Source organism: Lissotriton helveticus, chromosome 5_1 (assembly GCF_964261635.1).
Source record: "Lissotriton helveticus chromosome 5_1, aLisHel1.1, whole genome shotgun sequence".
Classification (NCBI taxonomy): Eukaryota; Metazoa; Chordata; class Amphibia; order Caudata; family Salamandridae; genus Lissotriton; species Lissotriton helveticus.
This window is the reverse complement of record NC_136065.1, coordinates 548443113-548587291: the sequence shown is the minus strand read 5'-3', so window position 1 is coordinate 548587291 and position 144179 is coordinate 548443113.

Sequence of the window (144179 nt, the reverse complement as noted above, 5' to 3'; positions counted from 1 at the left end):
AGGCCAAATTGTGTAGGAGCCATTAGAACCTCTTGAATTTCCTCAGAGCACATCCCGAGATTCTTTCCCTAAAATTTTGGTTTTAAAAACACCAGGTAAGAATTTTTAAGGTCATAAGGCAATTTTTTTTTAAAGTTAAAACAGAATCATTGCAGAATGACCAGCCATTTCTAGACTTTAAATAAGCTGTGTAATGTCCTGATGTTATTGAAGCACCGTCATGATATATAATTGCTGCAGTTATAAAAGTCCTTCCTGATATTGACAACTGTGAAGCCACAACATTTTTAATCAAAGTTGTCAATTTTGTTCCATCAGGCCTACATCGTTGGAACATTAAAATGACATACTGGCCATATGTTCGTATAAATAATGTTGACAACATTTCGGACTTACATTGGCTACACTCCATGTTGTGATCAGCTGCTTTTACTAGCTTACTAAAGGACACTGATTTACTGTCTGGCAAAGTTAAATATATAAATTTTTCTGAGTCTACACTAGTAGTACTTGATACCATACAGTTCTCGCAGTCATGCTGCCATTAATAAGAAAGCCCAAACAGGTGATCTACATCTACACCTTCATCATGCAATACATCAAGCATATACATTAAAAACTCCTGACAATCTTGCTGAATATTTTGAGAGAATTGTGTTTGACCTGAACATCTGTCTATCAGATTTCGAATTTCAGACACACTTTCTATTTTTGTTCTATCAGTGCTACATTTCTCTAACACAGAATTCAACAAACTGCAAAATCTCTGATCCGAATTGACCACAATCTCTTGTTTTAAAGTTTCTAGAGAAAACAAAACATTAACCACTACATTAGCATAGCAGTTGACACCAGAACTGTTTTCAAATTGAAAACCAACAACATCTTCAACAAAATCCTTTTCCTTTCTGCTTATAATTTCTGGTTCATCGACTTTTCGTCTTTTTGCTACAACCTCCCTACTATTGGTCACATTTCTTCATTTCCGGCCTACCACACGTTTCTCAAACAAAGGATATTGAGGCAAATGTGGCGCATACTCTCTTCTTAAACTATTGTATTCCTTAACACAGTCTAGATCCGCACAAATGTTTGTGACATCACACTCAATCAAGTACAATCCCGATAAAGTTCTGACTCGTGACAATGCCACATATGCCATACCCTCCTTGAACACAGAACTGCCAATATTCACCAATGCACTGTCTACACTCAAACCTTGCGATTTATGGATTGTCACCGCATATGCCAAGCAAACAGGAAACTGCTTACGGCGAACATATAAGTCTTTCACAAGCAAAAACCTAGCAGAGCAACGACCAATTAGCTGTACTTCCTCAATGCCATCAAATTTAATTTTTAAAAATTCAATTTCATCCCTATTTCTGTATTTCACAAAATCAACAACATTACCCATTGATCCATTTACCAGACCTCTTTCAACATGTAAATTCCTTCTTAAAATTATACGGCAATTTAAGCACACATTCAGAGTCTTTTCAAAACCCGCAGTTTTAGATATACTCTTTTCTAATGAATCCAATTTTGATTTCAAATTCTCAGACAAAATAATTGTTGATCCCATATGCTCTACTCTGTCAATAGCTTCCAGTTTCACAATATCTTGGTTTTCTAAATACAACATTTTGTTGTTGAAGATGGCACATTCTGCAAGAGTTGGCATCAAACATATTCCAGATTTCTTCTCAGTAATTTTCTGAAAAATATTCTCAGGCACAACGTCTTGTTCTGGATACAAATTTGACAGTAATCGTGCATGTAAAGCTTCTTTTCCATGCTCGGTCACTTTTCCGATTCTAACATCTTGTAGAATATTCTTGTAATCTTCATCCTTCGCCTGACGCATATTTTCATGCAGTTCAGCATAATTGAAGTTTAACCATATATTAACGTTGCCAATGCTCCCTAGGCACTTCCTGGTATCTTCATGCGTGAGCATTTTGAACACAGGTTGTCCTTTCACTGGTGTCAGCTGCAGAAGATCACCGAAAACAATGATGTGTTTGCCACCAAATAACACATCATACTCTGTTTTGAGAACTTCTTGCATTCTCAAATGCACAAAGGCAAGCATGACATTGGAAACCATGCTTACTTCGTCAATGATAAGAAGTTTCATTTTCTTCAAGACTCTTGAAACTTCACAACAAGCATCTCCAGATAACTTGTGGTATTGTAATTTGTTATCATGCTCCACTGGCAGCATCAGTAGACGATGCAAAGTAATACCTTTAATGTTATGAGCTGCCAGTCCAGTTGGAGCGGTGACAACACAAGACAGCGATGACTCAGTCCTTTTCTGCAAATAACATGAAATTGCTTTAATGAGGAAACTTTTTCCAGTTCCCGCTTCTCCACTCACGTACAGTCGGACAGGTTTCAACGACGTACATGAGCACTCCTTCTTCTCATGACTTAATCCATGATCAATTTGGTTGGTAACTTCGTCATATATTTTCCTCTGCTCAACGTTAAGTTGTCTTTCCAAGTCTTCTAAGTTAACCGCATCCTCCTGAGCATGTGCCATGGCTCTTTCCACTTCAATCATGGCAGTGGCAGCTTCATTTTCGATAACTGGTCCTCCTAGTGGATCCTGACTCAATGAAACAGAACTCTGACTGTCCTGAGAACTGTCTCTAGCAATCTCGGCTGCAATTGTTGCTTCCTGCTCAATTTCCGCATTCAACATTTCTAGATATTTGAGAAAAACAGGACATTCTATGGTCTCCTTGGCGGCATTGAAAGAGTCTTCGTAACAGAGGAAATCTCCAAGCAGTTCCTCTTCTGCACGCCAAGGCTTGAAAAGTTGCAAAAGTGCTAAATAGAAAAACTCTTTTTTTTCAGGAGATTCGCCACTCAATTTTCGATGGTTTACCACGTGGCATTTTCTTTGCTTGACGAGACATCCCTCACTTCCAATTACAGCATACACTCCTTTCTCAGTATCTTCTTTGATGTTCCTCTTGAATATGTAATTTTGTAGAACCTCATACAGACAAACATTCTCGAGGTGTCTGCTTCTATTTGGATAATATGTATCCAACATGTTGGTCTTCAAAATATCAGTACTGTTTGGCTCCTTTTCCGCCAAATACTCAATTTCCCGCACAGGTTTCAGAACTCGATTACGCGTTGCAGCAAGACCAAGACTCGCCCAAACGATACTCCTGGATTTGGCATAGAGACTTGCTGAAGACAACCGGTCAGAACATTCGTAAGCTCCGATTTCTCGATGTGACAACATCTTCAGACTGAAACTGTACAACTTCTCACTGAGGCTCTTTTCATGGGAAATGTCCTCCCACATATCCTTCAATTCTGTCTTTTCTTTTTTGGTGATGTAAGATGTCACATACCGAGCCACAGCCATACAGTTATCAGCCACGAACTGTATATCCATTTTAGCATTCCACATGGACAAAATCACTGGGTTGTAGTCGTTGATATACTTGGACTCTTCGTTCCTTTTCAAATTGTATGTGTTGTTAGGTGATTTCTTCATCACATTATGTCGCAGCGAAGACATCAAACTGTTCACTCTTCCTTTAGAAATCACCGGTCGTGGAAAGGCGAAACGACATTTGGTGTAGAACTTGTCCTTGTTTCTGAATTTACGACGACAGTACTTTCCGCAACGATGGCTTTGGAAGCGTAGAATTTGTTCTCTTAGGCTTTTGTCCTCCTTTGCGTTTGGAACAGCACATGTAGAATACTGTTCTATGAAACTCATCACTAAGTCTTCTGGATCCGTTCCAAATTTAGGTGCATCCTTGATCCACAGCAGCATATGTATATGAGGAGCACCTCTTGCTTGGTACTCCTTTCTCCAGAAGAAATCCAACACCTCTCCAAGAGGTGGATTTCTCTTGTTCATGATGAAAGACATCATAGCTTCAAATCTATGATTGAAGTACCTGCATACATTCACTGGATCCAAAGAGCACAGTTCTCCGGGTGTTTTGAATTCGATATTTTCAATGTTTCCATTTGCCTCTCGTAGAAATTCAAGTAAGTCTTCCCAGCCATACTCGGCACAGCTGAGAGTGAGGAACCATGTGGGAGTTCCTAAGTTCCTCAGCATACATTTTAAATCACCATGACGATGGTACCAGTACTCATTAGTACCACGCTGACACGCCATGAGATTAATCAGGTGAGAATCCAAAATACTGTCTTGCACATTGACTTTATCCATAAAGTCACTTGCCGAGATGTTTTGCATCTGTATACCACTTTTCAAGATGTGGTTCACTGCATATGACAGTCCAGACAGATCGCTTTCAAACAGGAGATGAAACAAATAGGGAATGCATTGTCGAAACCTAGGATCTTCTGCATACAATCGTAAAGTCCGGTATTCAGAAGCAGGAATTTGATGAGGTCGCTCATCATATCTTCCTCCTTGACCTGTTGGAAATAGCTGTGGGAAACACCGAGCTTCCAAACTTTCTTCCCAAACACTAATGGGACTCCCTTTGGCTTGTTTCATTTGAAACAACTCAATAGCATTCCCCGTGACTTCCTTGGAATGCAAAGGATGAACACTATAATGTTCATATATTTCTTCACTTTTAGAGGGTTCTACTTTCTCAAATTGACCAGCACACAAATCGCTATACTCTTCTTCACTTACTTCCTCTTCTGCAACATATACATTCTTATAGTACTTATTGTTTTTTTTCAAATACAATGTTGCCTTTTTGACTTTCCTAACATCCACTAAATCTTGCCATATTTTCTTACTCTTTGTCGGAACCCCATTAACTAAGATAACCAGAGGTTCCTCTTCCACTTTTTCTACTCCAATTGTATTAATGTTTTTCTTCAAATCTAGAGGCAAATAAACAACTCTTCCCTTTAATCCTCTCTGTAAATCTGATGGAGGCAATTTCCCTGTCTTTGGCTCCATTCTTACAATAGCCTGAAAGGGATGGATACTTTGAATCAAAATAGATTCATAAGTATTTAAATCCTTCAATTCAGAAGGAATCTCAACCAATTCCAGATTATTATGAACCGCTCTAGCAGGCATCTGGTTTTGATTTAATTTGTTACAACAATAAGTACACACAAGTTGATCCAATCCCAAATCAAAACAATTTTCTACCATCAAGTATGTTGCAAAATCCTTCCATTCACTATTATTTTCCCTTTCACTTTTTGCATATAAATCCACTAACTTAGTCTGATTCTTATAATAAGTGCGTCGACAACACATACAAGTGAAATTAGGCCTCTCACTTGATTTCACCTGAAACGTGGCAATTTCCTTCTGAAAATTATCTGTACTGGAAACCTGTACACTATCTCTAACATTCCCCTCTTCTTCTGGGTCAATTTCAACATTCTCCTCTTTACTTCCAAAGTAACAAAACTCAATTTCTTCACAAATATTCTTCACATCTATTTCAGAACCATTCAAAAGAGCAGTGCATAATTGTTTAAGCATAACTGCTGGACTCTTAGCATAATACAACATTCTAACTAATTTCCTCACTTTATTATGATGCACTGCTAGCATCCTGAAATGATGAAAAACACTCTGGCATACTCTCCTGGAAAGACAAGCCAGTGAATGACCATGCAAACCTGTCACTTCTCTCACTCTGCAAGGATCTAATTCTTGCAACAACTTCATTTTCTGCTTCAAACTTTTCTTATTAAATGTCCGTACAAAATCACAAAGCAAATTGATGGAATCCTGTCGCACACTGCAAATACTACTACACTTCCAGGTGTACACAGGTCCCTTAGGACGTCTTCCTAAAACCTCATTACCTAACACCTCTTCTGCCTCTGTTGTCACAAGTTTTTCTTTTTCAACTGGACAACCATCTTTCACCTCATAAGCTCGACCACTGATGTCAACTGCATGCACCAAATCATTATCCTGGAAATAACTCTCCTCATTAAAAAATGCCTCACAACTTGAACTATGCATCCATTCTCCTGAAAAAACTTCACAAAAATTACTACGATTAACTGTTCTCTTCCATCTACTATTTCTTTTGAAATCATAAATTGCCTTGTTTAGCTTCCTAATTCTATTGATTATCAAAATAAATAACTTTCGCTTAATTTCAAATTCCTGATCAATAACTTCCTCAATTTTTTTTTCTCTTATAAAAAACCACTTTCTGCTGACCTTTCTTAATATTTTTTAACAAATTGCCAATTATCCTGTTGCGGAACATTCGTCTACGAATGTCCCTAAACTGATTTTTCCTTCTACTACCATGCACAGAGTTATCTCCTGCTCTAGCAGTAACATTTTTGATTGGCCTTCCCTTTCCGTTTAAATTGCTTCTCTTTTTCTGGACTAAAACATTTTCTGTAGTACTACTTTTTTTTCTACAAATATTTCTTATGAATGATTTCTTTATCTTACCCGGACCTTTCTTGGTGACTTGACAAGTTTTTATTGTAGAGGTCTGCTGCAATATTTTTTGGAGCTGCTGTCTTTGATGTTTGGTAGCCTTTCGCCTTCGAAGGCATTCTTTAATTTTGAAATGATCTGCAGTTGAATCTGTGGTAAAATATAATAAAAAATGTTATTAACCACTATTAGCAAACAGTAAATCAATAACAGTCATCAAAAATTTAACACACTACTTGTTATTTTTACATAGAATAATTTTTAGTGCATTGGCAAATTTAGAAATCACAAATAGTAGCAAAGAAATGGAATGCTTCTACATTTTACCTGTTCTGTTTTATACGTGAATCTGATCTAATTTTATGAGCATATTTTACTATTTCATTAAAGACACTACACATAACCTGTTTTTGAAGTTGTGTTTAATTTTAAATGAAACAGTTTACATTTTTACTTTTCATTTCAAGTACATTTTAAAAATAAATGTTTATAGTTCCATAGGCTCGAGCAGGTCAGCTTCCCACCCTATGTCATACAATTCTGACAAATCGGCATCCTCATCATGTTCTTCATCATCCTCAGGATTTAAATCATCCAAGGGGTCTACTTCCACTGATGTTTCAATCACAATTTCAATGATAATATCGAGATCAACAGATTGCTCATTATCACTCATGCTTGATGTTGTCGTTATCTTTAAAGAAAGAGAACAACAATGAGATGTTGAAGAGTAAGAGACAAATCTCAGAGATTATAATAGTGAAATTGTTTAACAAGAGTAACATTTTGCAGCTATTATTTAGCCATGCCCAGCGATGCTGAGGAGGTGAGGCCTATGTCCAAGTTTTCAGTGAACAGGACTCATCTCTTCTTAAACTTGGATAAGCCTCACCGACTATGTGTCCCCTGCTCATACTTAAATGTAAAGGGGCAGATTTATGTTAACTGGCGCATCCCCACGGATGCACCAGTTAATGTGCACAGCTGCTCTGCCACCCATGGTGTGCCGCATTTACAATGTGGAGCACCATTGAGCAAAAACAGCACAGATGCGTCACGCATCTGTGCTGCAAAAGCAGCACATTGCAGGAATCACGTCGTAAGCGCGACATGTCTACTGCAATGCACAGGAGGAAGCCTCACATTGCATGGTGCATCACTCCTTATGCCTGTTTCAAACAGGCGTAAGGATTTGATTCAGCAATGCTATAAAGCTGACTCAGTGAAATCTTCTAAATTTCACTGTGTTAGTTTTACAGGGCTTTCATGCAAATAAATGCATACCCTGCAACAAAACACCTATATGAAATCTGACGCAGGTTTCATGTGGCACAGGACTTTACAGCATGACACATCTGCCTAGATGCATCAAGTTGTAAATATGTCGCCACATAGCAAATCTTTTGCACCGCCGCTGCGTCACAAAAGTGACGCACAGTGACGCAAAAGAGGCTTACACCTATCATAAATCTGTCCCTAACATTTTAAATGATTGATTCAGGATGACGATAAGGTGTGGCCTATCCAGAGGTTTGTTTAAGGTGAGGCCTACTCAGGGTTGCAGATGAAATTTACGCTTGTTGAAGAGTACAGAGGAGATAATACACGTGAAGGCCTACCAATGAAGTAAGTCATGTCCACTTCACTCTTCAACAAAGGCCAGACCTCTTCTTTGTCCGTGGACAGGCCTAAACCTCATCTGCACAATGTCATTCGTAAACTTAGGAAACACAGGTGATGTAATTGAAAAATGTGGAGTTTCTTTTCCTCATTTCACAATCACATCACCTGTGTTTCCTTTGCTTAGGTATCTCATAGTGCAGATGGAGTCTAGCATATCAAAGAGTACACAGAAGTTCAGCAGTGTATACAACAATTTTGACATTTACAGAAGATTCAGCTTCTTATCTTGTTGGAGATGAAGTGAGGCCTGTCTTACAACATGGTGCATCTTTTGCATCACTGCTGCATCAGTTTCATGTGGCACGGAACTTTACAGCATGACACATCTGCCTAGATGCATCAAGTTGTAAATATGTCACCACATAGCAAATCCTTTGCACCGCCGCTGCGTCACAAAAGTGACGCACAGTGACGCAAAAGAGGCATACATCTATCATAAATCTGTCCCTAACATTTTAAATGATTGATTCAGGATGATGATAAGGTGTGGCCTATCCAGAGGTTTGTTTAAGGTGAGGCCTACTCAGGCAGGGTTGCAGATGAAATTTACGCTTGTTGAAGAGTACAGAGGAGATAATACATGTGAAGGCCTACCAATGAAGTAAGTAATGTCCACTTCACTCTTGAACAAAGGCCAGACCTCTTCTGTGTCCGTGGACAGGCCTAAACCTCATCTGCACAATATCATTCGTAAACTTAGGAAACACAGGTGATGTAATTGAAAAATGTGGATATTCTTTTCCTCATTTCACAATCACATCACCTGTGTTTCCTTTGCTTAGGTATCTCATAGTGCAGATGGAGTCTAGCATATGAAAGACTACGCAGAAGGTGAGAACTGTATGGAACATGGCTATATAAGTCAAATAATCAAAATCTAAATTTGCCAAGCACACGTGGGGGTGTATTTACAAGGACCTTCCACCACGGGGAAATGTCTTTAATTAAAATGGGAAAAATAACATCAGAGAGACTCAAAGGCCTTGTAAATATACCCCAAGCAACCTATGAAACTCTAGCACTACATATCAAGAAACCTAATTGATTTCAAAAATCGTTTTTAAACACATCATCTAAATCAATTATATACCTATATTCAAGGGGAAATGACTTAAAATGGCCTAAGACACATGAAAGCGTTTTTTTAAGGCCCTTGCACCATTTTTGGGTCGTTTTTAACATGGCTATGTTAGTCAAAGAATTAAAATCTAAATTTGCCAAGCACAGATGGGGGCATATTTACAAGGAACTTGCACCACGGGGAAAGGTCTTAAATTAAAATGGGAAAAATAACATCAGAGAGACTCAAATGCCTTATAAATATGCCCCAAGCAACCTATGAAACTCTAGCACTACATATCCAGAAACCTAATTGATGTCAAAAAACGTTTTAAAACACATCATCTAAATCAATTATATACCTACATTCATCGGGAAGTGACTTAAAAGGCCCTAAGACACATTAAAGCGTTTTTTTTAAGCCCTTGCTCCATTTTTGGATCACTTTTAACATGGCTATGTAAGTTAAATAATTTACAAGGACCTTGCACCACGGGGAAAGGTCTTAAATTAAAATGGGAAAAATTACATCAAAGGAACTCAAAAGCCTTGAAAATATGCCCCAAGCAACCTATGAAACTCTAGCAGTACATATCAAGAAACCTAATTGATTTCAAAAACGTTTTAAACACATCTTGTAAAGCAATTATATTCATACATTCATGGGGAAGTGAGTTAAAATACCCTAAGACACATGAAAGCATTTTTGTAAGACCCTTGCACTTTTTTTGCGTCACTTTTAACATGGCTATGTAACACAAAGAAACAACATCTATTTGTAAAACACTTGACACAAAGCAACATTTTAAATACACAACTTTCTTCATAATTTTCTCCCTAAACCATACTATTCTCTATCTAAATTAAATGAATCTTTTCTCACCTTAGCAAATACTTTATGAGTTTCAAAACAGTCTCAGAAACACACCAAATTGTCTTTAGCAGAGCAAAAGGTATGCACTCCAGAGTCTGCAGCTATAAAAAGCACAGAAAAGCTGTAATTCATCACACATATCTCTCATGTCACCCAATCAAAACTCTTCCCTCACTTTTTTCAAATCAACACCCTTCCCCCCTCTGGCCTTTCTGCCTTTTTTGCATAGCAACCACCTCCTGAAAGACCTCTCATGTTTGCAAGTTCACACAACAATGTTTCAATTGAACTCTGAACTCTCAGTACACCTGCATATCCAGTTCAATCTTTCATAAAATGATTTTTTTTGACCATTCAAATTACATCTTTCAAAGAACTCATCCATGCACCCTAACTTTCTGTTTTCAGCAATCAAAGTCCACCAATCACAGCTACTGCTTCATTAACACAGAAACTCCACAGTTTTTTTCATTTTAAACTCTTATTTTTTCAACTCCCATTTCATTGCCACACTTCATCTGACTGCAGCAGAACCTCCTCTCGCCATGTTTTCTGTCTGAATTGTTGGACATAGTTATATCCACTGGGCTCAAAGGTTTGCTGATAACAGAAATTTACCTAACCTCAATTTACAAAATGTGGAAATCAAGTGGATTGCCCACAGAGGATTAAAATGTCACCAATTGATACCATTGGTGAAAACCTTTTTGCATTTGCCAAAACCTGACCTGTTAATTGTGCACTGTGGAGGAAATGACTTGGGCACTTTGACTGGGGTAGGTCTGGAAATGCTTTTAAAGGACACCTTTGAGCAATTGATGGCACTTTTTCCTCAAACTGCCTTTGTATATTCAAATATATGCCAAAGACAGAAATGGAGGTGGTCAAACCAATTTTGTCCACAAATTGAGACATCGAGGAAGCATGTAAATAAGTCTGTTTCAGCTTACATGAGAGACCATGGAATGGGCTACATCTACAACAATAACTTGCGTTACTACATGCAAGATATCTACAGAGGAGATGGAGTTCACTTCTCAGATGAGGGGAACAGAATTGTCATCCTCAATTTAAGACTGTGCATTGGTACCTACTTGTAGGTACCTACATCAGCCACAGGACCCAAAAGCTCTTTTCAGAGCTACCCTACATCTGATCACTCACAATTATTATTTTACTCTAACTTTTTTCACTAATTTTCACCAAAGTACGCTCCCTGGAGCGCTACCCGGTACGCGCACCGGACGCTAACCGTGCGAAATTTAAAAAAAGAAATGGTTTTTTTTCGCACATATGGGCCTCCTCAGCCACCCTCAGAAAACCTAGGGGGTCAAGATACGTCTACCGTGCCCCCTTCTACCCATTCTGAACATTATTTGCCCTCCATCTTGTATCTTAATTCGACCGAAACACAAAATGGTGGACTCCCGTAACGCTGCCGGTTCGCGTACCGGGGCGCTCACCGGGAAGCGCTCCATTAAAAAAGGTGGGAAAGTAATTTACAGAAGAAACCCTGGAGACAATGTCACCAAATATAGATTAACTCATACTACATACCAATCCCTACCATTTTCACAAATTTGGTTGGAATTCCATTTAGCCATTTAGCCTGTAGACCTCTCTAAATACCCTGAGGTAAATTACTTCACAAAACACATCTGAAGTGTTGGAATTGACCACCAATTAAAATGTTACTTTCATTTTCTACTTTTTTTACCTGACATTTGATTGGTTATGTACCTGAATATATATTAAAAAAAGAGAGAAAAACACAGCCATTTTGACTACTACTTCCTGAACTACATTGCAAGATCATTTTCACTCACAACTTAAACTTATTTTTAAAAGGTAAGATGTTATTTTATAAATTTGAAAACACTTTCAGATAGTTATATACTATCCCTCTGTAACAGTTAGACATTGAGAAAGGCTTGTTTATTATAATTATGGATTGATTTAGGTTTCTGTGGTATAATTATGAATTTACATAGGCTTTTTAACAGGCACTTTTTTAATAGTACTACTTCATGCCTCAAAAGTACCTGTCTGAACTTAAACTCAACAGTGCCCTATCTCTACTGATATATTTATTTTTTATTCAAATTTCAGCACAAAAATGCAAGGAGAACAGAACGTTTCCTTTGAAATTGTCCTAGACATGAACAATGAGGAAATAATTGAACCCATTGACTTGGAATTCATGGATGAATCACGAGACCATGAACTTCTACAATGTGTAGAATCTGTGGATTGTTTACTTCATTATGATGACGGTCAAATGTGGGAAGTTATGTTCACTCAACAAGAGGACATATCGGACAGTCAAATGTTAGACGTTCTATTAAATTTTGAAAAACAATCCGAAAAATAAAATTATATTTAATATTAAAAAATTGTTTGAGTCTTTAATCATTTTTATATGTAATTCATAAACTAGTACCAAATTGATCACAATGTAAATTCATACTTATAGTTTACTGTTCAGAATTCCAAAAATACATTTATATTTAATAATCATTAATACTGCTACTTCAATAAAAAATAAAAAATAAAAAAAAGAACAATCAATAAACATACAATATTTAAAAATATCATAGTCTATCATTCTTTTTTCCTTATAGTACGCTCCCCGGACCGCTTCCCGGTGCGCGTACCGGGCGCTCCCCACGCGGGGCCCTTTTAAAGCCTCCACATCAAACCTAGGGGGTCAGGGAGGATCTACTATGCCCCCTTATGGTCATTGCCCCCTTTGTTTTGGCCTCCTCTTGTCTCTCGATCATACCGAGAGACAAGATGGCGGCCGCTCCGGACTGTTTAGAATGTTGACAGACACCGGAGAGCCAATCAGCTTCGCTTCGCGAAGTTCCGTTACCCGTCAGGTACGCGAACCGGGGCGCTGCCCGGAGCGCGCTTACAGATATATATGTTTTTTTGAACGTTAATTTCTCAAAATCCACTGGAGCACATATATTGAGACCTAGCAAAGGCACATCGGGCTACCAGTCCCTACAATTTTGCCAAGTTTCGTGCAAATCCATTCAGCCGTTCGAGCTAAAAGTGAGGCCAACCGCCCTATGGAAATTAACATGGGAAAAACGCGTTTTGGGACCCCCCTTTTTTCTCGGCCCCCCTTTGACGACCCCCCCCCAAAATTTCAGTGGCTGCTCAGAAACAAAATGTTCCATTTTCCTGAAAATTTCAGCCAATTCCGTCCACAAACGCCAAAGTTATTAGACATAGAATTTTCAAAAATCCCAGAGAGAAAAAATCCTAACTATATATTTGATTCACTGAAAAAACCATAGGTTATAGACCATATATAGTTAGGAATTAGCATTTAAAAAACCTTATTTTACTCACACAAAACCAATGAAATTCCATATATAGTTAGTTGCACTAACTATATATCGCGCACCCGCAATCCACTGCTGATGATGTCACATATTACATCATTCATGACATGGTCAGTGACATCACTGATGACCTCACTGATGACATCTCAAATGACATCACTGATGACATCACTGATGACATCATCCAGTGACTGTGTGTTTCTGTAAAGTTTAAATATGTTTTACATATTGAAGAATGAGAGGATATATAAGTGTCTGGATGAAAGATTCAGTAGGTGCGTGACTGACTGTATGATTGAGTGATTAAATGTGTCTTACTGAATGCATGGGTTAGTGACTAAACTGTCTAAATGTGGGCAACAGTATGTCTGGTGTGTAAGCTACTGCATGTGTTGATCAGTAGCTATACGACAGGCTATATGTGTTATTTATTGGTTGCCCGAGTATTTGTATGGGAGACTGAGTGTGTGTGTAGGTAGCTGGCATATATAAATGACTATACATAAGAGCCACTAATTGTGCGAGTGGCTGTATGGATCATTGTGTACTTGTATCAGTAATTGTGTACCAAAGTAAGTATATGTTAGTATATGTTTGAATAAGTAAGGTGTTTTGTGTATAACTGTATAGTTGAGGAAATGGAAGTGTGATTGAATCTTTGCATGACTGAGTAGATGTGTGAGTAACTCAATGGATGAGTGGCAGAATGTGAGTGTCTGTATAGGTGTTTGAGTGCAGATGATAGTGTTGTATTGATGAGTGACTATATGTATGAGTAATTCTATGGGTAAATGAGTGGATGTGTGTATAGACCTAGGAATCAGTGTGTGCATATGTAGTAACTGGTATTGGTGTGTCAATGACTTCAAGAATGGTTGTCTGTGTTTAACACTGGGTGTATCAAAGGTAATATTAGAGTGTGAGGACGTGCATCGTATTATCACATGAATGATATCATCAGTGTTGTGATCAGTGATGTCAATTGAGATGTCATCAGTGATGTCATCAGTGATGTCATTTGAGATGTCATCAGTGATGTCACTGACCATGTCATGAATGATGTAATATGTGACATCATCAGCAGTGGATTGCGGGTGCGCGATATATAGTTAGTGCAACTAACTATATATGGAATTTCATTGGTTTTGTGTGAGTAAAATAAGGTTTTTTAAATGCTAATTCCTAACTATATATGGTCTATAACCTATGGTTTTTTCAGTGAATTTTCAAGGTTTTGTAAATGCTAATTCCTAACTATATATGGTCTATAACCTATGGTTTTTTCAGTGAATTTCAATGGTTTTTTAATAGCAAATATCATAAGCTGTCGAATGTCAAGTACGTGGTAAGTGAAAACATTTTCGTGTTTATGCACACTGATCTGCTTTGAATGGTGCCCCCCCCCCTCATTTCTATTAGGAGTACTCTCTCTTTGCAGATAGTGAAAGGTAGTTAACGCAGGCCTTTGCCCCCGTTGTAATCCGTCGTGCCTGCTTCTCTCTCCATTTGATTGATTGTTATCCAAGTATTTACTGTTTTAGAATTAGTTCTCTTTGGTTCATTCTCTATTTACAAACAAACACAGAGTCGCAATACTCTGTTTAGTCTTTGCAGATAACGAAAAATCGTGTAAAAAAAAAGAAAAGGAATCGAGCAAAATCAGTAGGCCACTAATGGGATCTCTTTTTGACCTCGCTAAAATAGAAACATTAGGAACAACCCCTCATGACAAATACAAAACTAGTGAGATGAACTGAACTCCACACAATGATGGCTGCAAAACAGCTCGGCTCCGCCACCCACCCCGCCCAAAATAACGATAAAGAGCGGCTGCCATGATTGGTTGCGGAATGGCCACAACGGAGCTACGAAATGGTGCTGCTCTCATGCTAACCCCAGCTTCGGTCTGAAACATCCAGAAACACTGTAGACTACCAATTCGATCAGTTCCGGTAGCGCCCCAATGTAACCCGGTAGAGAAGAACTAGCCCTCCCCTCTTTGACTGATGGTTCTTGTTGCCTGTCCCTTCTGTTGTCATTTAACAGAACTATTTAGCCTGCTGAAAGGGGTTGTGTTTCGACCGCTGGTTGGTGGAGACATTTTGACTATATTCTGGACCTGCGTTGTCGCGTAATGCGTCATATGACGCGCCGCGTTAGCGCATCCGGAAGTCATCCGGGGCGCGCAGCGCGTAACGTAAGCATAACAAGTCATGTGACTTGTTAATAAAACTTTTCATTGGTTCATTTTACTTTTCTTATTCTAATGATGAAAGCCTTGGTCATATCACCTAAAAATTACGCTTTTAATTACTTCCGAACATTATTTTCTCTTAAATATATGTTATAATGTTCCAGGCTAATGTACTTTCCCGGAAATTTTACAACTGTCCTGCAAGTAAAATATATTCTTTTTTCGAGAAAAAGAGCGTTTCTTCGTCCCATGACGGAGCCGTTGAGCAAAAGAGGGTCGACCTGCTGTCTTAGTCGCCGATACGCCTGAATATGAGATTCTTATCGATCACTTTATGTTGCAGGAATAGAAAACACAACAGCCCTTGACCATTTATCTTTACTGCGTTCCTTCGTATTATACCTTTTACCCTTCATGTAATTGGTCTGCTTTATTTCGCTTGCCTTTTAATGATTCTAAAACAGTGACTATTATTAAAAACTTTACCAATGTATACACTACTACCATGTTTTCTTTTAAAAACCTTTATTGTGAAAATTTCATTATACAAATACGAGCCTATAACCACGTGGGCCTGCCATGGAGCAAACTGTAATCGTATATGATGAATAGACATTTACACTGTAGAGGAACGTAACGGGCGGGCCATTAGGTTGCAAAAACTAAGGTGTCTAACAGTTACGGAATCGGTGGACGTACATTTTATAATTAAAATACGACAGGGCCAGTTACAATAAAATTATCTAGATATACATTTGCGGGCAAGTACCATGGGTGACGTTAATTCGAATTTTCAACAGTACAGTAATCAATAACACATCAGAACTTAATATCAATAGGGATGTCGAAATATTCAATCAATTCTCGTCCCCGCCCGCCATGTGCTTCAAAACTGCATACGTATCTCGTGATTTCAAGGTTCTGCAACCAGTACACAACAAGGAGTTACGAGTCCCATTTATTCCGGCGCCATTTTGGGCGAGGACGGGCAGGTCCAGGATATAGTCAAAATGTCTCTACCAACCATCGACTATGATGATGTTCATATGCTGTATTTATTAGAGTAACACTCATCTGCCCACATGAAATTAATTTACCACAATCTAAACATGTCATTTTAATCTTTCCAAAGTTCTTCTAAATATTTGGGACCGTTTCCCTTGCCTCTGAAGCTCTCAGTGCCACTTCTTTGATGAATGTACTAGCAGGTCAGGGGTTCTCCTCCAAATCTCTCTTTTATGCAGCACTATAATTAATTGGTGCCACCTCTCCATATGACGATGCATGGTATAGTTACCACAACTATATTTTTTTTCGGTTCCTCTGGAGAGTTCATCGTGGCAGATGAAGCGTGTAACATACCGGGCATTTACCTTTTTTTGCATGTACAGGAAAGGAAAAAAAAATCGAGCGTCCGAGTTCTAAGGTGTCCCAGGGCCATTTTAGTGGACCAGGCCCAAATCCAAAGAACAGGCCGCCATTTTGAGAGTCCTCTTGCAGCCGCCTGTCGCTGTAGCATCAAGAGCAGCCGAAACTCAGCTGAATGGCAACTGAAACTGTAAATGGGCGCCCCACTACATTTCAGCATTGTAGGATGACCACACCAGTACAGCAACTTGCTAGACATCACCTCGGTGCCATCCGGATCTCGGCGCCCCACTGCAGATGAAGTGCCTCTCAACTATGAAACCACCACGGTGACATCCGGATCTTGGCGCGTTGTGCTGCCTTTGGCCTATTCGCACATCGGTCCGCTACTGACGCCATCTCACAGGCTAATGGGGTGACCCACGCCGAGTTTCAGCATTGTAGGATGACCACACCAACTTGCTAGACATCACCTCGGTGCCATCCGAATCTTGGCATCTCAACGCCTAGTGGTATCTTCCATACAGAAAATATTGTTACGCTGCCTTTGGCCCCATTCGCACATCAGTCCGCAACTTAGACATCACCTCGATGCCATCCGGATCTTGGCATCTCAGCGCCTTGTGGTGTCAGTCAGAAAATATTGTTGCGCTGCCTTTGGCCCCATTCGCACATCAGTCCGCTACTGACACCATCTCACAGGCCAATAGGGCGCCCCACGCCGACTTTTACCATTGTACGATGGCCACACCAGTGGCACAACTTGCTAGACATCACCTCGGTGCCATCCGAATCTTGGCATCTCAACGCCTAGTGGTATCTTCCATACAGAAAATCTTGTTACGCTACCTTTGGCCCCATTCGCACGTCGGTCCGCAACTTAGACATCACCTCGGTGCCATCCGGATCTTGGCATCTCAGCGCCTTGTGGTGTATTCTCTTCAGAAAATATTGTTGAGCTGCCTTTGGCCCCATTCGCACATCGGTCCGCAACTTACACATCACCTCGGTGCCATCCGGATCTTGGCATCTCAGCGCCTTGTGGTGTCTTCTACTCCGAAAATATAGTAGAAAATATTGTTGCGCTGCCTTTGGCCCCATTCACACATCAGTCCGCTACTGACACCATCTCACAGGCCAACAGGGCGCCCCACGCCGACTTTTACCATTGTACGATGGCCACACCAGTGCCACAACTTGCTAGACACCACCTCGGTGCCATCCGGATCTTGGCATCTCAGCGCCTTGTGGTGTCTTCAAATCAGAAAATATTGTTGCGCTGCCTTTGGCCCCATTCGCACATCGGTCCGCTACTGACGCCATCTCACAGGCCAACGGGGCGCCCCACGCCGACTTTCAGCATTGTAGGATGGCCACACCAGTGCGGCAACTTACTAGACACCACCTCGGTGCCATCCGGATCTTGGCGCGTTGTGCTGCCTTCGGCCTATTCGCACATCGGTCCGCTACTGACGCAAACTCACAGGCCAACGGGGCGCCCCACGCCGACTTTCAGCATTGTAGGATGGCCACACCAGTGCGGCAACTTACTAGACACCACCTCGGTGCCATCCGGATCTTGGCGCGTTGTGCTGCCTTCGGCCTATTCGCACATCGGTCCGCTACTGACGCAAACTCACAGGCCAACGGGGCGCCCCACGCCGACTTTCAGCATTGTTGGATGGCCACACCAGTGCGGCAACTTACTAGACACCACCTCGGTGCCATCCGGATCTTGGCGCGTTGTGCTGCCTTCGGCCTATTCGCACATCGGTCCGCTACTGACGCAAACTCACAGGCCAACGGGGCGCCCCACGCCGACTTTCAGCATTGTTGGATAGCCACACCAGTGCGGCAACTTACTAGACACCACCTCGGTGCCATCCGGATCTTGGCGCGTTGTGCTGCCTTCGGCCTATTCGCACATCGGTCCGCTACTGACGCAAACTCACAGGCCAACGGGGCGCCCCACGCCGACTTTCAGCATTGTAGGATGGCCACACCAGTGCTGCAACTTGCTGGACACCACCTCGGTGCCATCCGGATCTTGGCGCGTTGTATTGCCTTCGGCCTATTCGCACATCGGTCCGCTACTGACGCCGCCTCACGTGCCAACGTATTTTCTCCGCATTTTATACCCTATGCCGCATAACAGGTCATGTGACTTGTTTATAAAACTTTTCATTGGTTCATTTTACTTTTGGTTTCCTAATGATGGAAGGCTTGATCATGTGACCTAAAAACAACACTTTTCATAGGATGAAAACTTTTTTTTTTCCCAAACGATGAAAGTCCCACCTTGTTTCTGGATGTTTCAGACTGAAGCTGGCGTCAGCATGAAAGCACCACCATCTCGTAGCTCAGTCGTGGTCATTCCGCGAGCAATCATGGCAGCCGCTCCCCACCAGAAGCCTGCAGGAGTCGGAGCCCCCAAAACTTTTGATGAATTCTCAAGGCGGAGGGGACGCTTTCGAGAATGGGGTCCAAGACCTAGCAGACAAGCGTCCGATTTCCAAGGTGTCCCAGGGCCATTTCAGTGGACCAGGCCCAAAAAGGAAACAGCCTGCCGCCATTTTGAGAGTCCTGTGACAGCCGCCTATCGCTGCACCGCAAGAGTGGGCGCAACTCAGCTGAATTGCGGCTTTTGACACAGTGGACCAAAAACGGACGGAATGGCAACTGAAACGGTAAAGGGGCGCCCCACTACAACAGATGACACTCCACCTGGAGAGGCCCGTTCACGCCGCCTCCCCCGGGGCGCTCCACGCCGTTATTCGGAGCAGCATTGTAGGATACCAAAACCAGTGCGGCAACTTACTGGACATCACCTTGGTGCCATCGTTCTGCTGCCTTGGAACTATTCGCGCAACAGTTTGCTACTGATGACCCACCCCCCGCGACGCCCCATGCCGTTATTTGCTGGGTGGCAACTTACTAGACATCACTTTCGTGTCATCTAGATTTCGGCGCGTTCTGCTGCCTTGGAACTATTCGCACAACAGTTTGCTACTGATGACCCACCCCCCGCGACGCCCCACGCCGGAAATCTGGACGTTGTGCTGCGTTGGGACTATTCGCACAGCCGACCGCTACTTCGTTGTTTTTCCCTAAAAATGTTTATATGTTATTACTATTTTTGTTTTCTTGTATATATTTATAAATTATTAAAGTTTTATAATCTTACTACTTTGTCGGAGTGCTATATATTTTTAATGTGACACATAATTGTAAAAACTTTGATGTACAAACAGTCATCCCTGGAATCTTCCGCTTCAGGCTCGGTCCCCTCCCCAATCACAATACAGGATGGTTTTCAGATAATAGCAACGCTTCTGCTGTGACGGATCTCATCGAGTGTGGGCCTTGATCTACTATAACTCCTTTGAAGAGGGGTGATTCTTTACAGCTGTGGCCATAAACTACATCTGCAGGGCTAGCTGATACCCTAGGACCAGCCTGGACAATCGGACACAGAGGAAAAGGAGTGTCAGAGGGTGCGGTAGTGAATAGGGCGAAAGGGAGGTGTCGGGCGGGCACAGGGTGTGATTCTCAGGGAACAGCAGCGCAGATGGGGGAGGTTTATTACCCATGCATAAGACAGAGAGCGGGGGTGACCACTGCCTGGGGGAGATGCTTGCGAGGGTGGGGAGCCATGCTAAGGATCGACAGCGTGCACAGAGTGGGTCTGGTCAAGGCATCTAAAATGGCTGCCGTGCACGACAAAAGTGTGGCATTTGAAAAAAGACAAGATGGCGCAGACAATGTTTTTCAACACTTCCTGATTTCCTTCGAATCGAACGTTAACAGACGTTGGGGCATATTACCAAAGTTAAGCGATATTTATCCCTAACGATGCTTAGCAACGATTTTTTTACCGTCAGAAATTATCGCAGATAAACCTTGCTATTATCAAGGTTTATCGGAAATACGATAAAAAACGACCGCAATGCATTAATATCGCTGAAAACTCAGCGATATTCATGCATTACCGAGCTAATGCTCTTAGCCATGTTATCCATCTCCCATTGGATAACATGGCTAAGAACTGCTCAGGGCAGGTGGTAGCTTTTGGAGATATTCGCCCTTATCTCGAATATTTCCAAAAGTTGATAATAGGAGATAGCGATGTTAGCGACTGTTTCCAGTCGCTAACATCTTGGCATGCCCACTTTGCATGTCATTAGTGATAAATATCACTCACATGCAAAGTGGGGCCCAAGATGGTCGCTATCTTCTACTAGCCGTCGCTAACTGGTGTTAGCAACAGCTAGGTAATACACATATAATTTTATCTCCGCGAAGCGGAGCGCTGTTACAGATATATATCTTGTTTCTGAACGTTAATTTCTCAAAATGCACTGAAGCACATATATTGAGACCTAGCAAAGGCACATCGGGCTACCAGTCCCTAGAATTTTGCCAAGTTTCGTGCAAATCCATTCAGCTGTTCGATCCTACCGAGAGACAAGATGGCGGCCGCTACGGACTGTTTGGAATGTTTACAGACACCGGAGAGCCAATCAGCTTCGCTTCGCAAAGCTCCGTAACGCGAAAAGTACGCGAAGCGGTGCGCTGTTACAGATATATACCTTTTTTTGAACGTTAATTTCTCAAAATCCACTGGAGCACATATATTGAGATCTAGCAAAGGCACATCGGGCTACCAGTCCCTACAATTTTGCCAAGTTTCGTGCAAATCCATTCAGCTGTTCGATTATTTTTATTTTTTTTTGCCCCGCGGGGCCCTTTTAAAACCTCCACATCAAACCTAGGGGGTGAGCGACAATGTACTATGCCCCCTTATGGTCATTTGCCCCTTCGCTTTGGCCTCCTCTTGTCTCTCGATCCTACCGAGAGACAAGATGGCGGCCGCTACGGACTGTTTGGAATGTTGACAGACGCCGGAGAACCAATCAGCTTCGCTTCACAAAGCTCCGTTGCGCGAAAAGTACGCGTAGCGGAGCGCTGCCCAGTCCGCTGTTACAGATATATATCTTTTTTTGAACATTAATTTCTCAAAATCCACTGAAGCACATATATTGAGACCTACAAAAGGCACATCGGGCTACCAGTCCCTACAATTTTGCCAAGTTTCGTGCAAATCCATTCAGCCGTTCGGGCTAAAAGTGAGGCCAACCGCCCTATGGAAATTAACATGGGAAAAACGCGTTTTGGGACCCCCCTTTTTTCTCGGCCCCCCCTTGACGAACCCCCCCAAAATTTTCAGGGGCTGCTCAGAAACAAAATGAAAATTTCAGCCAATTCCGTCCACAAACGCCAAAGTTATTAGACATAGAATTTTCAAAAAACCCATAGAGAAAAAATCCTAACTATATATACCTACTGGCGACCGCCAGTAGGTAATATTTGATATTTGAAGGAGTATTTCTAAAGCGCGGCGGTCGCTCCGGAGGGAGCATCATGGCGCTGAAAATCCTTAAAACCAGAACGAGGGGTGGGGAGGGAGGGGCTAGATAGCTGCTTTGCGACCGCCAGTAGGTAATTACCTACTGACGATAGCCAGTAGGTATATATAGTTAGGACCTAGCTACCATAGGAAATCCGCAACATTCTATTAGGAATAACTTTGGCACCGGTTGAGGAATTTGCGTGTAATTTTCCAAAATTTAGGCCCGCTCCGCTTCTTCCCTGGAAGTTTCGGGGGGGATTCGTCATGCGGGGGCCGAGAACAAAGGGGGGTCCCAAAACGTGTTTTCCCCATGTTAATTTTCATAGGACGAATAGACAAGGCTACAGCCCGAACCGCTGAATGGAATTACACCAAACTTTGCAAAATTGTAGGGACTGGTACGCAGAAGTGCCTTTTCTATATTTGGTGAAAATTGCTCCAGTGGTTTTTACGAAAATTAACTTAAAAAACACATATATATCTTTATGGGCGCTTCCAGTGCTTACCGGTACGCGTACCGGGGAGCGCACCGGGCGCGCCACGAAAGTCATTTGAGATGTCATCAGTGATGTCACTGACCATGTTGAATGATGTAATATGTGACATCATCAGCAGTGGATTGTGGGTGCGCAAAATATAGTTAGTACTATATAGGAGCAATTTCAATGGTTTTATATGAGTGAAATGTCCAGCTAACTATAACACCCCTAAAACCTATAGTTTATTGAGTGAATTTCAAAGGTTTTTTAAATGCTAATTCCTATCTATATAAGGCCTGACACCTATGGTTTTTTCAGTGAATTTCAAAGGTTTTATATATGCTAATTCCTAACTATATAAGGCCTGAAACCTATATTTTTTTCAGTGAATATATATATATATATATATATATATATATATATATATATATATATATATATATATATATAATATCCGTTTTTGCACAGGCAAAATTCCTCGTGCACTCCCAGCTCTTACTTCACCAATTAACGACCAACACTGCAAAGTAGTTTCTGTTATTTAATTTTCATAACAGCTTTATCCAGCAACACTGCTCGATGCATTTCGCGGCCCACGCCGCTTGTTCACGAGGCTGTTTTACAATTTGTCTGCTGATGTGTGTAAATAAAGAAGTGCAAGGTGAAAAAAATAATAAATAAAACAGGAAGTGACCTAATTGGCGTCATTTCCTTTCAAACACCGCTATGAATTCTGGTATATGTAGTCTGGAAGTTTTTACATGATATAGCCCAAAGCCAATGTTCACTATGTATCTGCTTGTTCCCTCCAGTGGGTCTTTAAGCATATGTCACCGCTGGAAATTCTGGTATATGTAGTGTATAAACTTTCACATAATTTAAACACGTTTTTAATATTATATATGTGTATGCTTTTTCCCTCCAGTGGGTACTATAGCATGTATCAACTTTGTTGTATATAATTTATTGTCCCCCTCTGAGGTTGAATTCCAAAACTCTGTGTGTGCTTATTCCCTCCAGTGGGTGCTCTGACATGTGAAATCCTCTGTTGTGGTTCCTTTAGCTCGTCGTTATCCTCTGATGGGTATATTATATGATAAACTTCGAAGAATGACCTTTATGTGATCAGATTGGCTTTGTTATTAGCAGTGTGATTTATGTGGAGTCGTGATGTGAGTGTGCGATAAAGAAAAAAAGGGGAAAAGGTTAGAAAACTTTTGTTTGTGAAGGGAAGTAAATACATTAAAGTTCAATAAATGAGATGGTCATGGTATCAAAAGGGGATCAGAGATGATAATACAATTCCTCATCCTAGTTCAGTCCATGGGGGGTCAAAGTTCTAAAATTTAGGATGTCTTTCGACTCCTTCTGTTGCAAAGTTTTTCACAGTCTCAGCCGCGTGGGTGAGGTCCTACTGTTTCTATTGCATAGAATTTCAGTTCCTTCCAATTGCATCCATGTGCTTTTTCCATGTGCTTTGCGACTGCGTTGCTCCGATCACAGTTCACTGTCACCCTTACATGTTCGAGAATGCGTTTTTTAAGTTCGCATTTCGTGCTACCCACGTATTTTAAAGCACATGGGCATTCTATGATGTATACTGCGAATTGGCTCTTACAATTTATTAGTTGTTGAATTTTCCATGTACGCTTATTTGCCATCTGAATTTCTTTTTTGTTTGGAGCAATAGTGCAAACTTTACATCCTGTACATTTAAAGAACCCTTTGGGTTTCAACCATGTTTCTGGGTTTTTAGAGGGTTGAAAATTACTGTGGACCAATCTGTCCCGCAGGTTCTTGGCTCTTTTATAGGTGACATTCGGATGATCCCCTACAATCTTGACTACTGTACTGTCCATGTGTAGGATGTGCCAATTCTTTCTTAAAATATGCATCACTTGTTTGTTACCAGGTGAAAACTTTGTTATTAGTCTTATTTTGTTTTCTCCCTCAGTAGTGTGGGTCTTTTCTTTTAACAGATCTGTTCTGTTTTGAGGTTCTGTTCTCTTTAAAGCTGTCAATTGCACCTTGGTTGTACATTCTGTTTTTGAATCTTGTTTCAGCTTTTTTTTGGTGTTTCATCCATTCTTTATTATTTGAGCATATTCGCTTGATCCTGAGGAATTCCCCGTAGGGGATGTTTTCAAACAGACTGGCCTGGTGGAAACTCTGTGCGTGTAGCACCGCATTCGTTGCGGTGACTTTGCGATGTAGTGTCGTTTGTACTTCATTATTTTCGATATAGATTTTCGTATCCAGGTACACAACTTTGGTTTCACTAATTTCATACGTGAATCTCAGATTGTAGTCAGAGGTATTTAAGGTGTTGAAACATTCAATGAATTCATCATTACTGCCGTCCCAAACTAATAGCAGGTCGTCAATATAGTGTAACCAAGTTATGGTCTTGCTTTGGAATCTTTCATTTTCGCTATTCCATGCTCAATCTTGTTCCCAAAAGCCCATGGTCAAGCAGGCATACGATGGACTGAACGAAAACCCCATCGCCGTGCCTTTGACTTGTTTGTAAATCTGGTCCCCATACATGAAAGCATTTTGTTCCAGACATAATTTGATCATCTTCATGAGCATTTTGTTGTGGTTTGTGTACTGAATTTAACACTCTGCCAAAAAATGTCCACATTCCCTTAGACCGATGTTATATTGTATATTCGAGTATAGAGATACCACATCCATTATAATCAGTTTATATGTCGATTGCCATGGGGTTTCCTGAAGGTGCCTTAATAGGTCGCCCGTGTCTTGAAGATACGAGGCCAAACCTTTCACTTAGGGTAATAAAAATACATCTAGAAAGTTAGCAATGGGCTCAAGTAACTACTCTTTGGTCGAGATTATTGGCCTCCCTGGTGGTTTAGTGGGATGCTTATGTACCTTACGAAGAAAGTATATGGCAGCCAATTTGGGATGTGTTGTTTTCAGATATTTGACTTCATCTTCATTTAATAGATTTTGTTTTAGCCACTTGTCAAATTTTATATCCAATTCCTCTTTCCATTTAGATGTGGTATTGCTTTGTAGTTTTTCATAGTATTCTTTATTCTTGAGCTGCGAATATGCTTCCCGCATGCAAGCGTCTTTCTCCAGAATGACGACATTGCCGCCTTTGTCCGCCATTTTTATTTCAATTGTATTGTCTTTTTGAAAGTTGTTCAATACTTGGCGTTCACTACATGAGAGATTGTCCTTTGTTTTAGGATTTGATAATTTGGAAAGATCTTTGATTACACATTCATGGAACACATCGATTTTTTTGCCTGGGGTAGTTGTGGATAGTATTTAGATGAAGGTCTCAAAATTGCTACATCCTGCTCCCAATAGTGTGAAATGTGTTTCGATGTTTCCTGTTTCGATTTGGGGGTCTTTATCCAACTCCATGAGAGTGATAAAGTTTTCCGCATCCCTTGATGGCAGATTCATTGTTGTGTGTGGAGTTTGTCTTTGATATTTGGCCATTTTCGGATTCTCAGCAAACAATTTTGTCAACTTTATTTTTCTAACAAATTTATAAAGATCGTTTCGTGTCCCTGCTAGATCAATCTTGTTAGTCGGACAGAAGTTTAGTCCTCGTTTTAAGATACTAAGTTCCAATTCTGTAAGTGTTTTTTCGAAAGATTGATTATTTCCACTTCCTGATCCGTGTCTGTGCTTTCGGTATCAGGATGTTGGTCTTCATATGATGTTAATTCCATTTTTGCTGCGTGCTTTAGGTCGTTGTTCCCACTCGACCCACGCCAGGACTCTTGTCTGTGCCTGCATTTGCCTCTCCTGGTTGATTTCTTCGGGCATTTCCTCAGCCTCTTCCTCTGCCTCTCCATGTTTTTTTGTTGTAATGCTAACTTAATTTCGTCTAAAAAAGAGACCTAGGCCCTTTGTTCTCTCTGATCACCTTCTTCCCCACATAGACTGGCATCCGTCGGTGTCAAAGATGACAGGCTCCCAGTTTCAGCATCAAAGTTTAAGCCATTGTTATTTTTAAAGCGATCAAATTTTCGTGCATATGTAAATATGCGGCCTTCCTGATAATCTTCTTTGTCTCTGGAATTTATTTTGTTTTTGCGTTTTTACTGTTTCTTCATGTTTGGCAATGTAATATTCAAGTTCTTCTTTGAATTTTTTAAGATCTGCGTCCATATCAATTGTAGCCAATTCTTTCTCCATATCTTTGAGCTGTTTCGTGATCCTTGTTAATGATATTTCAATATGTCGGATCAGAATCTCCATTAGACCCAATGAAGATTTGAGGATATATTCCCCCCATTCGCTTAGTAGATCATTACTGGTGTCTTGGTGGTTTGGCATAAGATTAATATGCAGTCCTCGTGGGACCCTCTTTACCTCCAGATATTTCTTTCTGGCTGCCACCTCCCACCACTAGTTTGTTTCCTTTTTGGACAATTTCTCCCATGTTCTTAAATTGTTTTTAACATCTGGTTTTCTGGTCCCTGTCGTTCCATCAGCATTAGTTTGTGCCCAATCTTCAAATAAAGTTCCTATGACAGCATTCCTGTCAGCTTCCCTTTTATCCATCAGAGTGCTGGTGGTTTCTTAAGCTGAGTTGTTAATATTTATTTGCTGATTTTCGTTTCTTAGGTCGTTAATGTTATGGCTGGTTCAGATGTGAGACTTATTGTCAGTTATTGAATATATATATATATATATATATATATATATATATATATATATATATATATATATAAAGTCACAAAAAGATTCAAATGCGCACTCAGAAGGAGAGTAGATCATCACCAAGTGTATTCCTGGTTATCGCTACGCGTTTCGAGACTTGGCGGTCTCTTGATCACACGATACTCTTCATTTGTCACAATGTGCATAAATAAAGTTTTCAAACAAGTGTGGAGTAGTAAACATAAAAGATGTGCTGCATTTCATCATGATATAACTGAAACCACAAACGCCATCTTGGAATGTAGAATTGTAAAAGAAAACTTATTAATTCCTGCATACAGTACTGTTAGTTTGTAACTTACATTTTGTACAATGTTTTCTTTTATGCTGGTCTGTTTGTCTATTCAAACAAAGTGGGCAAATATGTAACTCCCATGACCGATTTTCCTTATTTTACCAGGGATATATATATTGCCCATCAGGCACATGTGTCATAGTACACTCGGGCGCACTCAATTTCTATCTGTTAGGGCTCAAAGTGCTCGTATGTGCCCTGCTGTGGCTGTGGTTATACATTTTTAACTTTTAACACTTTGCCACCAATTTATGCTTCAACTGTTAGGTCACATACTTCTATTGAGATATACATGTATTCTTTCGGACTAATGCCCGTATGTGTTCAATTGTCCAGGTCAAGTACCTTTACACCTATCTGGCCGATTTCAGCTTCAGCCTATCTTTTATCACAACCCATTGATTGTGGGCAGCATATCCTCTTTATGATTTAAGAACAACCCCAAGTTCATTAAGTGTAACAATTAATAATAAGTGGTAAATAACAAAAAAGTTTATAAAAAATTGAAATCATAAATATTGCCTGACGTCCACCAGCAGGTAGTACTACTTCTAACAAAAAGTGCTCATTAGCTTTTCCTTATCTTTTACCCTGTGAAAGTCCGATCTTATGAAGAAAAAGGGTAGGGAACCGTGCAGCTTATAAAAGTGAATGTGAAAAAATGTCCCTTCCTTTTCCTCCTGCAAAATATAAACAGAAAGAAAAAGGATATATGTTAAAAACAATTGTTAAAAACCATGTGCAAACATACTTGCAACAGACTATCATATTACATTTTTACATTTTTAAACTTTTTTCCTTACATAAACTTTTTGTTAACCTTTTTTAAACAAACAATATTGCAGCCTGTAATTTCCTTCCATTTTTCATTCTTATATTTCGTGGAGGTGGGTTGCTAGTTCCTCGTCCCTCTGACTCGCCCTTGTGAATCACGCTGTTGTCACTCTTAATAAAGTTCTGAACCAGCCCATTCACTCTTCGTTCTGCCCGCGATCAAACAGCAAGCCTTAGCCTAGAGAGGGTGCAAGCAGCGTCAGGCTGAAACGCCGGTCCCGCTCGCCGGTATGCATACCAAGCACTTACTTGTGTGTTCCCGTGTCTCCGTGGATGGACCTACCCCTCGCCGCCAGGTCCGGAAAGGTAATCCGGAACCGGTCCGGTGTCCACATATGGGTGTATTGAGTCACCTGACTGTGGGCGTGGTTGAAAGTTCGTGAAGAGCAAGCCCGGAAGTGGAGTGAGCCAATGGCTGGAATGCCAGAAACCGGTCCTCGGAAGCTTGTTTCCGGTCCAGGGAAGACATGGCTCGGCAGTTCGGGCTGGACTTTTCCATGAGGCACAGGGTCAGACTGATTTGCATATAGCCATGTCTGAACTGGGGTGGCAGAGTGGGCTAAAGAACGGTGATGGATTAAACCCAGATCTTTTTGACTGGGTGTGAGTGTTTGATTGATTCAGATGCTCCGTCCATCACCACCCCCTTTTGTACCGCTTTTGGCCGCCATAAGTGTGGCAGGGTATGCTCAGACGTGAGTCCCTTGCTCACTTTGCCACTGGATTCAAGCAAGCCGGGCTGAAGATGGCTGGAATGCCAGAAACCGGTCCTCGGAAGCTTGTTTCCGGTCCAGGGAAGACATGGCTTGGCAGTTCGGGCTGGACTGTTCCCATGAGACACAGGGTCAGACTGATTTGCATATAGCCATGTCTGAACTGGGGTGGCAGAGTGGGCTAAAGAACGGTGATGGATTAAACCCAGATCTTTTGACTGGGTGTGAGTGTTTGATTGATTCAGATGCTCCATCCATCACCACCCCCTTTTGTACCGCTTTTGGCTGCCATAAGTGTGGCAGGGTATGCTCAGATGTGAGTCCCTTGCTCACTTTGCCACTGGATTCAAGCAAGCCGGGCTGAAGACGGCTGGAATGCCAGAAACCGGTCCTCGGAAGCTTGTTTCCGGTCCAGGGAAGACATGGCTTGGCAGTTCAGGCTGGACTGTTCCCATGAGGCACAGAGTCAGACTTATTTGCATATAGACATGTCTGAACTGGGGTGGCAGAGTGGGCTAAAGAACGGTGATGGATTAAACCCAGATCTTTTGACTGGGTGTGAGTGTTTAATTGATTCAGATGCTCCGTCCATCACCACCCCCTTTTGTACCGCTTTTGGCCGCCATAAGTGTGGCAGGGTATGCTCAGACGTGAGTCCCTTGCTCACTTTGCCACTGGATTCAAGCAAGCCGGGCTGAAGACGGCTGGAATGCCAGAAACTGGTCCTCGGAAGCTTGTTTCAGGTCCAGGGAAGACATGGCTTGGCAGTTCGGGCTGGACTGTTCCCATGAGGCACAGGGTCAGACTGATTTGCATATAGCCATGTCTGAACTGTGGTGTCAGAGTGGGCTAAAGAACGGTGATGGATTAAACCCAGATCTTTTGACTGGGTGTGAGTGTTTGATTGATTCAGATGCTCCGTCCATCACCACCCCCTTTTGTACCGCTTTTGTCCGCCATAAGTGTGGCATGGTATGCTCAGACGTGAGTCCCTTGCTCACTTTGCCACTGGTTTCAAGCAAGCCGGGCTGAAGACGGCTGGAATGCCAGAAACCGGTCCTCGGAAGCATGTTTCCGGTCAAGGGAAGACATGGCTTGGCAGTTCGGGCTGGACTGTTCCCATGAGGCACAGGGTCAGACTGATATGCATATAGCCATGTCAGAACTGGGGTGGCAGAGTTGGCTAAAGAAGAGTGATGGAATAAAACCAAGATCTTTTGACTGGGTGTGAGTGTTTGATTGATTCAGATGCTCCGTCCATCACCACCCCCTTTTGTACCGCTTTTGGCCGCCATAAGTGTGGCAGGGTATGCTCAGACGTGAGTCCCTTGCTCTTTTTGCCACTGGATTCAAGCATGCCGGGCTGAAGACATCTGGAATGCCAGAAACCGGTCCTCGGAAGCTTGTTTCCGGTCCAGGGAAGACATGTCTTGGCAGTTCGGGCTGGACTGTTCCCATGAGGCACTGGGTCAGACTGATTTGCATATAGCCATGTCTGACCTGGGGTGGCAGAGTGGGCTAAAGAACGGTGATGGATTAAACCAAGATCTTTTGACTGGGTGTGAGTGTTTGATTGATTCAGATGCTCCGTCCATCACCACCCCCTTTTGCACCGCTCTACAGATGTCTGACATGCGCATGGTCTGCGGCAAGTCGCCGCTTTCCAACACGTGTGACTTTCCTAGTACTAGCCACACATTTGATAATAAGTTAGAGAGAGAGAGTGGAGATGTTTAGAAACTGTTCTAATTGAGTCAGCTGCAGCGCTAGTCGGTCATCACATATGGAGCGAGAACATGAGTAATGCTGCTGCCTTTAATATTCTCAAACCGTTAAACCAGTCTGCGCAGGTTGGGTAAGCCGGCAAATCACTATTTCCCCTTGTTTGCCAGACTTAGCCTGAAAGCAAAGAGGTTTAACCCGATGTACTACCGGCCGGGTGCTGTTGTTGTAGCTCACGATTGAACAGATAGGTGAGTGCCAAGAATCTAATGACATCAGGAGAATACTGCTTTGAACTTTATTTTAAAAATTGTGTTTTCCCACATGGGCATGCCACTCACTATGCTCACTAAGGATGACACATACTATTTTTAACTCACATGCTAGCGACACCTTCACTGGCATGCTACAATGAGTGCTGTTAGGTCACGCACTGTTGATTGTGGAATGTAACGTGTTGTGATTTGCTTTCTTTTGTCTCCCAATCTAGGCAAATACAGCGCAACACAGGTACACCATCTTTTCCATTTAATATTTATATTCCGAGACGGAGGAAACGATACTTTGTAGACAGTTCACACGATTTATACTTAATCTGATATTGGTCCTGAAGAATCGCTAGTCAGTGGACAAGTAGCGAGAAACATGTTGACCCAGTCATACACAAACTAGCCTTGTCTCGCACAGGGGTACATAATTTCCCTTCGAGTCTAGTCTAGATCTCTTTTAATTGGAGCAAGAGACCCCTAGAATAAACCTGATCCTGGTACCCTCAGCCCCATTTTAATCACCATAACGTCTACACCACCTTGGCCACATACCTGCAATTCACCCATACGGCAGTTGGATAAAAGATCTCCGCCAAAGAGCCCCTCTTAGAGGTGTTGCCCGTTGGGTATTGCACCGCCTACCCGACGATGATCATTGCCGATGATGAAGCATGACACCTGCAAGGGTGTGTGAGGCCACTACATCCAACATATTGGATGCCCATCCGTAGGTTTCCCTTTGTCTCTTACGCCATCCAAACAACTGTACGGACCTAACACCCCCCCCCCCTTCATTAGGAACAGCCTGGTACTATATTTTTGTTAGTACAGCTTCTTGGTCACATGCTTCAGGATAGTGCGCAGAATAGGTAGAAACCAGGCCACACCTAAAATGTTACTAAAAATGTACTTACCAATTTACATATTTTAAATATATGACATAAATTATTAACAAATAATAATACAATTGATAATTAAACTTAGTTAACGGTGCATCCTAGACCCTTAAATCCCTTTTATCCCACAACTAAATTAAAATGAAATTAAATAGGTATTCCATAATTTGCATATTTAAATTCCAATCCAATGAAATACTTAATTTACAAATATTATTTAATGGTTAATTCTTTCTTAGTTACCTTTTCACGGCAGGGACCTCATTATGATGCCGGTCTGACCGGCTTCCCTGATAGGACCCCCGAGCTACCGTCGGAAGCAGTTGCTACGTCCGCCATATTACGATGCATGCATGTACATAGAATTGCAATAGCTGCGGTCCCTCAGACTCCGACAGGAAAGTTCGACCGCAGTGGTGTTGCAAAGGACCAATGGAGCTAGTCGGAGAGCAGACCGCCTTATGTACTGTCTGCACAATTATGATGGGTCTTTCCGACGAGCTGACCGTGGCGGTTCAACCACCTTATCTGAGCTGGCAGAAAGGGAGGGATATAAGGCCAAAACTTATGTACACAGCTCCTCGTGTCCTCTGCCCATATGGAGCTCATCAAACATGCCCTACTGCTGTTGTATCTGCTTCATGACACCCAAAATCGAAACAATTGTGGAAGCAACCTACGATAGGTCTCACACCTACCTATGTACATGTAGTCCTCAGCAAATGATGCCCTGCCATTGAAAACAGGGGAGTAGATGGGTCAGTATGAGTGGAGGTGTGTGAGCAACATGTTTCCAAGAAATCACACTGGGACATCTTGGCAACACATATTACACAAGAAGCAGCACATGAGGGGGTCTGAGGGAACACTTGAAAGAGCGAGTAGTACGAGTTGTATATCAGGGCATTAACTGGTTTAGGGCCTGCTGATGTTTGTCACTGGCAGGTTGAAAAAGAAGGTGCTGAGACAGGTCACATCACATTCTCATTTTCTGCCCTCACCCTCAGGGTGAGACATAAATTGAACTCTGCAGCAGTACCACCTTCCAATGCCACAGATGTCACTGCAAAGAGACTCATAATATTCCATTCACAGTTTTGTCATGTCAGAATTGTAGCATTATCATAGTCCTATGCAATGAATCCACAGTTGTTGCTGCAGTATCTAATGCAACTAACAACCATTGGCAAATCCTATAGTGCTGGCTTTTTATTAGGTTCAATGTTACTTTTTGTATCACATACCTGGATGTTGTGCAATGACAGAAGTGGTAACATACCATATGTACTTGACAGTCTGCCGGGTCTTGTGGCTCAGTGGACTAAAGAATCCACTGCAGGGACCTGTGTTCGACCTCCTGGTCACAGATTCAAATCCTTGCGGGCCCACTCATCTGTTCATCCATTTAAGGTCAACAAAATGAGTACCATTGAGTTGGATAACAATAAACATCTGCTATTCAGTGCCAAGAGACCTATGGGTGAACATGCGCTTTACAAATACACATGGTATGTTATTATGTTATACCAATCACAGGTGTGTAGCTTATGTGCTTGTAACTGTATGCCACATCCTCATGTACATCAGCAACACCCCTGTCAGAGACCACCCCACTACACTCATCTCACTCAACGTCCTGTTGTGGAGAACACATAAAACACAATTACACACACATTTCACAACACTGTTCAAGTCTACCACAAAATAGAAGACGGAGAGGGTGTGAATGAGTCAGTGTGGGCATCTACACACATTTCAAATCACCTGACTGAAACCACTCTGAGCCAACTATGTCCCACACAATACATCAATCATGGGGTTGTGACATTACATAACCCTCCCCTGGATCCACAAGACCATGCGTAAGGCTAGCGGCAGTGCATCCCTGGTCTAAACATATTTTGTGGGCCTCTGTAAGCAACATCACAGAATGTATGTTCCCATCAGATCAGCATGTTGCCCTCTATGTCCCGGTCACTGATAATGTACAGGCACAGTCTCACGAACTCAACATGTGTGCACATCTCAGAAGCGGTTGTACTCATGTGTACAATAAACACAAAGCAGCACCTCTTCATGAATGATATAGTAATCATCTTCTGTGATACCCTCCCATTGTTCATAAGCTAGGTCCTATTGTGACATTGATCACACATCAGTATGGATGTGTCAGGAAAATAGAACACACCTTCCCTTCTAAAGCCCTATAATGGGCCTTCTCACATCACCCACATGAAAAAGGTAAGTCAGGTAAATGGGATTCCTGTCAAACATTTAAAGGACACAATGTAAAGACGCCCTGCCAATTTGTGTTACCCAAATCAAAGGGAATCCTGGAAGGCTATGGGCCAATGATGCAGTCCATATTGCACTGGCCTCAAAGCCTCCATGTGGACAGGACCTATGGCATTAGGTATATCAGGGGCAAACAATATTATCAGAAAGTGGCATGCATGTGTGGCTAATGTGTAAGTGCAAGTCCTTAAAAAAATATTGTAGCTACGGCAGTTGTCAGAACATATATTAAATGTATGTGGAAAGAACACACATGAAAATTGTTACATGTGCATCAAAAGTACCAATTATGTATGAAAATACAACTCCCCCCCCCATGTGTGGAAAAACAAATACTTACTTTGCGCACATTACACAAATATCCACATTACATCTCAGGTAGTATTGTAAGCCAAAATATGTGGATGTTGGCCAAGGCAAGCTGCAATACATACCAAAGCAGACGTCACACAAAGCAATGTCAGCCCCAATTGGAACACATCCCACATATACACTCAATAAACATTGACCCTCACCCTCTGAAACTCCATAACTTGTCCCAAAGTCTGACTATACTTACCACTGCAAATGGATCAGCTATAATAGTGAAACAAACACAACTATAGTCACACATCCCAAATTATCCAATAACAATACTTAGAATCATAAGCAATGGTAGGAAAAAGATCTTCAAAACCAGGAAAGTTTTTATTAAAGGCAACAAATTGGTCCAACAAAACAAAGACCAATGGCCACTCCAAGTTGTAGTCTGTGTGCCAGCACACTGCTGTGCCACCAAACTTGCCTTCCAGAACACTGCCAGGGAAACCTCTCCAGGAAGGGGCATCTATTGGGCAGCCTGGGCACCTCAATGAATGATGTTACTCGGCTGGGCTGGGCTGGGGTTGTGATTCAGAGGGCTGGGTTTGTCCTTGGGAAGTCTAGGCTTGGGATTGGGAGGGTTGGGTTGGTCTTTGGGTGGGCTGGTCTGGGTATAGGGAGGGCTGGGTTGGTCTATGGGAGGGTTGGTCTCAGGATGAGTAGGGCATGGTTTGACATTGCCTGGAGTCTTGTATGCCTGAAGGGTAGTGATGGGTTTAGGGAGGGGGGAACATGTGTTTTAGGGGAGTTTTAGACTTAGAGCATCTGGGTTGGGGTGGGGAAGAGGTCCTTTGGGTTTTGGGAGGGGGTGAGTTGGTTTTGGGATGTTTCCCTCTTCTTTTCAGATGTTCTTTTGTCTTGGCATGGGTTGTGATTAAGGGCGGGCAGAGAACTCCACTCAGCCACCAGAGCGTGTGGAGATTTTCCTACTCTGAGCTCCACTGAGAACGCAGAGTTAAGGGCAAAACTTTGACTCCGGAGCGGAGCAGAGTTAGCCAGCCCCCCACTAAATTGACTCCCTGCACCCACCCCCAATAAAAAATACTTAAGCATTGTCTTGTGAGAAATGCTCATGGGTGTGCACATGCACAGTTCTTGCAAGATGGATGGTGAGGAGGAGGAGGGAAGCCCACAACCCCGCTGTACATGTAAGTGACTTTATTTCTTTTAAATTACTTTGTAAGTATTATTTTATTAGGGGGTGGAGGTGGGTGGCGGAGTGCAGCAGAGTTTTTCCCCAACTCCGTGGACCTCCATGTAGTTGCACCATCCCAGCTCTGCCCGGAGTTAGTTGTGATGAGTTTAGGAGGTGGCAGCTGTTTTGGGGTGGATTGTGAAGTGGAAGGGATGGGAAAGAAAACCGTCTGGGTTTGGAAGTGGGAGGGCATCTGTGGCAGGGAAGAGGTCAAGGGCAATCAGGCAACATTCTTTGGTAGACTGCGAAGGAGGTGAGACAAAGGGTGGGGTATTAGAGGTAAAGGGATGTGAAGTGTGAGGTGTGGCTGTGCATGCAAGTCACTGTGTGTCTGATGTTTGTTTGGTATTTGAATGTTTCTGTTTCTTGGCAATGTGTGATGTGTATGTGGGTGGTGGTGTGTGTGTGGTGTCTTGGTGTGTGATGGGGTAGTGACTGATGGTACAGTTTATGTATGTAGGTATGCAGTGGCTGTGTCTAGTGGTGTTGTGACTGAATGTATGTTTATAATGACTAGATCTGTGAGGGGGCGTGTTTTGATGTATGTATGTAATGGTTATCTATGGTGCAGTGGGTGTGGCATCAGGGTGTATGTCACTGGATGTGGTGGTGAGGGTGCAAAGTGTCTGATGAGTTGGTGCGTCTTTTTTTTATATGTCTATGTTTGCATGTGTTGCATTTGGATGTTGAGGTGGATGCATGCTGATGTATGTGTATATGCTTTGGGCAGGTTAGGGAATAAGGATTGTGGATGGGAAAGAGGCAGGAGGTGGGGCGGATAGGTAGAATTGGTGGAAGGCTGCCATGAGTGTGAAAGCTAGCACCTGAAGAGTTCTCTGCAGGGCAGATATGTACGTGTGAATGTTAACTGGGGGCATTGCACCTGGATGGCATTCAGCACTGCAGTCTGACCCACAGATATCTGTCTCAGGGTGTCAATTACCTACACACTCAGGGCAGCAGAGGAGAGAGGGGCAGAGAGTGAGGTGCATAATGCAAAGGAAACAGCTCTGTTATTCAAGTTGCAGGCCTGGAAAAGCTGGGTGGGGAGCAGCAGGGAGGGTGGGGATGAAGCAGGGGAGGCAAACATAGATATTGTGGTCCAGGGGGCCCACCACCACCAGGGAATAGCCACTGTCGCTAGACTCTGATGATGACAATGTGTTCTATGTCTCTTCAATGGGCCACTGGTTCCATCTGTATCATTGCTGCGATGGGAGCCACTGTGGCTATCTGCTTCCCCAATGGTCTCAGCCCTGTCTCCCCACTGCCCTGGGTTGATACTGAAACAATGGTAGAAATAGGTTCATTGCAATTGTGTGAACACACTGGGGAACAGATCCTAACACAACACATTACACAATTGCACAGATTACAGCATGTACAAGGATGACTACATTGGCTCCAGCATGAGCACATGCATGAATGCTACATGACCTGTGCACAGTCACACAAAATAGTGTTATAAACCACAGTCTGCACCAAGTGTATGTATGATCTTGTCCCAAATCCACCCTTATGTGTTTAGCAGGAGATATCATCACCATGTCAATTTAGGCTCTTGTAGCATACCATAGTTACCTGATGTCATCAAATGGGATGCCCACATGGAATTCATTACAACCTATCTACAGACTGCAATCAGAAAAATGGTCAGGTGTCCCTAACTCACTACATGTAGAACTGCTGGGTATCTACTACAGCTAAGTTACAGCAACATGTGACTAACAAGAATAAGGTGATATGGAAGTGCCTATTCCACACTGTTCACATTTCCCAAGTGTCACTTTTACCTCTGTCCACTGCCAGATGACGCAGTTGAAAGCTGCACATGAGTAGCTCAGCTAGGTGTTACATGTAGTACAGAAGAGTAGAATGAAAATAATGTGGCTCCAAGTGGTGTAAGATTTCAGCATAAAGAACCATAGTACAGTCTGCCTAGGGACACCCACAGTCAAGATTGGTTCATGTAAGCATACTTTTTTTACTTGCAAATGTCAATGCCATTAGAACACGGAAAGTACATGAGGCTTAGGAAATATCCAGTCCATAAAGAGTTCTTACTCATGTCCAAAAAGGAAGGGATTTTACTGTGCCTTCCTTGTCTCCAAACACAAGTACCAATGTAGCACTGAGTGCTGATGCACACATATGACCCCATCATGTCAGCATGTCACTCCCGGGTGCACCAGCCAGTGAATGACCTCCACAAACCTCACACCTAACTGAATACTGGATCTATACTGACCTCGGGGAGTTACACTCCGTGGAATTCCACAGAGTTACCAAAAAACTCTTCTAAATTCCATGGGATTCAACGAGCGGGCAAAGTGTTGTTTGCTTGTCCACCCCCTATGGTGCAGCAAAGATTGGGGAACACAGAGTGCCCTTCCAAATAGCCCCTAGCAGTTCTCATTTCTAAGTGTGTTATTCTGCATAAAAAAAAACAGGTGCATTGAATTGAATTGTGCAGAGCTGTCCTCCAACACAGTAAAAATTAGCTATGTATTTCACTAAATGGCTCAGTTCAATTTTTAATGCTATAGTTTTCCTCCTGAGCTTTTCTGAAAAGCGTCTGATGCCAAGCCTCGAACTGTGGCTTAGAAAATGAACTATCAGAGGCGGACCAGTGTTTTTTTAGACGGAACTTCTCTCGGTAATGGACTCAGTCAAATAGGCCTGTCTGCACATGCTTCAACAATTATTGATCTGCAAAAATACAAATTAAAAACACCAGTTCTACCTGAGACATATAATAAATATTTCAGCCCATGAATAGTCACTCTACCTTCTCACTTTACAACTGGGTAGGTGACAAGAAAAATTTAATTCAATAAGTTACATGAAGAAAGACGCACATTGCCAAAAAAGGGGGATGAATTATGGTGTTTATTCACTTAAAACAAAGAAATAATATGTACTGTCTACTTTACAAGTACTCAGGTCTAACCCTGTATTATCCTTTTGTGTGCCAAATCATTAGCATGAACATATGAATACTGCATTCAGAAGTGGCAATGTTATAATATTTCTGTATGAGCACGTCACTACTGTTTGCCAAACTGCGCTGCAGTGCGCTACATTCACATTTCTGCCAATTACTCCCTATGGCCATTAACCCTTTGCCCTCCCGCTCTCTGCTGCACATGGCTCCTTCCATCATACACAACATGAAGTGACCAGCACACATGTGGCTGGTTGATCACTTCCGTAGCAGTCTTGTCCATTGCCTCTGCAGAAACTAAAAGGCAAACCTTGGTAGGAGCAGGATATGACATGACCTGACAGCTAGTAGTTTTGTGTGCCCTGTTTAAATGTGTAGCTTCTAAGCACTGCCCACTGCCCATAAACTCAACAATTTCCATTATGGACCAAAGTGGGGCATTATTTTCCACTTTCTTCTTTTGTGACAAGCAAACAAAACGTCCTGCGCGTAGGGGTGAGCGGTGCACTGGTACACTCCGTTCTGCTGGTGGTTGGCAGAGTTGTTGCCAAACTCCACTTTAAAAAGGAGCACGGAGTGTCAAAACTCTGCGACCTCTGCCAGCAGAGCAGAGTTTCCTGCTCACCCCTACTGAATACACCCTTCTCAATAGCATGCAAACTGACATTGTCAGATAGTACTGAAAGTCTTCCAACCATGTGTGTCATTGCCTCAACAATTTGACCTGGCTAATGACATCCATCAATGTCATTGGGTATTTTTACTCAACAACCTATGTCTACACACCCCTGTGTGTGGTTACACCTACTCTGTATGCCCATCACAGAATACTATTGCCATGTACACATTGGCCAACACGTACAAATGTGATGGAATCAAAATGAAACCCATGTAGACCATCAGATCATGTATGGAACAGTATATGACAGTACAATACATAAAGGTACACATGCCAGCATGTATGCATCCATACAGATGGCACCAGTGATGTTATGCCCCTCAAGATACTGCCCATTCCCCACTTGCTCAGGGGAAGTGGTGCTAAGTGTCTATATCCAGAGTGCATTGCATGCCGTGTCACAAGTAAATGGTCCACCATCACATGAGACACAGTAGTGAGGGAGCATCACTCCAGACACAAGGATGACAAGCGGCTATTTTGGCACCACGGTCACACATGACATCAAAAAGTCAATATAAGTGATCTGTGACAATAGTCAGCCATGTGGCTGTTCAACTCTGGAAACTGACATTTGACTGGACCCTGCTAAGTTCCTAGTCACATGGACAATAGTCTACGGTTATCACAATGCAGCTGCTACTAGACCTACACACACAACAACTCCCCTACAACATGGGACATGAGTCACCTTCAAGTTTGTTGGGGAAATTACTGTCTGTAACAAAAGATAGATGGTTGTGTAGAATGTTTCACTCAGACCAACACTCACCCCTCTTACCTGTTGTTGAGCTCTCAACTGCCCATCAAGCTCTGGGTAAGCCACTTCCAGTATGAGGGGATAAGGGTCCGTTACATTCCCCTTCTGTCTTGGGAGGACAGCCCGAGCAGCACCTCCACAATCTTCCGGGTCTAGCTTCTCAGGTCTTCCCACATTTTCCTGCAGTGAACACTGTGCTGGCAAGCGACCCACAGGGCCGACAGCTTCTGGATGATGGCTTTCCACCTAAACACCTTCTGATGGGCGCTGACCTGTATGGATGCAATAGATCAAGAATCTTAGGAGACATGCAAGATATAAGTTATTTGTTAGGGTGACAGAGGTTGCATAATCATCATTAAATAGTGCACACACTACATGTGTAATGCACACATGCTGAACACTACATAAAACTTACTACACACTGTTTGTGTCATCTGAGGACTACCCTCAATACTGATCATGCCTATATTGTCTATACCAGACCACTGACATCATGTAGCCCTGTGCCGCACCACATGTGCTCTGAAGTGAATTTCCATGTAACACATCACTACTACTGTGTCCTCCTGAAGGGCACAGTACTAGTGCATCACTGGACAGACACCTGAACGGTCTGGACAAATGACTTCATTCATACAGTTTAAGACATCACTGCTGCCATTGTATTGACTACATTTCCAGATTTGTGTCACAATGAAAGGGCTGGCATGTGTGTCACTGAGAGATCCCACTCTGAGGATTAGTGGACATGTGATTTACTCAAATGGGCCTTATACTAAGTCTGAATGTGTTTGTGTGGGAAGTCCTGGCATCATGGGGCACACCGAATGTCATATGTGCAGTGTATATGGGATGACATCAACATACCATTGTACATACTGCCTGAATGGTCATTCTCTTTTTTTTTGTTTTTAGTCCTCCTACGCCTTAAGATATTCTCAGAGTACCAAGTCCATACTATCCCCTACAAAGCGAATAGATCCCTCCTTAGATGATCATAGACTCTGAAGATCTTAATGGATGCACTTTCTGCAGGTACCCACATCATACCAAGAGGTAGTCAGTTCAGTTAATCTGTCTTTGCAGTCCCCGGAACTGATGGTAGGGTAGTTCACTCTGCAAAAAGGCATACTCATTGGACCATAACAGTTACATCCTATCCAGCCAATTGATACAAGAAATCCAAAAGTACTTTCTTCTCTTCCAGTCTGCCCTGTCTAAATTCAGTGTATATTTGATAGCATTTATCCAATCTAGGTATGAAGGTGCATTGTCTTTAACCCAAAGTTTACATATTTCTCTTCGAGCCAAAATAATCAAATATAAAGACAACTTATTTATATCTTGTGAAAGTACCTCATAATTACTACAAATACCAAAATGGTCATTCTTACCCAGCTGGTGATGCAATTCTGAACTACACTGCAGATGTAACCATTTGCAGTGTACATGTTTCACATGAGCACTGTTCATGTACAATGCTAGCATCATTCATGTGACAGTAAAATCCCAGACATGTGGGAGTAAGGGGCCTGTCCTCAAGCAATGACACACAGTGATAACATGGGTCCATTGGGTAGTCTTGGGACTGGGTGTCTCATCATGCACCAACCAAATGTAGTAATAGCATTTACGCCAACTCATGGTCCTGTTACACTAAGTTAGGCTACATCTGAGGATCAGCAGATCTACAGGGCGAGTACTCAGTGCATCAATACCAAAGCCAGATTATGTCTGCTACAGCCCTGCCCATGGACCATACAGGATACAACTCATCATCAGGGTTTGCTCTCTGCAACTTGAGCATACTGTTCCCACAGGACCCTTACATACCCATATCAAGACCTAACAGTATATCTTGTGGCCATCCTATATATAATATGACCATTGGTAGCCACTCTTAACGGGTGTGTGAGTTGTTGCTACCTCCCATACAACAGTTTGGTGAGGCCTCATGTTTGCTGATTGATATGTGGGACTGTGCACATATCTCACATCTTCCTCACATGCTACTAACATGAAACATATAAGGCCTATACATTTGTCAGCACTTTTGCCAAAGAACTGAATAGCAAATTCATCATAGGCAACAAAACATGTATACATACATAGATATGTGCATCTCACAGGTGTAGAATATAGGAGTGATTATATATATATATGTCACATCCACAAAGTACAGTGCCACATAAACCATTACATGATTGACCTATGTAGGGGCCAAACTATCTGACATGCCTATGTTTGATGTCAGTTTGGGAATTAGAGGCGTTTTGTGGCCTATAGGACTGGATAGGATAATTGTTGCAGAGCACAGACTGTGTTAGCAATACCCATCTGCTCCTCTGGGGAGCCATAGAGCTGCTGATACGGGGGAAGGACCTCATACACTAGGGTCTCCAGCTCCTGTGGAGTGACAGCAGGGGCCCTTCTTCCTGTACGGCATGCCATGACTGCTCCCAGAAGTGTCAAACAGAAGCTACTTTTGAGGAGTTGGTGTAAGCATCAGTGTCTAGATGCAAGTGAGTTGCTCTTCAAACTGCAACATACATATATGCCACATATGCGGTCTTCTTTGCAGGCGGACACAGCCATACCGCAACTGTCACATTATCCAACGTTAGCCTATGGCTGTGACTGCTGTGGATGAAGCCACTTACTGCGTGGTTGACTTGCGCCAGAGGTGGGCGATTGTGCATGACCAGGCATCCGCCATGTTTGTGCTTTAAACCATATTAACAAATGATCTACTAAGTGCATCTCAATCACTGCAAATATGTTGGAACATATCACATGATGTATGACGATATTTCTCTGTCCATAATAATCCTCAATTGTCAGTGTTGTGCTTTACTGTGCATGAACACATAATTACACTTTTGCACTGTACAATGGGGTGACAGTAGTGATGCATGCAATTCAGACTCCACAACAAGATGGTGTCTATCATACAATTTAAATTTGTATGATGTGCACAGTACAGTTTCAGACACTTGTGGAGTCCAGATTGAGGAAGTTAGGTGAAACTTGCAGTAATGGCAATCGATCTGAATTCAGCCGGTGACTCCCGTATATATCAGGAAACTCAATGTCTTTCTTTAGGCTGTCTCCTGCCTGGAATTGCCTCTCCTACAAGAGTGGTCAATGGGGAAAATCTCTCCTCCATATCATTGTCCAGCATCTCTTCCACTTTCCTCATCCAAAATGTTGTTATATGTGCAAGTGCATATTATGCAATCATGATGTGAATTGCTGTGCACTTCCAACGTAGGCTTCGATGTTTGGTCAAATGACTTTTGACTGTGTCTTGGTATATTTTAGTGTTCACACTGTTACCAATATTCATATGTGACTACAGTTCGCACATAGGTTACTTTGCAAAGGGAGGAGACAACAGCATCCAGTCTACCAGCCATTTCCAGACCTTAACACAATAGAAGAAAGAGAAGTCATCAGGAAGTTTCATTTTAAGAGGCAAACAATACAAGATTTATGTGACCAGTTGGAGACCCATTTATGTCCTCTATGAAACTATCCCACATCTCTGCCACCAATGGTGAGACTCATTAGAGCACTGCAATTCAGGCTGCAGGTTCCTTTAAGTTCACTGTGGCTATATTTGGTGGAATGTCACAACCAATGTTTAGTGGGGTACTACTTGATGTTCTGTCAATGATGATGAGGCACATGGACGGCTACATCCAGTTGAAGATTTGGCCAATGTAAAGGATGAAGTCTATGGATTTGGTTGCATCCCTCATGTGGTTGGAGCTATTGATGGCTCACATATTGCCTTAGTTCCACCATAAACCAGAGAACAGGTTTATAGGAACAGGAAGCACTTCCATTCTATCAACGTGCAAGTGGTCTCTTTACTAGATTTGTACATCTTACTCATCTGTGCCAGATTCCCTCGATCAGCCCATGACTCGCTCATATTGTGGAACCGCACCACACCCCAACTGAAGTCACAACTTTTACGGGAGAGGGCCTGGCTTGGTGAGTAAGATGTGTCCAAACTTTTTGTGTGTGTGATGTCAGGTCATAACATCTGAAAGTGTGTGACTCATTGTTAAGGTGTAGTCTGCATCAATGAGGCCCATGGAAGAATACATAGGCCAGTGGAACAGGCTTTTGGCCTCCTTATGGTTAGATTCAGATGTCTGGACAGGACTGGGGGAGCCCTCCTCTACTCACCCGGAATGGTGTGTCAGATTGCAGTAGCCTGCTGCATGCTCCATAACCATGCACTGTGACAGAATATCCCTCCCATCGCAGAGGATGTAGACCAGCAGGTGATACCGGATGAGGATCCTGAAATGCCAAATAATGATGACAGTGGTGAAGAGGAAGGAATTGACATGCATTAAGAGCTCATCAACAACTTCTTCTCATGAGTATAAGTATGTTGTGAGATGTCCTCAATTTGACTGTTGTGATGCTGTGAGGGGAACTTTCATGGATACATGTTAGGTATGTACAGCTGTAGCAAACTCTGTACACAGCTGTTTGTGGAGGACGTTCTTCACACATGGACACATTTTCCCATGTACTGTGTACTCTAGAAGTTGACTGTGATTGGTGTCATATGTATGGCTTCCTAGTTAATCTCTTTGTATTGGTCTGTTTAGGTACCTTCACCATGTCATCTTCATTTAGACATTTCAGTGTTGTTCTGACATCAGCAGGTATATGATGCTGTTTTGAAGTATGAAGTGGACATGGGTTGATCCTGGGAATGTCTGTCACAGACTTCGGGTGTACAGCTGCGGTACTAAGCCAGCTTTAAGAGCAATAGGATAGAAGTCTAAATGATTCGATTGGACTTGCTCCCTGTCGTGTGGTGGTCCATTTGCAATAAGTGTGCCATGAATTGCTCCAATACAATGTTGTGTTGGGCCAAACCATGCAAGTTTCCGTTCACATTGGCTAAGTCCTCAAAGTCCTCAAAGTCCTCAATGTGTATGAACAGGATGTAGCTGTTGATGTGTCTTATCATTCTATGCCTCACTGCTTGTGGCACACCACTGTCATTCATTTGTGACATTCCACCAGATGTAGCAACACTGTATTGAAATTAACCTGTGGTCAGAAACTATTCTACTTACCTGTTTCTGTTGATTGTTTTTAATGATGAGGTGTCCTTTTGTGAGGTTGTAGATGTGACTCCAGCTGATGACATTAACCAATTGTGAGAAGTATCCCCTCCGACCATGTTGTTGAAGTCTGAACATGACATTTGTGTCACTGACACAAATCATTTCAGTGATGTATTATTTTGCTCTGTTTTTGGCATTATGCCAGACTAAGGTTGGAACTATGGAATAAAGATGTCATGAGACTTTACACTTGTATGTCTGTGTTATTGTGGCATGGTTGTGATACTCAATAGCACATTGTTGACATTCCACAAGTCCCTGCGTACACTAGTAGCTTCTACTCACATTTGGTAATTCACAATGGGATAACTTCATAACTTGCTAAATTTGAATGATACTGTAGTAGCTAAGGATTTTGTGACAAGTGAATTGATTGCAGTGCACAATGTGAAAATAAAGAACAGCTTGCAGACAACTATTGACAACACAGAAGTGTAGTAGTTAGTGTTGGTAAATGAAACCGTTGTTGTAGGAGTCACATTGTCTGAAGTCCAGGATCCAACGTACTGCTCCAATCAGAAATTGAAAAGTGTACAGGATTAGTCAACAAAGTGAAGTTGTTGCACACATAGGAGGACATCAGGTGCTCACGACCAGGTGTTTACAATGGGGGGGACCTATTGCTGCAGGGTCAGGGGCAATAGAGGTGTCTTCATTGGTCAGGGCCTCCCTTTCTGTGGCTGCTGCTGATGTTGAAGGGCCAGATGTTCTTGGACGACAGGAAGGGGTAGGTTGCAGTGGGAAAGTCCTGCAGAGTGGGGTGTTAATGTCCCTCAGCACCCCAATTAGCTCCCCATGTTCTAATTGTGAGTGTCCAGACTCTGTTCTATGGACCTCTGCAGCTGCTTCATCTCCTGGAGTTCCTCAAGTACCTGGCCCGTCACTACTTTGAAGTCCTCATAGGATCCTAAGACTCAGTGGATGGTGGCCTGGGTATCAGTGGCACCAGTGGCCCCATAATAGGAGCCCACAGTAACCCTCCTACCACCCCAGCCCCCACGGGCCTATGCCCTAGGGCCAGTCTGCCCCCTTCCAGTGGATCCTCCATCCTTAGTGAGACTGTTGTTGATCCTCACCTCCGGAAGTGGGACTGGGGAGCCGGAGAGATTGCTGCCTGTGCTAGGTTCACACAGTTGTTGGGGCAAAGGTCAGCAGATATGTTGCAGCTGTGGTGGGAGGAGTTGTCATGGGCACAGTGAGACTTACCAGTGCCGTCTGCTCAGGCTGACCAGATGTACCAGGTAGGTCCTCCATGTTCATGTGTCCAGGAGATTGCGCATCACTGGAGGATTGATTTAGGGATGGATTTGGAGCCTTGGTGGTATCCTGACTCTTCTCTAAGACCCCAACCTGCTGGTGGTGGTCGATCACAAACCTGCATAATTACAAGATGAGACTCTAAACAGATGGTGGATGTCCATAACTAAGCAATTGAATCTTTCCTTTCCTGATTATTCATAGGATATTTGGCTGTCCATTTCACCCTTTACAGTCCTGAGGAAGACACGCCCTTGATGCACTACAATCGTGCTGTTATTAGGGTCGAAACATTGACGTTAACATCATACCTGTTCATGCGGCCTCCTTGACCCCAAATCAGAGTCGCCATTGTGCCTAGGATTCTAGTAAAAAACAGGAGACACTACTTGTCTAGAAGATATTGTTTTGAATCTAATTTATCTATGTAACGTATGTACGTCTTATATATAGTGCACCACTGCATACCACACTTCACTTATTTTCACCACTGTCACGAACTCTTCATCTACAATTGAGTTGTATCTGTAATTGCCTTTCTCTGAAAAAAAAAGTAAATAAGACTTTATTTGTGATAAAATGTGTTTTTCTGGTGTGTTCTCAATGGAAAGCTTCAATTTCTTTTCTCACTTGAAAATTTACATTTATTGAAATATCGATTGTTTTCTCTTAGCAATAATATACGCTTATCACAGCAATTTTTCTAGCCCACAGGACCAATTGTTTTTGGCATTGACATACTGATTCTGGGGAGGTCTCACAAACTAGCTGAAGAGAGGGCCGGAGAGATTGAAACGGAGTTAGCAAGCAGAGCCTCGTCGATGTATCTGGTGGGCCAGGCCAAGGGTGGAGGCCATCAGGAGGTGGACTAGAAAAAGGCCAGCAAGTGCCAGCTCACGTCCAGGTGAGAAAGCCTGTGGTACCTACGGAATGGACAATCACCCGCAGAGAGGCTGCCTGGCTATCAGAAAACCCTGTCTAAAGTGCAGAAAAATAGGACATTTTGCGAAAGCTTGACAGGGTGCCACTCGTACATCAAATTTTGGAGGAAAGACCAAGGGATTTGATAGTATCAAGCAGATCTCTGAAGAAGAGAATACATGGATCACCGACAAGCAGTAGCGGTCGGTGGTGGGAGTGCTGCTGGGCGGTGCCGTGGGGTGGGGGAGGGGCAGGTTGGGGGTAGTAAACTATGGAATACAGCCAAGTACAGGTAAGTAAACACAAAGAAATAAAACAAATTTTGTTGCGTGCACTGCATCACCAAATGCGATGTAGTGCGCGCCACAACATTTGTTTTATTTATTTATATGTTTACCTACCTGTATTTGGGCATATTCTGTAGTTTACTACCCCTCACCCTGTGCCTCCCCCACCCCACGTCACCGCCCGGCAGCATTCCCTCCACTGACCGCTACTGCAGACAAGTCGTGTGCCAACAATGGCCTATAGGGAAAGGAATATGAAGAGGAAGATGAAGTATTCCCTCATCTCTTTTACAGTATGAACAAATCGGAAGAAAGGATGCCGCCCATGTGCAGAATAGATATTGGTGATAGTCTGAAAACAGCTCTCATAGACACTGGAGCTTCTGTAAATATACTTGATGCAGAACACTATCAACAATTAGAGGACCATCCGAACCTGATGGCCACTGAATCAAAAATATTCACATCCAGGGGCAACACGCCGATTCCCTTGCAAGGAGTCATCAAAGTGGAGATCAAACATGGCACGATAACCTCTCAGATCAAATTTCATGTCACCCAAAACATCTCAGGCATGCTGCTAGAATGTCACACTGCTGAAGACTTGGGACTAGTGCTCTTCACACAACAAGTTCACCAATCACATGCCAAAGAAATTATGTCAGAATTCCCTGAGCCATTTGAGGGACTAGGATGCCTGAAAGACGTCAAGGTGAAACTGCACATTGACAGATTGGGCAAGCCTGTGGCTCTATGACATAGACGTGTCAATTTTCATCTGCAACCCCTTGTAGAGGCCGAGTTGGAGAAGCTGAAAAAGGTGGGGGAAATTTAAAAAATGCCGGGCCAGCCCTCTGGGTGTCTCCGTTAGTGATCACTATCAATCAACAATCAATCAATCAACAACAATTTGTATAGCGCGCTACTAACCCAGTAGGGTCTCAAGGCGCTGGGGGGAGGGGTCGTTACTGCTCAAAAAGCCAGGTCTTGAGTTGTTTCCTGAAGGAGAGGTGGTCCTGGGTCAGCCGTAGGTGGATGGGGAGGGAGTTCCATGTCTTGGTCGCTGGAGGAAGGATATTCCTCCAGCGGTGGCTCTGGGAATGCGTGGTACGGTGGCGAGGGCGAGGCTGGCCGATCGTAGCTGGCGGGTGGGTGTGTAGAAAGTGAGGCGGCTGTTGAGGTACTTCGGGCCCATGTCGTGGAGAGCCTCGTGTGCGTGGGTGAGGAGTCTGAACGTGATCCTCTTGTTGACGTGGAGCCAATGCAGGTCTCTCAGGTGGGTAGAGACGTGGTTGCGGTCTTTTCTGTAGTTTGGCAGTCGTTCCCGTGTAGAGGGTGTTCCCGTAGTCCAGTCGGCTGGTGACGAGTGCCTGGGTGACTGTCTTCCTGGTTTCGGTGGGGACCCATCGGAAGATCTTACGGAGCATGCGCAGGGTGTTGAAGCACGATGGCGATACGGCGTGGACTTGTCCGGTCATCGAGAGGGAGGAGTCCAGGATGAAGCCCAGGTTTTGTGCGTGGTCCGTTGGCTTGGGGGTGGTGCCCTGGGCAGGAGGCCACCAGGAGTCGTCCCAGGCGGAGGGCGTTGATCCCAAGATGAGGACTTCCGTCTTGTCTGAGTTCAGTATCAGGCGGCTGTTCTTCATCTACTCGGTGACGTCTTTCATCCCTTCGTGTAGGCTGGCTCTGGCGGTGGCGGGGTCGTTGGTGAGGGAGAGGATCAGCTGGGTGTCGTCGGCGTAGGAGATGATGTTAAGGTTGTGTTGGCGTGCGATGGCTGCGAGGGGGCTCATGTAAATGTTGAAGAGGGTAGGGCTGAGTGAGGATCCTTGTGGTACACCGCAGATGACTTGGGTGGCCTCGGATCTGAACGGGGAGAGGCGGACTCTCTGGGTTCTTCCGGCGAGGAACTAGATGATCCACTCCAGTGCCTTCTCTTGAATTCCGATGTTGCTGAGGCGCTGTACTAGGTTGCGGTGGCAGACAGTGTTGAATGCTGCAGAGAGGTCCAGGAGGATGAGGGCCTCTGTTTCCCCATTGTCGAGCAGGGATCTGATGTCGTCGGTGGCTGCGATGAGGGCGGTCTCGGTGCTGTGGTTGGCTCGGAAGCCGGACTGCGAAGGGTCGAGGGATCCGTTTGTCGAGGAAGGCGGCGAGCTGTTTGTTGACGGTCTTCTCGATGACTTTGGCAGGAAAAGGGAGGAGTGAGATGGGGCGGAAGTTCTTGAGGTCGGTGAGGTCCGCTGTTGGTTTCTTCAGGAGGGCGCTGAGCTCGGCGTGCTTCCAGCTCTCCGGGAAGGTGGCGGTGTTGAAGGAGATGTTGATGATGTCCCGGAGTTGGGGTGCGATGAGGGAGCCGGCCTTGTTGAAGACTTGGTAGGGGCAGGGGTCGGTTGGTGATCCGAAGTGGATCGTGTTCATCGTGCGGGTGGTGTCTTCGGTGCTGACCGGAGTCCAGTTGCAGAGGGTGGTGGTGGGGAGCGTTGGTTCGGTGGTTGGGTGCGTGGCCTGTGCGCCGAAGCTGTTGTGTATGTCAACGATCTTGCGGTGGAAGAAGGTGGTGAGTGAGTCGCAGAGGTCTTGCGAGGGTGTGATGTTGTTGTTTCCGGCGTTGGGGTTGGAGAACTCTTTGTCGGTGCTGAAGAGTTCCTTGCTGTTGTGGGTGTTGTTGTCCAGTCGTTCTTTGAATGTTGTCCTTTTGGTGGTGCGGATCAGCTGGTGGTGTTTGCGGGTGGCGTTCTTGAGGGCAGTCATGTTTTCTGCGGTCTGGTCGTGGCACCAGGCTTTTTCAAGGGTGCTGCAGTTTTTCTTGGATGTTTTGAGTTCGTCGGTGAACCAGGAGGCTTTCTTTCTTGCTTCCAGAGTTCGACGGCGTGTCTGTGGATGGAGCGAGTGTTGAGCAGGATGCACTTGAGGTGATTGTTGCTGGTGCCTGGCCTTTTGGGTGTGGTGCAGGTCCGGAGGCAAGTGAACTTGCAGGCTTGGCAGGTGAATGGTCCGTGGGTGTGTTTCGGGGTGGCTCGGTAGCAGGCGGGGTTCCAGTCGGATTTGAGTGCGTTGAGGTCCGTCGTGTGGGCTGGCCTCCTCGGGGGTCAGGGGTCCTAGCACTGGGCGCGGTACAGGCACGGACGGGCACAGACGGGCTTGCCTTTGGCGCGCCTTCTGCGCGTGAATGCTGCGCGTACGCGTGGGCTCCATATGAGGCGAAGTGGGAGGGAGGAGCAGCTGGGAGGCGGGAGCAGGGCGGCCAATCGGGTACAGAAAAGAAAAAGGGGCGGGGCCGCGAGGGAGCAGCGGCGGGAAGCGGGGAGCGGGTGGGGGCACCAGAGGGTAGCGTGAATAGCAAAGCATACTATCTAAAAGACGGAAGTAAATACAAAAAAGCAGAAGTTCAAAACACAAGTACAGGTAAAATTACAGTGAGCACGAAAATCGGGCGAAAACGGAGCAGGGAGAATGAGCAGCAGCAAGGGGGCACAGCTGGCGAGCTGTGCAGCGTGGGGGGTGTCCTGGGGTCAGGTCACACTCATCTGCGCCGCGCGGGCGCCATATGAGGCCAAGTGGGAGGGAGGAGCAGCTGAGAGGCGGGAGCGGGGCGGCCAATCGGTTACAGAAAAGAAAAGGGGGCGGGGCCGCGAGGGAGCAGCAGCGGGAAGCAGGGAGCGGGTGGGGGCACCAGAGGGTAGCGTGAATAGCGAAGCACACTATCTAAAAGACAGAAGTAAATACAAAAAGCAGAAGTTCAAACCACAGCTGCCAGAAGTGATCAGGCTATGTGTGGACAAGCGTTTAACCAAAAAAGCAATATATAGAGAAAGCCACATTACTCCCACGGTTTATGAAATCATAACTGACATCAATGGGCTGAAATGGTTTTCAAAGGTCAACCTCAACTCCGGCTGTCACCAGCTCATGTTGGACAAATTAACTTGATACATAACAACCTTCGACACATGTGGTGTTGAGGCGATTCAAGTGATTTAGTTTTGGAGTGTCCTCGGCAGTGGAGGTATTCCATTATGCAATAAGTGAGGCCCTGTCTGGACAGAGTGGGAGTCATAAACGTCAGCAATTATGTCCTAATATTCTCACAGACGTTGGGGGAGCATTATGTGAGTTCAGGAGCAACAATGGAGAAGCTTGCAGAGCAAGGACTAACACTACATAAAGGCAAGTGCACATTCTACACTAATGAGGAGAAGTTCTTTTGGTACAAGTTCTCCAATGAGGGAATGCAGGTGCATCAGGCGAAAGTTAAGGCCATCAGAGTGGCTCCCATTCTCCAGAAACCCACTGAGATGCATAGCTTCTTGGGATGGCTAACAATTGTGGGATGTTCATTCCTCATCTAACAACAATCTTGGAGCCTCTGAGGGACGTCACAAAGAATGACACCCCCTGGCAATGGTCAAGCAGAGTGTCTCAGCCCAGGGAGTCCCATGGAGCTCATAGTGGATTCAGAGCTACTGCAGCAAAACACTAAAAAAGAATGGGTACCCATTGCCTATGCAGGTCATGCGCTGTCTGCGGTAGAGACCAGGTACGCACTAATTGAATAAGAAGCCATTGCTATCCGATGGGCCATACAGCACTTCAACATATAGCTGTGCTGGCACAAATTCATGGACCATAGGCCATTTGTGTCGGTGTTTGGAGGGATGGCGCGCAATGGGCCACCCCGTATCAAAAGATGAGCAGTACAACTTCAGCAGTATGACTTTGAGGTGGCGTCCCATCCGGGGTCAATAACCTGGCAGCTTATCTGTTGCTCCACCCTCTGGCAGCATCCCCCGAACACAGCATGAAACTAGGAGTTGGGGACTTCATGAGATTGGTCACTAAACTAGCCTGTCTATAAGCTCTATTGCTCTAAGAGATCGTACAAGCCACCAAGGAGGATGAGTGTCTCGTTAAAGTAAAGGGAGCTCTGGGGGAGCATCAGTGGAAGAACTTTCTGGAAGGAGTAGGCCGTGTGACAGATAAAGAGAGAGAGGCCAGAAAAAACCTATGGAGGAGTCGGGATGAACTCAGTTTAAGCATGGAAGATCTGGTGCTACAAAGCCAACAAATTGTGATTCAAAAGAATCGCTGGAAGATGACTGTCAAGCTCACTCATCAGGGTCATCAGGGCTTGGCCATATGAAAGCAAGGTTGGGGGCCAAGGTGGGGTTCCCAAGTGTAGACAGAATGGTAGAAGACTTAGTGCGCAGGTGCCATCACTGTCTAATAACCAGAGGAGAGCCCCAACAATGCCTGTAATTGCAGAAAGTCCTAGCACCGAACCATGGTCATCCATCAATATGGACATTGAAAACTACTCGGATGGTCGCCTAACACTGGTGGCAATTGATAGTCAATACAAGTTTATGGCTGTGGAGCTAGTTCTCTCTCTCACTTTTGAGTGTGTCAAACCAGAATTGGGTAAGATTTGTACCTTGTTAGGGTTGCCAGATGAAGTCAAGACAGACCACTGTTCACCCTTTCATGGCCAGGAATTTAGAAACTACTTTCATCACCTAAACATCAGATATCGCCAAGGAACCACCCTCATGCTAATGGCGTGGTCGAAAGATTTAACAAGTCACTCCAGATTGGTGTTGATCAAGTTAAAGTGATGGAAGGAGGTCTTCATCGGTTTTTGAGAACATACAGACAAAAGCTGCATAGCACTACTGGTTGTTTGCCGTGTGCGCTTATTATGAGGAGGCCTATATGTGAACTAGTTTCTCTGAATGCCAAGTGGGTACCAGGAGTGTTAGATAGTGCAGATGTACTAGCCAAGAGGAAAAGGAACAATAACATGGCCAGCCAGAGGAAGAATGCTCGTGAATCAGAAATCTGCCAAGGAGATCAAATGGTAATCAAGGACCGCCACCCTGGGTGGAAAATTAGAACGCCATTTGAGCGGGAGCAGTGGGAAGTGGTCGACGTGAAAGGAACTATGATTACCTCCAAAAGAGGTGAGCATCTGATAAAATGGAACCTTTCCTGGTTCAAAAACGCACACAAACCCAAGGTCTTGGTAATGTAGCGGGAGAGCAGATATTTCCAACAGAGCCAAGCGTTAGTGATGAAGAGATGGTGATACCTGGCCAAGGGGGACACTGTGTGAATCAGGATTCTCCAGAGGATTCCAAAGCAAGCCCTAACATTCCCTCATCCAGAGGGCCCAGAACCGGGGGAATGCCCACTACCCAGAGAGGATATTCGTACCAGCTAAGGTAAAATCCCCGACCAAGCCAACGGCTGAAAGACTTTGAGTGCTAAGGAGTAAGGACTACGCCGTAACTGTTTATTGATGCAAGTCATGTTATTTCTGTTTTGTGGTTCTTTCATTTTTATTATTAATGTTATTAAAGGCCATGAGGTATGTAGTTAGCCACCCAGCCACTATGATAATATGTTACATTTGACACCTTTGGGCCGGGTGCGGTCCCAAGAGGATACATAAATGTGAGGACACCGCTCGCGGGTATTGCACGTAACTGCGTGACTGAGTCTGGTGTCACGTCATTTGCTACTGCTGTGGTAGGCCAGAGAGCTTCCCCCATGCCATAGGGAACCCCTACTACAATTAATGTTTGGCACTAGTACACTTTATTCTTCTCCAAATACATATTGGAGGATCATACCTGCCAAAAGGACCAATACATTGTGCTACATAAAAGATTTGGTGTGAAAAGTACGAGACAGAGTGTAATTATTGCTTTTTGTATCAAAACACAGAATAGGAGGCATTTATCACGCAAGGGGCAAAGTAATATTATTATTTACCAGTTGCAGTCAATACCTCAGCCCATTCAGTGGTGCTCAGAATCAAGGCCTTACAGAATTTCACTATGTTACCGCAATTTTGAATAGATTCAAATTGATTTCCTGTGAAGCCCATTTGAAAGATTAGTTACTTTGGCTTTTGTTGAACATCTTTACAACTATCTCCATTGCAAGTTTCTATGTATCATTTTGTTTTTTTCTATGATTTAGTGAATATGTTTTATTATATACATTTGCCCTGTACTATACAGTCCTTAAAACTTTAGATCTACTACTTTTTAAAATGCCCTTTACACCTTTTTAAGTTTGTGCTAGTTTTAAGCATGGACTACACTACTCAAGGTTGATGACAGTAATAGGAGTTTGGAATGAGTTATAGTATATACCAGAAAAAAATGATCAGGCCACTGTCTCAAGTTGTCCAGCTTTTGGGATTTCCTATAAGATGTAAATATAAAACAAAGTACTATAAATTGTTGTACTAATTAGGTATAGGAAAGCTTTGAAATTAATTCAGTTATTAGTCTAAGATTATAAAAAATGTAAAACGGTCTTATTTCTTTTGAAAATGCTTTTATTACTGGTTGTGTGCAGGTAGCAGTCTGTCATTTTTTTAAAAACTGCAATTTGATACCGTACATCTCTGTTGTTTTAATATGATTAGCTTAAGAATGTATTTTATTATTATCAATTTTCCTGTTTTTTGTACGTAGTATTATGAAATATTGCGTATTGTTAGAAATCTATATTGTTTTTTTTACCATGTCCTGTTTAATTATGTGCTTTTATTATTGAAAGGCAACCGCTCTTAATAGCTCAATTATTTTGACATTAATCGCATTGTTATCCTAAATTGGTGAAAGGCTACCCAAAATATGTTTATTACAGAAAATGGAGCACTTGTGCTAAAATTTGAATTAATTTGAGACCAAGCATGTTTCCAAAAATTATGTACTGGTGAACATGAGAATAGCATATGAAACAGATCAGTGTTTGGAGTTGTGCAAGACCAGCAGGTATCCGGTACATTAGAAAATCTTTTGTTTAAGATTTGTGGGGATAGTTAAGAGCCTATCATATATATAAAATAGTGTTTGTGTCAAGCTAGCTCCATTTGAGAATTTGCGTATTTTAGTTCAAATATTATTCCACAGTGGTAAAGACCACACTGTATTAAAATCTTTCTCCCATGTCATTTCCACTTTAGATTTCTGCCTCAACATACCTGTGGATTGAAAAAAAGATGCATAAAGCTGATGTCTTAGGTTGAGTGCGTAAAAGAGTGGATGGATCTTTAGGCAAGTGAGCAGTATGAGTCTTGGATGCTTTGCTAGATAACTGAGTGTATATATCAAGTACAGTGTTGCGGAGAGTGTAATATTTGGAAATGAATGAGGTGGGTAAAGTGTAAAACTGCTTAAGCGAAGAAAAAGACATTCTTTATTTGAGAATAATTGGTGGACCCATATTAAGCCATGTTGTCTCCATGTTTTCCAGTAAAAGGGTTTGTTACGTATTAATTATGTTTTATTGTGCCATATGTTTGAGGTTAAAAAAGAGTCCAGAGTGTCATGATTTAAGGGATATATAGGGCTCAATAATTTAGAAGTTAGCTTAAATAAAGGAGTGGATAATGTTTGGGGTTTACGTGGAAAGGAGAGATATTCCTGAAATGAAAAAGGAGATAAAAACGAATGTTCAACAGATGTCCATAGGGGATAATCATCTATAGAGTCAAGCAATATAAAAGCTTTTCGAAAAGCAGAGAAATTGGGAAAATTAACTCCTCCTTCAGCTTTAGGATGTGCTAACTAGACATACATGGTTTCTTTTTGTTCCATAAATATAAAACTATGGAGGAGAGCATCATCTTAATAGTATCCAGGCATCCCCACTAGGATAAATGAAGGGGGTGCCATTTAGTTGTGAGCTCTGAATCTTTTTTTAATGCAGTTATTCATGCATAATGTTACTGTGAGTTTAATTGTCAGAGTAAAATTTAAACCCAAATTTTTTATATGAGATGAGTTTCAAGTAAAGTTAGTTGGAGTGAAATCAGCTTTAAAAGTATATTTAGTCAAGGGCAGGATTTCACATTTATTGCTGTTTAGTTTGTATCCTGAAATCAGTGAAAAGGATTGAACTTCCTCCAAGAAGGCAGGGATCGATTAATTGGGGTTTGAAATAAAAAGCCAAATATCATCAGCATACGCTGCAAGTTTAACATCGATTGTGGGGGTTTGAAAATGCTTTATTTGTGTGTTTTGACAAATTTTGGAGATAAAGGGTTCAAGGGCCAAATTGAAAAGAAAGGGGCATAAAGGACATCCCTGAAGCACCCCTCTGCCAAGATCAAAAATGGTGATTCTAGACCAGTAGCACAGACAGCAGTGCGAGGATTGGAATACAGTAGTGAGATTAGGGAAGTTAACTTTGGGCCAAAACCAAACCATTTGAGGGTGTAAAATAGGTAGCGCCATTCAACTCTATCAAATGCTTTTTCTGCATCTAGCGCTATAGCTGCAAGGGAATAATTCAAATGTGAAGATTTAGATAAAATGTTGAAAGAAAGTCTTGTATTGTCTTGGATAACTCGTCCTTTCACAAAGCCGGATTGTTCCTTGCCTATTATATTTGGAAGATAAGGGTCTAAGTGTAGGGCTAGTGCTTTGGAAAAAATCTTGTAATTTATATTGACAAATGAGATGGGTCTAAAATTCTTACAATACTTCAAATCTTTGCCTTCTTTGGGTATTAAACCTATGTGAGCATCTGGAAAAGAGCCGTCAGATTTTCCTAAAGAGTAAAAGGTGTCAATCAGAAGGTATAGTTTGGGCATTAATTATTTGGAAAAATGGAGAAAGAATTCAACAGTGAATCCATCTGGCCCAGGTGGCTTGTCTTTTTTAAGGTGTTGGAGTGCAGCCAAAAGTGCTTGTTGTGTTATCTCAGTTTCCAGGGATGATAAATCAGCAGAAAACTGTTGAGGTTTTTGTATGGTTGAAAAAAAAGTGTGAAAGCATGTGGTCTGTAGGATTTGTTTCGGAAGAATATTGTTTTTTGGTAAAATAATGCAAATTCATTCAAAATTTCCACGTCCTTGAACTTGAAGGTGGAACTATCATCGTAAATTGAATCAATATTCGATTTGTTATGCTTAGTTTTTAAATAGTTGGCCAAAAGTTTTCCTGCCTTATTTCTACCACCATACTATTTTGCGCTGAATTTCAATAGATATAACAAGGCGTTATCTGTTAATTCCTTATTAAACTGTATCTTTGCTTTTATAAGGGCATAAAGAACATCTTTCGAATTGGATGTATAAAAAGAATGCTCCAGTCTCTTAATATCTTGAAATAATGAATGTGTACATTTGCGGGCAAAACTATGCCTTTTGGCCACATAATTTATAATAAAATCTCTTGCTGAAGCTTTAAAAGCGTCCTAAATATTTGAAAAAAGTAGGGCTTCAGTTTGATTTATGGAAAAATAGTCAGCAAAAAAGGCACTAAATGAGGAAGAAAACTCTGGATCTAGAAGGAGAAAATTATTAAATTGCCACCGTCTGGGAGCATTAGTTTTGGGTAAGATGTCTAAATCGACTGAAATAGGAGCGTAATCTGATAATAATATAGGTCCTATTTCCGCACACGAAAGTGCTTGTAAAATGTTGTGTGATACAAAAAAATAATCAAGTCATGATTGAGAGTGGTGAACCGGGGACTAAAAGGTATATTCTCTTGTAATCGGATTACACAATCCCATGCATCAAGAAATGTATGCTGTGTAATCGTATGGATAAAAGATTTGTGTGATTTGTTGGGGACGAATGAAACTTTGGAATTTCAATCTATGAAAGGATCAAAAACCTGGTTGCAGTCACCTGCCATTATAAAATTATCTTCCATGCAAAGAGTGATCTGCTTAGCTACTGAAAGCCAAAAAGAAGAGTCACCACCAGTAGGAGCATAAACATTAAAAAAAGAGACTGAAACATCCTTCAACACCAACTTAACATTAAGCCAACGACCATCTGCATCTCATTCTTGTGAGATGAATTTGAAATGAAGTAATTTGCGACATAACATAACTCCATTACGTTTACCATCACAACTAGAATAAAATATTTCTCCCACCCAACCTTTCTTTAATTTTAATGACTCATTTTCTGTGAGATGAGTCTCTTGCAAGAATATTATATCTGCATTTAATTTGTCCAAATGAGATAGGACTCAGTCTTTTCATGGGGGAATTTAGCCCTCTAACATTCCACGATACCAATTTTAACTGCATAGCGGGCTAAGAGGAAACAAAAAATGATGAGAACAAACAACGGTAATCCAAATTAGTCAAGCAATTAGGAGAAGTACATGAGACAGAAAATAACTTACAAATAATTGCCACGACTGGAATAAGGAAAAAAGAGTGCATGGAAAATAGTAAAAAGGAGAAAAAGTGTTTGATAAGAAAAATCTGTAAAAAAGAAGGATACGTAGCTGAAGCTATGATTGAAAGGGGAGAAGTGAGAAATTAATTGTAAAATGGTAAAGGTGATTAACAATAGGAACTGGAAAATAACAACATCAGTATTAAGTTCAAACGGAGAATGGAAGATAATGTGATGAAAAATATCACAGTTATTTTTTAGTTGCTTGGTATTAGATTTCCCTAGAACTGCATGCCAGGATTCCATTGTTATCTCTGAGTTTTGAGAAGATGACGCTAGAGAATCCTCTAGTTTGGAAAATTCAGAGAAAATCTTCGAGTTCTTTACAAAAATATGTTTCGGTTTGGACAATGAAGAGTGTGGTGCCATTTTTCTGCCCATAAATCTCGTTCAGCACACTCTCTTTGTTGGTGCAAGCGTAATAAGAGTGGAGCACAATGCGGGGAGAATCATACAGAAGGAAGAAGATTCATGAAAAAGAGACTTGATCCAGCTACATGTGAATAGACCAATGGTATTACAACACAGAGGTCTCTTTTATTTGAGCAAAACAGTCATAAAGCATAGTACGTGCCTCCTTTAAAACCGTGGTGTAGGATTAGAAGAAAATACACGCTGAGGATGCTTGGTAATGATCCTAATATGGCTGCTCCATAACTTGTCTCACCAGTGCTTAAGCAAAGCTCAAATAGTAAGATGCGACATTGAGCAACAAAGTTCTAGCTTGAAAGGACAGAATTAAGAATTTTAAAAGTTCCCAGTCCAGGATGTAATAAGAGCATGGCAAGTCGTTGTCACACAGTAAGGTATCATTAGGCCAGTAATTTGAAGGAGAGATTTAGGAGTTAGTTGTTAACCTAAAATGGCTGCCATACATACTGCGCTGGAAGTGCTTAATATGGTTTCAGTCAGTGAAACTTAGCGTCTAGTGCCCAATTGCCTCAGACAAAGCATCCGTTTGCCACTCATGGTATGCTGGGAATGTGGTGGGCAAGCTTTATTGCTGAGGGCTTTGTTTTGGGGTTCTTATGAGGAGATGCGCGATCGTGTGAGCGAGTCAAAATGGCTGCCGCATTAAAAACGGGACTGCAAAAAACCACTGTGTGTGATTAAAGCTCGTAACTTGCATCAAAGGGGTCGCCAAGCGTTTCAACGCATGCTCGGCTTCTTCCGATGTCCGTATATGTCCTTGACACAGGAGAAGTCTGCTTGCAGGCTGAAGTCTACCCAGTGAGCCGCAGAGCCTCACTCGTTCGCCGCCATAACCCTTGGGCACCAAGCCACGCCCCACTGTGCTTTTATTATTATAGTGTAAATAATCGAATAAAGTGTTTGGAAATTAAATGACATAATAATGGTCTATCGTGCAATAAAAAGGTTGCAAAATATTTCTAAATCATAAGCTGAACCGATACATATAAAGGGAACTGAAGGGACTTCACACAACAACAAAATCAATGTCCTTTCTTTGATGTGACGGTATTAGTAGGCAGCACAATGAAAGACGTTCGATTTATGATGTAATAGTTTGAATATACATATTTGTTATTATTTAAGCAACTTTTCCATTTGAAAAAACCTCGCTCTAGGAGATGATACATGCTTATTTTTAACACAGGGTGTCAGGCAAATGAAAATAAGGGCAAATGAAGATAAAGCTCAATGGAAATAACATGGTTAACGCATTTTAATGGTTCAGATAAATCAGAACAGTATATTATGAAGTATAAGAGCCTATGATTACACTTTGCAGTATCTTCTAAAGTGCACTTGTTCCCATTGCAACTGCTTCATTAGACTGATTTAATTGCTCTAAGGTACAATTTTGCCCTCTCAATCATAGTTCTCCGGTCTTCTCAAATCCGGGAAAGCTGTCCATATTTGCTTTTAGCATCAGCATTAGAAAAAAATCCTCACAATATGTTAGACTTGTCCTGGCTAAGGGCCAGATTTGCCACTTTCCATATTTAGAAATAATACAACTAGGCGTTTGTTATATTTTGGGCCCAGTTATGACACAGTAACTTTTTGGTATACCATGGTACATAGCTAGGACAAGCTAGTATATATTTAGATAATGGCTGTATTCAGAAAACAAAAAGGCACCCATATTGTTTTTAACACACTTTGGCTGTGTTCTGTGTTTGGCCCTTAAATATTGGTAAGTAGAGGTTTTATTGTAGTTCCCTACCTATTACAACATGTTCTGAAGTGGTAATAGTCAGGAAAATATATCCATATTTTTTGCAAATTTTACCGTTATGGAGTGCTGCACTAGTACCTACTGAGTACCGTACATTTTAGGTTACATATATTTTTTAAATTGTGTGGTATTTGTGTGGTATTTATTAGGTATTTCCACTGTACTCTGTACAAATATTTTACATATTTAAATATATTACACATTTAAAATACACTGTGCTACGCTATATTTGTAAAATATAGTGTAGTACAGTGTTTTTTTCAATGTTTTCAATTTATATTAGGTACTGTGGTCCTTCCTAGTTAGTGCTGCAGTACTCTGTAAAAACGTTTTAAAAATATAGAGAAACCTATCATTATTTTTCTATACTTATTGCCATTTTACTAAAGTGATAAGAGGTAGGGAAAAATATAAAACCTAATACTTACCCATCACTAAAGCCCTAAGCCAGAACACTGACAAAGTAACAACATTTATTTACTTGCAGAGTTTTATATAGCGCTGGCTAAACCCGGAGGTATCAGAGTGCTTTACATGAGGATCAGTGAGTTCCAAATTACAAAATTACAGTTACAGGAGCCAAGTATAACATAGGAGAAAAACAGTGAATACACAATAAAATTGTTTATTAGCTCATAGCATAGCCAAGACACACGTCAAATGGGGCATGGAAGGTAAGGGAATAGTAAAAAGGGGTAAGGAATGCATAATCGGGCCAGGCAGACTGACAAGAGGGAAAGTACTTACTAAACAGTCACATTAAAAGACATACAAACCGGCTGCGGAGGGGAGTAGGAGACCAAAGGGGAGGATGACTTGAGAAAAAGAACCGACAGGCAAACAAGGAGTAGTCCAGCAACAATGAGGATAGGTCGAAACCGTCAAGATCGAGGACCCAGGCAATGGGAGTTGACAGCATCAACCCAAAATGGCGGAAATAACAAAAATCCAACACGAAAACCACAAAGCAGCAGACTCGAAGGCTTCACGCAGGGTTGGATTGGGAGGTAGCCACATGACCACAGAGGGAGGAGGGCAGGACACCGCCGATCACAAACTAGGTCGTCGACGTACCCACACCAGGAACTCCAGGGGCAGCAGCATTGCCATTCAGAACTCCGCCTAGACAGGAAGGTCAGATTCGTTTACCAGGCAACAGCACCGGAGAGGTGGAGGCAGCAGCAGGGACCAGGAGGGCGCACCTCTCCAAAACTCAAGAGGCAAAACAAGCTCGGGCCCTGGTCAGCAGCGTCTCAGTACTCACCGCCGCTGAACCCCCGCCGGGAGCAACAAGACTCATGCATCTCCGTCGTAGCTAGGGAGGCAGTGCAAGAGTACAGGCAATCGCATCAAACCCCGGAGCATAGGGGACGGCCAGGAGGGGAGAGCTCCGGCCAATCCCCTCCCCAGGCATACCCCACCAGTCATAGGCTGCTGAAATGGCTCCGCCGCCAGCAGATCCTCTACAACTCATCGAAAGGCAGGGAGGAGAGGAAAATACAGAGGAGAGACGAGAGCAAACCATGTCAAATGTCTGGCTGGGTAGATGATGGCTGAGGTCATCGGCCATGTTGATTGAGGCTCCGCGGTCTGCACACTACTCAAGGTTCATTAGAAGAACTTGAACTGGGTCCCTGGAATTGGAGAGCCGAATGGCCGCAGTCCATAAGAATCTCAGGTGAGAAAAAAAGGTCCAAAGGGGGTACATTCCAGAGAACCAGGGCCAACAAGGATATCCCTGGTAAATAGTAAAAATGACCTCTTTTCATGAATGCTTTAAACATTAGCAAAGCCAATCATTATCCAATCAGATACCGACTAGTCATGTCCGTGTATGTGCCATAGTAGTTTTGCGAAAATTCGCTAAATTCCATGAAAGTTTTGTGGTCACAGTTGACACTGAGTCTAAATGCCTTATCACATAAACAAATACTTGCAGTACCAAAACAGGGTTACCTGTACACCATTATGTATACTCCTGCAAGATTTCATAAAAATTTGTTCAATCGTTTTCATGCTACGTCAAATGCAATGGTCTATAGTAAATGCATTGGTGAAAAAATGTGTTATGAGACCCCCTTTTATCTTTGCACCTCCTTAGAGATTATCCACAAAAATTTACATCATCACAAAATGTAGAAATTGCATTAGGTCTGGAAAGTTTTGTCATTATTTGACTAATGGCTAAAAGGGTATTAGGGAGAAAAAATAAAAGGAATTCCTATCTCTGGGAATCTTAACTATGACTACAGAGTGGCAATCAGATTCTTCTCTATTTTATTTGTGAAGTATTTGTTTATTGGTTGACATATTCATATGACCATGCATGTGTCTTTTAGTGGTTTGTAGTAATTCTGAAACTTAACATACACAATGCAGTTTATTTTTAACTCTCTTGCTACTTTTACTGGTATTGTTTTACATATAAAGCCCAAAGTGAATGAAAGCTAATCAACGTTGTTATAAAAATTATATTTTTTTAGTTTTTTTCCTAATAGCCTATCATCACATCCTCCACATAGTAGTTTCTGTTGCTTTCTGCCAGGCCACTTTTCATTTTGTTGCACAGGACTTTAAAAAAAACTCACAGTCACTGGATGATGTCGTTAATGGTGTCATCAGTGATGTAATTTGAGATGTCATCCGACATTATCATGAGTGATGTAATATGGGAGGTCATAAGTAGTGCATTGCGGGGGCACAACTAATCGTTAGCTCACCTAACTATAACTGCTGAATATCACTGGTCTTGTACGAGTGGAACCTTAGCCTAACTATAACATCCCGAAAAAACCATAGGTTTCACACCAGTTATAGTTAGCTGGAAATTTTACTCGCATAAAACCATTGAAATTCCCACGTTATAGTTAGTTGGACTCACTATAACTTGCGCGTGCAATGCACTGCTGATGACGTCACATATTACATCACTCATGACATGGTCAGTGACATCACTCATGACATCACTGATGACACCATCCTTGTGACAGAGTGACAGACCTCCTTTCACTGTAATGTAACCCTTGAAGCACATATTCAATAATAGAAACTAAAATTTCCAAAAAAATGGAGATACCCATACTAGTAACAACAACCAATTCAATAATGCATTGCACGCGCAGGTTATAGTGAGTCCAACTAACTATAACGTGGGAATTTCAATGGTTTTATGCGAGTAAAATTTCCAGCTAACTATAACTGGTGTGAAACCTATGGTTTTTTCAGTGAATTTTAAAGGTTTTTTAAATGCTAATTCCTAACTATAACTGGTGTGAAACCTATGGTTTTTTCAGTGAATTTCAAAGGTTTTTTAATAGCAAATCTCTATAGGTATGAAATGTAATATTTTGTATAATGAATTTTATATTGTATAATTATGTAATACTATTTTTTTTATGTTTATTTATTTATTAATTTTGTATTTTTTTGCCCTGGAGCGATCCCGGGGCGCGTACCGATGCGCTCACCGGTGAGCGCCGTGTTACGGCGCGCCCCGGGGCGCGTACCGGTGAGCGTCCCGTTAGCACTATTGCCGTGAACGAAAACAACATTGTGGCGTTTCGCGTAGCCGCGTGATGCGTCTTATGACGCACGGCGTAAACGCACCCGGAAGCGCCCGGACGTATACGATCACGCAACGTCCTGACGCGCTTACGCAACGCCCCCCAGGGTGCGCCCCGGGGCGCGTAGCGTAAGCGCATCGGGTCATGTGACCTGAAAATAACACTTATCAATGGTTGAGATCAGTTTTGGTTTCCAAATGATGAAGGCCCGAGTCATGTGACCTGAAAGTAACACTTTTCATTGGTTTAGGACAGTTTTGTTTTCCAAATGATGAAAACCCCACCTATTTTCCTCATTCTCACTTTGTACTTTGAGTGAGGTAGACCTGTTGAAAAACCTCTCTGTACCTATTTTTCTGAAAAATGGCTACAGTAGCAGCAGATTGTCCTATTGCTACAGAAGAGGAATGGGAGATTTTTCAGCGCCATCTATAATATAACTTTCAAATATTAAAAAGTATTTGATCTGATATTTTTTTCAAGAAACATATTTTACGAAACAGCAGAACAAAAAATATAGCTATCATGCATACTTTGTTACTTTAAATATTTAATAAACCCTACATTTCTGAATGTTATGTTCTAATTTCTATTCTTATTTGCGGTTCCTATTCACCTTCTCCCTAAAGAATATATAGGACCTGTACTTTATATTATAAGAGTACCATGCTATATATTCTTTGGTGAGTTTGTGGTTTATTAGCGGAACAGTCTGCAGCCTCTAAGCACTATGACAGCACGTTCCTGAATTGTACACAATACAAATTTGAAAAATAATAATGCATGCATTTCTATGTAATATGAAATCATTTGTATTTAAATGTTTTTTACTTGTTCTTTTGATCTGAGATAATGTAGTGCGGGAGTGCTTCCTGTAGCACTTCTATTCTACTTTATCTAAAAGTGACTGATGTCCTCTTACATCATCAAGAATGTAGGGCAACACTTTTACAAACTGTAGCACAAAAAAGAAGTATATAGCCACGCTTAACTGATATTTTATGAAATTCCATTTTTAATTGTCACCCCTTTCATATATACAGCGACAGTTTCTGAAGAAAGTTAATTTGTATTTGCTTAATAAAAACTGTTTCAAACCTAGACTGATTTTTTTGCTGTGCAACCACACCTTCCCTTCAGGAAAGTAAACACCACATTATAAGTAAATAGTACTCCTAAGAAATATGTCACCTACAAACTTGATCAAAAAAACAGCACAAGACCCTGTAATTTTTCCGCCGTGATTTATACATCACACGGCAATCATATAAATGGCCCTTGAAACATATAAAAACAATTGTTTCCCTCATAATTCCTCTCCACCACCTTATGGGCACTGTACAGAGTTCATAGTGTTCCAAATCTGTCCTCTACTACTTTCTTTCCCCATACTCCTTTGGAAAATGCATCACAATATCACTGATAACAGTGAACCGTTCCCACCCAATAAGGAGCAAACTTGTACTCGGAACTCTTTAGCCAATAAAATCTCTATGTTGTTCCACAGACGAGCAAGGAATGACTGCCAAACCTTTTACTTTTAATACTTCACAGCCAATGAACATTAAGCTTCGTAAAGTCCCGCTTGGAGCACGTTACCCTAATACTCCCCGAACAGGAAGGAATCGCTTACAAAACTTTTCCACTGACTACATCTACGACTAACGCTTTCTATGAAAAAAATAAATATAAATCTCCAGCATAGTAACTATTTCAATTAGCAACATATTGTGGTGAACTTTCCACCTCTGTACTCACGCAAGTGATCCATGAACTGTTACTATGGTAACAGGCAGAAAGGTACTGGCTGTACAAAAACGTTATATTTACCCTGGATCCTCTAGAAGACAGAAAGGAAAGCAAAATACCACATTTACAACCCCCTTGAACACTTTTTTGAATGAAAAGAGGCCCCGGGGGGGCTTGGGGAGGGGAGGCGATCCCTGGAACTCCGGGGGGCCAGGAGCCCCCCGCATACATATAGTTAAAGTCCCGGGGGTAGTGATCTCCGCGCAGGGTGGACCCTCTGGGCCCCCCATTATGAAAAAAAATTGCCCCCGGGATTTGGCCCCCCCGGAGGCTAATTAACAATAAAGTGGGCTTTGCGTTTTTTTTTCTTTTTCACCCAAAATGTGTACCCCGCATAACATTTTTTTTAAAAAAATCCCACGTCACGTCATGTACGATGCCCCGTACGCATACGGCACGAAAGATTCTAATTGTTCAAAAACATATATTTAGGTATTTAATGTACATATTGAGGGAAGACATTATCTGGGATAATCATGAAAATAGTTTTTTAAAAACTTTAAATAAGCGTATATTACTTTTAAAAGCAATTACGGAAATAGTGGCCGTACGTCATAAGAGCAAAGATGATTTGAAGAGTTATACATTTTATAAAACAATATAGTACTGCACACTAAAGGAGAAAAGTCAGCACAATTATTGACCCCTCTCCCAACATTTAAAAGCCCCTGGGGGAGGTGGTAAATTAATCGAGACTGAATACGTTAGTACAGCCTACTGTGCTTACTCTACCAGGAAAACACAACAACAGTACAAGGCCCAGATTTCCATTGTAGGGATTTCTTAGTTGCAGGTTTAGTTGCCAGATCGACACACACACTCCCTAATGGCTGGTATGCACCCACACCACACCCATCCAGGACATTTGTCACTACACAAGTGACCCTATGCATAAAAAAGACGGAGCGCACGTGTTGTACGCCATTTTTAAGTTGTTTCCAAAGTACCGAACAAGGGTCCCACTACTACATTGGTCACTGAGTTAGTGGTGCCCGAAGTACTGAGCGGGTGAAGAAACTGCCATGATGATGATGGGAGCAGGAGTATGTTGTTAGCCATAGAGATATCAAGACTCGGCACCATATATGAGATTTCTTTGTTGGAGATCTGGACTACATCATGCAGAAGGTGTCTTAACCATGAAAAGGTGAGCAGTGAGGCTTGAGTACGCATCGGAGGGAGTCAGGGTGGTAGCAGACTAGATACAAAAACGCGACTTAGTATTTTAGACGAACGCACTCCTATATAGTGTATTAATTTACATGTATACATTATTTCCCAATAGCAGGAACGTTTTAATAATCGCTGAAATGTCCGGAATATTACCAATACAAACAGTTCGTAGAAATGTGAGAATGAACGTGTATAAAAGCGCGATGTTATCTAACTCAAAATTAATATAGTAACAATTACCAATCATAACATCTTTCTTTTAATATCTTTTAGATGTAGAGCTTCAGGATGGATTATGTAAAAAGGACGACGGCAATGGCACAAGGTGAGCAAAGAAGCTTGTTTCCGAAAGAACGACAAGTTATCTGTGAAAGGAGAGAATGTGTAGTATGCAGCAGGCTCGCAAAACACACATTGGGCTAACGGGGCTTCAGCTAGGATGAGATAGCTTCCTGGGCCCACACACAGTCGCACCCGAGTACTTCACATGTCTTTTAAATACATTTTGTTTGTTAATGAGGCTTTGATGTCCCCCCCACTTACAGCACCTGCAGCTCCACTCTTCTTTTTGCTTGAAGTTAAGCCCCCCAATTTTTTTTCTAGCCCCCTCCCCGATATTTTTTACTGTGGTTGCGCCTCTGGCTTCAGGCAAACCCCCCCCCTGTTGTGTGTGTCTCTCCCATGTTTTAATGTCCTTTTTCCTCTCTTTCTCTTTCTTACTCTCTCACATTGTTTCTCTTTCTTTTTTAAAGTTTTGAACACTGCTATCTCGGGTCTGCTGTATACAACCTTATCTGAGTTGAAGTGGTGAACTCTCATGGTTACAGGCTTCTTCGACACGTAGAGCACCCTCTTTCAATCACACCAATGGCACTAGGTGAGCAAAGAATTTTGTTTCCGAAACAACAACAAATTATTTGTGAAAGGAGAGAGCCCACCCGCCTACATATAGTTACAGTCCCAGGGGATGGCGATCCCCGGGGCAGAGGGACCCCTCTGGGCCCCCATTATGAAAAACAAATTGCCCCCCATATTTGCCCCCCCGGGAGCTAATTAAAAATAAAGCGGTCTTTTTTTTCCCAAAACGCGTACCAGACGTGTACCACACGATTTTTTGGAAAAAAAAATGTTGGACCTAAAGATCCATGTGAGACCCACTGAGCAGGCCTAGAGGGTCAGGATGTTTCTACCCTGCCCCCTTTCCTTGTCTTTCAACTTCATTTTAATGTTTTCTTCTGACTCGGTTCTACCGAGGCACAAGATGACTGCCAACACTTCCTGGTTTGGAGTGTTGACAGACAGTTGACAACCAATCAACATACAGCTCGTGCTTGTAATTGTACAGGTTTCTGTACGCGTACAGAACTTCGTCTCTAGATATCACTATGATTTTACTTTTGATTTTCTCAGGAACTACTGAACGTATTTACACCATTTAACAAAAAGCACAATCTGCGAACTAAACTCTACCTCTCTGCCAAATTTAGTGTAATTCCGTTCAGCCTTTCGGGCTGTAGCCCTGGCTAAATGTCCCTATGGAAAATTGCATGGGGAAAACACATTTTGTGACCCCCCATTTTATCTCAGCCCCCACTTGACGGATCACTCCCAAACCTTCAGGGAAAGAGCGGAGCGGAGCAGGCCATTTTCTTGGAGGAATTTGTGAAGATTCGTCCAACGGCGCCTAAGTTATTCCAAATAGAATCTTGTGGATTTCCTATGGAAAGTAGGTCCTAACTATAACTACTACTGGCGACCGCCAGTAGGTAATATATATATATATATTCACTGAAAAAACCATAGGTTATAGACCATATATAGTTAGGAATTAGCATTTAAAAAGCCTTATTTTACTCACACAAAACCATTGAAATTCCATATATAGTTAGTTGCACTAACTATATATCGCGCACCTGCAATCCACTGCTGATCATGTCACATATTACATCATTCATGACATGGTCAGTGACATCACTGATGACATCACTGATGACATCTCAAATGACATCACTGATGACATCACTGATGACAACATCCAGTGACTGTATGTTTCTGTAAAGTTAAAATATATCTTACATATTGAAGAATGAGTGGATGTATAAGTGTCTGGATGAAGGATTTAGTAGGTGCGTGACTGACTGTATGAGTGAGTGATTAAATGTGTCTCACTGAATGCATGGGTTAGTGACTAAACTGTCTTAATTTGTGCATCATTATGTCTGTTGTTCTGTAAACTGCTGCATGTGTTGATCATTAGCTATACGAGAGGCTATATGTGTTATTAATTGCTTGCCCAAGTATTTCTATGGGAGATTGAGTTTGTGTGGGGGTGGCTGGAAGGTGTGTGACTCTATGCATAGATGTGTGAACAGTTTATTCACTAGGTGTATGAGTTCAAGAGTGCATGTGGAAACAGCTACATGGGCAGTTGACTGTGTGCATGAGTGTATTGATGAGTGAATGGATATCTCAATGCTACATGTCATAGTAAGTACATATGTAAAACACAGTACATATGAGAGTTGGCATATATAAATAACTGTGCATGAGAGCCACCGAATGAGTGAGTGGTTGTATCGATCATTGTGAACTTGTATCAGGGATTGTATAAGAGAGTAAATATGTGTTAGTATATGTTTCAATAAGTAAGGTGTGTTTAACTGTATAGTTGAAGAAATGGAGATGAGATTGTTTCTTTGCATGACTGACTGGGTGTGTGAGTAACTCCATGGATGAGTGGAAGTGTGTGAGTGTCTGTATACACTGAGTGTATCTAAGGTTATATTAGAGTCTGAAGAGGTTTATCGTATTAGCACAAGAATGATGTCAAATGAGATGTCATCAGTGATGTCATCAGTGATGTCATTTGAGATGTCATCAGTGATGTCATCAGTGATGTCACTGACCATGTCATGAATGATGTAATATGTGACATGATCAGCAGTGGATTGCAGGTGCGCGATATATAGTTAGTGCAACTAACTATATATGGAATTTCAATGGTTTTGTGTGAGTAAAATAAGGTTTTTTAAATGCTAATTCCTAACTATATATGGTCTATAACCTATGGTTTTTTCAGTGAATTTTCAAGGTTTTGTAAATGCTAATTCCTAACTATATATGGTCTATAACCTATGGTTTTTTCAGTGAATTTCAATGGTTTTTTAATAGCAAATATCATAAGCTGTCGAATGTCAAGTACGTGGTAAGTGAAAACATTTTCGTGTTTATGCACACTGATCTGCTTTGAATGGTGCCCCCCCCCCTCATTTCTATTAGGAGTACTCTCTCTTTGCAGATAGTGAAAGGTAGTTAACGCAGGTCTTTGCCCCCATTGTAATCCGTCGTGCCTGCTTCTCTCTCCATTTGATTGATTGTTATCCAAGTATTTACTGTTTTAGAATTAGTTCTCTTTGGTTCATTCTCTATTTACAAACAAACACAGAGTCGCAATACTCTGTTTCGTCTTTGCAGATAACGAAAAATCGTGTAAAAAAAAAAGAAAAGGAATCGAGCAAAATCAGTAGGCCACTAATGGGATCTCTTTTTGACCTCGCTAAAATAGAAACATTAGGAACAACCCCTCATGACAAATACAAAACTAGTGAGATGAACTGAACTCCACACAATGATGGCTGCAAAACAGCTCGGCTCCGCCACCCACCCCGCCCAAAATAACGATAAAGAACGGCTGCCATGATTGGTTGCGGAATGACCACGACGGAGCTACGAAATGGTGCTGCTCTCATGCTAACCCCAGCTTCAGTCTGAAACATCCAGAAACACTGTAGACTACCAATTCGATCAGTTCCGGTAGCGCCCCAATGTAACCCGGTAGAGAAGAACTAGCTCTCCCCTCTTTGACTGATGGTTCTTGTTGCCTGTCCCTTCTGTTGTCATTTAACAGAACTATTTAGCCTGCTGAAAGGGGTTGTGTTCCGACCGCTGGTTGGTGGAGACATTTTGACTATATTCTGTACCTGCGTTGTCGCGTAATGCGTCATATGACGCGCCGCGTTAGCGCATCCGGAAGTCATCCGGGGCGCGCAGCGCGTAACGTAAGCATAACAAGTCATGTGACTTGTTAATAAAACTTTTCATTGGTTCATTTTACTTTTCTTATTGTAATGATGAAAGGCTTGGTCATATGACCTAAAAATTACGCTTTTCATTACTTCCGAACATTATTTTTTCTTAAATATATGTTATAATGTTCCAGGCTAATGTACTTTCCCGGAAATTTTACAACTGTCCTGCAAGTAAAATATATTCTTTTTTCGAGAAAAAGAGCGTTTCTTCGTCCCATGACGGAGCCGTTGAGCAAAAGAGGGTCGACCTGCTGTCTTAGTCGCCGAAACGCCTGAATATGAGATTCTTATCGATCACTTTATGTTGCAGGAATAGAAAACACAACAGCCCTTGACCATTTATCTTTACTGCGTTCCTTCGTATTATACCTTTTACCCTTCATGTAATTGGTCTACTTTATTTCACTTGCCTTTTAATGATTCTAAAACAGTCACTATTATTAAAAACTTTACCAATGTATATACTACTACCATGTTTTCTTTTAAAAACCTTTATTGAGAAAATTTCATTATACAAATACGAGCCTATAACCACGTGGGCCTGCCACAGAGCAAACTGTAATCGTATATGATGAATAGACATTTACACTGTAGAGGAACGTAACGGGCGGGCCATTAGGTTGCAAGAACTAAGGTGTCTAACAGTTACGGAATCGGTGGACGTACATTTTATAATTAAAATACGACAGGGCCAGTTACAATAAAATTATCTAGATATACATTTGCGGGCAAGTACCATGGGTGACGTTAATTCGAACTTTCAACAGTACAGTAATCAATAACACATCAGAACTTAATATCAATAGGGATGTCGAAATATTCAATCAATTCTCGTCCCCGCCCGCCATGTGCTTCAAAACTGCATACGTATCTCGTGATTTCAAGGTTCTGCAACCAGTACACAACAAGGAGTTACGAGTCCCATTTATTCTGGCGCCATTTTGGGCGAGGACGGGCAGGTCCAGGATATAGTCAAAATGTCTCTACCAACCATCGACTATGATGATGTTCATATGCTGTATTTATTAGAGTAACACTCATCTGTCCACATGAAATTAATTTGCCACAATCTAAACATGTCATTTTAATCTTTCCAAAGTTCTTCTAAATATTTGGGACCGTTTCCCTTGCCTCTGAAGCTCTCAGTGCCACTTCTTTGATGAATGTACTAGCAGGTCAGGGGTTCTCCTCCAAATCTCTCTTTTATGCAGCACTATAATTAATTGGTGCCACCTCTCCATATGACGATGCATGGTATAGTTACCACAACTATATTTTTTTTCGGTTCCTCTGGAGAGTTCATCGTGGCAGATGAAGCGTGTAACGTACCGGGCATTTACCTTTTTTTGCATGTACAGGAAAGGAAAAAAAAATCGAGCGTCCGAGTTCTAAGGTGTCCCAGGGCCATTTTGGTGGACCAGGCCCAAATCCAAAGAACAGCCATCTCACAGGCTAATGGGGCGACCCACGCCGAGTTTCAGCATTGTAGGATGACCACACAAGTACAGCAACTTGCTAGAGATCACCTCGGTGCCATCCGGATCTCGGCGCCCCACTGCAGATGAAGTGCCTCTCAACTATGAAACCACCACGGTGACATCCGGATCTTGGCGCGTTGTGCTGCCTTCGGCCTATTCGCACATCGGTCCGCTACTGACGCCATCTCACAGGCTAATGGGGCGACCCACGCCGAGTTTCAGCATTGTAGGATGACCACACCAGTACAGCAACTTGCTAGACATCACCTCGGTGCCATCCGGATCTCGGCGCCCCACTGCAGATGAAGTGCCTCTCAACTATGAAACCACCACGGTGACATCCGGATCTTGGCGCGTTGTGCTGCCTTCGGCCTATTCGCACATCGGTCCGCTACTGACGCCATCTCACAGGCTAATGGGGCGACCCACGCCGAGTTTCAGCATTGTAGGATGACCACACCAGTACAGCAACTTGCTAGACATCACCTCGGTGCCATCCGGATCTCGGCGCCCCACTGCAGATGAAGTGCCTCTCAACTATGAAACCACCACGGTGACATCCGGATCTTGGCGCGTTGTGCTGCCTTCGGCCTATTCGCACATCGGTCCGCTACTGACGCCATCTCACAGGCTAATGGGGCGACCCACGCCGAGTTTCAGCATTGTAGGATGACCACACCAACTTGCTAGACATCACCTCAGTGCCATCCGAATCTTGGCATCTCAACGCCTAGTGGTATCTTCCATACAAAAAATATTGTTACGCTGCCTTTGGCCCCATTCGCACATCAGTCCGCAACTTAGACATCACCTCGGTGCCATCCGGATCTTGGCATCTCAGCGCCTTGTGGTGTCAGTCAGAAAATATTGTTGTGCTGCCTTCGGCCTATTCGCACATCGGTCCGCTACTGACGCCATCTCACAGGCCAACGGGGCGCCCCACGCCGACTTTCAACATTGTAGGATGGCCACAGAAGTGCGACAACTTACTAGACACCACCTCGGTGCCATCCGGATCTTGGCGCGTTGTGCTGCCTTCGGCCTATTCGCACATCGGTCCGCTACTGACGCAAACTCACAGGCCAACGGGGCGCCCCACGCCGACTTTCAGCATTGTAGGATGGCCACACCAGTGCGGCAACTTGCTACACACCACCTCGGTGCCATGCGGATCTTGGCGCGTAGTGAAGCTGCAGCAGCTGCAAATAAGCTTCAGACAGTGTTACAACCGCTGCTCAGAACTCTCAACTATGACACCACCTCGGTGCCATCCGGATCTTGGCGCGTTGTATTGCCTTCGGCCTATTCGCACATCGGTCCGCTACTGACGCCGCCTCACGTGCCAACGTATTTTCTCCGCATTTTATACCCTATGCCGCATAACAGGTCATGTGACTTGTTTATAAAACTTTTCATTGGTTCATTTTACTTTTGGTTTCCGAATGATGGAAGGCTTGATCATATGACCTAAAAACAACACTTTTCATTGGATGAAAACTTTTTTTTTCCCCCAAACGATGAAAGCCCCACCTTGTTTCTGGATGTTTCAGACTAAACTGGCGTCAGCATGAGAGCACCACCATCTCGTAGCTCCGTCGTGGTCATTCCGCGAGCAATCATGGCAGCCGCTCCCCACCAGAAGCCTGCAGGAGTCGGGGCCCCCAAAACTTTTGATGAATTCTCAAGGCGGAGGGGACGCTTTCGAGAATGGGGTCCAAGACCTAGCAGACAAGCGTCCGATTTCCAAGGTGTCCCAGGGCCATTTCAGTGGACCACGCCCAAAAAGGAAAGAGCCTGCCGCCATTTTGAGAGTCCTGTGGCAGCCGCCTATCGCTGCACCGCAAGAGTGGGCGCAACTCAGCTGAATGGCGGATTTTGACACAGTGGACCAAAAGCGGACGGAATGGCAACTGAAACGGTAAAGGGGCGCCCCACTAAAACAGATGAGACTCCACCTGGAGAGGCCCGTTCACGCCGCCTCCCCCGGGGCGCTCCACGCCGTTATTCGGAGCAGCATTGTAGGATACCAAAACCAGTGCGGCAACTTACTGGACATCACCTTGGTGCCATCGTTCTGCTGCCTTGGAACTATTCGCACAACAGTTTGCTACTGATGACCCACCCCCCGCGACGCCCCACGCCGTTATTTGCTGGGTGGCAACTTACTAGACATCACTTTCGTGTCATCTAGATTTCGGCGCGTTCTGCTGCCTTGGAACTATTCGCACAACAGTTTGCTACTGATGACCCACCCCCCGCGACGCCCCACGCCGGAAATCTGGACGTTGTGCTGCGTTGGGACTATTCGCACAGCCGACCGCTACTTCGTTGTTTTTCTCTAAAAATGTTTATATGTTATTACTATTTTTGTTTTCTTGTATATATTTATAAATTATTAAAGTTTTATAATCTTACTACTTTGTCGGAGTGCTATATATTTTTAATGTGACACATAATTGTAAAAACTTTGATGTACAAAGAGTCATCCCTGGAATCTTCCGCTTCACGCTCGGTCCCCTCCCCAATCACAATACAGGATGGTTTTCAGATAATAGCAACGCTTCTGCTGTGACGGATCTCATCGAGTGTGGGCCTTGATCTACTATAACTCCTTTGAAGAGGGGTGATTCTTTACAGCTGTGGCCATAAACTACATCTGCAGGGCTAGCTGATAGCCTAGGACCGGCCTGGACAATCGGACACAGAGGAAAAGGAGTGTCAGAGGGTGCGGTAGTGAATAGGGCGAAAGGGAGGTGTCGGGCGGGCACAGGGTGTGATTCTCAGGGAAGAGCAGCGCAGATGGGGGGAGGTTTATTACCCATGCATAAGACAGAGAGCGGGGGTGACCACTGCCTGGGTGAGATGCTTGCGAGGGTGGGGAGCCATGCTAAGGATCGACAGCGTGCACAGAGTGGGTCTGGTCAAGGCATCTAAAATGGCTGCCGTGCACGACAAAAGTGTGGCATTTGAAAAAAGACAAGATGGCGCACACAATGTTTTTCAACAATTCCTGATTTCCTTCGAATCGAACGTTAACAGACGTTGGGGCATATTACCAAAGTTAAGCGATATTTATCCCTAACGATGCATTGCAAAGATTTTTTTACCGTCAGAAATTATCGCAGATAAACCTTGCTATTATCAAGGTTTATCGCAAATACGATAAAAAACGAGCGCAATGCATTAATATCGCTGAAAACTCCGCGATATTCATGCATTACCGAGCTAATGCTCTTAGCCATGTTATCCACCTCCCATTGGATAACATGGCTAAGAACTGCTCAGGGCAGCTGTTACTTTTTGGAGATATTCGCGCTTATCTCGAATATTTCCAAAAGTTGATAATAGGAGATAGCGATGTTAGCGACTGTTTCCAGTCGCTAACATCTTGGCATGCCCACTTTGCATGTCATTAGTGATAAATATCACTCACATGCAAAGTGGGACCCAAGATGGTCGCTATCTCCTACTAGCCGTCGCTAACTGGTGTTAGCAACAGCTAGGTAATACAGATATAATTTTATCTCCGCGAAGCGGAGCGCTGTTACAGATATATATCTTGTTTTTGAACGTTAATTTCTCAAAATGCACTGAAGCACATATATTGAGACATAGCAAAGGCACATCGGGCTACCAGTCCCTAATATTTTACCAAGTTTCGTGCAAATCCATTCAGCCGTTCGATTATTATTATTATTATTTTTTTTTGCCCCGCGGGGCCCTTTTAAAACCTCCACATCAAACCTAGGGGGTCAGCGAGGATCTACTATGCCCCCTTATGGTCATTTGCCCCTTCGCTTTGGCCTCCTCTTGTCTCTCGATCCTACCGAGAGACAAGATGGCGGCCGCTACGTACTGTTTGGAATGTTTACAGACACCGGAGAGCCAATCAGCTTCGCTTCGCAAAGCTCCGTAACGCGAAAAGTACGCGAAGCGGTGCGCTGTTACAGATATATATCTTTTTTTGAACGTTAATTTCTCAAAATCCACTGAAGCACATATATTGAGACCTAGCAAAGGCACATCGGGCTACCAGTCCCTACAATTTTGCCAAGTTTCGTGCAAATCCATTCAGCCGTTCGATTATTATTATTATTATTTTTTTTTGCCCCGCGGGGCCCTTTTAAAACCTCCACATCAAACCTAGGGGGTCAGCGAGGATCTACTATGCCCCCTTATAGTTATTTCCCCCTTTGTTTTGACCTCCTCTTGTCTCTCGATCCTACCGAGAGACAAGATGGCGGCCGCTACGGACTGTTTGGAATGTTGACAGACGCCGGAGAACCAATCAGCTTCGCTTCACAAAGCTCCGTTGCGCGAAAAGTCCGCGAACCAGTGCGCTGCCCGGTCCGCTGTTACAGATATATATCTTTTTTTAAACGTTAATTTCTCAAAATCCACTGGAGCACATATATTGAGACCTACAAAAGGCACATCGGGCTACCAGTCCCTACAATTTTGCCAAGTTTCGTGCAAATCCATTCAGCCGTTCGGGCTAAAAGTGAGGCCAACCGCCCTATGGAAAACTCAATGTTAAAAACACGTTTTGGGACCCCCCTTTTTTCTCGGCCCCCACTGGACGAACCCCCCCAAATTTTCAAGGGCTGCTCAGAAACAAAATGTGCCATTTTCCTGAAAATTTCAGCCAATTCCGTCCACAAACGCCCGACAAAAGTGTGGCATTTGAAAAAAGACAAGATGGCGCACACAATGTTTTTCAACAATTCCTGATTTCCTTCGAATCGAACGTTAACAGACGTTGCGGCATATTACCAAAGTTAAGCGATATTTATCCCTAACGATGCATTGCAAAGATTTTTTTACCGTCAGAAATTATCGCAGATAAACCTTGCTATTATCAAGGTTTATCGCAAATACGATAAAAAACGAGCGCAATGCATTAATATCGCTGAAAACTCCGCGATATTCATGCATTACCGAGCTAATGCTCTTAGCCATGTTATCCACCTCCCATTGGATAACATGGCTAAGAACTGCTCAGGGCAGCTGTTACTTTTTGGAGATATTCGCGCTTATCTCGAATATTTCCAAAAGTTGATAATAGGAGATAGCGATGTTAGCGACTGTTTCCAGTCGCTAACATCTTGGCATGCCCACTTTGCATGTCATTAGTGATAAATATCACTCACATGCAAAGTGGGACCCAAGATGGTCGCTATCTCCTACTAGCCGTCGCTAACTGGTGTTAGCAACAGCTAGGTAATACAGATATAATTTTATCTCCGCGAAGCGGAGCGCTGTTACAGATATATATCTTGTTTTTGAACGTTAATTTCTCAAAATGCACTGAAGCACATATATTGAGACATAGCAAAGGCACATCGGGCTACCAGTCCCTAATATTTTACCAAGTTTCGTGCAAATCCATTCAGCCGTTCGATTATTATTATTATTTTTTTTTTTGCCCCGCGGGGCCCTTTTAAAACCTCCACATCAAACCTAGGGGGTCAGCGAGGATCTACTATGCCCCCTTATGGTCATTTGCCCCTTCGCTTTGGCCTCCTCTTGTCTCTCGATCCTACCGAGAGACAAGATGGCGGCCGCTACGTACTGTTTGGAATGTTTACAGACACCGGAGAGCCAATCAGCTTCGCTTCGCAAAGCTCCGTAACGCGAAAAGTACGCGAAGCGGTGCGCTGTTACAGATATATATCTTTTTTTGAACGTTAATTTCTCAAAATCCACTGAAGCACATATATTGAGACCTAGCAAAGGCACATCGGGCTACCAGTCCCTACAATTTTGCCAAGTTTCGTGCAAATCCATTCAGCCGTTCGATTATTATTATTATTATTTTTTTTTGCCCCGCGGGGCCCTTTTAAAACCTCCACATCAAACCTAGGGGGTCAGCGAGGATCTACTATGCCCCCTTATATTTATTTCCCCCTTTGTTTTGACCTCCTCTTGTCTCTCGATCCTACCGAGAGACAAGATGGCGGCCGCTACGGACTGTTTGGAATGTTGACAGACGCCGGAGAACCAATCAGCTTCGCTTCACAAAGCTCCGTTGCGCGAAAAGTCCGCGAACCAGTGCGCTGCCCGGTCCGCTGTTACAGATATATATCTTTTTTTAAACGTTAATTTCTCAAAATCCACTGGAGCACATATATTGAGACCTACAAAAGGCACATCGGGCTACCAGTCCCTACAATTTTGCCAAGTTTCGTGCAAATCCATTCAGCCGTTCGGGCTAAAAGTGAGGCCAACCGCCCTATGGAAAACTCAATGTTAAAAACACGTTTTGGGACCCCCTTTTTTCTCGGCCCCCACTGGACGAACCCCCCCCAAATTTTCAAGGGCTGCTCAGAAACAAAATGTGCCATTTTCCTGAAAATTTCAGCCAATTCCATCCACAAACGCCAAAGTTATTAGACATAGAATTTTCAAAAAACCCATAGAGAAAAAATCCTAACTATATATACCTACTGGCGACCGCCAGTAGGTAATATATATATATTGGCAAATTTGCACAAGATGGTTTGTCAATGAGAAACACCAACCAAAATACTTTTTGCATTAAGCAGATATTAGTTTAATCAGTGTTTTTAACATGTGATTAATTTATATATTTATATGTGTATTTATATAAAGATTTGTATGACTACGGAAACGCACTCTACGCAGGAGCCCCAGCCAAACTCCTGAAATGACTCCAACACATCCAAAATGCATCCGTACGACTGATCTTTATCATCCCTTGCGGCAGCCACATCACACCTCACTTGAGAGACCTGCACTGGCTGCCCATCAACAAGAGGATAACCTTCAAACTCCTCACCCACACACATACGGCACTCCACAACACCGGACCAGTGTACCTCAACAGCCAACTCAGCCTCTACACCCCCATCCGCAAGCCCCACTGACCACGCCCTAGCGACCGTCCCCCGCATCCGAAGAGCAACCGGCGGCGGCAGATCTTTCTCCCACCTCACCTCCAAGACATGGAACACCCCCCCATCCACATGCGGCAGACCGAAGACCTTCCAACCTTCAGGAGACTCCTCAAGACCTGGCTCTTCGAACAGTAGCAGTAGCCCCTAGCGCCTTGAGACCGTCATGGGTATGTAGTGAGCTTTATAAATGCCATGATTGATTGATTGATCGATGTTTATGAATATTTTAACACATATTTTCTTGATGATGATTGAAAAATGTATACAAAGACACATGTTAAGTGCATTGCTAAAAACAGAGAACAAATCGTTAGACTGTTTTTTATATTCATTGTTTACTTAAAGCACTGTGTCACTTTAAACAGGGAAAAAACTGTGAGCATGTCATGTGATCAAGGGCTCTGGGTAGCCCAAAATGCGTCATGGCAGCAAGAAGCACGAAATAAACAATTGCTGCACTTATAAAGTGGAGTCCGTTCCATTCTTTATTGAGGAACTCAATGAGAGGAGTATTGAGATACTATCCAAGGCGGCTTTCTTGGAAAACGGACCCCCTCCTGAATTGGGCAACGAGGCACTAAGCCAAGTTTGGTGCAAACCGAAACAAGAAAAGTCTCTGGATGGAGAATGCGCAAGCCCCCAGGCAGCGGGAGGACACCTACTGAGTACAGCGGAGCAGTGGATTCAGTGTCGGAGGACGCGGGAAATGCAGCGAACGCTGGAGAGGTAGGAGACACTCATTATAGCCTGCTGGGAGTTGTGCAGAAGCAGAGGAGCGACAGCAGCATAATGCCTGGTTACTCACCGGTAATACCCATTACTCCGAGTCCTGGTCTCCCCGTCCCATTCCTGAGCCCTTCCCTCCCTCCCTGGTTTGGGGGTGTCTGTGGGTGATTGTCTGTGTTTCGTTCTGTTGTCTTTGGTATTTCAGGATGTTTCTTCCGGCACTTCCCCCTTTTGTAGTCACGTGATGGTGACGTCATCCTAGGGGGAAGTGCCAACAGCTCAGCTAGGTAGGGGTTCTGTAGAGCAGACTAGCTGCTCACACCATCAGGAATGGGACAGGGAGACAGGACGAGGAGGTAATGGCCGCCGACATGCTCTGAGGACAGGAGGCGGCGGCTGAGGAAATGTTCTCAGAGACTGCTAGTGTGCCTGCCCCAGGACAAACGGGCAGGGAAGGCAACAAATTGAATGGTACGAGTCTCAAAGATTTGTACAGGACATTGGAGTAATTATCAAGGTTGGAACAATTAAAATGGTGGGAACACAGGTCACTGTCTAAATACTTGGAAGTGGGCAGAATCCCTAGGGGGCTATGAATCATTCTGGCCCCCAGCTATGATACTCCTAATCCTAACATGCTGAGAGAGTGGGGTGAATGCAACCTGGAGTCTTCCAAAAGGCTAATGGAAATTCTAATTTAATAAACTGATATAGACAGGAGGGAGCTGCAATTCCAAATAAACAACATCAATTCAAAGATTGAGACACTTGAAAGCGATAATGCAGGGTATAAAATGAGAGAGGAAATGTTTTCGCGACTGAAAAAGGAAGAAGTGATCAAAAAAAGAAAAGCTTTTAAATTTCAGCGCAATAGGAATGATTATGAACAGGGCCAAATGTTTACTTTTTCACGCAAATATGATGCAGTAAAAGCTGCGAAAAGTAATATAAACCATCTGGCTAAGAAAGGCCCTTTAGCTGGAACAAAAAGTGGAACTCAATCAGCGTCATCAATGTCAGATCTTAGCTCTGCGGCAGAAACAGAATCAGAAGCTAAAACGAATCCGAGTACATCAAGGCAAATGGAATATACCAAAAGGGGTCATACTTTAGTAGATGAGCTGAGTTTTTTACGGAAGCAAAGGGGCAAAACACTCCGTCCCAGGAAGCCAAGCAACTACACAAACAAAGGAGAAATGCAAGGTGCTGGGAAAGAAGGAAATGATGGAGGGAGTGTGCAAAACAACAAGAAATCAAACAAGAGAGGATGGTGCCCAAAATAAATATCAACAACACAAGTGAAAATTCAATTATAAACTTGGCAAATATCAATCTGGACCAAGCAGAAGGACAGCTTTTGAAATTGGGGCTATGATTTTGTGTTGAGAGTAACTTTGAATACCCACAGACATGGGCGGACAAATATCATTATATATTAGAAAGATAAAACTCCAGAGATTCCATCAACTGAGAACTGATAAAATAACAGCAACAGCCCCAATGGTGATTCAGCAAAAAAGCTGCACAGATCTCGCGGCTGCTGATGTTGATTTAATCCGCGACCTGAATATGATGTAAAGAGAAGTTTCAACCAATGAGGAATCCACTCAAGTAACAATGGAAAATATGGAGATCAACATAAATACTGCACCAGTCACTAATTTAAGAGCAAAATCTAAATTTGTGCCAATAATAACAAGGGACTCAATAGATACATTCAACGAAATTATAACATCTGAACTCTGGAAATTGCATTTGAAAACCCAGAATCAGAAAAAGAAACACAATGTGCAGTTGCAAAAATATCATCAGCTAATGAAAAAATTGCTGGAAAATGACTCAATAATCATACTAAACTTCGACAAGGGAGAAAATGTAGTCATTTGGCCGAAACAGCAATATATGGAGGAGGCCCTACACCAACTGGGGGGCTGCAACTGCGATAAACTTAGTTCAAAACTCATCAGGAATGCAAAATAGGATGAATTATTTGGCAAATTACTGGCATTGAAAAACATGGGTCTAATCAACCAGGAAGAACTTAGCTTTCTTAAAAATGAACACCCAAGAATTCCAACAATATATTTCATACCAAAGATTCATAAGGATAAACTGAGACCTCCGGGCAGACCAATAATATTTGTAAAGGATAGTTTGTTGGAAAACGTATCTGTGTATATAAATTCGTTCTTACAAGAGCACGTAAAGGGCTTACCATCATATATACAGGACACTACAGACTTTTTAAGACAACTGCATGATTTCAAATGGGAGAATGATTATATTCTGGTATCCATGGATGTATCTAACTTATACACTTCAATACATCATAGGGATGGACTGAGAGCAGTAGAGTACTTCCTGGGCACAAGGCCCATAGAATATCAAGCACACAAAAAATTGCTGATTGACCTCGCCAATTTCTGTCTGAACAATAACTATTTTATGTTCCAACAGCAGGTATACCACCAGGAGAGAGGCGTAGCTATGGGCAAAAGTTTTTTGCATAGCTATGCCTGTCTTCACATGGGGTGGTGGGAGGAGAAGGTGTTAAAAATAGAACACAGAAAATGTTGGACAGAAAATGTGGTGAAGTGGGTCCGTTTTATTGATAACCTGTTCATAATATGGCGGGGTAATAAAACGAGTGCTAAAACCTTAATTAATGAACTTAACAACAATAATATGAATTTGCAATTTCATTTGATGTAAGTACTAGCTGTACATGTTTTCTGGATATGGAGGTATATGTGCAAAACAACAGTATACATACACGATTACATTGCAAATCCACATCAGGGAACACAATCCTACATTCCAGCAGCTTTTATCCGAAACACACTGTGCAAAGTATTCCATATGGTGAAATGCTGCAAATTGGTAGGATTTGCAGCAATGATCATGATTTATACTTAGCACAACAAGAATGCATAATGAGATTTTTAGCAAGAGGCTACAGACATAAAGTCATAGATCATGCTATTGTACATACTAAATCAATGTGCAGAAAATATTTGTTGTTTAAGCCCTCCCATAGTAAGACCAAACAGTCAGACATCAGAGACAACATGATCAATAATCCTAGGCTAATCTTAACATATAACAAACAAAGGAACAGCCTTAGAAAATAATCAAAAAGATGTTGGCACCTGATTTTAAGTGGCCCAGTCATAGGGGATACAATGCCAACTTCCCCTATTATAAAATTCAGAAAAGCATGCAGTATCAGCGACTACTTAGTCAGCAGCAGCCCTGAAGTTCCTACCAATACTAATTGGCTTACCAAACGCAAAGACTTTGTGAGGCGTGCAACATGCAAAGCATGTAAATATGGAGAGAGTAAGACAACATTCCACACACCCTTCAATGACAAACCAAGTTTAACCAGTACATTTTTAACATGTAAATCTGAGTGTGCTGTTTACATATTAGAATGCTCTTGTGGACTGAGATATGTTGGTAGTACTCGTCTCCAGGTCCACAAGAGGATATTGCAGCATATAGGGGCAATAACCAATAATGATAGTTCCTATCCGGTAGCCCGTCACTTCAACTAAATACATGACAACTTGAATCAGTTGAAGTATTATGTAATTGATAATGTCGCCCTACTAAGACGGGGAGGGAACTTAGATGCAATACTTAGATGACTCGAAACCAAAAATATATGAGAGTTAGACAGCAAGAGTCCACAAGGATTAAACACAACTGAAGACCTGTACACTTGGCTATAAAAGGAAAAATCCATACTGAGAACATATCCATGTAAATATACTGTGAAATGTTATTCTGCCCCTTCTCCCCTTTATGATATCCTGATTTTTACTAGCAGTACCATGGGCTTATGGTACATTGCAAAAGTAACAAATGCACTAGGCACTGTGTCACTTTACTGATGAATAAAAAGTGGAATACCATTCATCATATTGGCACGTTAGCACTTTTAGAGCATATTTGCACAAATCATGTACTGTATACAGGAACACAATTACAAAAAATGTTTGGGCGCCAATACAATATTTAATTTGATATATGGTGAGCACATAAGCAAATATGGATTATCCTGTAATTAAAAGAGAAATCCATAGCTTTAACAGTTGATGCTACAATAGGATTAGGATTTTTATTGTGACTGATTTGTTTTAACAATATGTATTTAAACAAATATTTTTTTAAATTAGCAAATTTGCACTAGATGGTTTGTCAATGGGAAACATCAACAAAAAGACTTTTTGCATTAAGCAGATATTAGTTGCATCAGTATACGTGCCGCCTAGGTGCGTTTTTTGACATGTGATTAATATTTATATGTGTATTGATGTAAAGATATTTATGAATATCTATGAATATTTTAACACATGTTTTCTTGATGATGATTGAAAATTGTGTAGAAAAATCCATGTTAAGTGCATTGCAAAAAACAGAGAACAAATTGTTAGTCTGTTTTTTATATTCATTGTTAACTTAAAGCACTGTGCCACTTTAAAAAGGGAAATAACTGTGAGCATGTCATGTGATCAAGGGCTCTGGGTAGCCCGAAACGCGTCATGGTGGCAAGAAGCACGAAATAAACAATTGCAGCACTTATAAAGTTGAGTTTGTTCCATTCTTTATTGAGGAACTCAAGGGAAGGAGTATTGAGATGTATATATATATATATATATCTATATATATATATATATATAGAACGCTCAAACACTCCTCCGCTTTACGGAAAAAGAAGAGCAGCACTCCGGGGAGTTACTTAAACAACGTGCAGTTTATTTCAGCACAACAAACGTTTCGGCAAAAAGCCTTCGTCAGTGTCACAACCCATTTCCCAGCATACACATTTAAATAAGGTCATGTGGTAATTCATAGACAACAACAAGGGACTCGCCCTTACAGCATTACAATGAACGCCATCTTGGAACGGTTTCCTACGTTCGAAACCACTACAAAATTGATCCATGAATTGGATCAATCATCATTAGCAAAGGGCAAAATTCAACAATCTATTCTAATTATAGAACAAATAATAAAGCCGTGGATTGGCAGGGGTCCCTTGAGTGAAGAAAATAAACAAATAACATGACAACATACATTTCAATACTAAGAAACATATATATACATATGTGCATATATGGGTTCAGCGTACCTTATATAACGACAATTTATACTTATCAATAATTGTTGCGATGGCAACGTCATAAGCAATCAGTTAATCATGATTGAACAATGAAAAGAAATAAACCCAACAGCACAGCAAACAGCTGGACATCCGTCCAGCAGGAAACATATACGGGATACTATGTACAAACTAGTCACCACTATATAGATGATGGTATACTCATATCCATGAAATCCATCATATCATGAAATAGGATAGTATAGTGGACCATGAAAGCCAAATATAAATATATACATGTTCTAGTAAGACACAGAAATTGCGAATTTCTGATTCAGAATATGAAATATATACAATAATGATTCAAAGATGATTCTGCTGTACATAAGGAGGTCGATGATCCCATGGGAGGAAGATATGGTTGATAAATCTATACATTATATACACTATATACATATATGCGTAAACATTGCATTCAAGTGTTCTAGAAATAATGTAACAGATAAATATCCTGATCTGATGGAATATCAAACACTAATGTCTTCACGTTCTCATTACTACCCTTCATTTACCCAAGTGCACCACCATTTCTTCTCCGCTGTTCATACCCTTGGGGAACTTGGTGGACAGGTCGATTATATATCTAGATTCCAGGCGTCTAAGCCTTCTCAGTCTGTCCCCACCCCGTGGATTGTATGGAACATAATCTAGCCCAAAGTAGCGTAATTTTGTTCTATCCCTTTTGTGATGTTCGGCAAAATGCCTAGCTACTGGGTACGCGGGGTCCACTTTGTCGATAGCCCTCTGATGTTCAAGCACTCTCAGTTTAAGTTGGTTGATGGTACTCCCAATATATCTGAGACCGCATGGGCATATCAGACAGTACACAGCATAGGTGGTACTACAGGTAATGAATTTTTGGATCTTTCTAGTCCTACCAGCATCAGGAATGTCATATTGCAGGACCCTACGGCTGTTGCTACACGCCTTATACTTCCCGCATGGGAAAAAAACACTCATTGTTTTCAAGGTGTTGGTATTAGTCTGAGTGGGAAGGGGTTCAAGATGACTATGTACTAGCACATCCCCCAAGGACCTTGCTTTACTAAAGGTTACTAATGGGTGCGGTGGCAAGTCTTCCCTGAGTATGTCATCTGTGAGCAAAATGTGCCAGTTCTTACGCATGAGGCTCCTAAGTCTCTCAGCACCTGCAGAGTACGGAGTAATCATTCTGAAGACATTCCTAGTATTCATATCCGACCCCCCCGCTTTCTCAACTAGTAAGTCCTTTCTCGGGATCATTCTCACTTTTTTCAGAGTTTTCGATAAAAGTGGCTCATCATAGCCTCTGTGTCGGAAGCGGGATAGGCATTCCGAAGCAGCCGCCTCGAAATCCTTGTCTTGGGTACTGTTTCTTCTTATTCTTAACAGTTCCCCATACGGGATACTCTTGATGAGTTTAGGTGGGTGGGCACTCTTGGCAAATAGAATAGAGTTTCCTGCCGTCTCTTTGCGATACTGAGACGTTTGGATATGACCATCCTCAATGTACACCCGTAGGTCCAAATAGTTGGCTGCCACCCCGCTAATGGTACCAGACAGGTGTACGTTATAGATGTTATCATTGAGGGAATGGATGTATTTCTTGGCCATATCCTCAGTCCCCTGCCACACGATGAACAAGTCATCTATGTAGCGGTACCAATATACCACTTTCCCGCTTTCACCGCCTTCATGATAGCTTCTGGGCACCCGCTCCTCCCACCAGCCAACGAACAAGTTCGCGTAGCTGGGGGCGAAACAGGTGCCCATAGCTGTCCCAGAGGTCTGTCGATACAAACTATCCTCAAACAAAAATATATTGTTCGTTAAACAGAATTGCACAAATTCCATTAGCATTATGTTGTGTTGTGCAAACCGAATTGGACGTTTGTTAAGATAGTGTTCAACAGCAGTTAGTCCATGTGGATGCTCAATGATGGTGTATAGACTGGTAATATCCATCACAAGGAATAGATAATCCGCTTGCCAGTCCATACTGTCCACTTTACTCAAAAAATCCTTTGTGTCTTGAACATAAGAATCAAGTCTCAAAACCAAAGGGAAGATGTAATTGTCCACAAACTTAGACATGTTCTCTGTTAGCCCACCGATAGATGCCACAATCGGTCGGCCGGGTGGAGTGATATTGTTCTTATGCAATTTGGGCAAGTGGTAAAACGTAGGTGTCATTGGATTGCTGCTTCTTAAAAAGATATGTTCATCCTTATCAAGCATAGAAAGGTTATACCACTTTAAAATCAAGTTGTCATATTCCCTGATACTCGTTTCATACAATTCTTTGGTCGTGATTGCGTAATATTTTGTATCAGAGAGTTGTCTTACAGCTTCTTGGTGGTAATATTCTCTGGTCATTAAGACGACATTACTTCCCTTGTCCGAAGGTTTTATGATCGTTTGTGTGTCGCTTAATAGTTCCTGTTAGGCTCTCTTTTGAGATTGGGTGATGTTACTTGTAATAGAATGGGAAACCTTTCTATCTTTTACCAATTCCATCATCAAGGCTTCTGAGAAGGCATCAATTGCATCCCAAGGAGATTGAGGGATAAACGTAGAGAAAGGTTTAAACTGGCTACCATCTCTTTCTTGTTCAATGCCTTGGGCCGCTGCCCTCTCTGCCATATTCATGACTGAATTGTCCATATCGTCGCTTTCACTCATTAAAGCTTCCATTGCTTCAAGACAGGGCATGTCCTTGCCGATCAAGGTGTCAGTAGCTGTTAACCTGAGCCCAGGTTTGGACATTCCCTTGATGTGAGGTCTTATTTTAAAATGCTTATGCAACTTCAGCTTTCTAGTAAACTTGAAAAGATCAATCTTTGTTTGAGTAAATTCGAGATCCGCATGGGGCAAAAAGTGAGTCCTAGACTGAGGAGTTCATGGTGTTCGTTGGTCAAAGATCTATTTGTGAGATTAACCACTGTGAGGTTATTCCCATTTGTCTGTTCAACATTTTTTACTTCTTCGTTTTGCGGTTTGGCCGGGTTTGGGGTTTTGGTTTCCCCCTTCCTCTTCCTTTTGCCGCCTCCCCCTGCTCTCCTAGTTCTCCTTCTTCTTGTCGTTCCGGGGGCTTGTTTTTGCCTCCTCTTAGCCAATTTTGTCGAATCAATTGGAATTCTGTGTGAAAAGGGACAGGGATTCTCCTTCGTTCACTCCTCTGTTCCCGTTGGTCATCTCCCGATTCATCTGCCGTCACCTCAAACTCTGAGGTTGGTGCACTAGAACCTGGTGTTAGAGTGGTACCTTGGTTCATGGCTTTCCTAGGTGCATCGTATTTTTTCACGAACGTAAGGATGCGCCCCTGTCGATAGTCATTCTCGTCACGTTCAAACTTTTCCTGTTTGCGTGCCATTATTTTCTGTTGGTATCTGACCAGACGTTTTTTCAGGGCTTCCTTAAGTTCATTCACCTTTGGTAAATCCCCTTCCGCATCAATGATAGTTTCTAGCGCCTGTATTTCAGCTAGGGCTTTTTCGTCAATATAGCTACTGAGGCTGGTGGCCTCCCACCATTTGCGGACTTCACGTTCATGGAGCTTTTCAAGTTTAAAAAATAATTCATTAAGTTTGTTACTCCCGTTTCCCGCCCCGGAGGACGAGGCTGTTGCTGTTGCTGCGAGCGGTCTATCGCGCTTTTTAAACATGTCCTGTGCCATCGCGCGTCGTTCTTGCTCGCCGAACATCTCCATGTTGCACAAAATCAGGTTGTTCTCACTAGATTAAGTGCTGTTACTCATAACCATCTTGGTTAGAGGCACGCTGTATTTCGCTCCCCTGGACGCTCTGCCGTTAATCGCACTGCACTTCCTCACAATATGAAAGAGAAGGAGGGCTCACCGGTCAGACGTGCAGTCTTTCGCCACAATCGGTAATAGAGGAATTTTGTCACAGCGCTGCTTCAAAGCCGAAACCTCTCCGGTGTCCACATGTGCTTCGGCGGTGCTCGAGGGATACCTGATTTCCACGCTCGAGTTTTCCACGAAAACCCTCAGGCACTCTGGAGCGGGTGCTGCTCAGCGGGTCGTAGATCCCGCAATATAGAACGCTCAAACACTCCTCCGCTTTACGGAAAAAGAAGAGCAGCACTCCGGGGAGTTACTTAAACAACGTGCAGTTTATTTCAGCACAACAAACGTTTCGGCAAAAAGCCTTCGTCAGTGTCACAACCCATTTCCCAGCATACACATTTAAATAAGGTCATGTGGTAATTCATAGACAACAACAAGGGACTCGCCCTTACAGCATTACAATGAACGCCATCTTGGAACGGTTTCCTACGTTCTAAACCACTACAAAATTGATCCATGAATTGGATCAATCATCATTAGCAAAGGGCAAAATTCAACAATCTATTCTATTATATATATCCATACTTATATTATAATGAGAGAGCCCAAACCTTTGAGGCGGGTGATCTCAGTAACCACAGCACCAATCACAACACCCAATACAGCGTTGGAAAGGGCAGTTGCAGCAGAAGGACATAGGCTATGCAGACGGCCACCACATTGTTTTTGCAGTGTTTTATATAGCGCAAACTTGACCCAAACTGAATCAGGTATCAGAGCGCTTTACATAGCACCATTTACGCTACATGAGGAAACACGTTCATTGTTGTTAGGCACGGGGAGATTAAGTGATTTGCCCAGAAACACATGATGTTTGGTGTTGTTACCAAGACTCGAACCCAGAGGTCGAGGGACTTAGCCGTTAGGCCAACTCCTCTATACATTTAAAAGGTAAAAGAACCGTGCCAGCAAAATATGCCCTTGTGGGCGTGTCTGCAGTGTGCTGTGGGCGTGGGCTGGGGGCGTGACTAATGCTGGGGGCGTGTTGTACGGCCATCCCATCGTGGGCTGTGGGCGTGTGCTGGGGGCGTGACAAATGCTGGGGGCGTGTGTCCACCCTTCATGCCATGTGAGTCGTACATACAAGCGCCAATTACGTTGCTGCGCAGCATCAAGGGGCACGCTGGGGGTGTGAGTCATGCTGGGGGCGTGTGTCCGGCCTTCATGCCATGTGAACGAAATTGCACCGCATCAAGGGGCACGCTGGGGGCGTGAGAAACGCTGGGAGCATGTGCTACATTCTGCCCTTCATGCCATGTGGGTCGTACATTAATCAGTAGATCATCTGCTGTGGCCGTATCCTGGGGGCGTGACAAATGCGTTCACCTGGAGGCCTGATAAGTAACGTTACAGCAGCCTCTCCTGCGCGCTGTTACTGAACTCTCTCATTCAACGAAATTACACGCTCCTGCTACCATCAACCAGGGCTCCAACCGGGCTCAGGCGGTGGATCAGTACACTAATTACACACGCCTGATAACATCAACCAGGGCTGCAGCTGGGCCTCAAGCGGGGGAACACACGCCTGCTAACATCAAACAGGCCTGCATCTGGGTCTCAAGCGGGGGAACACGCAAATGAGCGTGTCTGCGGGGATAATTATTGCACAGCCTCTCCTACTCGCTGTCACTCAACTCTCTCATTAAACGGATTTCCCGCGGCTGATAACTCTCTCATTCAACGACATTACACGCGCCTGCTAACATCAACCAGGGCTGTAGCAGGGCTCAGGTGGCAGATCACTACACCAATTACACGCGCCTGCTAACATCAACCAGGGCTGCAGCTGGGTCTTCTCCGTCCCTATTCTAATGAAACAAAAAAATTTTGTCTACCGCAAGATTTTAAAATAAATTGCCCTTGCCAAATACACACATTACACACATTCTATTTCATACCCGGACAACGTCGGGACGGGCTGCTAGTATATATATATATATATATATATATATATATATTACCTACTGGCGGTCGCCAGTAGGTATATATAGTTAGGATTTTTTATCTCTATGGGATTTTTGAAAATTCTATGTCTAATAACTTTGGCGTTTGTGGACGGAATTGGCTGAAATTTTCAGGAAAATGGCACATTTTGTTTCTGAGCAGCCCCTGAAAATTTTGGGGGGGTTCGTCAAGGGGGGGCCGAGAAAAAAGGGGGGTCCCAAAACGCGTTTTTCCCATGTTAATTTCCATAGGGCGGTTGGCCTCACTTTTAGCCCGAACGGCTGAATGGATTTGCACGAAACTTGGCAAAATTGTAGGGACTGGTAGCCCGATGTGCCTTTTGTAGGTCTCAATATATGCGCTCCAGTGGATTTTGAGAAATTAACGTTTAAAAAAAGATATATATCTGTAACAGCGGACCGGGCAGCGCTCCAGGACGCGTACTTTTCGCGCAACGGAGCTTTGTGAAGCGAAGCTGATTGGTTCTCCGGCGTCTGTCAACATTCCAAACAGTCCGTAGCGGCCGCCATCTTGTCTCTCGGTAGGATCGAGAGACAAGAGGAGGCCAAAGCGAAGGGGCAAATGACCATAAGGGGGCATAGTACATTGTCGCTGACCCCCTAGGTTTGATGTGGAGGTTTTAAAAGGGCCCCGCGGGGCAAAAAAAAATAAAATAATAATAATCGAACGGCTGAATGGATTTGCACGAAACTTGGCAAAATTGTAGGGACTGGTAGCCCGATGTGCCTTTGCTAGGTCTCAATATATGTGCTCCAGTGGATTTTGAGAAATTAACGTTCAAAAAAAGATATATATCTGTAACAGCGCTCCGCTTCGCGTACTTTTCGCGTTACGGAGGTTTGCGAAGCTGATTGGTTTTTCGGCGTCTGTAAACATTCCAAACAGTCCGTAGCGGCCGCCATCTTGTCTCTCGGTAGGATCGAGAGACAAGAGGAGGCCAAAGCGAAGGGGCAAATGACCATAAGGGGGCATAGTAGATCGTCCCTGACCCCCTAGGTTTGATGTGGAGGCTTTGAAAGGGTCTCGCAGGGCAAAAAAAAAATATACAGTTTTTTTAGTTTTTTTGCGTGGAGTGCGCCCGGTTCGCGAACCGGGAAGCGTTCTGGGGAGCGTACTTTCTTGAAAATTAGTGAAAAAAGTTAGAGTAAAATAATAATTGTGAGTGATCAGATGTAGGGTAGCTCTGAGAAGAGCTTTTGGGTTTATGGTACATTTAGGTACTTATAAGTAGGTACCAATGCACAGTCTTAAATTCAGAGTGAAAACTCAGTTGCCCTCATCTGAGAAGTGAACTCCATCTCCTCTGTAGATATCTTGCATGTAGTAACGCAAGTTATTGTTGTACAGGGAGCTCATTCCATGGTCTCTCATGTAAGCTGAAACAGATTTGTTTACATGCTTCCTCGATTTCTCAATTTGTGGACAAAATTGGTTCGACCACCTCCATTTCTGTCTTTGGCATATATTTGAATATACCAAGGCAGTCTGAGGAAAAAGTGCCATCAATTGCTCAAAGGTGTCCTTTAAAAGCATTTCCAGACCTACCCCAGTCAAAGTGCCCAAATCATTACCTCCACAGTGCACAATTAACAGGTCAGGTTTTGGCAAATGCATAAAGGTTTTCACCAATGGTATCAATTGGTGACATTTTAATCCTCTGTGGCCAAACCACTTAATTTCCACATCTTGTAAATTGAGGTTAGGTAAATTCCTGTTTTCAGCGTACCTTTGAGCCCAATAGATGTAACTATGTCCAACAATCCAGACAGAAAACATGGTGAGAGAAGGTTCTGCTGCAGTCAGATGAAGTGTGGCAATGAAATGGCAGTTGAAAAAACGAGAGTGTAAAATGAAAAAAACTGAGGAGTTTCTGTGTTAATGAAGCAGTAAGAGTGATTGGTGGATTTTGATTGCTGAAAACAGAAAGTTAGTGTGCATGGATGAGTTCGGTGAAAGATGTATTTTGAGTGGCGAAGAAAAAATCATTAAATGAAAGAATGCTCTGGATATGCAGGTGCACTGAGAGTTCAGAGTTCAATTGCAACATTGTTGTGTGAGAGGTCTTGCAAGAGGTGGTTGCTATGCAGAAAAAGCAGAGAGGGGGCAGAGGGGGGAAGGGTTTTGCTTTGAAAAAAAGTGAGGGAAGAGTTTTGATTGGGTGACATGAGAGATATGTGTGAGGAATTACAGCATTTCTGTGCTTTTGATAGCTGCAGACTCTGGAGTGCATACCTTTTGCTCTGCTGAAGACAAATTGGTGTGTTTCTGAGACTGTTTTGAAACTCAAAGTATTTGCTAAGGTGAGAAAAGATTTCTTTAATTTAGATAGAAAATAGTGTGCTTTAAGGAGAAAATTATGAAGAAAGTTGTGTTTTTCAAATGTTGCTTTGTCTCAAGTGTTTCACAAATAGATTTTGTTTCTTTGAGAAATTGTTATTGGAGAAAATGTGAAGTATTAGTACTGACAGGGCTTTTATGTGCATAGGAGCTGTGGAGTGTTTTCAAATTATGACTTGTAAATCGTTTTTGAGAAAAAGCAATGGTTTTAATATTGATGAGAAGGACATAATGGTGTCTGCTTCTTTATAAGGTAATTGAGAGTCTCTGATGTTATTTTTCCCATTTCAATGTAAGAAGTTTGTCTGTGGAGCAAGTTGCTTGTAAATATGCTCCCACCTGTGCATGGCAAATTTAGATTTTGAATGTTTCCGTTACATAGGCATGTTAAAGGTGACTGAAACATGCTGCAAAGGCAATCAAAAAATGCTTTTATGTGTCTTAAGGACATTTTAAGTCATTTCCCCATGTGCAGTGTTTTCAAATTATGAGTTGAAAATCGTTTTTGAGGTAAAGGAATGTTTTCAAAATTTATGTGCGCCATATGACGCCAAATTTCTTTGGGGGTGCAGCAGGGTGTTCTTGAGACACCCCTGCACCGTCGGAAAAATTCGTAATTTGCGATGAGGTAATTGCTAATCGCAAATTGCACCTTCATTCCTATGGGCCTCCTGCTGCATGGAAATGAATGGGTAATTTGTAATTAGCAAATAGGTCATCGCAAACTAGGAATGGTAAAGAATCGCTATTTATTCCTTAAAGTTCGCTATTTAGGAAATGCAAAAAACTTTGATGATACATATGGCGGTTCATCTCTAACAAGATAAGAAGCATAGGGATAGATTTATGATGACTGGAGATCACCAGGGATGTGTTAGTCATTCTGTGCCGCTGTTCCGTCACCTATGGTGTGCTGCATTTACAATGCGGCGCATCATGGGGCAAAAACAGCACAGATGCGTGACGTATTTGTGCCGTAAAGTTGACGCATTGCTGGAGTTGTATCGCAAGTGTGATGAAGCTCCAGTAAGGCTGAGAGGTGCCCATGTCGCAGGGTTTCTGTTCTCACACAGAACTGTGGACAGAGGATTGGAACCTCGGCGAATTAGGGTGTCCCAAAACTCACCTTAGTAATCAAAACCCCTTAGCAAGCTAGGTACAGTGTCACATTGGATATAACAAACTCTCAATGTTTAGACAATCCAGAATATGAACTTATAGTACCTCAGGATACGTGCAACTCATGAACAGTCGGTCGTTATATATTTCTTAGAAACCAGAACATGGAGTTAAGAAGAACACATGTGTATTTGAAATGTTTATTTACTAATGCCGTCTTCTCAGGCGTAGTATCTTAGATTATACAAGTACACATATTATCAGTAGCAAAATTACCAGCATAGTCAGTAGTACATAAAAAGCGAATGGTGACAGTATGTTAACATGCTGTAAATGAATAAGAGTTAGCAACACTTATAAGCAGCCGCGGGACGTGGAGGGAGTTACGGTGGGGCAGGGAGGCGGGGAGGGGGAGGGGCAGGGTGGAGAGGGCTCCACCCTGCCCCTCCCCCTCCCCGCCTCCCTGCCCACCATAACTCCCTCCACGGCCCGCGGCTGCTTATATCTCACCCTCCCTAATACACATAATATATTATTTGCTAAGAAGGTCTCTTTGTGTTGGTTTAGGGCGTGCCGATACTTTAGTGTCTTAGATTTGAAGGAATCACATCAGCATACACCAGCTCTCTCTTCATGTGAACCGCATCAAGTGTTGTGTATGTGTGTTCGGCAAAGCAATATAAAACCCGCCTCATGCCCAGAATTGGGAGAAGCTGCACTTATGTTATGAGTATGAAGTCGTGGAGATCAGACCTCATAACAATTCTGTATCGTGTTGTTCTTGAAACTTCAGCACTCGCTGTACAGATATAGTTTAAGAAGTAAAGCAGATAGTAGAGCAATAACATATTATTCTCATGTAAATCACGATGAACTATTAGGTTGAAAGCTAAAGCAACAACTAAGTGTCGTGTGCAGAAGTTGCAAAAAAGGAAAAAATGGCGTTTAAACCGGTAATGAGTCCATGCTAACTTAACACGGTGTAAAGATATCCAGGACCTAGATGACACCTCCCCATGATCCGGAAACGAACTGAATAAGATAATAGAAGTGCCATCTCATGAGAGCAGATTGCAACTTTATATGTGGACGGTCCGCAAGGTAAAACATTAAAAACTAGGAAAATTTAATGCTAAAGAAAAATTAAACAGCCAAGTACTTTATCGAGTCTTAAGCCAATAGGCAAGCTAAATAATAAAAACTTGACAAATAAGTCAATGAATTGTCAATGAAATGCTAGTACTCAGCATATCAAACATGAAAAAGGTCTATGACATAACTGTGTATGCAAAATAAGCTGCAACAGCCTCCAATAGGAAGTCACCGTCTTCATCCGAAAAGAGTTCAGCCATCCAATTTAAAAGCGGAAAAGAACATAAGTGCTCTCCCAGCACCGGATCCTCTATCAACATCAGAGGACAGCTCGGTGGGTTTTCAAGAAAGCTCTGTTCCAAGAAAGACTGTGTTGCCGCCAGTAAATTCCAGGGACCAATTAGTCCATGCATCAATGCCACAGCCATAATCCTTTCGCCAGGACAAACCAACTCGTGAGTAATGATAGGAGTCATCAGCTGATTAAAGTCGACGTCAGGAGAAACCGGTCCGCAGAGACACAAATCAATGGCCCAATCGAAATCACAGGTCAGGCAGTGAAATACAGGCTGGACACAGGTGAAGTAGGAGAATCGAAAAGATAATCCATATGCCGTGCTTAATATCGCCAACGGCATTGTGCCATAATATTCTAGCATGCGATTGCGGAACAGTGTCAGCAGCTGCAGGGCGGGAGCTTGCACAGGAGGGACATCCATATTTAAAAATGTAAAAAAGCACAAGAGCGTCCGCTGGTAATGCAAGTAAAAATGGGAATCCACGAAGCAGAGTGGAAAAAATAGAATGAAAGAAAGCAGGGATGACTCCAAAGATTTTCTCAAATGAAGTCACGAGACCACTGGTAACAACTTTAAAAAAGTGCGCCAGGCCCTTTGTGGAGGACGCGTTACAGATAGTCCGAACCATCTTGCTGAAATGGAAAGGCGAATCTGTATTTAAAAGGGTCTGCACCTCTGTACGGGTGTTCGCTATGTGAAGCACGAAAGTTTCACGGGCCGAACTCAAGGCCACCTCTCTCTGAGACAAAAGAGCTCTTATTCTTGCCATGCCGTTGAAATGTGCTCCCAAGGTTGGTATTTGTGGCCAGATTGAAAACTCCCTATGTTCATGTGTGGGAGGAAATAGAACATTTCTGCAGCAAATAACCCGTTCATTTACTGTTACGATAAAATGAATACTTTTAATTAACCCAGAACAATCTTCATTATTGAGCATCAAATAACTACCATTTTCCAAGAACTTGAACGTGGGGATGATAGCAGGAACTGGTGTGCCTTGCAACACGCAAGCCATATTTGGTCGGTGTTTGTTGCATGAACCGTGTAACTGTATGTGCCTACACATTAGTGAATGATCTGGCGTCTCAGTGCATTCCTCTCCATTCAGATAAAGTTCTTGATCATCTTTGAAAATCTGTATGTGTATGGAAGCGACCAGACCTCATGAAGAAAACCACTACCTAAAGGTTAATAACGACCTATTGGTATATATTTTATACAATTTGAAAACTTATATAAAGCAAAAGGCAGCGTTATTAAACCGTGGATAAGGCACGTTGCCAAAGCAGTCAACCTTTTGGATTTATACTGGAAATGTTAAAGGAAGAATTACGGAGTAGGGCCTGTAAATCTTTAATGGACAACGAGTAAAATTACTCCAACCATCATATTCCTCTAACTCCGGGATAGTAGGGGTGTTTAATTTTTTAGAAGTAGCCAATCCAAAGCATTTGGTCTGGGAAATTGTTTCATTCACAAACAACATATGATTTGGGATGAGACATGCACGGTGGAAAGCCTCAGTGCCTTGTACCTGCCAGGTTCGTGAACCCCAAACTGATGTAGATCCTGGATATTTTTACTCTGTGTTACATTAGCATGGTCTCATTACTGGTTATTGGCCATTTTTCCTTTTTTGTAACTTCTGCACACGACACTTAGTTGTTGCTTTAGCTTTCAGCCTACCTGCGTCAAGATCTATGCCTGCTTCAAGCAGGCGCAGGGTTTTGATGTAGCTTTGTCCTATCTGATTGTAAATGCGGCACACCGTGGGTGGCAGAGCAGCGGTGCACGTTAACTGGTGCATCCCTGGGGATGTGCTAGTTAATAAAAATCTGCCCCTTTACATTTAATTATGTGCAGGGGACACAGAGTAGGTGAGGTTTATCCAAGGTTAAGAAGAGATGAGTCCTGTTCAGTGAAAAATTGGAGATAGGCTCCAGTATATTATATACTTAAGTAGTGTGTTAAGTTTTTGATGACTGTTATTAATTTACTGTTGGGTAATAGTGGTTAATAACATTTTTTATTATATTTTACCACATATTCAACTGCAGATTATTTCAAGATTTTAGGATGCCTAGCAAAGAAAGAGTGAGAAAGGCTGCAAAACGTCAAAGACAGCAGGACCATGGAATAATGCAGCAGTCCTCTAACAAAAAGATTTGTCACGTCACCAAGAAAGCACCGGGTAAGAGTCCAAAAACAGTCATAAGAAATATGTGTAGTAAAAAAAATATTACTACAGAAAATGTTTCAGTCCAGAAAAGGAGAAAGAATTCAAATGGTAAGGAAAGGCCAATGAGAAATGTTACTGCTAGAGTAAGAGATAACTCTATGCATGAAAGTAGAAGGAAACAACAGTTTAGGGATATTCGTAAACGAATGTTCCGCAACAGGATAATTGGGAATTTGTTAAAAAATATTAAGAAAGGTCAACAGAAAGTGGTTTTTTATAAGAGAAAAAAAATAGTTGAGAAAGTTATTGATCAGGCATTTGAAATTAAACGTAAGTTATTTATTTTGACAATCAATAGAATTAGGAAGCTAAACAAGGTAATTTATGATTTCAAAAGAAATAGTAGATGGAAGAGAATAGTTAATCGTAGTAATTTTTGTGAAGTTTTTTCTGGAGAATGGATGCATAGTTCAAGCTCTGAGGCATTTTTTAATGAGGAGAGTTATTTCCAGGATAATGATTTGGTGCATGCAGTTGACACCAGTGGTCGAGCTTATGAAGTGAAAGATGGTTGTCCAGTTGAAAAAGAAAAAGTTGTGAGAACAGAGATAGAAGAGGTGTTAGGTAATGAGGTTTTAGGGAGACGTGCTAAGGGTCCTGTGTACACCTGGAAGTGTAGTAGTATTTGCAGTGTACGACAGGATTCCATCAATTTGCTTTGTGATTTTATACGGTCATTTAATAAGAAAAGTTTGAAGCAGAAAATGAAGTTGTTGCAAGAATTAGATCCTTGCAGAGTGAGAGAAGTGATAGGTTTGCATGGTCATTCACTGGCTTGTCTTTCCAGGAGAGTATGCCAGAGTGTTTTTCATCATTTCAGGATGCTAGCAGTGCATCATAATAAAGTGAGGAAATTAGTTAGAATGTTGTATTATGCTAAGAGTCCAGCAATTATGCTTAAACAATTATGCGCTGCTCTTTTGCATGGTTCTGAAATAGATGTGAAGAATATATGTGAAGAAATTGAGTTTTGTTACTTTGGAAGTAAAGAGGAGAATGTTGAAATTGACCAAGAAGAAGAGAGTAATGTGGAAGATAGTGTACAGGTTTCCAGTACAGATAATTTCCAGAGGGAAATTGCGACGTTTGAGGTGAAATCAAGTGAGAGGCCAAATTTCACTTGTGTGTGTTGTCGACGCACTTATTATAAGAATCAGACTAAGTTAGTGGATTTATATGGAAAAAGTGAAAGGGAAAATAATAGTGAATGGAAGGATTTTACAACATACTTGATGGCAGAAAATTGTTTTGATTTGGGATTGGATCAACGTGTGTGTACTTATTGTTGTAACAAATTAAATCAAAACCAGATGCCTGCTAGAGCAGTTCATAATAATCTGGAATTGGTTGAGATTCCTTCTGAATTGAAGGATTTAAATACTTATGAATCTATTTTGATTCAAAGTATCCATCCCTTTCAGGCTATTGTAAGAATGGAGCCAAAGACAGGGAAATTGCCTCCATCAGATTTACAGAGAGGATTAAAGGGAAGAGTTGTTTATTTGCCTCTAGATTTGAAGAAAAACATTAACACAATTGGAGTAGAAAAAGTGGAAGAGGAACCTCTTGTTATCTTAGTTAATGGGGTTTCGACAAAGAATAAGAAAATATGGCAAGATTTAGTAGATGTTAGGAAAGTCAAAAGGGCAACATTGTATTTGAAAAAAAAAAAAAAATACTATAAAAATGTATATGTTGCAGAAGAGGAAGTAAGTGAGGAAGAGGATAGCGATTTGTGTGCTGGTCAAATTGAGAAAGTAGAACCCTGTACTAGTGAAGAAATATATGAACATTATAGTGTTCATCCTTTGCATTCCAAGGAAGTCATGGGGAATGCTATTGAGTTGTTTCAAATGAAACAAGCGAAAGGGAGTCCCATTAGTGTTTGGGAGGAAAGTTTGGAAGCTCGGTGTTTCCCACAGCTTTTTCCAACAGGTCAGGGAGGAAGATATGATGAGCGACCTCATCAAATTCCTGCTTCTGAATACCGGACTTTGCGATTGTATGCAGGAGATCCTAGGTTTCGACAATGCTTTCCTTATTTGTTTCATCTCCTGTTTGAAAGCGATCTGTCTGGACTGTCATATGCAGTGAACCACATCTTGAAAAGTGGTATACACATGCAAAACATCTCGGCAAGTGACTTTATGGATAAAGTCAATGTCCAAGACAGTATTTTGGATTCTCACCTGATTAATCTCATGGCGTGTCAGCGTGGTACTAATGAGTACTGGTACCGTCGTCATGGTGATTTAAAATGTAGGCTGAGGAACTTAGGAACTCCCACATGGTTCCTCACTTTGAGCTGTGCTGAGTATGGCTGGGAAGACTTACTTGAATTTCTACGAGAGGCAAATGCTAACGTAGAAAACATCGAATTCAAGACACCCGGAGAACTGTGCTCTTTGGATCCATTCAATGTATGTAGGTACTTCAATCATAGATTTGAAGGTATGATGCCTTTCATCATGAATAAGAAGAATCCACCTCTTGGAGAGGTGTTGGATTTCTTCTGGAGGAAGGAGTACCAAGCAAGAGGTGCTCCTCATATACATATGTTGCTGTGGATCAAGGATGCACCTAAATTTGGAACGGATGCAGACGACTCAGTGATGAGTTTCATAGAACAGTATTCTACGTGTGCTGTTCCAAACGCAAAGGAGAAAAAAAGCCTAAGAGAAAAAGTTCTACGTTTCCAAAGCCATCGATGTGGAAAGTACTGTCGTCGTAAATTCCGGAACAAAGACAAGTTCTACACCAAATGTCGTTTCGGCTTTCCACGATCGGTGATTTCTAAAGGAAGAGTGAACAGTTTGATGTCTTCGCTGCGACATAATGTGATGAAGAAATCACCTAAAAACACATACAATTTGAAGAGGAACGAAGAGTCTAAGTACATCAACGACTACAACCTGGTGATTTTGTCCATGTGGAATGCTAACATGGATATACAGTTTGTGGCTGATAACTGTATGGCTGTGGCTCGGTATGTGACATCTTACATCACCAAAAAAGAGAAGACAGAATTGAAGGATATGTGGGAGGACATTTCCCATGAAAAGAGCCTCAGCAAGAAGTTGTACAGTTTCAGTCTGAAGATGTTGTCGCATCGAGAAATCGGAGCTTACGAATGTTCTGACCGGTTGTCTTCAGCAAGTCTCTATGCCAAGTCCAGGAGTATCGTTTGGGTGAGTGTTGGTCTTGCTGCAACGCGTAATCGAGTTCTGAAACCTGTGCGGGAAATTGAGTATTTGGCGGAAAAGGAGCCAAACAGTACCGACATTTTGAAGAGCAACATGTTGGATACATATTATCCAAATCGAAGCAGTCACCTCGAGAATGTTTGTCTGTATGAGATTCTGCAAAATTACATATTCAAGAGGAACATCAAAGAAGATACTGAGAAAGGAGTGTATGCTGTAATAGGAAGTGAGGGATGTCTGGTCAAGCAAAGAAAATGCCACTTGATAAACCATCGACAATTGAGTGGCGAATCTCCTGAAAAAAAGGAGTTTTTCTATTTAGCACTTTTGCAACTTTTTAAGCCTTGGCGTGCAGAAGAGGAACTGCTTGGAGATTTCCTTTGTTACGAAGACTCATTCAATGCTGCCAAGGAGACCATAGAATGTCCTGCTTTTCCCAAATATGTAGAAATGTTGAATGTGGAAATTGAGCAGGAAGCAACGATTGCAGCCGAGATTGCCAGAGACAGTTCTCAGGACAGTCAGAGTTCTGCTTCATTGAGTCAGGATCCACTAGGAGGACCTCTTATCGAAAATGAAACTGCCACTGCTATGAATGAAGTGGAAAGAGCCATGGCACATGCTCAGGAGGATGCGGTTAACTTAGAAGAGTTGGAAAGACAACTCAACGTTGAGCAGAGGAAAATATATGACGAACTTACCATGCAAATTGATCATGGATTAAGTCATGACAAGAAAGAGTGCTCATGTACGTCGTTGAAGCCTGTCCGACTGTACGTGAGTGGAGAAGCGGGAACTGGAAAAAGTTTCCTTATTAAAGCAATTTCATGTTATTTGCAGGAAAGGACAGAGTCATCGCTGTCTTGTGTTGTCACCGCTCCAACTGGACTGGCAGCACATAACATTAAAGGGATTACTTTACATCGTTTACTGATGCTGCCAGTGGAGCATGACAACAAATTAGAATATCACAAGCTATCTGGAGATGCTTGTTTTGAAGTTTCAAGAGTCTTGAGGAAAATGAAACTTCTTATCATTGACGAAGTAAGCATGGTTTCCAATGTCATGCTTGCCTTTGTGCATTTGAGAATGCAAGAAGTTCTCAAAACAGAGTATGATGTGTTATTTGGTGGCAAACACATCATTGTTTTCGGAGATCTTCTGCAGCTGACACCAGTGAAAGGGCAACCTGTGTTCAAAATGCTCACGCATGAAGATACCAGGAAGTGCTTAGGGAGTATTGGCAACGTCAATATATGGTTAAACTTCAATTATGCTGAACTGCATGAAAATATGCGTCAGGCAAAGGATGAAGTTTACAAGACTATTCTACAGGATGTTAGAATTGGAAAAGTGACCGAGCATAGGAAAGAAGCTTTACATGCACGATTACTGACAAATTTATATCCAGACGAAGATGTTGTGCCTGAGAATATTTTTCAGAAAGTTACTGAGAAAAAATCTGGAATATGTTTGATGCCAACTCTTGCAGAATGTGCCAAATTCAACAACAAAATGTTGCATTTAGAAAAGCAAGAGATTGTGAAATTGGAAGCTATTGACAGAGTAGAGCATATGGGATCAACAATTATTTTGTCTGAGAATCTGAAAACAAAATTGGATTCATTAGAGAAGAGTATATCTAAAACTGCGGGTTTTGAAAAGACTCTGAATGTGTGCTTGAACTGCCGTATAATTTTAAGAAGGAATTTACATGTTGAAAGAGGTCTGGTAAATGGATCAATGGGTAATGTTGTTGATTTTGTGAAATACAGAAATAGAGATGGAATTGAATTTTAAAAAATTAAATTTGATGGCATTGAGGAAGTACAGCTAATTGCTCGTTGTTCTGCTAGATTTTTGCTTGTAAAAGACTTATATGTTCGTCGTAAGCAGTTTCCTGTTTGCTTGGCATATGCGGTGACAATCCATAAATCGCAAGGTTTAAGTGTAGACTGTGCATTGGTGAATATTGGCAGTTCTGTGTTCAAGGAGGGTATGGCATATGTGGCATTGTCACGAGTTAGGACTTTATCGGGATTGTACTTGATTGAGTGTGATGTCACAAACATTTGTGCGGATCTAGATTGTGTTAAGGAATACAATAGGTTGAGAAGAGAGTATGCGCCACATTTGCCTCAGTATCCTTTGTTTGAGAAACGTGTGGTAGGCCGGAAACGAAGAAATGTGACCAATACTGGGGAGGTTGTAGCAAAAAGACGAAAAGTCGATGAACCTGAAATTATAAGCAGAAACAAAAAGGATTCTGTTGAAGATGTTGTTGGTTTTCAATTTGAAAACAGTTCTGGTGTCAACTGCTATGCTAATGTAGTGGTTAATGTTTTGTTTTCTCTAGAAAATGTAAAAGAAGAGATTGTGGTCAATTCTGATCAAAGATTTTGCAGTTTGTTAAATTCTGTGTTAGAGAAATGTAGCACTGATAGAACAAACATAGAAAGTGTGTCTGAAATTCGAAATCTGTTAGACAGATGTTCAGGCCAAACACAATTCTCTCAAAATAGTCAGCAAGATTGTCAGGAGTTTTTAATGTATATGCTTGATGTATTGCATGATGAAGGTGTAGATGTAGATCACCTGTTTGGGCTTTCTTATCAATGGCAGCATGACTGCGAGAACTGTAGGGTATCAAGTACTACTAGTGTAGACTCAGAAAGATTTATATATTTAACTTTGCCAGACAGTAAATCAGTCTCTTTTAATAAGCTAGTAAAAGCAGCTGATCACAATATGGAGTGTAGGCAATGTAAATCTGAAATGATGTCCACATTATTTATACGAACATATGGCCAGTATGTCATTTTAATGTTCCAACGATGTAGGCCTGATGGAACAAAATTGACAACTTTAATTAAAAATTTTGTGGCTTCACAGTTGTCAATATCAGGAAGGACTTTTGTAACTGTAGCAATTATATATCATGATGGTCCTTCAATAACATCAGGACATTATACAGCTTATTTAAAGTGTAGAAATGGCTGGTCATTCTGCAATGATTCTGTTTTAATTTTCAAAAAAAAATTGCCATATGACCTTAAAAACTCTTACCTGGTGTTTTTCAAACCAAAATTTTAGGGAAAGAATCTCGGGATGTGCTCTGAGGAATTTCAAGAAGTTCTCATGGCTCCTACACTATTTGGCCTTGAGGATAAGTGTAGTACAGAGACATAACTTTTTACCATAACACTGGACGTCATTGAGAAATACGTGCACTTTGAATGAGTTCAGAAAAACTATTTCTTTTTATAAGCTAATTGAAGCAGCCAATCAAAACATGGAGTAGAGGGAATGTAAGTCTGCTATGCTGTCTACTGTTTTACATTGCTTTGTGATTAAAAGTGATGTAGAGAATTAAATAATTGTACTAGTCATAAAGGTAGTGTAAGTCTGCTTCATAGTAAGCAGTATCAGTGTGATAGGAAATGTAGAACATGATTGAGCAAGAAGGGGAAGATATTACTAGTCCAGGATTGTGTAAATGATCTTCAACATTTTAATTCTGAAAGTTGCGGAAATGCGAAAAGACGGGATTGGCTTACAAGAAATCCAAGAATTATAAATGGCTTTGACAAGATTTGGCCTTGTGGAAACTTGTGGTAGAGAGCAAGAAGTCATTTATTGTATGTAACATGTTTTTGAAAACGATGGAGGTTTTCTTTCAGAAAGTGGCGGGTTGAAAGTAATAACAGCACAACAGAGTGTAAGCTGTTCATAGGACATCCTTGGCCGTCATGGAAAGTAAGTTAACTTTAAGGAGTTCTGAATTCTGATTTGTTATGTTGTATGGGTTTTTTAAACACAATCATTTTGATTGTGTTTTTTTTTCCCCGCTGTTATATGATGAATACCTTCAAGTCACTGTTTTTAGTGAAATTTGATACATTCTGAGAACAGCAAAAATAAACCATTTAACATGTATAATTAATTCTGTTCTGTTTGCATTTATGATGTACATGTAGAACTGTGTAGGAGGCATGGAGAAGGTGAGGCTTCTGTAAGTGTCAAAGTTGTTGCATACAGTGAACACATTCACACATCGGTCCACTCTTCCTTGGATGTGGTGGAGGTGGTGGGGAAGCACCAACTGAAGCTACTAAAGAAGCCATTGCTCACTGGTAACAAAGGGTCTTTCTCTCACAATGATGAAAGTCAGAGTGAGGAAAGAAAGAGGGATTTTCATCATTTGGGAAAAACAATAGTTCTCAACCAATGAAAAGTGTTCATTTTAGATTATATGACCTAGTCTTACATCATTAGGAAACCAAAAGTGAAATGAACCAATGAAAAGTGTTATTACCAAGTCACATGACCTGCTGTGTTTATGTTAAACGCTTTGCAGGGCCTCCCGGTTTGCTTCCAGAAACCTTTGCTTTGCGACTCGGTAAGCGTACCAGTTCGCTAACGTAGTACGTCATATGACGTATCACGCGACAACGCGAAACGTCATGCGGACGGGAGGCGTCACAATGTTGTTTTCTAACGCGGCAGTTGCGGTAAAGAAACGTTTACTGGCTCGCGGTCTATTTCGCGGCATCAAGGTCAGCTAACGGGAAGCTTCCCGATTCGCGAAATGGGAACGAAGAAAAAAAAAATTCCAAAAAAAAAGTTATTAATAAACATATAAAATATATTTTGGGATTTAAAGAAGAATACATTTTACAGCTACAGATATTTGCTATTAAAAAACCATTGAAATTCACTGAAAAAACCATAGGTTATAGATTATATATAGTTAGGAATTAGCATTTACAAAACCTTGAAAATTCACTGAAAAAACCATAGGTTATAGACCATATATAGTTAGGAATTAGCATTTAAAAAACCTTATTTTACTCACGCAAAACCATTGAAATTCCATATATAGTTAGTTGCACTAACTATATATCGCGCACCCGCAATCCACTGCTGATGATGTCACATATTACATCATTCATGACATGGTCAGTGACATCACTGATGACATCACTGATGACATCTCAAATGACATCACTGATGACAACATCCAGTCATTATGTGTTTCTGTAAAGTTTAAATATGTTTTACATATTGAAGAATGAGTGGATGTATAAGTGTCTGAATGAAGGTTTTAGTAGGTGCGTGATTGACTGTATGAGTGAGTGATTAAATGCGTCTTACTAAATGCACGGGTTAGTGACTAAACTGTCTGAAAGTGTGCATCAGTATGTCTGTTGTTGTGCAAGCTGCTGCATGTGTTGATCAGTAGATATATAAGTAGCTATATGGGTTATTGATTGGTTGCACAAGTATTTGTATGGGAGACTGAGTGTGTGTATGGCTGGCTGGGAGGTGTGTGACTCTGTGCAGATCAATGTGTACTTGTATCAGTGATTCTATAAGAGAGTAAGTATGTGTTAGTATATGTTTGAAAATGTAAGGTACTCTATGTTTAACTGTGTAGATTAGAAAATGGAAGTGTGATTGATTCTTTACAGGACTGACTAGGTGTGTGAGTAACTCCATGGATGAGTGGCAGAGTGTGAGTGTCTGTATAGGTGTATGAGTGCATATGATAGTGTTGTAAAGATGAGTGATTGTATGTATGAATGATTGTATGGGTGAATGAGTGAATGTGTGTGTAGACGTAGGAATCAGTGAGTGCGTATGTAGTAACTAGTATTGGTGTGTCAATGGTTTCAAAAATTATACTCTGTATTTAACACTGGGTTGTAACAGAGGTTATATTAAAGTGTGAGGAGATGCATTGTATTGTCACATTAATGATATCATCATTGATGTGACCATTGATGTCAAATGAGATATCATCAGTGATGTCATTTGAGATGTCATCAGTGATGTCATCAGTGATGTCACTGACCATGTCATGAATGATGTAATATGTGACATCATCAGCAGTGGATTGCGGGTGCGCGATATATAGTTAGTGCAACTAACTATATATGGAATTTCAATGGTTTTGTGTGAGTAAAATAAGGTTTTTTAAATGCTAATTCCTAACTATATATGGTCTATAACCTATGGTTTTTTCAGTGAATTTTCAAGGTTTTGTAAATGCTAATTCCTAACTATATATAATCTATAACCTATGGTTTTTTCAGTGAATATATATATATATATATATATCCTACTGGTAGTTGCCAGTAGGTAGTTATAGATAGAACCTACTTTCCATAGGAAAAGCGTTTTTTTGATTTGCCAATATCTTTGGCGCCCTTTGATGAATCTTCACGAAATTTTCAAAAATAATGGGGCGAGTCAGTCAGCTCCTGTCTTCAAAGTTTCGAGGTCATTCATCAAGCAGGGCCTGGGAAAAAAGAGGGGTCCCAAGACGTAGGAAACTTTAGACAAAGCTACAGCATGAACTGCTGAACGGAATCACACCAAATATGGCCAAAAAAGTGAGCACTTTGTTCAGAAAGCGCCCCTTTTTTAAATGGTATAAATTCGTTTAGTAGTTCCTGAGAAATTAAAAAAAGAAAAATATCAATATCTGAGCACTGAGGAGGAGTTGCAACTCTTCCAGAGCACAAGCTGACTTCTGATTGGCTGCCAACACTGCAAACCAGGAAGTGTTGGCAGCCATTTTTGGTAAACAGAGAAAACTGTTTAAAAAGGGTGAAAAACAAGAAAAGGGGGCAGGTTAGAAACACTCTGACCCTCTAGGCATGCTCAGGAGGTTCCACGAGGACCCCCAGGACTCCCCCCAATTTTATTTTTTTAATCGACTGAAATCACGCTGGGTGCGTGAATCCGGACAAGAAAAAAAAAGGAAGCGATTGGTTGTACTTAAGCCCCGGGTGGGCCAGGTCCCAGGGGCAATGTCCAAGTATGCAGTGGGGTCCGCGGGGGCCCACCCAACCCTGGGGACCGCCACCTCCCCGGGGATTTATTTATGATGTGCCAGAGACAGGCAACCCCCCTGCAGCCCTGGGGACTGCCACCTCCGCAGAGCATTATGAAATAAAGGTTGGGGACCCTCGCGTGCCCCCCCAAGCCAAGGGGACAACCACCTCCCAAGGGCTATGGGAATAAAACGGAGGGGGGCTGTGCAGCCCCCCTTCTGGAGCCCTTGATGGCCCTGGGGACCGCCATCACCCAGGGCCGGCTCCTACATTTTTCCGGGGTGCCCACCCCTGGGAATTGCTGTTTGCTATGGCAGGGCAGGAGCATGTCAGCAGCTCCCCTTGTGCAAAAGCAATGCCGGATCCCGTAGGAGGCGGGGAGCAGGTGGGACCATAAGGGCATTGGGGATCCCCCACAGTCCCTAACACAAAGGGCCAACCCCAGGGGATGGGGTCCCGGGGCCAGAAGTGGCCCAGGAGTGGGCCACGTGGCTCCCTCCCCTGTAATAAAAAAATAGAAAGGCTTGCCCGGGGGATAGGGTCCCCAGGGCCAGAAGAGGCCTAGGAGTGGCCTTATTTATAAAAAAAAAGAAAATGGCTGGGCACTGGGGGGTGGGGTCCCTGGGACCAAAATTGGCCTGGGGAGGGGAGTCACCTGACCCCTCCCTTAGTTGATTTTTATTTAAACAAGAGGCTATGCCACTGGGGATGGGGTCCCCGGGGCGAATACGAAATAATGAATGTGCATCATTTTTTTACGATCATGTTTGGAGTGGCAAATCCAGCACGGTGCCCAGCGTGGCCCCCCTGTGTAATATTGCGCTGGATTCTCAAATTCACCTTAAATAAATAATTTAGTAGTATATAATATAGAAGGTAGTGTTGTGTTTGTGAAGTTGTTTTAAAGAGGTATTGTGCTTTAAGTTAATGACAAGACTACAATTGAGAGAGTTGTTAAAAATATATAAAATTAAAAATGAATATTTAAAGTTGAAAAGTGTGTTGTGTAGTAGTACATTGAGTTTGTGCTTTTGTTTAGTGAATTTGCCCTGGGTGCGTTAATCCCACCCAAAAATAAAAAAAATATGTATGTGTTAAAAAAAACCTATAGTCAGTATTGTATTATAAAGTGGCTCTAAAAAGAGCCCTTGTTTTCATTGTGACTATTTTGTAGCTACATGTAAGTGCTGATGCAGAGCTTTAGGTTGTTGAGAAAGACTCTGTTTCCTTGATCTGTGAAATGTACTCCATCACTCCTGTAGATGCCATCCATATCAAAACATAGAATGTTGTTATATATGGAGCCCATGCTTTGGTGTCTGAGGTAACCCGAAACAGCTTTATTGAAATTTTTTCTACCTTTCTCAATTTGTGGATAGAATTGATTTGACCTCTTCCATTACTGTCTTTGGCATATGTTAGAGTAAACAAAGACAGTTTGAGGTAAAAGCAACAATTGTGCAAAGGTGTCATTCATTAGCATTTCCAGACCTACTCAGTCAATGTGCCTAGGTCATTGCCACGACAGTGCACAGTCATGAGGTCAGTGGGTTGGAGATGCAAAAAGATTTTTACTAAAGGCATCAATTTGTGCCACTTTAATCCTCTCTGTGCAATCCATTTAATATCCACGTTTTGTAAAGCTAGGTCATTGTCAATTTATCTGCACTCAGCATACCTTCTGCAACAAAAAACATAGCTGTGCTCAACAATCCACACTTGGAAGTAATGAAAAGATGCCTGTAGCTGAGGTAGTCAGTTGGTAGAATGAGAGGGATGTAAAATGGCGGACAAGATACTGTTTTAAAAAAAGTAGAGAATTGACTGGAAGTTTAAGAACATTGTACATTTAAAAATAGGGTGCATTTTACTTTTAAAAAAGCAGGTTTCCTATTGGTTAGTAAATAATGTTTGAAAGGTACAATAGAAAGGATAAGATCATATTTTCCAAAGTCAACCACAACTGCTGTTTGCATTTGTAACATTGTGTAGTGAACCTAAATATGGTAAACTTGTGACCTGTCAGTTAAGTTGAGTGTTCCATGAACTGCTACTATGGAAACTGGCATTAAGCAATTTGGGGGAAGGATTGAAATGTAACTGTGGATTTAAAATGTGAAATTGTAATTTATATATAAGTAATGTGTTATTACAATGATATTTCCCAAGTCAGTACTATCTTTAGAAGTGGTGTGTTATTAACCCCTTAAGTGCTGCTGTTGGCCGTTGGACGTCGCAAGCACTACCTTAGTAGTGCTGTGCACGTCCAACAGCCAACGCGGCCCCGCCCGTTTTTGAGGAAGTGCCGCACTGCCGCGAAATCGTGGCCGCGGCCAATAGGTTAAAAAATAGAGTTACATTTATTTGTTATACCTTTTGGAACTCCTGTATGAATTTGCAACTCCATCGAGGTGGTGCACGATCGAGTCACGACTTCCAAACAAATTTAGAAACTGTTTGGGCACTTTTAGAAGTCAGTTGCTAAGGGTTAATTTGTGTAACCAATAGAAATGTGTTTTACAATTTGAAAAAAAACTAGGTAGCAATGTAATTTGTTACCCACATGTATTTGTGTGGAGAAAGAGAGGGAATCATTGCAATTACTGGTTTTACCTTGCTGAGTCTGGTGCATTATATTAATTTTGTGCAAAAGGAAATCCTGTAAGAGTTTGAGATATTTTTAATTGAAGAACTCTATTTGGAAGGTGAGTTATACATTTGTGAGGTTTATTTTTAACTTATACATTATTCAAAAACTGTGTTGTTTGAAATATTTTAATAAATGTAGAGATATGTATTGTAGTTTGTTTTATTGTACTTAAATGTTGTTTAAAAAATAACCTGTACAGTAATATGTGTATTTTGCAAGATGGTTTACTGATGTTCATATAAGGTGTTATTAATTGGGCTTCTTTTTTCTAGTCTTTACGAAGGTATAGTTGAATAATGTAGCATAATTTTAGATAGCTTGGTGAGGATGCAGCACAAATGTGTAGTTTAAAGATGTTCATATAAGTTGTTATTAATAAGACTTCTTTTTTTTAGTCTGTAAAAAGGTATAGTTGAATGATACCGCATTTGTGAAGATGAAGCACACATGTGTAGTTTCAGAGATGTTTATACATGGTTTTATTATTTATGGTTCTATTTTCTAATCTGTACAAATTCATAGTCAAATGATGCCACATAATTTTAGATAGAATGGTGAAAATGCATCAAAAAAGTGTGGTTTGAAGGATGCTCACATAAGGTATTATTAATTAGGCTTCTTATTTTTAGTCGGTACAAAGGTATAGTTAAATGATGCCGCATGATTTTTGATAAAAAAGTGAAGTTGCAGCATAAAAGTGTGGTTTGAAAGATGCTTATATAAGATGTTGGTAATTAGGCTTCTTTTTTCAAGTCAGTACAAAGGTATAGTTGAATGATGCCACATCATTTTACATAGAAAGGTGAAGTTGCAGAATAAACGTGTGGTTTGAAAGATGCTCATATAAGGTGTCGTTAATTAGCCTTCTTTTTTAAGTCTCTAGAAAGGTAGCGTTGAATGATGCCTCATAATTTTAGATAGAATAGTAAAGATGTAGCTCAAAACTAACTAATCCACCAGATATTTCCCTTGCAGGCATGTTGCACTTATCTATTCACCTAGGTAATATGTAATGACGCATCTATGCCTTTATATGGTGTTTATACACTTATCTGTGCACTCAATGTCTATGTCCGCACTTATGCAAGTAGCCAATCACTTTTCGTCTTCTATTGCAATTATCCAGTGACTACCTTTGCACTCATACAATCACTCAAGCAATACCCATGGAGTTATGCAACCACTCAAGCAGATCTATTATATGCCTCAGTTACTAGGTTTCACTATATTTCAGAAATATTGTACACATGTTTGTTTTAGATATCATGATGATTTGAAAACATACAGATAAATGTATGCATGCATTTAACAATATGGAGAGACTTATAGATGAGTCATGTAATAGTCTGCTGCTTTATATTTCTCTAGGCCCCATACCCAAGTACTTGTTTTGCACTCTTACAATGATGCAGGCACTACATATGCAGTACTGTAATCACTCAGCCATTACTGTTGCACGGATGAAATCATTTAGGCACTATCTTTACATTTATGCAATCACTAAGGTATAATTCATGCAGTTAAAAAAATTCACCCCGGCACTACTGTTGCACTCCTTGAATCACAGAGGCACTACCTTTCTACTCTTGTAATCACTCAGCCAGTAGTCATGCCGTTATGAAAGCACCCAGACACTACTTTTGCAGTCTTTTATTTACTCAGGCTCTACCTCAGTAGTTCTGTAATTACTCATGAAGTACCCATGCACTTATAAAATCACTCAGTCACTTGCTATGTAGTCATGTAAATCCCCGGACATTATCCCTGCAGTCATGTAATCACCAAGGTGTTACCCCTGTACTCATTTAATCCCCTTGTACTCTTTCAATCACATACTCACTTTTCTTGTACTTATGTTATCACTCAGCCAGTACTCATGTACTTTTAAAATCACCCAGTCACTATCTTTGCACTCCTGTAATCAGTCAGGCATCATTTTGTAGTTTAGGAATCACCCAGGTGGTACTCATGAACTTATAAAATCATCCACTCACTTGCTATGTACTTCAGTAATCCTCCAAGCAAGCATGTCATTATCCATGCTCTAGTAATGTACTTTCCCTACAGTCTTGCAATCATGCAGGCTGTACCTATGCAGTCTGTAGTAACCTACACACTACCCTTACAGTCGTAGAATCACCCATGTCCCCTACCTGCATTCATCTATTCTTCTAGGCAGTACTCAATGACTCATCGATCCATTCAGGTGCTATTTATACACGTATCCATGCAGTCCATGTGTATGTTTCCACTCATGCAATTAGCTAGCCACTATCCACCTTCTCCTACAGTTATCTAGTGACTTTCCTTGCACTCATACATTCACCCAAGCACTACCTACGGAGTTTTGGAATCACTCAGGTAGATGAAGTACATGTCTCAGATTCTAGGTTTTACTATATTTTAGAAATATTATATATATATTTGTTTTAGATATCATGATGATTTGAAAACGTTGAGATATATGTATGCATGCTTTTAACAATATGGGGAGAATCATTGAGGAGCACTTGTGAACCTAGTCCGAGGTATGAGCAGGCCCACTGGAATTGTACGAGTGTTTGACTGCACCAACATTTGTATAATTATACATTAACTACATTAGGCTCAGATTTCATCATCTGTATTCTAATCTGCATATTTGAACAAAGAAAGCCTTGTTTCTAGCTCAAACGATCAAAGTTAACATAAATGCAGGAAAAAGTGTTACAGCGTGGTGGAAGGCACTTTGCAAACCTAGAATGGTCATCTATTACTTGTTGCTAAATGTGGGTGTTAAATTGGTGCTAATTGTGTGCAAGTTTCTGATGCTTCCCTCTGCGTCTCTGTTGCCTCTTTCTGCATTTCTGTTACTTCTTTGTTCACATTTGTTTCTTTTTCTGCACTTCTCTTCTCTAATTCTGCAAACCTCTTCCTATTTTCTGTACTTCACTTGCTAGTTTCTGCATCTCTGTTACCTCTTTCTGTAGTTCTTTTGTCTTCTTCTGCACTTCACTTGCCTCTTTCTGTAACTCTCTTGCCTCTTTCGTGACCTCTCCTGCCTCTTTTTGTACCTAATTTACTTCTTTCTGCACCCCTTTTAATTGTTTCAGCACCCCTGTTCTCTCTTTCTTGAACTCTATTGCCTCTTTCTACACCTCTCTTCCCTGTTTCTGCCCCACTTTGCCTCTTTCTGTATCTCTGCTCATTGTTCTTTAACCTGTCTTGTCGGTTTCTGCACCCTTTGTGAGTCTTTCACAACCTCTGTTGCTTCTTTCTGCAGTTCTGCTCCTCTTCCAGCACCCCTTCTGCCTCTTTCTGTAACCATTTTGCCTCATTCTGCACATCTCCTACCCCTTTCTGCACTCCTGTTGTCTCTTTTTACAGCTCTGCTGGTTCTGTCCGCACCTCTTATGCTTTGTTCTGCACTTCACTTGCCTATTTCTGTACCCTTCTTGCCTCTTTGTATACCTATGTTGGTTCTTTCTGCACTGCTCTGTCTTCTTCCTGCACCTTTGTTTTAAATTTTTCCATCCCTCTTCCTTTTTTCTGCACCCTTCTTTGCTCTTTCTGGAGCTCTCTTGCATCTCTCTGCCCACCTGTTCCCTCTTTCTGTACCTCTTTTGCCTGTTTCTGTATCTCTCTGGCCTATTTCTGTAGTTCTCTTGCTTCTTTCTGTACCTCATTTGCCTATTTTGCACCTCTATTGCTTCTTTGGCACTACTGTTGCTTCTTTCTGCTCCTCTCTTGCATATTTTTGCACCCCTCTCATGCAATTATAAAAACACCAAAGTAGTTGCCATGCAGTCTTACAATGATGCAGGCACTAGACATTTAGTGCTGTAATCATTCAGACATTACTGCTGCATTTGTTTTTTCTGCACACCTCTAAATTTATTTTGCAGCTCATGTGTAATTGTGACCATATTCCGAAAACCATATATGCATTTGTTTGTAGCTTTTAAATAGAAGGTGTTCCTTTAGTAATAGATAAGAATATTTCTATATAATTATTTTAATAATATTTAATTATTTTTAGAATTCTTTTATTTAGATAGTCTTAATTTTTATTAAGAAAGATATACCAACGGAAAAGAGAAAACAAGAAAAGAACCAGTACTATTTAAAGAAAAGAGAAAAGCAGGAATTAGATGTACTACAACGTGGCAAAAAAGAAAAAGTCTTGTGGTAAGAGAACAAAAGAATTTATTAAAAGACTTTCAAGGACAGGAAAGGGTTCTGAAACTGCTGAAAAAAGAAAGAATACTTTTATAGCAAGGAAGAATGAAATGAAAAAAATGACAAGTTAATGGATGAAAGAATATCACAATATTAGAAAATGTATGTATAAAAGTAGAGTAGTCCAAAATGTATCGAGAGATTGCAACAAATAAAAAAAATTCTGCATTTGATAAAAAGAAACATGAAAGTATAGTCGAAAAGGGTTTTGAATTGAAAAGAAGATGGTTTTATATTAGTTTTGAAAAGAATGCAAACTTTGGATAAGCCAATGCATTCTATGCAGGACAAAAATAAAAGGAAAAGATTAATAACAGATCTAAGTTTTGTAAATTATTTTTAGGTGAATGGATGCTCAGTTCTAGTTCCGAAACTTTTTTAATCAAGAGAGCTATTTTCAAAACAATACATTAGTTCAGACAGTTACAGTGGTCGTGCTTATGAAGTTAAGAATGGTTGTGCAATTGAAAAAGAAAGGATGGTTCCCAGAAATGTGGAAAAAGTGATAGCTGAAGAAGTTCAAGGGAGAGGTACACAAGCTCCAGTGTATACGTGGGATTGTAGTAGTATTTGTAGTATAGAACAGGAGTCTATTGACATTTTACGAAATTTCTTACGAGTATACTAGAAAAAATATCACAAAATAGATTAGGATGGTGCAAGGACTAGATCCTTGTAAAGTGAGGAAAAAATACTGGCTTGCAAGGACATTTACTAGCTTGTCTCTCTAGAAAAATGTGTCAAAGTGTTTTTCATCATTTGAGAATTTTAGTACTACATCACTTTGCGATGCAGATGTTAGTAAGAAGATAGTACTATGTAAAATGTCCTGCTTTATTTTTAAATGAACTAAACACTGCTCTTTTTCATGGGTCAGTATCGGATGTAAAAAAAGTTTGTGATGATATAGGGTTTTGTTTCTTTAGTACTGGAGAAGAGTGTACACAAAGTGAAAGTGTGAAAAGAGTCGGATTTGAAGAGGAGTTGGAAGGTAGTACTACTGAGAAGTCTGTAGAAGAAATTACAAAGTTTAAGGTAATCTGTTCTGAAAAACCAAACTATGGGGCCGATTAGGATGGCGGACGGACTTGCGTCCGTCCGCCACCCCAGAGGTGGAGGGACCGTCCGCAGGGGCAGCGGCGGTCCCTCCATGCAAATTAGGATGTGAACGCCACCCTGGCGGTCACATCCTATATGTTTTAACATTGCGGCGGGTGCTGCTTGAAGTAGCACCCGCCGCAATGTTAAAACTGCATGTGTTACATTTACATGCACAAAGCGGCAGGCACCGCGCGGTGCCTGCCGCTTTGTGCATGTAAATGTTGGGGGGTACCATAGGTACCCCCCATGTGCACCCCCCATCCCCCGACACCCTGGGGGCCTGCAACGGGCCCCCAAAAGCCAAAGTCCACATGCTTTTCCACGGCGGAAAAGACGCCGCGGAAAAGCATGTGTTCGTGCAATTCTTAATTTGACTGACGGTGTCTTGCAGACACCATCACCAAATAGCCCTCCTCACACCGCGGATCAGCGGCGGACGGACCTGCCGTCCGCTGCTGGTCCAACCGCACTCCTACCGCCATCCTGATCTGGCGGTGGGTCTTCTATTTCACTGCGGCGGATAATCCGCATACTCCGGGCCAGCGGTGGCTTCCGCCGGCCCGGAGTATGCGGATTATCCGCAATCATAATGAGGCCCTAAGTTTGTATTTGTTGTCAATGTACTCACTATAGAAATCAAACTAGGAATGTTGATCTGTATTTATAAAGTGAAAAGAAAAACAATGATAAGTGGGTGGAATTTGGTGCTTATTTGTTGGTGGAAGGTGTTTTTGAGTTGAGTAGTGATCAACATATTTGTAAATATTGTTACAGCAAACCCGAAGAGAAGAAATTGCCAGCTAGAGCTGTACATAATAACCTAGAGTTGGTAGCTGTTCGTCCAGAACTGGTGGATTAAAATACATATGAGTCTATACTAATTCAATCTGTACACCCGTTTCAGGCTATAGTTCGTATTGAGCCTAAAACGGGTAAGCTGTCTCCATCCGATTTACAAAGAGGACTAAAGGAAGAGTTGTATATTTACATTTAGATTTAAAGAAAAATATTGAAACTATTGGTGGAGAGAGGAAACTGAACCTGTAGTTATTCTAGCTAATGGTGTTCCAACAATTTATTACAAAAATGTATATCTGGAAGAAGAAGAAATAGTTGTAGGAGATGATAGCAAAATTTCAAGTGGCCAAATTGAAAAAGTGGACATTTCCAGGAGTGACGAAATGTATGAACATTATAGTGTACATCCTTTACATTCAAAGTAAGATATTGAAAATACTATTGAATTATTCCAAATGAAGAAATCAAAGGGAACTCCTATGAGTGTTTGGGAAAGAAGTTTAGAAGCCCATTGTTTTCCACAGCTCTTCCCCACTGGAAAAGGGGGACGATATGATGAAAGACCTGTGTAGATTCCAGCTTCAGAATACCTTACATCATGATTGTACTCAGAAGATCCAAGATTTCGACTATGTATTCCATATATATTTCATCTTTTGTTCTAAAGTGACTTGTCTGGACTTTCATATGCAGTGAACCACATATTAAAAACAGGAGTTCATCTTCAACATAGTTCTGCAAAGTAATTCATGGACAAAGTACAACAAAGAGACAATAATTTAGGTTCTCTATTGATTAATTGGATAGCGTGTCAACGTGGTACTAATGAGTATTGGTATTGTCATTACGGAGAACTTAAATGTATGTTAAGGAACTTAGGAACCCCTACATGGTTTGATACATTAAGCTGTGCTGAATACACATGGGACGATTTACCTGAATTTCTACGAGAAGCAAATTCAAATATTAAAAACATTGAATTCAAGACAGCTGGAGAAATGTGTTCATTGGATCCTGTAAATGTGAGCAGATATTTTAATCATAGGTTTCAACCTATGATGTCTTTTATCTGCAATATAAAGAACTCACCTCTTAGAGAAGTTATTGATTTCTTTTGAAGAAAGTCGTACCAAGCCAGAGGTGCTCCTCATATACATATGCTATGATGGATCAAGGATGCACCTACATTTGGAACTTCTCTTTCATTGAAGACTAGGGGCCCCATTAGGATGGCGGGCAGATCGCCCTGCTGGGCCGGCGGGGCAATCCGCCCCCATCCTTGCAGCAATGACCCCCGCCATATGGCTGGGGGGTCCGCGGCAAACGGAAAGACCGTCCACCACTTTTCTGCCCGGTCGTCAAGTCTACCGGGCGGAAAAGGGTTCAATTTGGTTGCAATGTCTGTTAGACACCGCCAGCCATATCAGAATGTGGGCGGGAAAATACCTTTCCGTGGCGGCATTGCCGCCACAGAAAGCTATGCGGCGTCTGCTTGCGGGGGACCGTTGAGGGCCCCCAGGGACTCTGGGGGGTGGGGGTGCACATGAGGTGTACCTATGGTGCCCCCCCGCATTTCAATGAACAACATGGCAGGCACCATGCGGTGCCTGTCACGTTGGACCCCTATGTTACATGCAGTGTCCTAAAAACTGGAGAAGAAGATACCTTAAGACAACAAGTTTTACGGTTTTAAACTCATCAATGTGGGAAATATTGTTGACGGAAATACAAGTTAAACGAAAAATTGTATACAAAATGTCGTTTTAGATTCCTGCATCCAGTAATTTGCTAAGGAAGAGTCACCAGTTTCATGTCAGCAGTGAGTCATACTGTAACTCGAAAATCTCCAAAGAATACTTACAATATAAAAATAAGTGAAGATTCAAAGTATATTAATGATTACAATTCAGTGACTTTGATGATGTGGAATGCAAATATGGATATCCAGTATGTTGCAGATAAATCAATTGCTGTTGCTTGCTATGTTACATCATAAATAAAAAATCTGACAAGACGGAGTTGAAAGAAATGTGGAACGAAATTTCACAAGAGAAGACTCTTAGTAACAAATTGTACAGCTTTAGTTTGAAGATGCTTTCACATCGAGAGATTGGATCCTACGAATGTTCGGATAGGTTGGCTTCTGCTAGTTTATATTCAAAGTCAAGCGGAATCATTTGGGTAAGTCTAGGTCTTGCTGCCACACGAAATCAAGTATTGAAATCTGTACAAGAAATTGAATACTTAGCATTAAATAAACCGGAAAGTACAGATATTGTTAAAACAAACATGTTGGATACGTACTGTCCTAAAAGAAGTCCACATCTGGAAAACATATGTCTCTATGAAGTACTGCAATATTACAGCTTTAAGAGAAATATTACAGACAATATAAATGAAGAAAAATATGCAGTAATTGGATGTGATGGTTGTTTGGTAAAACATGCCATAGGAATCCTTATTAAACACAGGAAACTCAGTTGTGATACTGCAGATAAATGAGAATTTCTTCTATTTAGCTCTTCTGCAACTCTTCAAGCCTTGGCGAACTGAAATGGAATTACTTGGAGATTTTGGGTGCTATGAAGATTCTTTTAATGCATGTAAAGATAACCTTGAATGCATAGTTTTTCCAAATTATCTGCAAATATTGAATGAAGAGATTGAACAAGAAAATATTATTGCAGCTGAAATTGCAAGAGAGAGTTCTCAAGGTAGTCAAAGTTCTGCTCCATTGAGTTAAGATCCACTAGGAGAACCATTTCTTGAAAATGAAGCAGCAATAGCTATGAGTGAAGTAGAAACAGCAATACAGCATGCACAACAGGATATTATGGAGTTGGGAAACTTGGAAGAACAACTAAATATTGAATAGAAAGAAATATATCTGCAAGTTACGCAACAGATAGAGCATGGTTTTTTTCATGAAAAAAAATGCAACTGCACATCATTTAACCTATTCAAATGTATATCAGTGGTCAAGCTGTTACAGGAAAAAGTTTCATAATTAAAGCTTTGACCAGTTATCTACAGAAAACCACGGAATCCCATTTATCTTGTGTTGCAACTGCTCCAACTGGGTTAGCAGCACACAACATTAAAGGGATTATATTATATAATTTACTGATGCTACCAGTTGAACATGAAAACAAGTTGGAATATTACAAGCTATCTGGAAAAGCTTATTAATGAAGTTTCAAGAGTACTAAAGAAAATGAAACTTCTGATCATTGATGATGTGAGCAAGGTCTCAAACTTAATGCATGCCTTTGTACATTTAAAAATGCAGCAGATTTTAGAAACCCATTATGATGTTTTATTTTGAGAAAAACCCAAAATTGTATTCAGCGACTTACTGCAACTAACTCCTGTAAAAGAACAACCAGTTTTTAAAACACTTGTGCATGAAGACACTAGGAAATCTTTGGGAAGGCGGTAGAGCAAGATGGCGGCCACTTAGTGGACGCTAGCGGAGCTCGAAGGTAGCAGTCCGTGTGTAAGGATGTGGCTGGTGTGAGAGTAGAGCCGCTTCTCCCCTGCGCTATTCCTGCTCTAAGCCCCACCCCCCCCCGCTCCGGATGCTGTTCTGCGGCAGGCGCCCACGATTGCAGTACTCCGGAACAACTTTTCTTGTTCGGCGCTGTGTAGCAGCGTATCTGAGACGCTTGCTGCTCCGACTCTCCAGCGCGGATCCCGGAATGGCGCCGAATGGCGCGGCGAGTGGTGTAGCCGCAAAAGCAGCAGCAGCGGTGGCTGCACGAAGAGCGCGGACTGAGGCTAACCTGCCCTCGTGTGAGAACGCCCTGGCATCCGGTGACAGCTCCCCCGGTCAGCTACAAAAACAATGCCCGACAGAGGCAAGGAGAGGGAAGGGCAGACCTCCGAATGCAGGCATCACAAGGATTAAACCGGCTGGACCCTCAGTGGTTGATTTATTGCGGCGGAACAAAGAAACACCGGCCGCAGTGAGAATTGTTGCCGGGAACCGGCTTGAGGAGAATGCTGGCAAAGTTGATGGAGCAGGTATAGGAGACTGGGTTGATGTTGGCAGGAGCCCCGAAATAGTGAATAACCCAGCTATTGCAACCCAGGATAATGTAGATTTCAGGGGTACATCTCGGGACAGTGCAAAGGGGGGGCAGATCAGCGGGCAACACTGCTGGAACAAAGTAAAGAAAATAGACAGACACCTACGAGTACTCTACCCTCTAATTTAGACAGCAATTGTATGAATGGAAATGGAGAGCCATCCAGCAGTAATCCAACACAGGAACCTACTAGACTCCCAACAACAACACAAGAGGTGATAAGCCATGTGGGTAACTTAAAAGGAGCAGACACACTGGAGGAGAAAAATGGGGGAGAAGAGGAGAAAGAACAGAGTGTCTGCTTTTTCTCTCTGACAGAAGAAGCAGAGTGGTCAGATGATGCATTAAGCACGTCGCAGCGGGCCAGCAGCCTGGAATCGGATCTGGAGGAGAGTGATGAGGAGTTACCCTCGACAACAAAAAAAGGCCCAAGGCGTTTAGGAAAAGAAGATAAACAGAGAAAAGATCTTTCCTGGGATTACTCAGAGACTACCCCACTGTCAGGAATGGTGGTAAACCGTCCACCGTGGTAAGACCCGAAGTACCCACCACACTTGAGACTATTCATCAGGCTATACTGGCCCACAGAGTAGAGGCACGGCAAGAAAGCAGGAAAACTCAGGCGGGGATGCGGAAAATGCAGGGAGTGGTGAGAAAATGATCTAAGGCATTTTCGAATATGGGGGATAGAGTCACAAATTTGGAGGAAAGAGTGATGGAAGCCGAAAGCGAAACGGTGAAAGCAGTAACGATGGTGGAGGCCCACGATGCCCAGATCAAGGATACACAATGGAAGCTGGAGGAATCAGAGAACAGACAAAGAAGGAACAACCTAAGAATTTTTGGAGTACAAGAAGGTGTGGAGGGGTCCGACACCAGGAATTATATAATCAGCCTGTTTTCTTCTGCTTTCCCAGAATTATCGAATTGGAACTGGTCATCCGAGATTCAAAGGGCACACTGTATCCACTTCAAGCAACGCATACCGGTGAAGGAGGGAGAAAAACCGCGGGCTATCCTTTTTTTTTGGAAACTTCCTTTTGAGGCAGTCCATTTCGGACAAGGCAAGACGGGACACTAGGAGATCAAGTGGGGAGGTTTCTTTCTTTGTAAGGCCAGACTTCTGCCATATCACGGTAGAGAGGCATTGGAGACTCAGACAGATGCTGAAGCCGTTTCAGAATAAGAAGATACAGGTGTTCCTGGTTAATCCTGCACAACTCAAAATCATTAATCAGGGGGTTACCCGCTACTTTTCTTCTGAAGTCAAGGTAAAGGAGTATTTGGACTCAGTGGTCTTGGGACTTGCTGGGGGTACTTTAATTCAATGATTCAAGCTTTGGGGTGAAGTTTGAAAGAGGGGGGTGGGGATCAGGGGGGGCTATCTTTTCTGTGAGGTTGCAACAGGGGAAGAGGGGTGGATATGAATACTGTCTACCAATGGATGGTTGTCCTCTCTTGGATTAAGATACTCCCTATACACCGGTCATAGTGGTTAGAATATGTGTTGTTGTTGCTTTTTTTTTAGGAGGACCTGCTACCTTCTAGGACCGCGCACCTCATATGCACAGACCTAGGTCTGAGCATTCCCAGGGAGGGATAGGTAGCTTTCAGAGGGGGGTGGGGTTGGGGGTGGGGGGTCACAGGGTAGGTGGTGGTATGGTGGAGGTCCTGGGCACTCTTGGGGGTGGGCTGGGAGAGAGGTTGGGGGCAAAAAAAGAGAAAATTATTGGAATGAGGTTTATTGATGTCACAATCCTAACGTTTGAAGGGTCAGCCTTTAGAAAAAAGGTATCATGAGAAAGATTGGGATTTGTATGGTGAATATAGGGGGTATGAATGATGAACTAAAAAGGCAGAAATTAGGGCATTTTGTAGCTATGAATGGCCTAGATGCTATTTGTATCCAAGAAACACATCTGCCCTGGTCCAAGAAACATCTGCTAAATCTTAAAGGTTTTGAGCTTGTGGGGTGTTCGATGCAAACATCCGCGATTAGGGGGGTGGCCCTTTTGTACCGCTTTTGGCTGCCATAAGTGTGGCAGGGTATGCTCAGACGTAGTCCCTTGCTCACTTTGCCACTGGATTCAAGCAAGCCGGGCTGAAGACGGCTGGAATGCCAGAAACCGGTCCTCGGAAGCTTGTTTCCGGTCCAGGGAAGACATGGCTTGGCAGTTCGGGCTGGACTGTTCCCATGAGGCACAGGGTCAGACTGATTTGCATATAGCCATGTCGGAACTGGGGTGGCAGAGTGGGCTAAAGAACGGTGATGGATTAAACCCAGATCTTTTGACTAGGTGTGAGTGTTTGATTGATTCAGATGCTCCGTCCATCACCACCCCCTTTTGTACCGCTTTTGGCCGCCATAAGTTTGGCAGGGTATGCTCAGACGTGAGTCCCTTGCTCACTTTGCCACTGGATTCAAGCAAGCCGGGCTGAAGACGGCTGGAATGCCAGAAACCAGTCCTCGGAAGCTTGTTTCCGGTCCAGGGAAGACATGGCTTGGCAGTTCGGGCTGGACTGTCCCGATGAGGCACAGGGTCAGACTGATTTGCATATAGCCATGTCAGAACTGGGGTGGCATAGTGGGCTAAAGAACGGTGATGGATTAAACCCAGATCTTTTGACTGGGTGTGAGTGTTTGATTGATTCCGATGCTCCGTCCATCACCACCCCCTTTTGTACCGCTTTTGGCCACCATAAGTGTGGCAGGGTATGCTCAGACGTGAGTCCCTTGCTCACTTTGCCACTGGATTCAAGCAAGCCGGGCTGAAGACGGCTGGAATGCCAGAAACCTGTCCTCGGAAGCTTGTTTCCGTTCCAGGGAAGACATGGGTTGGCAGTTCGGGCTGGACTGTTCCCATGAGGCACAGAGTCAGACTGATTTGCATATAGCCATGTCAGAACTGGGGTGGCAGAGTGGGCTAAAGAACGGTGATGGATTAAACCCAGATCTTTTGACTGGGTGTGAGTGTTTGATTGATTCCAAAGCTCCGTCCATCACCACCCGCTTTTGTACCGCTTTTGGTCGCCATAAGTGTGGCAGGGTATGCTCAGACGTGAGTCCCTTGCTCACTTTGCCACTGGATTCAAGCAAGCAGGGCTGAAGACGGCTGGAATGCCAGAAACCGGTCCTCGGAAGCTTGTTTCCGGTCCAGGGAAGACATGGCTTGGCAGTTCGGGCTGGACTGTTCCCATGAGGCACAGGGTCAGACTGATTTGCATATAGCCATGTCAGAACTGGGGTGGCAGAGTGGGCAAAAGAACGGTGATGGATTAAACCCAGATCTTTTGACTGGGTGTGAGTGTTTGATTGATTCAGATGCTCCGTCCATCACCACCCCCTTTAGTACTGATTTTGGCCGCCATAAGTGTGGCAGGATATGCTCAGACGTGAGTCCCTTGCTCACTTTGCCACTGGATTCAAGCAAGCCGGGCTGAAGACAACTGGAATGCCAGAAACCGGTCCTCGGAAGCTTGTTTCCTGTCCAGGGAAGACATGGCTTGGCAGTTCGGGCTGGACTGTTCCCATGAGGCACAGGGTCAGACTGATTTGCATATAGCCATGTCAGAACTGGGGTGGCAGAGTGGGTTAAAGAACGGTGATGGATTAAACCCAGATCTTTTGACTGGGTGTGAGTGTTTGATTGATTCAGATGCTCCATCCATCACCACCCCCTTTTGTACCGCTTTTGGCCGCCATAAGTGTGGCAGGGTATGCTCAGACGTGAGTCCCTTGCTCACTTTGCCACTGGATTCAAGCAAGCCGGGCTGAAGACGGCTGGAATGCCTGAAACCGGTCCTCGGAAGCTTGTTTCCGGTCCAGGGAAGACATGGCTTGGAAGTTCGGCCTGGACTGTTCTCATGAGGCACAGGGTCAGACTGATTTGCTTATAGCCATGTCAGAACTGGGGTGGCAGAGTTGGCTAAAGAACGGTGATGGATTAAACCCAGATCTTTTCACTGGGTGTGAGTGTTTGATTGATTCAGATGCTCCGTCCATCACCACCCCCTTTTGTACCGCTTTTGGCCGCCATAAGTGTGGCAGGGTATGCTCAGACTTGAGTCCCCTGCTCACTTTGCCACTGGATTCACGCAAGCCGGGCTGAAGACGGCTGGAATGCCAGAAACTGGTCCTCGGAAGCTTGTTTCCGGTCCAGGGAAGACATGGCTTGGCAGTTTGGGCTGGACTGTTCCCATGAGGCACAGGGTCAGACTGATTTGCATATAGCCATGTCAGAACTGGGGTGGCAGAGTGGGCTAAAGAACGGTGATGGATTAAACCCAGATCTTTTGACTGGGTGTGAGTGTTTGATTGATTCAGATGCTCCGTCCATCACCACCCCCTTTTGTACCGCTTTTGGCCGCCATAAGTGTGGCAGGGTATGCTCAGACGTGAGTCCCTTGCTCACTTTGCCACTGGATTCAAACAAGCCGGGCTGAAGACGGCTGGAATGCCAGAAACCGGTCCTCGGTAGCTTGTTTCCGGTCCAGGGAAGACATGGCTTAGCAGTTCGGGCTGGAGTGTTCCCATGAGGCACAAGGTCAGACTGATTTGCATATAGCCATGTCTGAACTGGGGTGGCAGAGTGGGCTAAAGAACGGTGATGGATTAAACCCAGATCTTTTGACTGGGTGTGAGTGTTTGATTGATTCCGATGCTCCGTCCATCACCACCCCCTTTTGTACCGCTTTTGGCCGCCATAATTGTGGCAGGGTATGCTCAGACGTGAGTCCCTTGCTCACTTTGCCACTGGATTCAAGCAAGCCGGGCTGAAGACGGCTGGAATGCCAGAAACCGGTCCTCGGAAGCTTGTTTCCGGTCAAGGGAAGACATGGCTTGGCAGTTCGGGCTGGACTGTTCCCATGAGGCACAGGGTCAGACTGATTTGCATATAGCCATGTCAGAACTGGGGTGGCAGAGTGGGCTAAAGAACGGTGATGGATTAAACCCAGATCTGTTGACTGGGTGTGAGTATTTGATTGATTCAGATGCTCCGTCCATCACCACCCCCTTTTGTACCGCTTTTGCCCGCCATAAGTGTGGCAGGGTATGCTCAGACGTGAGTCCCCTGCTCACTTTGCCACTGGATTCACGCAAGCCGGGCTGAAGACGGCTGGAATGCCAGAAACTGGTCCTCGGAAGCTTGTTTCCGGTCCAGGGAAGACATGGCTTGGCAGTTCGGGCTGGACTGTTCCCATGAGGCACAGGGTCAAACTGATTTGCATATAGCCATGTCAGAACTGGGGTGGCAGAGTGGGCTAAAGAACGGTGATGGATTAAACCCAGATCTTTTGACTTGGTGCGAGTGTTTGATTGATTCAGATGCTCCGTACATCACCACCCCCTTTTGTACCGCTTTTGGCCGCCATAAGAGTGGCAGGGTATGCTCAGACGTGAGTCCCTTGCTCTCTTTGCCACTGGATTCAAGCAAGCCGGGCTGAAGATGGCTGGAATGCCAGAAACCGGTCCTCGGAAGCTTGTTTCCGGTCCAGGGAAGACATGGCTTGGCAGTTCGGGCTGGACTGTTCCCATGAGGCACAGGGTCAGACTGATTTGCATATAGCCATGTCAGAACTGGGGTGGCAGAGTGGGCTAAAGAACGGTGATGGATTAAACCCAGATATTTTGACTGGGTGTGAGTGTTTGATTGATTCAGATGCTCCGTCCATCACCACCCCCTTTTGTACCGCTTTTGGCCGCCATAAGTGTGGCAGGGTATGCTCAGACGTGAGTCCCTTGCTCACTTTGCCACTGGATTCAAGCAAGCCGGGCTGAAGACGGCTGGAATGCCAGAAACCGGTCCTTGGAAGCTTGTTTCCGGTCCAGGGAAGACATGGCTTGGCAGTTCGGGCTGGACTGTTCCCATGAGGCACAGGGTCAGACTGATTTGCATATAGCCATGTCTGAACTGGGGTGGCAGAGTGGGCTAAAGAATGTTGATGGATTAAACCCAGATCTTTTGACTGGGTGTGAGTGTTTGATTGATTCAGATGCTCCGTCCATCACCACCCCCTTTTGTACCGCTTTTGGCCGCCATAAGTGTGGCAGGGTATGCTCAGACGTGAGTCCCTTGCTCACTTTGTCACTGGATTCAAGCAAGCCGGGCTGAAGACGGCTGGAATGCCAGAAACCGGTCCTCGGAAGCTTGTTTCCGGTCCAGGGAAGACATGGCTTGGCAGTTCGGGCTGGACTGTTCCCATGAGGCACAGGGTCAGACTGATTTGCATATAGCCATGTCAGAACTGGGGTGGCAGAGTGGGCTAAAGAACGTTGATGGAGTAAACCCAGATCTTTTGACTGGGTGTGAGTGTTTGATTGATTCAGATGCTCCGTCCATCACCACCCCCTTTTGTACCGCATATTGATTAAAAGTAATCTTGGAGGGTTCAAGCACTCCCTTTCGGACACTTGGGGTAGATGGGCCATAGCGGAATTAAATATAGGAATTACCCTTTGTACAATCTATGGCTCAAACCAGGACGAATCTGATATATTTGATAGATTGGAGCTAGAACTATTCAACTGGCCATACCCACATATAGCCTGCGGGGATTTTAATATTTCTGTGGATTTTACTGGTGGAGATAATAACACAAGTTATGTTGGCCGTAAACCTAAGGTGTTTAGAGCTGTATCAGCATTTATCAACACCCATAATCTGTTGGATGTCTGGGGCTATAAGGAACCACAGAACCCAGGCTTTTCCTACTTCTCATGCCCCTTTAAAAAATACACCAAGCTCGATTATTTTTTCATCTCCCAAATGGAGGCAGGAAGGATAGGGATCCCAAAAATGCCCAAAGTGATATCTGACCATAGCCCATTGAGCTTAATGTATGAAAAAGACAATCTAGCCTCTCCGCCATATAAATGGACGTTTGAGAGGAGATTACTAGTCGACCCCGAATTTGTATCCATCTCAAGAATTGGGCACAGGGTTATTTTGATATAAATAGGTATAGTGCCCCCGTACAGAGTTTGGGATGCGTTTAAGGCAGTGCTAACAGGGGAGACTATTAGTTTTGCAGCTTGTCAAAGGAAAAAAGCACGAGGGATTCATGAATCCCTCCTGGATCAGTTAGCTCAGGGAGAAGAACAACACCTAAGAGATATTGTACAGGGGAAAGACACAAACAAATGTTTATGCAAGATTTTAGCCATTAAGGCGGAAATCTACAAGGCAGATGCCCAGAAAAGTGCGGATGATTACCAGACATTTAAGGGAAAAATGTATGAGACAGGGGAACAGGCCGGCAAGTTATTAGCTTTGAGGATTAGGCAAGGGGTTAGTAAAATTCAGGTAGCTAAAATTCAGGCGGGTAACCAGGTGCATACAGATCTAGAAGGCATCAGACGGGTGTTTAAGGAGATTTATCAAAAATTGTACCAAGAAGAAGCCAGGGCAGATCCCCCCAGATTACCTTTTGAGGATTTTGGACATTCTCTGTCTCTCCAGGAGAGGAATTTACTAGAAAGGGACATTTAAATGGACGAGGTCATACTGGCTCTTCAGAACTTACCAGCTGGAAAGGCCTCTGGGCCTGATAATATCCCAGCTGAAGTCTATTAGTGTTTACAAGAAATTTTGGCCCAATTTTTATTGGACTTATTTACTGGTATAGTATGGACAGGAGTAACCCCAGGTTCATGGAAGGAAACAAACATCATAGTCTTCTACAAAAAGGGTAAGATAAGGGAGGATCCCGGGTCGCACCGTCCAATATCCCTTATAAATGCAGACACGAAAATCTACGCTAAGGTTTTGGCTAATAGGCTGGGAGGGGTCATTGGCGGACTGGTCTCCCCTTGACAGCATGGGTTTATCCTGGGCAGGGGTACAACAGACCATATATGATGGGTCATTATTTTGTTTGATGCTTTTGCTGCCTCGGGGGGTCGGATTGCCATGATCCTTCTCGATGCCGAAAAAGCCTTTGACCGCGTCACCTGGCTGTATTTGTGGGGGATATTGGAACGGAGGGGCTTAGGCCCTAATATAATCAAGGCCATAAAGGCAATGTATGTTGACCCGTGAGGCAGGATCCAGTTAATGGAAGGAGCATCAGATAGAATATTCATCTCCCGGGGGACCCATCAAGGGTCTCACTGCTCCCCAATCCTCTTTGTTTTATACATAGACCCGTTAATAAGAAGGATTTTGGGAAGCGGGGGCATCAAACCAGTAATGTATAGGGGATTTGAGACCAAGCTGTTAGCTTCTACGGACGACTTTGCAGTCCTAACTTCAGAGCCTGATGACGCAATGTCAGATCTGGAGGTAATCACCGCAGAGTTCGGCCGTTGCTCAGGTTATCTACTTAATGTAAATAAGACCCAGATAGTATGTACAAGTAACATTACAAAATGGGATAGTAGATATACGGACTCGGCAATCTATCTGGGGGTTAGAATCAGCCCTTCAATTGAGTCTATCGTTAAAGAGAATTATGAGCCACTGATACTCAGTTACATTGGAGCTAAAGCGGATAGATTCCATTCATCTTTCATTAATAGGGAGAATTAATGTTTTAAAAATGACCATGTTGCCGAAATGTTTATACATTTTTCGTGCGATTCCTCTAATGGTGGGGGAGAGTGTGCTTAAATCCATTGAGACAGCATTCAGTAATTTCCTCTGGCAGTATGGAAAGACAAGACGCTCATTAAAATACTTAGCGTTACCACAGGAAACATTAGGTGTTACTTATTAGCTTCTCTGTTTAGTCAAATGGCGATATTGTAGGGTAGCACCCCAACTTATCTTAACAGGCAACCAGGGAGCATCTTCCCACCCACTATTTACGAATTACTGATGGGGAAAGCGGCAGTGGGGTTATTGCTGCGTAATACAGACCGGCGATACTACAATAAAAAAATACAAGATATTGAATAGCGCGTGGTGGAATTCCAAACTTTTCCCGTATTTGAGCTGTGATGGAGGGGGGGGGGGCAGTTTGGTAATCACAATGAATTAGCAGAATAGGGGATATATGGGAAGGTTCTGCCCTGATGGGTTTCGCGGATCTCCAACAGAAATTTGGGATGGAGGCGAAACATTGTTTCAAGTTCATGCAAATATACCAAACATTGATGTCTATAAGACCCCGGCTCAACCCAGGAGAAAGAATTAAGATTCTTGACTATGTCTTGGGTGGGGGGACCAGGGTTGGTATGATCTATGATGCCCTCTCCGAAACATGGCAAGATGATATGGAAAAGGTCGAGGCTTTATGGGCGGTTAAACTCTGGGACCCAGATGTGGATCTGGATGGAGTGCTGCAGATGGCAAACAGTATATTCCGGTCCTCAAACCTTAGGGCACAACATTATAAAACAATTTTTAAACTGTATTACACCCCAGCCAAGCTCTTTTAGTGGGGGAAAAGAGATGACGACAGGTGCCCCAGGTGTTTGGGGGCGGCAAATTTAGTCCACATGTTTTATGACGGCAATGCTCTGAAAAAGCTTAGCTCATAAATGGAAACATTCTGGGAGGGGCTGCTAGGGACTAAACGTACCCTATCCCCGGTCTTGATGATATTTGGATTAGATGTTAAGCTAAAACTGTAAAAAGAAGAGGAAGCCTTTGTATTTATTTGTATTTCAGTTTTAAAAATACTGTTGGCAGCACGCAGGAAGGACTCCACAGTACCCTCATTCCAGATGTGGTTATCCAGACTGTTAGGCATCCATAACATCGAAGCCGCTTTATACTCTCGTAGGGGTAGAAGGATGAGGGAGATGGGGCAGAATATCTGGGCCCCTCTCAAAAGCTGGAGAGATGCTAGAAAGTCATAAATACAGCCCTTCTCCTTTTTAGCTATTACTGGGATAAATTTTGACTTATTCTTAACTACACTGTTTTTACCTATATAAGATATTTATGTTGAATTTGTGTTAACCTTGCTAAACGATGTAACTTGATGTATTGGAAACTGTGTTTTAACTGGAAAGATGATTTTTGTATACACCTGATTTCAATTTTCAATAAAAAAAGGACATTTTTGGGAAATATTGGAAATGTCAACATTTGATTTAATTTCCAAGTTAAAGAGCTTATTAAGAATATGCGACAAGCAAGTGATGAACATTATGGAAGCATTCTTCAAGATATAAGAATTGGTGTTTTGACAAAACATGGTAAAGAAGCTTTACAAAGTCGGCTACTTACAAACTTGTTTCCAAAAGAAAATGTTATTCCTGAAATAATGTACAAAAAATTGGAGAAAAGAAGTCTATATTCTGCCTAATGCCAACACTGCAAGAGTGTTCTGCATTCAATCAAGAACTTTTGAAGCTGGAAAAACAACACATATTGAAAATGGAAGCCATTGATTAAATAGAACACGAAGAATTACTATTATTCTGTCCAAAAAATTAAAAATCAAAATCGGATTTTTTTGAAAAGTTGATATTTAAGACTGCTGGTTTAGAAAAGAATGTATATGTATGTGAAAACTGTCGGATAAATTTAAGGTGTAATTTGGATGTTGGAAAAGGTTTATTAATTATCTAAACGGAGATGGAATTGAATTCTTGAAGAATAAATTTTATCAGATTGATGAGGTAAAACAGATTGCACTTTGTGATGTTTATTTTTTGCTTGTTAAAGACTTGTATGTTCGTGGAAAACAGTTGCCTCTTTCTTTAGCATATGCGGTAACCATTCAAAAACCCCATGGTTTCAATGTAGATTTTACTTTGGTAAACATTGGAATTACAGTGTTTAAAGAGGGCACAGCATATGTTGCATTGTCTCGAGTAAGAACATTATCTGGATTGTATTTGGTTGATTTTGATGAGAAAAAGATTAGTGCAGATGAAAATTGTGTAAGAGGGTATAATCGGTTAAGAAGACTGTATGTTCCCAACTTAGGTGAATATCCCATATATGACAACCATGTAGTATGTCCAAAACGAACATATGAGAAACACTCTGGTGAGGTTGGAAAGAAGAAAAATATTCAAGAGAATCTTGAGGCTGTAAAGAAAATAAAAATGCACACTGTTGATGATATTGTAGGATACCAGTTAGAAAATAGTTCAAGTATCAACTGCTATGCTAATGTAATTGTGAACGTCATGTTTTTTTCTAGAAAATCTTCATCATCAAATTATGGAGAATCGAGAAAAAAGATTTTGTTGTTCGTTGCATTATATTTTTTTTAAATTGACAACTGATAAAACTAAAATCCAAACTGCTTCTGGCATTTGGCATATTTTGGATATAAGTTCTGATTCTTCACAATTTACCCTTTAATGTACAATAAGATGCTCACAAATTTTTTATGATTATGCTTGCAGTATTGGAAGGTGAAGGAATAGAATTGAAAATAGAAAGATTTGGACAATATGTCATTTTAATATATACAACTTGTTAGTGGTTTTAGGTATAGGTATTACGGCGCCACTTAGAATTATCACACACTATTTTACTTTGTGCTAGATTTGTAACGGTGTTATAAGGTAAAGAGAACCACAAATCTTCTTTAAAACGGGCTACTACCTTCTAGAAACAAAACACTCCCTAGCACACATAATACATATGTTGAAACTCAAGTTAGTAAGTGTTCCATACATTTAAACAGTAATAAAAAACAAGAGTAATTCTTTTCTTCTTTCTTGTCCACTTTTATTTATGTGTGGTTATATTCAGGAGAATGTTTCTCAGCCAACACGTGTTTTGTCGTAAAGGGAATTCCTCCCACAACTTTCTCAAGGCTGTACAAGACAAAAGGACAGACAGAACCGTATGTGTTTTAGGACTCAATCCATGGCCCAAATTAGTATATATAACACTGAGCACGATAGATTTCCTCTAACCCCCAAAACTTGTGTGTGAGTAATGGTTACTCCAAGATATGCTGAGTGGTGAGACAGACTTTTCGCATTACCATTGTGTATATATAAGTATAATGCTTATGATTAACACAGAAAGTACCTCTGATCACTCTCAGTAGGTCTATGAACCTTGTATAGAATGGAGAGACCTCGTGTTTGTTAATTCAGATGTATCCAAGTGAAAATAAGGATAATGAGTATTGTTGTTGAGGTGGTTTAGTTGTGGTATTGTCATGCATTAATTCTATTTGGTGGTATAATTTTAGGTAGAATCTTAATACTTGCGTGGAATTACCTATTTTCAGTTATATTCAGTTGTTCTGCAATAAATAACAAGCAGAAATGACCGTCACTCTTACTGTTGGTAAGCAGGATGTTGAGTATAATCTATCAAATATTAATAGCTAAAAACTTACATTATATGCAGTGATAATTACAACCCGCATAGGGGTTCATTGGGCGGCGTCTGTATCTTTGGGTTCCTTATTAAGTGATGCTGGCCTATATATGGCTTTTCCAAATGTCGAAGTCGCTGTGAAAAATATATGAAATTGGGTGTTAGCTTCCTCTGGATTTTGATGGGCAAATGCTAATTACAGAGTACCCCAAAGTAGTGACTTGTTCTGTCTATTCTATCGGTGTGTTCAATCTTTCTGAGGCATTGAAGGTATTTCTTAACCCTTCATTCGTATATACTTTGAACCAAGTGTTATTTCTGATCCAGAATACGACAAGCGTTAGGTTTTAGCCTCTAAATCCATCTATATAGACGGCACGTATTTCCTCTTAGTACAAATGGTATTCTCCTAAACCCATCATATGTATTAAGTCCATATATCTGGCCGAGTTATATATTCTGGGGCAGTTGAGTTTTATAAAAATCTAGCTTGGTAGTCTGTCCCTTGGGGTTAGAAGTCCCTATCTCGTTCGTACCTTCCGAAATTTAGATTTAAATTGCCGTTAATAACCCTCCTAAAACGGGGCGGTCTGAGCTATATATACATAACTTGCAAGCATTGTAGCCCGCATTCACGCATTGTCTCCCTATTCGCCGGTGTTCCGATTTCAGAGTCGGACGTCTCCCATTCTGCTCGAAGCCCAGTACACTCTAGAATAGGATTCGGTGTGTCCTGTATATCAGCGTTCTTCGAGATTCGCGAGATCTCACGAAACATTGTTGGTTTCTACCAGTGCCTTTGTGGCAACATAATAGAAGGACCAAAATCACAAATCATGTTGGCGTCCATTTTTGAGTTTCTAAACTACTCTTCCATAGTGTATGGAGTAGTTATAGATCTGTGTGGATCTTTATATGTTCTATTTTCACAAGTTCCCTTACTCAATGTTTGTTTATTGTTATGTAAAATTTCGAAAGATCTCCTCATTTGGTATTTATTAAGTTCCAAATTGTATTCTGATGATTTTTAATTCTGATATATGGTTATTGTTCTGAACATGCTAGGTAATTCCAAAAAAACCAAGAAACGTCTCAGTGGATTCAAGGGTCATGTCTATCTGTTTATCTGTAGAGTGACTATTCTTTGCCTCAGTCAGATATTAGCATCTACTGTGATTATCTGTAGAGTGACTATTCTTTGTCTCAGTTAGGATATTAGCATCTACTGTGATTATCGATGTGGTTTACAGTGGAGGTCTAACAATATTGTCAATATAATAGTGCTCTATGTCAGTCTCTCCATCTATTAGGGTCAGTACAGTTCTGGTTACTGACATTACTTTGCTGGTCAATATACATTTTGCTTGAAATAATAAGTACATTTTACATTTTCATGTCTCAAGTCAGGGTTATAGTCATTCATCATCTGATTCTATCACTATTACCATGTAGTGGTCACCCCTTTGTAAATTGTTTGATTCTAATTAGAGATTACATGATGGTGTTTGCATGCCTAGATTGCTGTCGCATGCTGGATTCAGTTGCCTAAGAAGTAATGTAGCTCTTGGTCTACACTTTGCAGTTTCAGCATCCATTGTGCCTCCCTCCTTCTTAGTGTCAGTTCCCTGTTGCCACCCCTTGGGTGTCTAGGAATGTGTTCAATATCAAAATATTCAAATGATTAGTTTGTTGTCTGAGCTTGACAAATTGACATGTGTGCTGCTAATGGGTATCGCATGTTCCCTTGTTTTACCACTGTAATATGTTCATTAATTCTTTCTCTCGAAGTTCTGATGGTACTGCCTATATATCTTTTTCCACATTTGCAGTCTATGGCATAGACTACAAATTTGGAGAGACATCCGATGTTTGTAGATATTTGATATTTTCTCTTGTCAAGTTCCTCAAAATCTGGTTTTCTTCTGCAGGCCCATTTACATGCACTGCAGTGAGCACAACTGAAGAAACCTAGGGGCCGATTAGGATGGCGGACGGACTTGCGTCCGTCCGCCACCCCAGAGGTGGAGGGACCGTCTGCAGGGGCAGCGGCGGTCCCTCCGTGCAAATTAGGATGTGACCGCCACCCTGGCGGTCACATCCTGTATGTTTTAACATTGCGGCGGGTGCTGCTTGAAGCAGCACCCGCCGCAATGTTAAAACTGCATGTGTTAAATTTACATGCACAAAGCGGCAGGCACCGCGCGGTGCCTGCCTCTTTGTGCATGTAAATGTTGGGGGGTACCATAGGTACCCCCCATGTGCACCCCCACCCCCCGACACCCTGGGGGCCCGCAACGGGCCCCCAAAAGCCAAAGTCCACATGCTTTTCCACGGCGGAAAAGCCGCCGCGGAAAAGCATGTGTTCGTGCAATTCCTAATTTGGCTGACGGTGTCTTGCAGACACCGTCACCAAATAGCCCTCCTCACACCGCGAATCAGCGGCGGACGGACCTGCCGTCCGCCGCTGGTCTAACCGCACTCCCACCGCCATCCTGATCTGGCGGTGGGTCTTCTATTCCACTGCGGCGGATAATCCGCATACTCCGGGCCGGCGGTGGCTTCAGCCGGCCCGGAGTATGCGGATTATCCGCAATCATATTGAGGCCCTTAGTGTGTGTTTGTCTAGCCATGTTTCTTTGGTTTCAATATTTGGATAGCTGGGACTCAGCATGTTTCTCAGTGTGGTCCCTTTTCTGTAGGTTATGGTCGGTCTATCAGAAATGTGCTCCTTCAGTGAGGTGTCAGTTTTCAGTAAGTGCCAATGTTTGTTTAAACTTTTCCTTAATATCTCCGACCAGTATTAACCTGTCACCATTCTGATTTTATCTTCCTTGTCTTTAGTTTTCAACCTCTCTTTTAATGTGTCTACCATAGCGATTTTGTCAATCCTTTGTTCAGCTTTTGTGAGCAGTTTCTTGTCATATCCTCTGTTTTCAAATCTTCTCAGTACCCCTTTCTCCATATGGGATCGCTCTTATTTGGTGTAAGGGGTGTGCGCTAGACGCATGTAATAATGCGTTACACGCTGTCGATTTTAGATACAGTCTGCTGTGTATCTTGTTTTCGTGGATGTAAAATTCTACATCTAGAAAGGGTTTCTGGGGTTGCTGTGTTCCATGGTGAATTTTATATTAAGGTCATTGTTGTTTAGGTATTCGAGGAACCCTTTTAGTTTGTCAACTGTGCCAGTCCAAATTATAATGCAGTTGTCTACGTACCTGCCCCAGAACAATATTGCATCTTTCCGTTTGGAGCCCAATGAGCCCCAGAGTTCCATCTCCTCGAACCAACCCATGACAAGGTTTGCGTACGAGGGAGAAAATCTGGAGCCCATTGCCACTCCTTGTTTCTGTCTGTACCATTGGTCCTTGTAGAGAAACACGTTGTTATCTAATATCAATTCCACCATCCCTAAAATCATTTCTGTGTGATTCCCAGAGCTGGCTGCCCTTCTGTTTAGCATTTTCCTTACTGCCGTGGACCAATATCTCTTTTTATGCTTGTATATAAAGCTACTATGTCTAGGGTGACCATAGTCATGTTATCTTCCCAACTTAGATCGGCGAGAGTACTCAGAATATGTTTAGTGTCCCTTATGTATGAGAGTAGGTTGGTTACTAGTGGTTTAAGAAATATGTCAACATACTCAGATATCCTTTCTGTTGGTCCGCCAATACCTGATATAACTGGTTTGCCTGGAGGGAATTGTGTACCTTTGGCACTGTATCAATGTATGGGTATCTGGGTTGATCTACTCATAGATATGTTAGTTTGTTATCATCTAGTAGTCCAAGTCCATGCCACCGTCGTAATTGTGTATTGATATATTCTTCGAGTCTCCAGATGGGATTACCTTGCAGTGTTTTATAGCATTCCTCATCTCTTAGTTGTGTAAGGATCTCTGGGTCATAATCACTGCTACGCATGACCACCATGTTTCCACCCTTGTCTGCTTCCCGGATGGACAGCTCACTGTTATTGCTAAGTTCCTTCAGTGCTTTTCTTTCTTTGTGTGTGAGGTTGTCTCTTTGGATATGGGATGCAGTGTTCTTGTCCCCGTGTTTGTCTCGATCTGCATTCACTAGCTTGTGAAACAAGTCTATGTTGTTCCCTGCTGTTAGTGTGGGAGTCCACTTTGATTTTTCTTTAAGTTTGCTAGTGATATTATGATCCATACTAATGTTTAAATCCCTCATGATCATGTCTGTTGTGATAGTCTCGTCCTCACAATCTGTTATTGAGACTAGTAGTCTGGTGTCCAATATATTCTATATAGATTGTTCATCAGATACCAACAAACCCAGATTATGCTGCAAGTCTTTATTCAGAGTTTTGGTCATTTTAAAATGCTTTTTCAATTTGATACGTCTAATGAATTTAAAAAGATCCAACTTAGTTGTACATATATCTCCTATACTGTTAGGACACAAACTCATATCTTTTTGTAATACAGACAACATATCATGAGTGAGATTTACATCACTCAAATTCATTATTAAAACATTATTTACTTCCTCTGATTCTGATTCAATGATCTGGTTTTCATTCCGGGACAATCTACATCTCTTCCCCCCTCTTTTGCCCCTTCTAGTTTTTCTGGCTGTACTTATCGACAATTCTCTCGGTTCTCTGTGTTATTCTTCTGATCTCTAATAAAAAATTGCTGTTATTATTTGAAGCACTCAATGCCTCTTCTACTCTATCCGTTTCACTTTCACTTGTGTTTATTGTATCCAGTGAAGTGGTACTAGAGCTGACTGATTTGCCTTCGCCTGTGTTCTGAGGAGTGTTTTTAGTTTTAGGTACCAAATGATCGTATTTTTGGGCAAATGTGAACACCCTGCCACTGGTGTAGTCTCACTCGTCTCTCCTTAGTTTTCTAGTCTCACGCTGTTTGAAATCAGTCACATGACGTTGTATTATGCCATTTAGGATCAGATAATTTTTGTCTGTAACTTCTGGTAGGTTCAGGTCTTTTATTTCAGTCTCCAATTTCTCCATATCCTTTTGGAGTTGGGCCACTTTCCTTTCACAGTTCTCTATTAGGATACCCACCAATCTGTTAGAGTTGTTAGTAAGTTCATTTTCCCAGTCTGATAATAAGTCTGGCTGTAGGTCCTCATAGGTTGGCATAATTTGGGACCTTAAGCCTCTGGGAACTCGTTTAACTTTTAAATATTGTTTTAGGGTTGCTGCGTCCCACCACCTAGATGATTCATTTATTCTCAGGCTTTCTAATCAGACAAATCTTTCTTTTAGGCCTTCTTGTTTGGATGACTGTCCTCCTTGTGCTGTCGAGGTACTAGGTCTATGACCTTCTATGTTGTTGAAGAGGTCTTCCGCTTCCTTGTTCCTATTGTCCCTGTCCATAACAAATGAATTCATTGTGCTTCTCATGCAGCGCCCTAGACGTTACTAGTATATACAACTTGTTAGTGGTTGTAGGTATAGGTATTACGGCACCACTTAGAATTATCACACACTATTTTACTTTGCGCTAGATTTGTAACGGTGCTATAACATGAAGAGAACCACAAATCTTCTTTAAAACGGACTACTGCCTTCTAGAAACAAAACACTCCCTAGCATACGTAATACATATGTTGAAACTCAAGTGAGTAAGTGTTTCCACACATTTAAACAGTAATAAAAAACAGGGTAATTCTTTTCTTCTTTCTTGTCCACTTTTATTCATGTGTGGTTATATTCAGGAGATTGTATCTCAGCCGACATGTGTTTTGTCGTAAAGGGAATTCCTCCCACGACTTTTTCAAGGCTTTACATGCAAAAAGAACAGACAGAACCGTATGTGTTTTAGGACTCAATCCATGTTCCAAATTCGTATATAACACTGTGCACAATAGATTTCCTCTAACCCCCAAAACTTGTGTGTGAGTAATGGTTACTCCAAGATATGCTGAGTGGTGAGACAGACTTTTCGCATTACCATTGTGTATATATAAGTATCATGCTTATGATTAACACAGAAAGTACCTCTGATCACTCTCAGTAGGTCTGTGAACCTTGTATAGAATGGAGAGACCTCGTGTTTGTTAATTCTAGACGTAGTAGCCTTATATACAAGCATAAAAAGAGACATTGGTCTCACTGCAGTAAGGAAAATGCTAAACAGAAGGGCAGCCAGCTCTTGGAATCATACAGAAATGATTTTAGAGATGGTGGAATTGATATTAGATAACAATGTGTTTCTCTACAAGGACCAATGGTACAGACAGAAACAAGGAGTGGCAATGGGCTCCAGATTTTCTCCCTCGAACACCAACATTGTCATGGGTTGGTTTGAGGAGATGAGAATCTGGGGCTCATTGGGCTCCAAATGGAATGATGCAATATTGTTATGGGGCAGGTACGTAGACAACTGCATTATAATTTCGACTGGCACAGTTGACAAACTAAAAGGGTTCCTCGAATACCTAAACAACAATAACCTTAATATAAAATTCACCATGAAACCCAGCAACACCAGAATACCCTTTCTAGATGTAGAATTTTACATCCACGAAAACAAGATACACAGCAGACTGTATCTAAAATCTACAGCGTGTAACGCATTATTACATGCGTCTAGCGCACACCCCTTACACCAAATAAGAGCGATCCCATATGGAGAACACACAAGAGTACGTCACAATTGCAGTAAGGATGAAGAATTTGAGATACACAAGAAAGTGGTACTGAGAAGATTTGAAAACAGAGGAGATGACAAGAAACTACTCACAAAAGCTGAACAAAGGATTGAAAATATCGCTAGAGTAGACACATTAAAAGAGAGGTTGAAAACTAAAGACAAGGAAGATAAAATCAGAATGGTGACAGGTTACAACAACAGGTCGGAGATATTAAGGAAAAGTTTAAACAAACATTGGCACTTACTGAAAACTGACACCTCACTGAAGGAGCACATTTCTGATAGACCGACCATAACCTACAGAAAAGGGACCACACTGAGAAACATGCTGAGTCCCAGCTATCCAAAAATTGAAACCAAAGAAACATGGCTGGACAAACACACACTAGGTTTCTTCAGTTGCGGACACTGCTGGGTAATGTAAATGGGCCTGCAGAAGAAAAACAGATTTTGGAACGACCTGACAAGAGAAAATATTGAATCTCTACAAACATCGGATGTCTCTCCAAATTTGTAGTCTATGCCATAGACTGCAAATGTGGAAAAAGATATATAGGCAGTACCATCAGAACTTTGAGAGAAAGAATTAATGAACATATTAGAGCGGTAAAACAAGGGGACATGCGATACCCATTAGCAGCACACATGTCAATTTGCCAAGCTCAGACAACAAACCGATAATTTGAATATTTTGGTATTGAACACATTCCTAGACACCCAAGGGGTGGCAACAGGAAACTGACACTATGGAGGAGGGAGGCACAATGGATACTGAAACTGCAAAGTGTAGAACAGGGCCTAAACATAGACCAAGAGCTACATTACTTCTTAGGCAGCTGAATCCAGCATGCGATAGCAATCTAGGCATACAAAACACCATCATGTAATCTCTAATTAGAACGAAACAATTTACAAAGGGGTGACCACTACATGGTAATAGTGATAGAATCAGATGAGGAATGACTGTAACCCTGACTTGAGACATGAAAATGTAAAATGTACTTATTATTTCAAGCAAAATGTATATTGACCAGCAAAGTAATGTCAGTAACCAGAACTGTACTGACCCTAATAGATGGAGAGACTGACATAGAGCTCTATTATATTGACAATATTGTTAGACCTCCACTGTAAACAACATCGATAATCACAGTAGATGCTAATATCCTGACTGAGACAAAGAATAGCCACTCTACAGATAATCAAAGTAGGTGCTAATATCCTGACCGAGACAAAGAATAGTCACTCTACAGATAAACAGATAGACATGACCCTTGAATCCACTGCGACGTTACTTAGTTTTTTTAGAATTACCTAGCATGTTCAGAATGATAACCATATATTGGAATTAAAAATCATCAGAATATAATTTGGAACTTAATAAATACCAAATGAGGAGATCTTTCGAAATTTTACATATCAATAAACAAACATTGAGTAAGGGAACTTGTGAAAATAGAACATATAAAGATCCACACAGATCTATAACTACTCCATACACTATGGAAGAGTAGTTTAGAAACTCAAAGATGGCCGCCGACATGATTTGTGATTTTGGTCCTTCTATTATGTTGTGCCCTGTGTGTATCCTAAATGTCAATCTAGTATACAACAGGACACTTCCACAGTATGTAAAGTTACCATCAGTTATCCATCCTGTGCCGCCCTTTCCATCATTTGGGTCACTTCACAGAGTAGAAAATGCGGTCGGCCGCGCATGCGAATTGAGATCGAAGATGGCAGCGCGAAAGAGAAGAGGGAGCCCCGGGACGCTGCGGACCAGGTAAGTGCCTTTCATGTACTTTTCTGTTATTATTTACTAAAATTAGGTATGTAGGAGAGGGCGGGAGGGGGGCGGCCGGCGCGTAGTGGGGCTACGCGAAGTGCGTGAGTGGGCGTAGTTTCATGCCCACTTTGCGTAGCTTCGCGTAGCCCCACTACGCATACTACGCCCAGGGTTAGTTTTAATAGGGTCGTAATTCCAGACTGCCTTAAACTAGATGGGGTTAAAAATATGGTATGGTTTAATTATATAAAAAAGATAACTAACGCCATTGGCCATCCCGAATATTTTACTGATCCCAGTAGCCTGGAAGACATCTCCAGAAAAGATCTAAAAGATTGTTGCCTGAAATATTGTGAGGAGCAAAGATGGTGCAAAGAGAGATTAAAACACACGGTAATGGCACACCAACTGACTATGAGCGATGAGGGCACACTGCAATATTTATTGACGGTACAGAATAGTTTCAGTCATATGGTCTTGGCCCGTTTCCGACTCGGCTCCTTTTTTAGGATGGTTCTATTTCCAGTAGCAAATGTTTGGTCAGTTGATATACTCGCTTGCCCCTGTGATGACGTCTCACTACAATCAACCCTGCACTGCACTTTGTTTTGTAAATTTTTCAAGGTACCCAGAAAGAAATATCTTAGACTGATCCTTAGATGTTGGAATATTAGATACTGTAGGGGAGCTCTCCTAAGACTACAGCTGCTAGAAACACCAGTGATTATTCTGGCTGTAACCACATATTTAAAGGCAATGTTTTGGTGTCGAGCAACAATGCAATGATTTTATCTATAGTTGGATTCTTTTTTAACTTTTTTATACCTTTTCTTAAAATGTTGTATCATCATTACAATACACCTTTTATAAATTTTAGATTTTGTTTTTAAAGAATAGACTGTGGAACACTACAAATGAATTCTGACCTCCTCCATGAAATGTTTTTTGTGTAACCTTATGAGATCTGCCCCTCTCCCCAGATATATTTGTCTATTAATCTTTTATAAGAATATATATATTTGATTGTGTACTTGTATTTATATAATCTTTTTCTGTTCTTGTACTTTTATGACTTCTCATGCAATGAAATTGAATAAAGTTTAAATTGATTGATTGATACTCCAAGGCAGATTCTTCAGTTGTCCAGCATCATGAAGGCAGTCAAAGTACTTGGTTTCTTCTTAGCAGAATCTTGTCTAGGTAAAATCTAAAGTCCTGTAGTTAGGTATCATGCTTTATACCCATG